Source organism: Sander vitreus, chromosome 2 (assembly GCF_031162955.1).
Source record: "Sander vitreus isolate 19-12246 chromosome 2, sanVit1, whole genome shotgun sequence".
Taxonomy (NCBI): Eukaryota; Metazoa; Chordata; class Actinopteri; order Perciformes; family Percidae; genus Sander; species Sander vitreus.
In genome coordinates this window covers 23,251,154-23,395,332 of record NC_135856.1, presented here as the reverse complement: position 1 = coordinate 23,395,332, position 144,179 = coordinate 23,251,154, and the positions used below count along the sequence as shown (strand labels likewise).

General features: G+C 41.0%; 5 protein-coding genes across 12 annotated transcripts; 2 read left to right on the top strand and 3 right to left on the bottom strand.

Annotated features, from left to right (window-relative positions):
* Nucleotides 1–43,348: 43,348 nt before the first annotated feature.
* Nucleotides 43,349–85,585, top strand: lef1 (lymphoid enhancer-binding factor 1). Of its 7 annotated transcripts, none has more exons than XM_078261766.1 (11): nt 43,349–44,390; nt 46,385–46,451; nt 47,713–47,837; nt 66,390–66,522; nt 70,134–70,224; nt 71,760–71,879; nt 72,666–72,828; nt 73,631–73,738; nt 75,521–75,560; nt 76,204–76,261; nt 84,006–85,585. In XM_078261766.1, the coding sequence occupies exons 1-11, from the start codon at nt 44,196–44,198 to the stop codon at nt 84,115–84,117; spliced, it is 1,212 nt and encodes a 403-aa protein (XP_078117892.1). In that variant the 5' UTR covers nt 43,349–44,195; the 3' UTR covers nt 84,118–85,585. The 7 variants fall into 7 exon arrangements, with proteins under 7 accessions (XP_078117892.1, XP_078117881.1, XP_078117873.1 ...); XM_078261755.1 differs by having other exon boundaries at nt 75,518–75,560; XM_078261747.1 differs by having other exon boundaries at nt 75,512–75,560.
* Nucleotides 85,586–88,296: 2,711 nt separating this feature from the next.
* Nucleotides 88,297–93,437, bottom strand: hadh (hydroxyacyl-CoA dehydrogenase). Its single transcript, XM_078261733.1, has 8 exons — nt 93,257–93,437; nt 92,242–92,370; nt 91,996–92,153; nt 91,782–91,908; nt 90,537–90,626; nt 90,370–90,442; nt 88,795–88,911; nt 88,297–88,527 (listed from the first exon to the last, which is right to left on the bottom strand). The coding sequence occupies exons 1-8, from the start codon at nt 93,371–93,373 to the stop codon at nt 88,412–88,414; spliced, it is 927 nt and encodes a 308-aa protein (XP_078117859.1). The 5' UTR covers nt 93,374–93,437; the 3' UTR covers nt 88,297–88,411.
* A 1,297-nt stretch (nt 93,438–94,734) lies between these two features.
* On the bottom strand, nt 94,735–102,439 carry cyp2u1 (cytochrome P450, family 2, subfamily U, polypeptide 1). 2 transcript variants are annotated; one of them, XM_078261711.1, is made up of 5 exons: nt 101,843–102,437; nt 99,052–99,687; nt 97,968–98,129; nt 95,741–95,908; nt 94,735–95,631 (listed from the first exon to the last, which is right to left on the bottom strand). In XM_078261711.1, exons 1-5 carry the CDS (start codon nt 102,267–102,269, stop codon nt 95,450–95,452), a joined length of 1,575 nt encoding a protein of 524 aa, XP_078117837.1. In that variant the 5' UTR covers nt 102,270–102,437; the 3' UTR covers nt 94,735–95,449. The 2 variants fall into 2 exon arrangements, with proteins under 2 accessions (XP_078117837.1, XP_078117846.1); XM_078261720.1 differs by lacking the exon at nt 95,741–95,908 and having other exon boundaries at nt 101,843–102,439.
* Nucleotides 102,440–103,329: 890 nt separating this feature from the next.
* sgms2a (sphingomyelin synthase 2a) lies at nt 103,330–113,367 on the bottom strand. Its single transcript, XM_078261698.1, has 7 exons — nt 113,237–113,367; nt 112,612–112,844; nt 107,344–107,847; nt 106,585–106,702; nt 105,697–105,850; nt 105,049–105,215; nt 103,330–103,913 (listed from the first exon to the last, which is right to left on the bottom strand). Exons 3-7 carry the CDS (start codon nt 107,790–107,792, stop codon nt 103,728–103,730), a joined length of 1,074 nt encoding a protein of 357 aa, XP_078117824.1. The 5' UTR covers nt 107,793–107,847; nt 112,612–112,844; nt 113,237–113,367; the 3' UTR covers nt 103,330–103,727.
* Nucleotides 113,368–113,396: 29 nt separating this feature from the next.
* On the top strand, nt 113,397–136,797 carry papss1 (3'-phosphoadenosine 5'-phosphosulfate synthase 1). The gene is made up of 12 exons (XM_078261685.1): nt 113,397–113,642; nt 114,378–114,492; nt 114,582–114,817; nt 117,067–117,205; nt 119,999–120,117; nt 120,463–120,576; nt 120,811–120,922; nt 125,267–125,472; nt 127,932–128,067; nt 130,075–130,343; nt 131,174–131,403; nt 136,424–136,797. The coding sequence occupies exons 1-12, from the start codon at nt 113,583–113,585 to the stop codon at nt 136,560–136,562; spliced, it is 1,875 nt and encodes a 624-aa protein (XP_078117811.1). The 5' UTR covers nt 113,397–113,582; the 3' UTR covers nt 136,563–136,797.
* The last annotated feature ends 7,382 nt before the right edge of the window (nt 136,798–144,179 follow it).

Genomic DNA, 144,179 nt, shown 5'->3' with positions numbered 1-144,179 from the left:
CGTTAACACTGTAACTGCAACGGCCTGCCTGCTCTGATGCACAAGAATAGTGCTACATTATTAGTCTTAGGCACAAAATAAGGAAACAAACATATTGACTCAATCAACATTGTCCTCATGAAACTTGTATGAGTTGTTAGATAAACATCCTGGATGTATCACACAGTATATGCCCCAATATAAAGCAAATAGAGTGATCAAAGCTACAGTCTGAGGAGCCGGTCCATATGTAGAACAGGATATGTGTTTGGACAGTTTGTTGATGTAGATGTACAGTATTTGTTGGACATGTGGGGCAGATGGCACTGCCATTGACCCCTCCGTGTGTCTTTCTGTCCCCTAGCTGAACCACAGAGTGAGGGGGCCCTTATCTGGTCAAACTGGGCGGTGGGGAGGGGAAGGCTTTGAAGGCACGCTTGTGTGGCGATGCAATCAGGCAGACTGCTGAAGGGCCGCAAACCCCCTCCAACCCCTCCTGTCCCATAACCCTCTTTGCCCTTCTTCTGCCATTCGAAGCCGTAGAGAGATGCTTTTTGGAGCGCTCTGAGGCTCCCTGGGTGTTGTTTGCGCAGCAGAGGCTCCTGGACAGGCCTTGGGAATTATGCGGGCAGTATCACGTAGAGTCCTTCCCATTCCCCAATAACAAGTAACATCTCGTGGAGAATCTCTAAGTGATAAAACACTTACAAAACCCCCAGGGGATTCGTTGCAAATGTTCCACCCTGGACAGAAAAACAAATAGAGATTATCTATAGAGACAATATGATCCCACTGGTCCACCCTTACTCGACCCTCTGCATGGAATACACAGATAAAGCCCCTAAGATATCGACTGAAAAGCAGGAAGGCTTCTGAGATGGATCACATGAACAGTAAATGCAATTGGATGTACTGTAATAGGTCCTGGACAAAGCTAATACCATTGTATATACAGTATGTTTCAGCCTGCTGTCAAAAACTGTGTGGAAATGTGGGTGTCTTCAGTCAAGTTTGTTGTTTGTTTTGGCTGCTAAAGTGGGAGAAAAGTGTACTCTGAGCTGTCAGTTCGGTATCATTGAAACTTTGGTTATAGAGCAAAAGAAAGCTACCGTTTTCAGTTCACATGTGGTCGGTTGAATATACAGTAAGGACATTTGCATGTTAGCAAAAAATGTATGCCAGCTCTCCCAGATTTTTCCAATTATTTCTCGTGATATAAAAGACATAATTTCATCTAGCTAACCACTTTGATGCTTTCATCTTCCACTAATATGTTCCACACTAGCATTGTAACAACACTCTACCACTCACAGATATTGATTTGGATTAGGCTCCGGCACGTTCGGGGATTGCGTAAATGAGGCTTCTTTTTTTCCTTCTTTATTCTCCCCTCACTCATTTTCGTTCCCCCTTTCACTGTCACATCTCCATGATGCCTCCACACAGGCCCTTTGATGTGCCTGCTTTAATTTGGAGCTTAATGGAATCTGTGGCACTGCTGTGCCTATCGGTGGCAGGATCACAGATCCCAGGGTTCATTGCGGTATGCCTCCATTCTGGTGAGTGGGTGTCAAGATAGCCGTGAAACAACGGAGGAGGGCCTGTAGCCCTAGGAGACGAACTGCATTTCCAATGCAGATCCCTGAGTATCGGCCCCTGTCGGGTTATTGCCAGTGTGTTTCACTGAAGGAAATCCTATCTGTAGCTCAGTATTATAAACAACTGTTGACTTAACAAAGCATAAAGCCATGCTATTGATATTACATGATGTATTGGAGTATTATGTATTAAAAAACGGGGCAAAAAGTTGCAATAAAAAAATAGAATAAGTAGATAACACATAAAAAATAATAATAAAGTAATAATGATATCAATAACAACACCCGTGGTATCAATAATAGCTGCAATAATGATTATTATTATATTTAGAAGTCTCAACTTACCACTTATCTCTTTTTCTAAATGTTGGTTTTCTTCAGGAATCTGGACAGTCACTTCCAGTCTGCCTGCATCTGTTTGAACAAAACAGCAGGACTTCCATGGGATATGCTTTGACTGTTATTTCTGAAACGTATGTTTTATAGCCAAACCTTCTGGCTCATACAGCTACACGTGTGCCCTCAGATGGCTAACCGATCATGTTGATTTATCCCTGTGTGACACACTTCATATTCTCCCGCCCTTTAGTATACTGGTTGTGGGTTTTTTTAATCACTCCTAATGTTCACAACCATTTGCCACCTTGCTGTGCATCACACATTGTCTTTTATTCTTACCAGTTGTCTCCTTTGTAGATTTTTTTTTCTCACATTATCTGTCCATATTCAAGTCTAACTCATAATTTAGACCATCAGGCTCAAGGTCTGGACTGCCCAGAGCCCAGCAGTGCAACTGAACTGAGAAGAGATGTCAGGGATTTCACACACTGCAGTCCAGACTAGAACTTTCAAGCCATGGGGGTTATAAATCAAAGAAGGTGGTTTCCTCCCCAAAAACCTCTCCACAGGATAGAGTGCTTGGGGGCAGCAGGTTATGAGCGAGCAATGATAAAAGTATGGCCGTAAATCAATTCTTCATCCTTATCAAAGGCATATTTCAATCACTGTATGTACCGTTTAACTAGCATGCTAGTTAAAAAGGAACTTCCATCTATGTGTGGAAAGAAGACAGGATCTGGGATCTGAGGCCTGATGGGAATACGCCCTCAGCCATGCATTTGTATAGTATTCAAAGACACTGGCAGTCATGTTCAGACAGTACGCTAACAGGGGGAAATCCCCCAATACAGGGGCCTTCATCTCTCCTCACATACTCAGCTTAATGAACTCTGTTGCATGTTATGGCACATACAGGAGCCGTGTTGGAGGTGCTTTGCCTCTGTCTTTCATCCATGTTTGTATTTGATGTGTGCCTACCAAATCATTATATTGCAGGGAGTGTTGTTTATGGCTTTGAGGTCCTGCCTTTTGGTTGTGGATGTGTTGCGATCCTTTTTTATATAGTAGAATCTGCATCACACAGAGGTCAGGTTTTAAAGTAAAGCACACTGAAGAATATTTAAAATGTGTTGTGGTGACTGTAGTCAATAGATTTATATGAGGCATGCGGCCAGTAATAATACGCATTTGTTTTGTATCGGCTACAAGAGAACTTTGTCCATTCTAGCCCAAAGGAAAGACCGTGTGGAAAAACTGCTTTGAACACTGAGGCATTTAAATTTCATACCACAGCTGACTCAAAAGAAAAGACATGTAAGCACACAAATCTCTAAAATGTTAATGCAATCTAATTTGGGGTGCATTGACAAATGGAAATTATGAATGAATGCATCAATATGAAATGCAGTAAGTTTAACTGGCAGTGTGTAATTGAGTTTTCTTGTGCACAGAAATTAGATATTGCCAAACATTTCAGAGATTTCCGTGCATGCACATTTCATATTTTCATAGAGCTTTGGTCAAGAAATTAATTTTTTTTTTTAACAGTCAAAGCAATTATTTTTCTGAAACAGCCTCCATTCCTGTGGGGTTCAGATTAAAACATTCTACTGAAGCTGATTCGGGACAGAATATGTATTATTACCAGCTCCTGCATTTATTTGATGTCTGACAACTCATACAAAGACATATATTACACTTGACTTCAATGCAGTTCAAAGTAAAATATGTATTTATTTTTTGCTTACAGTAGTTTGAATACTCCTCATGTAGATCAAAGCAGAAAAGTTAAATCCTAACTTTGGTCAAACTCACATTCCAGTATACCCGCAGGCGTGTAAACAAGATTTGCTTTGTTTGTGTAATGTACCTTATGCTACATCAAGTTAGAAATCAGCCACTCTGGACCAACCACTGTTGCTATAGTGAGCTCTGACTTCCTGTCATCCCTCTAATGCCGTTATGAATGAAGTGATGATTTTAAGAGCCATGAAGATAAAGGCACATGGGCAAATTGCTAATACCATGAAGCAGTTTACTGGCTGTTGGAACATGCTCTCTTGGGGCTTTGATGTACAGACATACAAACCTTTATGGCTGCTAGTGGAGACACCATAGTCAACCCACGCATCAGGACCCCAAGCTGAACTGTTTGCGCTTTTGCTCGTAAAAATCAATGTGTGTAGTGAACGTAACAATGAAGCTGCTTTAGCCGAGCTATCCGAGCTGTCTGTTCCATTCAAATATGACAGATGAGGAGGTTGTGGAGCTGCAGCACCGGCTCTCTTGGCCCTACCTGTGTAGGAGAAGCCTCTCCCTCTGATGTCTGTCTGTAAATTGACTTGCCTTTTCAGGCTTTGACCCTGATGTCTGATGTAAGACCCAGACACCCACACATCAAAGGGAGCTGGGGGTGGGAGAATGGATTTCTATTTTGGAAGAAATATTGACTTTAGGCACTAAAGTGATCAGGCATCCAGCTTTTCGTATCCTATGTGATATTACAGAATCCTGTAGGAGGATTTTTTCTTTAAATCAAACTATCATAAACTATGATGGGGGAGTTGCAGTGCTTTTGGTTTCCAAAACATGAATTGGATCCGTTTTGCATTATTTGACAATTTCTACTGGATGGATATAAGATGGAGCCTGATAATGGATTTATTTTGTCTTGGAATGCTCTGAGCATATAACTCACTAGAACCAGATGTGAACGATGTTTACAAATATATTTCTTTTTTTTCAGGGTTGCAATTAATTGTTATTTTTATTATGGTAGAAAAGGTAATGCTTGCACACTTTACTCCTTAATTTATTGTAGTGGAAGAAGTATTAGCACCCTGCACTTAAAATTAGCAACTTCATTACAAGATAAAGTCTTTCATTAAAAAGCAACAAAAAAAAGTATTAACAGCTAAATCTACTTAAAGTATTGAAAGCAAAAGTACTCATTATGCAGAATTGCTCCTGTATTATATTATTATGTTTTAGTACTGCATTGTTATTACACATGCACATTGTTATGACACATTAATATGTAAACAGAATTGTAATGCAGCTGGCCAAACAGATTTTAACTACTTTACTTACTATTGGCCAATTTAAACTATAACAATGCATCATGACCAGCATTATGAGAAGATCATTTGATTTTTATGTAAAATCTGTCAGATAAATGAAGTGGGGTAAAAAGTATTATTTCAATCTGAAATGCAGTGGAGTAAAAAAAATCAAGTAGCATGAAAGGAAAATACTTATGTAAAGTGCCTTAAAGTGCCCATATTATGAAAAAAAACACTTTTTCTGGGATTTGGGGTGTTCTTTTGTGTCTCTGGTGCTTCCACACGCATACAAACTTTGTAAAAAATCCATCCATGCTGTTTTGAGTGAGATACAGTTTCTGAATGTGTCCTGCCTTCAGTCTCCGGGTGAGCTGTTCAGAATCAGCAAAATGAGCTGGCTAACCGCAACCATTAGCTTGTAGTGTTAGCGTGCTAACGCTAATGCTAGCATGCTACCTCGTTCTCAATAGCAAAGCACTGCTACAACACACACAAGTTCACCATAATCTACAAAAGAACTACTAACATGTGCGCCCTCATTTAGAAGTCTCCCAGCTAATCCTGCCTTGTAACTGACCGAAGTTGGAGAAACAGCCTTTCTTTTACTGTCTATGGAGCTAGCTAGCTGACATGATCTACATCTGAGCTACTGCGCATGTGCGAGTGCAATCAAAGATAATACAGAAGAAGAAGAAGAAAAGAGGTCTCACTCTGTAGCTAAAACAGAGACCAGGTGAAAAGAGGAGCTGCAGCAGTGAGAGAGAGCAGTGCAAAAATACAAAAATATGGTGTTTTTTGAAAATTAAACCATGTAAACCTATTCTGGTACAACCTTAAAATACAATTATGAACCTGAAAATGAGCATAATATGGGTGCTTTAAAATGTTACTTCTTTTTTCTTTAAATTTTACTAGTACTTGAGTAAGTGTACTTTACGTGGAAAAACAAAACCAACCTCCTGCAGAGCTGAATATATAAATTAATTCAGACACACTTCAAACTCGTCATTAAATGTAGGGATTTGGAGTTTGAGAGGCTGGATCCTGTAGTCCAGTATCAACAAACGGGACCCAGCTGTAGTCACTAGTGACAGGGGCCACCTGCTGCTTATCCTGCAGGCCCATTCTGCTGCAGCATAAACATACCTGCACTGCTTTTGGGACTGGGCCATCAGGGAGAGGTGGAACACACATATAGAGACACACAGAACCAGTTCTTAAGGCCTACAGGTGCTGATTTTACTGATAGCTTATATCAGAACAAGGATTGACTTCGCTGGATTACAGTAAAGACTCTGGTAGGAGCTGTGGTGAGTCACGCACACTGCCAGGAAATGGTGAACTGCCATCCCAGTAGTTTACTCCTTTTTGAATATGCAGTTAGCCAGCACTTCATTTTTAAAGTGCAAGTCACGGTCATGACATATTATATGCAAACAATTTGAGGATAATTAACGTGCAGTGGCTTTACCAAAAATAACTATTTTGTTTGTCTGAATGTCTGATGAATCACCTGAACCGGTTTATAGAGTCTATATCCACGACGTTCCACTTCCGGGATTGCTCGTTGCCACCGGAAATTCCGCCGGATTTCACTCTTTTCGGCCAGATGTCCGTTACCTTCCGTTTTCTTTGTGTGGAATTTTATACTCCGGTGGATTTCTGAGGACTACGGTTAACTGCTCCTCAGATCTCTGCAGGGTAAATCCAGACAGCTAGCTAGACTATCTGTCCAATCTGAGTTTTCTGTTGCATGACTAAAACAACTTTTGAAGGTACACGTTCTACCAAAACAAGATCCCTCTCGAGGCTATTTTGCAGCGGCACCGTGGCTCTGCCCGGTGCTTAGCTCCACCCATGACAATTGTGATTATTTTAAAGAAATGCCAATAAACCAGAGCATGTTTTTCTCCCATCCCGGAATGCTGTGTGGACTAGCCAGACATGCGTGACTACAGAGAAATAAAAGAAGTTGTAAGAATGCAGCCACTGCGTGTGCGCGCGCGCACACACACACACACACACACACACCTACCAACCAAAGGCACTACCAAAGCTCCCGATGATCTTTGTTGTGAAAAGTTAGCTGAGACTCTAGAGCCATCTTCAAGGTTCAGTCAGCCGCTGTGCTCAGAGAGGAGTTTGTGGGATGGAAAAGCATTTAAGCTGGATTCACAGTGGGGATCTCCGCAAAGCGCGCTCAGAACACAGCAAAACCAAGTATTATACAGCTTTCTTTGAAGAGTGGGAAATACCAGTTTTGTTTCCCCAAAATAAGCAGTGCAGCACACTGTGGGTTTGTACCTTCAATTTTTCTCCTTGTACAAATAAAACTAAACATGGGGGAAACGCAAACACACACAGCCATGCATGAGCAAAAAGGAAAGCTCTTTTAGATTCAGGGGCAAGCTGTATACATGAAAAGCCTCAGTGATTTACTGTACTTGTACACGCGTACACACACTACACACACATGGCAAACCACTTCCTAACCCTTTACCGCTAACCAGAGTTTAGCAGTCTGAGAGTTATGTCCCTCCTCTGACTGCTCTTCTCGTAATCGTCGGCTGGCTGCAGCTTTAGCCACAGCGCTGCCTTGCTCAGGAGCCTCCGGGAAAACGGCCAGCCACCTGTGAGGTAGGCTGGCTGGCCTGTTGCCAGACCAGAAAACAGATATGAAAGCTAGTACCTGTGAAGGCGTCGCACTGTAGTGCAAACCATACACACCAGCACACACGCACACACTCGCACACACACACACACCAATACCCCCCCCACACACACACACACACACACACACACACACACACACACACACACACACAACACACACACAAGGAAGGATAATTCCCTTGGCCACATGAAAGCAGGAGGCGTTGGCAGAACGCCAAGCAGTGCTACCTGGAGACAAAGGAGCAGCACCTCGGGGGGGGGGGGGAGTTGATGTTCATCTGGGATTCAACATGCTGATGGATCCTGCCTGTGAGGGGGAGAGGCAGATTGCGTATGTGTGTGTGTGTGTGTGTGTTTGTGTGTGTGTACGCAGATGAATATATTTGAGCCTGCAAGCTATGTGTGCTCTCAGCATGCTGCAGCTCCGTAGTCTGCAATTAATCTCTCCGACATCAGGCCTTCCCCCAGAGGGGCAGATATCTCACTGCTGCTACTGATCTCCGCCGCACAGCGAGCCTGGGGGCCTATGGGCGGTCTGGGAGCTCACCCAGTCTACTCAGGCACAAGGGGATCCACCTGACATATGAGCGATGGCACAGCTTACCTGGCTTGGCAGGGTAGATAGTGTGATGTAAGATTAGTTGTGATCGTTAGCTAATTAAGCGTAAGAAAGCATTTTAAGTAATGTCATGACATGTTTATTTTCCTCATCATTATCTTCCTCTCATAAAGCTATTTGTCATCATAACTAACTGGCTTTTAACTGACCTCCTTGGTTAAATACACTTTATTTTGAGCTAGAAATACATTGTTGTCATATGAAGACTTTTTCTCTCCAAAGCATGAATTCTTTTTTTAGGATCTAAGTCGAGCAGTGTGGATTTTGCTTTGATGACGATGCATTTTGACATTATCTGATGGGTTTTAAGAAGGCTTTTACGAGCCCCCCCTAGAGTTTGATGGTGTCTCTTAGCTCTCTTAACTCTTAGCTTTTTCTTCAAAAGATCTGACAACATGAGAATCACCAGGATTGGAGGCACACAGTTTCCAAACAACAGCAATGAAAGACAAATGAGTACAAATATGAATATAGTTATAGGTATTTGTACTGTATATGTTATCTATATTTTGAACATTAGACACACACATTCATCTTTGACAAATTAAATCATATTTGATAAAAGTAGATGGCTGAAATGAGGTTGGTTGGCATCACTCCATCCCAGAGCCTAAATTGGTGATAGGAGCTGACACAATAAGTAAATTAATCAATTTGTTGATTGCCAGAAAATTTATCTGCAACTATTTTGATAATCAACTAGTTGGTTAAGTATTTTTTCAAGCAAAAACACTATAGTAAATTGAATCTTATTGAGTCTTGGACTGTTGATCGGACTTAGGGATATTGTGTGCATTTTTCAATGCTTTCTAATGTTCTACAGACCAAACAGATGACAATTAGCAGATGCATTAATAATGAAAGAAATCGTTTGTTGAAGCTTTAGTTTTGTCTAACCAAACTGTTCAAAACCCAAAGATATTAAGTTAACTGTCATAGAAGATGATGAAAACCAGCAAATGTCCACATTTAAAAAGCTGGAACAAGAGAGTTTCAGGGATTTTTGATTTAAAAAAAAATGCCTTAAATGCTAAATGGATTATGAAAATTGTCATAAATCATTTTTCTTTAAATGTATGAATCTGTTAATCTGTCCAGCTCTACTCTTTGTTTTGATGGAATGATACAGCTCGTAGTTAAACACTAACAAGGGCATGGTCACTAAAATCTTAACATATCAACTTTTCACCCCTCTTTGGTTAGCATGATGGATGATCAGTGATCTTTGCAGAGTTACATAATCTGAATAAGAATAAAAAAATAAATAAATAAGGATGACGCTTTGGAAAACAATTCACCTTTTCTGCCTTCCCAGCCCCTTGGTTCTGTTCCACCTGCAGAACAATGACAACACCGGTGGCGACGGTGGTGCTTCTGCTCGTGCCAGATAATCCTGTGTTTATGTTTGAATGTGTATACTGAAACATGCACAGTGTCACTCCACATCAGAACATAGGACCTGTGATGTGAGGATTACCACGTAGAAGCCATGCTGCGCTTTTGCTTACATGCGGTGGGACGACGGTTGGCTGCTGCGCACCACCAGTCTGTACTGTCCTAATGATGCTGTCTGAGCACTGAGGGGTGGGGATGTGGGGCTGGGGCGGGGGGGTGGAGGAGCGGGTTGAAAATGAGGGAGATGTTACTTATCTTCACTGCTCCGCAGCATTTCTCTTAATTAAAACGCCTATCTGTGTCTTTGAAGTTCATAATGAGTCAGTTTGGTTACGCGGAGGAACAGGGAGAAAATAAGGCCAGGGCTGATATTTTTGCTGTTATTTCTCCACCTCTGATTCCTCCTGGTATTTTGACACCATACTGAATGTATGTTATTGCGTGTTATGCCAGGGAACGAGTATGTAACACGTTGTTGTGGAGTCTCTTCTTTAGTCATTTACATGAAAACAACCTAGAGGAGTGACAATGTCGGAAATTAGGCCGATAAAAAGGAGCTGGTGCTGCTCATTTTTCATTATAGAATGTGAATGGGTTTAATCTTATCACTGGCTGCTCCTCACAGCTTGTGCTGTTCGCTCTCTCTCTCTCACTGCACACTCCTGCTTTCACAGGCCTTTCAGATTACAGTCAAATAGTACAGCCCGTGACCAATCTCCAATTAACCAAATGTTGTAGGGGTATAGTATCACCCTTGGCTCCTTTCATGCTCCTTTAACGCCTTTTCAAGGGGCTTGAATATTTTTCACTTCTGTACTATAAAATATCATTCTGTTAAAGCCTCCTTACTCTCCCGCACGGCACCAGTGAAGCTTAACCTAAATAAATCAGTCTTCCTGCAATGTATTCCTAAATCAGCTTGGAATTAATTGAACCTCAAAATTGTATTCAAATCAAGTAAATTACCACAACATCCCAGTTTTTTAAAGGCTGACCAAGGATTTTTTTGTCTCTAATTTTTGTCACAAACAACCAGGCATTATAGACGTTAAATGGGCTGATCTTTTGACAACACTCATTTCGCTGGTTTACATGTACGTATCTCCTTTATGTGCGTTTTGCGTGCTTTGGCATTGGTGTCACAATGAGCTTTTTTTAATCTACCCTTTCTTTTATGCTTCGTTTATGCTTCACCATCTTCCATATTCTGTCAGTGTTTTTAATATAGACTGTAAAAATAGTGGACGTAGCATCAGTCACCCAGTGGACTGCCGTTTTAAAGCCTTGGGTTTGACAATTTGGCTGTCGCCATCATGGTTTTTTGGAACCGGACGTGACAATTTTTGGACGAGAGGGTTCAGCTGGGGAGGATGACGCAGCTAAGCCAATGTCGTCTATGGTTTCAATGACGTTGCGCTTAGCTAAAAGCTAAAGAGGGAAAGTTGAGGTCTGCAGTTAAATGGGGACCGCTGGGTACTGGCGCCATTCATCTGCATGTACGGCAGTAAAAAAAATCGGTAAACCTTCCCTTAAGTCTCCAGTTAACGCTAGTGCTAGCTAGCTTGGTTGGCAAGGTGCTACTGAATGCTGAACAAGACATTTTTAGGCGACCAAAATGTTTCAATTAACTTGGCTGAAGAGAAAACACACAGTGAGAGGGTCAAAGTTTAAGACAAAAACATGGACAGCACCCCAAATCAAGTTCACATCTATTTTAATGTACACAGGGCCATGGTTAGCATTGTCCTGACTGACAGGTCGGTGTGTAGCCACACCCTAAATCATCCACTGCTTTGTCATCAATTTTAAAATAAATGGGATGATAATTTACAAAATGAACATCATGCTGTATTGAAGAAGACTTGAAACTAGTTTGAACTAGATTGAGACCATAAACTCATTATGAAAATGTTTACTGAAAATCAAGTGAGAAGTAGGGTAATTTTCCCATAGACTTCTTTACAAGCCAACTTATTTTTGCAACCAGTGGAGTTGCCCCGTGATGTGAATGTGATGTAAATTGAGATAGCAGGTTTAAGGCACTTCCACATTGGCTTCACTTTTCAGACCTGGAAGCTGTGTCCATTGTTTTTTTACAGTCTATGGTTTTAAAGCAGATAGGAAATTAATTAGAAGCTTATGGGTGGAATAAATTACAGAGAAGCAGGCTGATCCAATAATGACAACCAGGATGTAAACTGCTTTGCCAACATTGGCATTGATGGACAAATTGAAGTCTCTCTGGCTGGGACTCTATAAATGTTTTTACAGTGTGTGCTGTGATTTGTTGACCTGCACGAGTCTTCATTTGCAAGCAAACACAAGTTTCTCGCAGTCTGATTTTTCCTCCAGTGCTTTTCTTTTCAACTTTTTTTTTGCTCCCCATGATATAAATCTAAGCGATAACCAGAAGACTTTCTTTATTAGGCTATGTTTAGACAGAAACGATCTGAAGAGAAAACACAAAAGTGGCATTGCGTTCTCACTTTTTATTCCGTGTTTAGACGAGCATTATGGTGGCATATGGTGACGCAAAAGTATGTGAAATGCGATCCTCCAAGTCTGCGCGCCTGCGTAGAACCTTCCTTCTACTTGTCTCCCTCTCTTCCTCTCTCCCTCTCCTCTTCCTAGTAGCGCAACAAAAAACAAAAGCTGACAATTTTGTCTGGACAGCCGAGGAGGTGGAGTTATTGCTCCAAACAATGCACACACAGACACACGCGTAGGGTTGGGTATTGTTTGGGGGTTTTATGTTACCGGTGCTAAATCGATACTTTTAAAACAGTGCCGGTGCCTAAACGGTGCCTGAACCGGTCCCTGAACCGAAATATATATAATATATTTATAATGTATATAGTATAAAATATAAAAAAACCACAAGGCTGGCGAGTTTCATGTGAATGCACCGTCAGTGTTGTTTTCCCGACAACGGCAGCTGCAGTCAGACTGTTACGTCCTGGTGTTGGAAGCCTCTACAGGGGAATACAGTCACACTTTACACCGCTTAACATAAGCTATCAGCATTGTAACCATTGTGTTTAATCCAGCTACTAGCTAACGGTGACATAGCGTCCCTTGCAGCGATGCTTCTGAAAAAAAAAAAAAGTCAGGCACCGAAATGAGGAACCAAAATGTTTGTTCTTATTCGGTCTCATCACTACCGTTTACGTCTGAACCGTTTCGGTACCCAACCCTACACACACGGCACACACACCCGCAACGCACACACGGCACACACACACACACACACACACACACACACGCGGCACACACACACACACGCACAGTGCGTTTTTACCCTTTAGACGGGAACACAACGGTGGAGCGTTTTTAAGATTTCCACTCTGGAGGGTGGTTTCACTGTTTTTAAGCCCCAAAAATGCCGTCGCTGTCTAAACGAAAGGCACATCTGATAAAATATTTTGTCGTTTTCACCCTCGAGCATATTCGTGTAAACAGGGCCTTAAACTCCAGTTGCTCAAAGCTGGCATCTTCTCTGTTTTCTTCCGAGCAAAAGAAATCAGCAACTTCATTTCCAGATACACTGAAACCCCAGAAAGCATGGTATTCATTCCTCCTTCTCTTCCTTGAGTCGAGAGAACATCAAACGAAGATCCAGATAGTGTGAAGCATGTTTGATGTCACCAGGGACAAACATTGCAGAGAGAAGAAATAAGACTAATGTAAAGTTTGGAGACAGTGCAGTGAAGAACTCAATATGAGAGAGACAGAAAAAGACATATCGGCAAAATTGTGTCTTTGTGTTTTGAAATGAGTTTAGATTCGTTTCATAAATATTTGAATTGACCTTTGAAAGAAGCTTTTGTCTGTTTTTTTGAGTCACTATGTCAACAGTGACAAACAGTCACTGTTGTGAGAAATGAGACTGACATGGATGTGTACAGTCTTGCTCTATAAAGACTGTGGGAATGGAGACTGTGCGAGTGTTTTGGCTTTCTGGCAATAGGTTTCCTGTTTGTACTACCATAAAATAAAGTCCTGTGGCTGATGGTTGCTAATTACATTTTTTTTTCCATGACTTTTTCTCTCCTTCAAAGGCATGTGATCATTAACAACCGCTGGAGTTTCATATTTCTATTCCTGAACTGATACTTCTTTGTCATGGTGCTGTAAATCTACAGCAGGCTATAAACACCATGTGTAGACTGTTGAAATTACTACTAATCAAATTCTGACTCAAGAAATTAAACACACACTTTACAAAGCTTGTAAAAGATGATATTTGTATGCAGGGTTACTTTAAAAATGTATTCAGATACAATTACTAATTACCGGTTAAATAATGTTGTCAATAACCTACTCCGAGTATTACAAAATAAATTAACGCAACTGGAACACTTTGTTACTTTTGGATTACCTCAGTACCAAATATGCAAATAAAGAAGAAAAGAAATATCAATAAGATTACTTTTATTTAATACACACTTGTGTATTCTGTAAAACAACAGAAAAATGTACATAACCATTTGCCTGGCCCACACTAAAAGATATTTCAAATCTTAACAGATGTTGAGAATGTGTTAAAAATGTGAGAAACCCCACACGAAACAACATGTAATGATAGATTTAACAGTTTTGTTCCTATAGTGTGTGGGCCTAAAATTGGCTTGATTCTCGTGTGGTGTGTAATCCGCATTAGAAAAGACAATGGGGAAACCAAGATTATTAGCATCAAAAATGTGTCATCTGGGGGCGCCTGGGTAGCTCACCTGGTTGAGCGTGCGCTACAGAGGCTGAGTCCTTGACGCAGTGTTGCATGGCTGTTTTGTTGAGTTTCCTCTTAGCAAAGTGCTTCACGGAATGGGTGAAGCTGTAATGCGCTGCCGTTAGCAATGTGGGAGTTTGTCGTCTTGGTTCAGACTACGAGGCCCCATATTTCTATTTTATTACCTTCATAAGTATAGATGCAACTCATAACCTTTGGCTACAGTAGTATATCGCTCTTTATTTTAAAATGTATTTTAAAATTGTCAACCTCCTAATAATGCCCATTTTACTCAATATATCGGTTATCTGATTACGTCCTTTTTTTCTGTAACTTTAACGGAAAACAGTCACATTTTTTGTATCCTAATTACATAACTCCATTTCCGTTACTTCCCAAGCCTCTTTGTATGCAAACACTCATTAGTTCTCCTTAAAGTAGTATTAGCAGATTTTCTGTCCACTTGGGGGCAGCAGAACAAGCTGTAAACACAACATTGACATATTATTATCACCTTACTAAGTTGTTCTTGTGAATGTGCTAGTGTCCTGTCCTGTCCTGTGTCTGTATTATGACACTAATAACATGGAAAATGGTGTTCCATTGGTACACTTTCAAGTATTAATTCAAATTAATTGTAGCATAACATACTACACAATAGTATTTTTAGTCAGATGGTCAGCTGACCTTTCTGTGTAATTGTGATTTAGGGACACGCATACAATTCAACAAATATGGAGAAGAAGTTTCCAATAATATGTTTATATATATTTGGGTTTAAATCGATTTAAATGACTTTTAGCAGTGGTTTCAATGAAATTCTTCTGGGAATATGCAAATACTTATTTACTCTTCACAACTACAACTACAAACATTTCCTTGTTCCTCCTTTAAAAGTAAAATGAGAGACCTGGTTTTTCTATGTGTGCTGCCTCACAAGACAGTCTTTTTTTCCCTTATAATTAGGCAAACTGTCTTAGAAAATTATCAAGAAATTGCAAGACCCCTAAAAAAAAGGCTACTCAGTAAAGTTTAAGTTGAAAGATGTTAAAATGCTCTGTATAGATTTGTCACTATTACTTTTCACATTGCACATTGTCATTTAAGCCATTAGGAAGATAAAAGGATTAATTCGCAGCTGTGAAGCTTCAATATTATCAACCTTAAGATCAAAATAAAAGGAACAAATGGAGGAGCAGAAGGAAGCAAAGTTGACGTGTTTATCGCAGATATCTCAAAGGCCAGGGCTCCAGTCGATACCAGATTTATCAGCACCTCTATTACTGACACACACAGCCCAGGGCCTGGAAATTGCCTTTCTGTGTCCAGAGGCAGAATTCACTGGAGCATCTTGAGAAAATGCATCTGCAAGGATACAGAAGTCCTCTTCAGGTCTAAACCTTTGATCCTTAAGAGACCCCCACCTTTCTTTTACCCCTTAGGTATAGGCATCAGTGTAATTGAAGATCATTACCAAGCCACAATGCAACCCTCTTAGCGACCGTCTCCATAATGGAAATTAATTGTGCGGCAGAGAGCAGCTCACAACAGCAGAACATGGAAGCCAAGAGGTAGGAGAAGGAGCGAGGGACGTATTCCAAATTGAAATGAAGTGGAAATATCCTGTCCGTGGTGCCATTGGTTAGCCAAAGAGCCGAAACGAGCAAGATTACTGGCTTACATTTGTAGCTCCTCAGTGTTTTTGTTTTGTTTCGCTGAAGTGGGGTGGTATAGGGGGGTTGTGTGTGCACTTCAAAAGAATTTGCAACAAACCTAATTCATCTGAAGCGTAGGATGAGCTGGTAAGAAAGATGAAAGTGAGTTGGCATGGAAACAGAAAGCACATCAGTGCTCACTGGCACACAAAAGGGCTGCCTGTGTTGCATGTTGCATTTCTGCGGGAAGGGATCCAGAGAGGCTTCAAGTGCTATCATGACCTTACAAACAAAATTAGCCAATTATGACTAACTAGGGTGCTCAATTTCCACTTTTTTATGAGACCGTGCATATCATGTTTTTCTCTATTTTTACTCAGGCCCATAATGTGGAGCATAGAATCAACATTTTTTGTTACACACCTTTGAGTATATTTCCTCCACACTTATTATGTTATGTTTGAGTGTTGCTGATCAACGTGAGAGCTCAAGATTTCCAAAACACATACAAAGCTCATTCCATCTCTGTTTTACACTTTCTTTCAACCCCTGGCTGTCCCCGTCTCTGTTATCACTTTTCATCTTATCGTAGACGCAGGTGAAGTATTAATTGGCGAGCAGTGAGAGTCCATATATCTTTTTTTCCTATTTGATCTCAGGTAGGGGAATTCCACAAGTTGCTACTGCACAGACCTCCAGGGCTGCTGTTGCTGACAAACACACACACACACACACACACACACACACACACACACACACACACACACACACACACACACACACACACACACACACATGCACACACACATGCTTGGTGCATAACAACACAAAAATACAAGAAAAGTCAACAGAACATAAAGAACTGTGAAGATGTCGGAGAGAAAGTTTTTCTGCCGACTACAGCAGCATTTACAGAAAAAACAGTCTGAGTAAGAAAAAAAAACATTAAAGCAGACAATCATTTCCAGAAAAGCAAACATTGTACAACACTGTTGCCCCAAAACATTTGTGGTCAGAACATTTGAAACAAAGAGGGCCTCTAAACAGGTAAACCGCCAGGACACAGTGTTTACTATTTCATGTTCTCTCTCCGCAGAGGAGTTTGATCTTTTCCTCCTGTATATCCCGCAGTGTCACAAAAACAATGCAGTGTCTCGTAGCTTCAAAGGCCCATCAGTGACAGGTTCAGGGGGAAAAGATCAAATATTCATTTCTAAGACACAGAATGGAAATTTAAATGAAATACAGTGAAAATAGAAAAATAACTGCTTGTGTCACTCGTGACAGGGACTCGCTGAAGAGGAAAAACCTTTGGGCTCTCCTTTGTGCTGTGTTTTTTTTGTGTGTGCGTGTTTTATTTTTGTGATGGTGACAATCGTTTTTTTCTTGAACTTGCTTGCACAGAGTTTGATCCTTAAAACAAGTTCTTTGTTTGACAGTCAGAGAAACAGACAGACAGACTGAGAGTCTGATTTTAATTATAACAAAACCTTTTTCAGCTCTTTACGAAACTTTTGGGGTTTCTCACTCCTCACTGTAGCCAACTTTTTGTGTGAAACATCGCAGGCTTGTATTGCCCTTGATTAAAACTTTTCAGTTTGTTGCTTGTTATGGCACCAAATGTTCTCATCATATCATCATATTAACTGGCAATCCTCTCTTGGCTCACTTTTTGCTCGCTGCACACCATCAACAAAATATCCCTCTGGGCCCCCATGCCACACCCAGCAAAGAGCTAATTGAATTAAACTGCATTAATATGACTTACTGTATGTCCTTGCAACCAAAGAACATCACTCTCCAATGCCCTCATGTTTATGATTATGTGGGATATTGATTCCAGCACTTAAAAGAGATGTGTGTTTTATCATATCATCCAAACAGCTCTCTCATGGTTGCTTGTTTACAGTGAAACCCGTCTAAATCGTAAACACAGATAGCAAACACATGTATGCAAAATTCCCACAGCAATTTGAAAACTGATCCTCTTTCTGTGCACTTGCAGAGGAAGCAACATAATCTCTCTCCTCTGAAGCGAGCCGGGTTGTCAGCTGAAATCGGGGCGGGCTGCAAACCGATTGCTTGACGAGTGTTCCATCAATATAACAACGATAACAACGGGGCTGACCTCGTGAAGCCAAACTTCACAGAGGGAGGAGGAGCTCCCTCCACTTCCGTTAAGTGTGTGAAGAGGTGGACGGCTTTACTGGATTATTGGGAGCCCTGCCTGGCTGGCACACACAAGGGAGCATCTGCGCTGAGAGTCGGGACATGAGGAGGACCCGTCTCTGCCATCATCGTTTGCCTGATGTCACTTTTCTTTTGTACTGATTGTACATTTTGAATTTAAATGTGATCATCATTGGCCGCAGGTATGCTGAAGATCTTAATGATGTTTCTTATCAAATCCTACAGCCCAAAAGCAAACATCACACCAAACACCAGAACAGCAAGAATGAAATGACCCCCTCTTTTTCCTCATGCCGTCCCCCCTGTCCTCCTTCCCCATACTGCGCCATATCATTCCTTCTCCCCCCTTTACATTTTGTGTATGTGTGGATGCATCTGAAATGTGAGGGACTTCTCCAGCAGAGTATAAAGCGGAAGACAGACCAGCCGGCACATGTTGAAAGGCATGGCTGCTCTTTAATGTGGCTCCAGCTCTGGAGTCCAGGGCCTAATGAGGTGCTGTGGAGCTCTGCTGCTCCATCTCCCATCTTCTACACACCAGCAGCCCACATATTGCCACCGCTGCACCATTCAGGATCATTAAGGAGATGCTCCCAAATTCCTCCAGGGACCCTAAAAGAAAAGAAAAAAAGATTGGCACACAGAAGAAGTTTGGGTGAGAACTACACTTCAGTTGCCAGCAGCCACACCCTACAGTCAGCACACACACATTCACTCATAGCAGACTTATTTTTGACCAACAAGAGGTGCTGGCATCAGCAGAGAGTGTGTAATTTAGATTTGATCAGTTCCGTTTCTGTTTCTCTTTTGCTTATCGATTGCGGTTCTTTCTGATTCTTGGCCTTTCATTTGATTAAGCCGTTTGAAAACCACCTTCATTTTCAGCAGATTTGAGCAATCCTAAAAGTAATTTGTCATAAATGGGCACATATTTTGTGATTCTTTTGCTGAAAGGTTAACAGAAAGGAAAACTTTAATGCACAAGTTGAATGTTCAATTTTTTCCCTTTACATGTGTTACTTAAGCATTTAGATGAACTGATTCTGGAGCATTATGAGTACTACATTATTGATGAATCTGTTTTCTCAATTAATCAATTCATCTTTTAGTCGTATGTCCGAACATAGGGGAAATTTCCCATCACAAATTCGAAGAGTTCAAGGTGATGTCTCCAAATTGCTTGTTTTGTCCAACCAACCTTCCAAAACCAAGAGGAATTCACTTTACTTTCACGTAAGATAAAGAAATGCAGCAAATCCTAACAATTAAGAAGTTGGAACTGGAGAATGTTGAATGACTTAAACAATTAAACAATTATCAAAATAGTTTCATTTTCTGTCAGTCAGCCAAACTAGTCGGTTTAGCTCTAATGATTATGTTACATTTTAACACCATGCTGCAGGAAATGCTTTGTCATGTTAGACAGACTTCTTATAAGCAATTGCGTTTGTAAAAGTTACACTTTTGAGCATGAGCTCCCAGGTCCGTTTCAGAAAGCAGGTTTAGTGAAAACTCTGAGTTTGTTAACCCTGAGATGAGGGAAACTCTGGGTTTTCTGTTTCAGAAAGAGAGGTAACTTCACCTCAGAGTCAGTTACTATGGTAACTGAGCGTGTGAACCTAACCTGGTCGGGAGCAGGTTTTCTTCAAGAAACCTCGAGTTTCTCTCAGTCTCCTCCCTCTGACACAGCGCTCTTTCATTTCCTCATTCATTCATTCAGTCTGTAGCAGCCGCATTTTAGCGAAGTTTGTTATCGGCATGAATTAAAAAACAGTGTTGGTTTATTAACCATGTTAGGCAGATTATAAAACGTTTTTTTTTTTCTAAAAACATGGCATTTCCTTTTGTCGACGATCCCGTTGATGAAGAAGCTGCTTTGCTTCTGCTTTACTTCGCAGGGTTACATTTTAACTTCCTGTTACCTAGAGATTGGCATGGTTTTATTTCAGTTAGCCTAATAGCTAAATGATCAGTTTGATTTGCATTGAGAGATGATTTTATGGAAAGTATCCCATGTCAATCTCTAGGTATGGTGAAGGCTATGTGATGATGTGGGGCTATTTTAATTCCAAAGGCCAAGGGAACTTTATCAGGATGCATAGTATCCTGGATCCATGAAATAACTGGCCTTTAAAAACCAAAATCTGCCTGCCTCTTTGGGAATTTAACATAGGGGTGTACTTACTTATGCCCCCTGTATTTTAAGGAAGAACATTTATTTATTTACGATACATTATTCATTCACAAAGAAAATTGGTGTCCTTAAAGACTGGATTTTTCCTCATTTTTTTAATTAAGGCATTAAGATCAATTTCCAAAAGATTTAGCATGGGTGTCCTAATTTTTTCACATGACTGTATGTCTGTATATGCATGTGATGCTGCTGCTGCTGCTGTGTGGCAGTGGTATACTGCCAAATGAACAGGATGAATAATCCCCAACCCCATCAAAGGATCCTCAAGTAGGGAGCTCAGGCCATGACAGCGGCACATACAGCGAGTCTCCTAGCCTGTCTCATACCCCCTGGGGACAGCAGAGGCCGAGGAGAAAGGGGAGAGAAATAGAGAAATGGGGAAAATGACAGGAGAAGAGAAGGGGAAGGAGCCGAGAGGGGAAATTGAAAAAGGAGAGAAGTAAAGGAAAGCAAAAAATAGAGTAGAGTTGGTGGTTGAGGAGGAGAAATAATGTGAGCTGCAGTAAGTTCAAGAACATTTAGGGAACTATTCCTTTGGTTGATGGAGACCGTGTAGTGTAATGGTATGTCCTAGTCATGGGGAGCCTGGACAAAACATGCAGTGTTGACTTGTCACTCTGCTCGCTCTAAAAGATGACCAGCTTAAATCAAGTTCAAAGTAGCAGTTTAATTTTTTTATTTTTAGGAAAAGCTATGGAGTGAGCAGCGCCAAAAGAAACAAATAATTCACTAATAATCATTATATGGAGCCCCGGAAGTCCCGAAACATGCTTTTATCACAAATTGTTACCTTGTGCAGAGCAGTTATTATCTTATCCACAAACGGTATCAGTAGATAACTTGTTTGCACAATGTGTGTAGAAGATAAGAGTATTTGCGTGCAAGTTATTATCTTGTGTGCACAAGATTTAAAAGAAATACGTTTTCAGGACTTTGGGGTCTCCGTACAATTATCTGAACTTACCTAGTCCAAAATAAAGAAACAAAAAACAGCTTATCACTCCTACCAGTTGTTACTACTATGGGATTGTGCGGAATTACATTTCCACTGTGTCCACTGTACATGTTTTGTCGTCATGCTTGCTTGTTTTTTTTCCAACTCTCCTGTTGATAATTATCACCTCTGTTCTTTATGACGTCCCCATCTCCTCTCCTCTCCTCTCCTCTCCTCTCCTCTCCTCTCCTCTCCTCTTGGCATCGATGCGTTACTGGCCTGTCAGACAGGGAAATACAGTAGATCACAGCTGGCTCGATGCCCACAGATAGAGCGGCTCCCCAGCGTCCTCACACCACCGCCTCAGATCCCGGGCCAATTCTCCTGCCCCGCCTCATAGATCAACCTTGGCTGCTCTCTACACCCTCTCACTCCGTCCCCTGAGCCGATGCTCAACCCACCACCCGTGGCAATGACAATCCTGCCTTTCCCTGCCAGCTTTTTACACAAAGCAAAGAGGACAATGCAGTGTTTTTGTTAAGAGATGGACACGTAATTAACCTTGGACCATGGGTGTTTTTACTCCAGGTCACGACTCATGGAGAGGTACGGCAGGCAGTTTAGCTAACCGTCAGGAATGTTAGCAGTGTGTGAGGGGGGCTAAATTAATTTTAAAAAGCCATCCATTAACCTTTGTGGCATGCTGGCTGCTCACTCAGCCTGGGCTTCTGGAAGGATCTAAGCAATGTAAACTGCAGACAGCACGATTGAAATTATACACGTTTATACTTTGTGCTGCAACAGTAACGATTGACAGAAAATGTATCTGTAACTAAGTAATTGTTCAAGCCAAACATTCCCTTCTTCCAGCTTCTCAATTGGGAGATTGAATCAATGTATGTGTCTTATATTGTAGTAAACTGAATCTCTTTGATTTTGGACTGTTGGTCAGACAAAATAATAAACTGAAGACACTGTCCTCCCAACAAAAACAAGAGCATCTGTCGTGTCAGAAAAGGCTTACGTTGAAGTGACAAAGCCCTCTAATGTCCATACTGTAGGAATTATGACTTTGGTCCATCTGGAGCGAAGTGATAGTAGTTTGACATTGTTATTTAGCTACAAAGTCCACGGAGGAGGATGTGGAGATGGATAGGTAGGTCAACAAAACATTGGACGCAGTAGACCACTGTTAGTTTCCTCTTTCTTGCCGACAGTCAACGTTGATTTCTTTTACCCAAGACCAGGATTGTTCCCTGACCTTAACCGATTAGTTGGGATATTTTGTATCAGGTTGTATGAGGTTCTTATCCATACTCTAGTGTATTACCTACAGTAGATGGTGGTTCGGCATGTCCCCAGTTTGGAGAAACAGACCGGAATACTGACACGGAAGCAAAGCAATGTACTGCTGTGGACAGGGGCAGCAGCTAAATTGTATTTTAGGCTCCTAAAATAACAATTTAATTTTAACGGTACGATATATTTAGAATATTTTTACGGCTTACCTTTCCCGTCTTTAGGAATGTTCAGTCTCTCTCTGCAAAAGTTTTTTTTCTGTAGTCTGACCCAAACAGCTAATCTGTGGCAAAATACAGATGCACTTCTGTGTAGGAGTACGGAAGTTCTACAGTTAAGAAAATGTAGTGCCAAAGGAAAGGGCTGTCTGACAGCAAGGTAAAGGGGTGAAACAAATGAACATATATCACTATATTGTGACATGTCACAGACAGAATGATCGGCTGACTAATCAATAATGAAAATAATCGTTAGATGCAGCACCATTTATACTCTATCTAGAAATAAAAACACATTACATCACATTACAGACTACACCCACGGTTCCCTTTACCTTTACTCACTGAGAGGCCTGTGAATCGTCTGTGAAGGTGTCACAGTTAAATTTAGATTTGCACAGTCATATGGCTCAAACGCTGCTTCCAATATAGAGTTCTCGTCACATGACTCTAAGCTGCCCCCCCCCCCCCAAATGTGCCAGTTCTGTGACATTGTTCATCAGCAATTACATAAAGGCCTTATAGCCACTGTCGATGTTAGGCAGCATCTATTCACATGCAGATGTTTCTAAATCCTCTTCTTGTTTTTTTTCTTCCAAGGATGGCTCATTTTGTTTTGGCTTCCCCCCCTCGCACAGCTCCCTCTCCTTCTGTGTCTTCTTATTTGCATTTATGGCCAAGAGGTTAAGCATAAATGTGGATAGTACAGAAATGTTAATTGGTTGTATGGTCTATATAATCAACCCCTGCACGCTCTGGGTGACTGTATAGAAGATGACTGATAAATATTTTATTGTAGGCGTGTGGCTGTATGTACAGCATCCCCCCCATCCGCTCTATTTCGCCTCCCCTTTTCAAAAGAAATCAGCCGAACAATAGGCCTGATATTTTTTCTCTGCGCTCATCCATTTCTCCCTCTTTCCCTTCTCATTCTCTGCCCTCCTGTCTTTAAAAAGAGGCTCACAGCTGCCCTATCAGCAGGGGCTCTTTCATCATATGCTGATTCCATTGCTCACCATATTTTTTCTTTCATCACCCTCACAATAAGTCAGGAATCATGGCGACATTACGCAACATGCTGTAACACTATTACCTCATTGTCACATTTTAGCATTGTTCTTGTCTTCCAACACCGCAATCCAACAAATTCAAATGTCCCCTCACACGAGAGCAACACGCTGTGACTTCCTCCCTCTGCCAGACAACCAAGTCACACTGTAGCTGGTTGGCCATCTCTAATTATTTCATGCTCCTTAGTTCTGCGTGTACAGGACGACACGGCATAGTGTTGGAGAAGAATGAGGATGATTGACAGCCAGGCTCCATCCCACAGGAACTCATTAGGCTTCCTGACTAAAAGCTAGTGGGCATGCTCATGCTGCTCTTGCCTCCTTCTTCTTTTGGTCCTCCTTTTAGTCCTACATTCAGTTAGTTGGAAAATGCCTGAACTCAGCTGCAAGCAGAGAGTGAACTTTCTGTGCTCTTATCTCATCTGATCTGAAGATCGGCTCAGAAAAATATTTTTTTTTTTAGCTCTGTGCTCTTTCATTTTGAGTTTCTTTTTCTTTGTGAGGCCTTCTTTGCTCATCTCAGCCCCTATGACTCTTTTGCATTTTGGTTTTAGAGTGTTCTCCCTCTTGCTCGCTGTCTCTTGCATTCTCTTTCTATTTCTCTTTGGCCCTCTTTTCTCTCCCTCTCCAGGGGTGATACAAGGCAGTGGTGCGGGTTCTGAGAAGCCCTTGAAGTGTTGGCTCCTCTGAGAGCACTTTAAAAGGCCATTTCATCATGTTCATGAAGCAGCACTTGAGACCAAGCTCAAATATGACTTATAGTAAAGTTTTGTTGCGCCCTTATAGTTACATACTACTTTTCTGTGCTGTGGATGTCTGCTCTTGCTGCTTGTTTTGTAGGTTGTTGGTTTGTTGGTTATCTTCAGATCTTTATGCATGTACATGATGTGTCTAGTTCAAGGAAAAAGGGAAAGTGAGTCACTGGGTGCTGATAGGCAATAATTATGTTGAATTGTAACCCTGATCTGAGCTTTTCGGTTTCCAGAACTATTGAATTGCAGGCCTCAAACACCACATTTCCTCACCAAAATTGCTACCGAAGAGCTTGGAGTGCAAGGACACCTACTTTTAGTCATTTAGTGTCCAGACTCCACTGGGCTTTGTGGAGTGGCAATTATGACATGCCAATTAGACAGAGATAGAAAGATGGATGTGCAGCTCTCTGGTTTCTAATCCACTCCCAAACTGGGAAATCTACAGACCATGTGCGTCCGATTTGGTTCACTCACTGCCCTTCATTTAACACATCTGTTACCACACACAGGCACCAATGTACGTGTACGTGCAGATGGGCACAGACACACACACACACACACACACACACACACACACACACACACACACACACACACACACACACACACACACACATACACGGATAATAAGGAAGGCAAGGGAATGAGCCTAAATAGTTGATTTGTCAAAAAATTTAATATATTTGACAAACTCTTGAAAGGCACAATTTGAGTTGAATTTAGGCAAGTTGATTTAATTGTTTGTGTTTACATTTGTCAGGTGTCTATTGTTTTATTCCAATTTTCCAATTTCCAAATTAAAATATGGTTTTTTTTTCTTCTCACAGTTTTCATCTAAAGTCCAAATTATAGTTTCTGCATCCACATACCTGTGACGGTCCGTATTATGTAAATTTCGTCATCTGTCCATGTCTGCAAGGGTCTGGGACTGTACAGTGCTGACAAACGTGTTAACACATCTTTGCGAACTTGTTAGCAAACAGTTGTTTATTTACCCATGCAGCAGATCCAGAGCAATATTAGCACTCATTTGGAGTCGTGTTTCTGGCCACATGGCGAATGCTTGAACTTCTTTTAACTCTGTTTTTGGTCTATACCAACTCCAGAAGGAAATATCTGACTCTTTGCTCAATGCTCCACTATGTTCACCAGCTAATTGCTAACTGCGACTGTCTGCCGTTTGGTGCTGGGCAGTCAGCACACACTGCAGCTTTTTCCTAAAACAGCAGCCTACTGCAACTGAAAACAGTGCTGATAAGAGCAGTGAGAGTGAACCAAAACAGTAAAGTTGTGGGCCGGAAAACCAAAACGCTGTACTACTACTACTTTTACTAAGTGAAAAGACGCTGAGACACTTTGTAGAGCTGAGGGGAGTTGCAGAGTTGAGTAATTATCAGATAGAAGCAGTTAGGTGATTTTTTTTTTTTGTAAATACAAAAACATGGATAATAGCTACTTTACATATTAAATAATATTTAATATGTTTTGTTTTAGCGGTAAAAATGTAAATTTAAAGAAGCAAAATACTGTCAACATGTTTTATTGTGACTTTTAATTAGTTATTCTTCCTGTCTGAGCAAAAATTCAGTTTGACTAGATTGTTTTATTAATGAATTTATTTAGCACTGCCATGATGCGCATGTACGCACGCATGCACGCACGCATGCACACACGCACGCACACACACACACACACACACACACACACACACACACACACACACACACACACACACACACACACACACAGCATCTTGTCTGAATGGATGCATTCCATATTATTGAATCTGAATTTGTGTTGTTTGAATTTACATTGACTCAGCTCCCTTCACCAAAGCCGTTTGCTGTTTTCCGTCTCTCAATTAGCTTCCAAACACATCTGAGGAAGTTCCCATTTGAACTCATGCAATTCAGTGTAGACAATTACTCCTTCTACTCGCAGTGTAGTACCAAGACTTTAAGGCTCAACAGCTTGTTGTGGAAGCTGGGGTGAATACAGTGATGTTTGAGGAAATGTTGATGATGAAATCACGCAGTTTCATCTGCGATTAACATTATTTACAACATTGTTTGGCCTGGGTTTAGCAGTAAGAAATTAATGATGGATTTGAGGGGGCCATAAACACAATCTTTTTCTGGTGCCAAGCCAGTGGTTAAATATAAATTAAGAAGAAAGCAGAAGATTAATAGAGTCTGTATCACTCTCAAATCCCCATTGCTTTATGTTCTGTTTGATGTCTCAAGTGAGGAGCTCATTCACAGTAAAATCAAAGACCTGTCATCTTGCTTGCACTAAGAGCAAATAATATCATGGTACGGGACTTTGGGCATGGGTTAGTTTTTAAGTCTTTAGGAAACTGTTGTTCCCACTGGAAGGTTTATTTGGGCTCTGTTGCTCGCTGCCTACTGACCAACATCTTCACACCACTTATTGATTGTCATTAGAGACCAGGGAACAGTCTCATGGGATTTTAACAAAACAGACTCCATTTGACAAGCCCGTTCAAACTGACAGGACTCTTCCGTCATCCTTTTTGGTGAAAATCAGCTAATCAAAATTGGAATGTATGCGCACAGATACCTTTAAACTTCTTGAATCGTAACACTTGATTTTGTCCTTAACAGACTAAAAATCACTTGATTAAAAGGACAGATCAACCTGAATTCACAGACTGCTGATTCAAGGTTTCCTTTACCAGTTTTTTTGACTCCACCGACAAAGGAAGGCTTAGTGAGTCATCTCACACAGTTTGTAAAGCTTGTGAAATTTAAGTAAATTCCTTTTGTTTTAAAACTAATTACATGTGTTATGACGCACTCCACTGAATTGAATTGACGAGCTTGTGTTTTTCCTGGTTCCAATCGTGTACCTCCATAAATGGTCAATATTACAGTACAGTAGTATTGTTTATGAAGCTTCTGCTTTTTAATCCCTTCTCCCTGTGAGGCTGATGTATAATTATAACACCACTTAATTTTGTTCCAATAAGAAAATACCTTTTGCATTGGTAACTGTTCATATCCATAAACTTTGAATTTCAGCATTATAGATTTACATGGAAGAGTGGAACAGTATTTTTTCATCATAATGCAAGTTATTATGTGTATTTGTATGCTACAAGATAGAGACTATTAGAATTAAAGTAACTAGTAACTACAACTGTAAAATAAATGTGTGGAGTAAAAAGTACAATATTTCCATCTGAAATGTAGTGGAGTAGAAGTATGAAGTGTTATAAAATGGAAATACTTCAGTAAAGTACAAGTACCTCAAAATTGTACTTAAGTACAGTACTTGAATAAATGTACTTAGTTATTTTGCTTCTTCACACTTTGTCAGGACAACCCCAAAACATCATTTTTAATTTCTGGAATACTGAAACATGTCTTAAAGGTGCTCTAAGCGATGTCACACATTTTTTAGGCTAAAACATTTTTTGTCACGTACAGCAAACATCTCCTCGCTATCCGCTAGCTGCCTGTCCCCTGAACACACTGTAAAAAAACAAGGTCTCTGTAGACAGCCCAGGTTCCACAAACGGCAACAAAAACAAACTGGCCAACCTGCACCACGAAACATAACAAACAGTGTTCCAGCCAATAACTGACAAGAAGGATTTGGGGTTGGGGGGTTAGTGCGTGGAAGTGAGGGGGAGGGGACGGGATGAGGAGGAGGGAGGGGCGAGCTAGCCTCCGTTTTGTTTGACAATACTTCGAACGTCAACAAGAAGTGACGTCACCCAACATTGCTTAGAGCACCTTTAAAGCTTTAGTGCATAACTTTTTATATTAATGAACGTCCGTTACATTCAAGCCATTGCCAAATGAGTTACTACTAATTAAGACTCATCAGTCAGTATGTTTACAATATGGTGTCACCCTGCGACTTTCGTGGGCAGAAAATCAAGTGAAGATAATTACCTCTTCTGAAGAGTCTATCATGTCTTTTTTTAATCCTCCGTGTCCTCCTTGGCTACTAGCAACTGCGTGGAGGAGGGAGGGGGGGGGGCCGTGCGCAATCACCGAAGGCTTGTCATGTGGATGCACCGAAAGTGTTGCTGTCATTACTTGGAATTTCTCATGGGGCAGACAGAAACTAGGCACTATAGCTTTAATCAGGTAACAAGTGACTTACAAAAACAATTACAGATTTTTAAACGAACCGACCCCTCTACCTATATTCTTAAAAACTGTAATTTGTTTTTCCTGGGCTCTTCTGACAGAATGATCATATTGCAAATATGACTGCTAACATTTTTGTTTGGATATCATTAGCTTGATATCCACATTATGTAACAACTTTAGTATGGTTCAGGTCAGGCCACTGAAAACAAACATCACGCTGAGCGATATGAAATCACCCTTACTGTACTGAAAAAAGATAGATTGATTGTGTGACACACAATGCTGTTTTGAAATGTGTCACATTTTCCTAGGTGACACATTTTCATGAGAAATTTGGTCCTATCGATGATCTCTTGTGACGTTGTGGAGCAGGATGTGGTCATGGCAGATGTGAAAAAGTGTTACAGGATCTTCACGCATGTAAAAGCCGTGGAGGAAACCCATACAGCACAACATGAGAGTGATGAGATGAGACAAACACAAACCACAAGCAGCAACAGACGTCATGATGAGGCCGCTCAATGTAAATAAACTCTGTGTGTGTGTGTGTGTGTGTGTGTGTGTGTGTGTGTGTGTGTGTGTGTGTGTGTGTGTGTGTGTGTGTGTGTGTGTTGCTGTAATCGTGTGCAACCATGGGTTTTAATTGTGCTGTGCCCAGACTGCTTCCACCAATCAGATTCCTTACTCAGGCACGCTTTAGGGGGACCGCAAAGGAACTAAAAACAAATGCTGGGCAAACAAACCAGCCCTGATCCGAAGCCACTGAGCCTGTCCTGTCTTAGCAGCAACAGAGCTGTCAAGAGGCTTTCAGGAACAGACCCCCATTCCTCCACGCTGTCTCCTTTAGATTATTCCTCCCAGGATTTTCTTTTTACCCCAATTTTTGATCCTCTCCTCTCCTTTCCTTTCACGTCCCTCTCCTCTTTTGACTTTCTTACTCCCTGTCCAGATCCATCTATGCTCTCTGTCTTCCACCCTCCTTCTCTCCCTCCGTGTCACTCGGCCCATCTGGACTGTCTGGTGGAGTTGGGAACATCGGTCCCTGTCAGGGGAGCTCAGTGGGGCCCTGTTGAAGACACAAAGGGCGGATTACTGCAGCTGCCAGTCACACTAAGACCCACACAGCAGCTCTTCGGAGTCTATTCCAGTGTCCTCAACCCTCACACCCAGCCCTATCACAAAGGGACATCATTAGCTCCCGCACAAAGGAGTGCCCTGCTCACCCCATCTTAAGAAACACTGCAATCAGGCCCACAAATAGCGTGATTAGTGAAGATAATATGCATGTGTAATGTATGCTAAGGCAGTGTCATCTGCTCAAAATAGGAAGGGTACGTTGTGAGGCTTTGTTTCTGAGGAGCATCTTTCACACAGATTTCACATCATGTCCGCTAGTAATAAGTATTGTTAAGGGTTGGCTTACTTTTACAAGATGTTTTTTTGTCTGTTTTTGCATGATGTACCCGTAAACATTATATAATTTTTTAGCAAAGAAACCGTACATTTTAAGCGTCATTACAAATAACATGATATGAAAGTCCATAATCAAGAAATACAAAAGCTTTATGTTTACGTTTTCTTTCATTTTCTTTCTTTTCAATTATCTTAAAGGGATAGTTCAGATTTTTTGAATTGGGGTTGTATGAGGTACTTACCCATAGTCAGTGTAACAGTGGATGGTGGTCAGCACGCCACCAGTTTGGTGAAGCAAACAGGAGTCTGGACACGGAAGCTAAGCAATATGCTGCTGTGGATGGGCCACACAGCTAAACCTAAAAAAAATTAAATCTTTTTATGCTATATTTAAAATATTTTCACTGCTTTACCTTGCTGTCATAAAGCCCTTTCCAACGGGGAACTGAAGCCATTTACATCTATGCTCTTTTCAAAGCCACCAGACTCAATGACACAAAACAGTAATTTCACCTTGGCGAACACTGGAACTGCTGCCTCGATCGTTTGGTTTGCTTGTGTTATTGTGTGACTTTGGTGTTTTAAAAAGGTGAGGAACCAACAAAACTAACAAACCGTTTTCCGTCAGAAAGGCTTGTCTGAGGTCTCAGGTAAAGCGGTGAAAATATTCTAAATATAGCGTACACTTAAACAGAAATAGATTTTTTGAAGTGATCCTTTTTTTAGGTGGCTAAAATACATTTTGCCCAGTCCAGTCCACAGCCGTACATTGCTCAGCTTTCCTTTCCTTTTCTCTTGTCTGCTCCAAACTGGCAACGTGTCACCCACCATCTATACACTGACTATGGATAAGTACCTCATGCAACCCCACTTCAAATGATCCAAACTATACCTTTAAATAATTTTACAGCATCATAGGATTAAATTTAGGCCTCATAAAATTGTAATGCTCAACTGAAAGGTTAAATTATATATTAAGCAATTTTAATTATGCATCAAAAAGGTGTTTTAATTGGACTTTCCAGGAGAATTTCACTCCATGTCTTGATCACGGCATCAGTTAAAAATATGTTTTTGTCTGAGAAATCATTACATTTGATCTTAATTGCAAGAACAAAGCATTCCCCACGTACACTCTCACATCATCAAACAACCCCAATACACATTGTTTCCTTTTTGTTCCTTCTTCGTATTGAATCATTTCTCATATCATTGAAAAGAAAATGTTGTGTGATTTATATTATTTTCACTCACTGTGCTCCAGCCTCGTCTCCTGGATGACAGATCACGCTGAGCATCTGGCTGGATCTGCTAATGCATCGAAGCCAAGCAGCACTCAGGGTGCCTTAAACACACATTCGCTGCTCCAACACTCATGCTTGGTCGCCAACGCTGTCCAGCCCAGTTATAGTGTTGGCTGTAGACTATAACTAATAATGTCTCCAGTTTGACCAGTAACGACACTGAATTCATTGCAGTGGAGGGCTGCTTTTTCTCTTTCAGAGGAACATGAACATATTTCGTTCTTCTTCTCCTTTCTTTGGTCATGTTATTCCACTCTGCATGATGAGGATCAAAAGGTTCACAGCACTGGTGTTAATCTCAAGACAGCCTTGAAATCTCAGCAAAATGTCTGTCTCCCTTAACGGATGTTGCAATTTCTCTGGACGTCTACTGGTCTTTAGGGAATTGTTTCAAATTTTGTGAAATACGCTTTTTCACTCTCTGGCGGAGAGTTAGATTAGAAACATATCTGTCTGTTTAATATAAGGCTACAGCCAGCAGCCAGATAGCTTAACTTAGCATAAAGACTGGAAACAGGGAGAAACACCTAGCCTGGCTCTGTCATAAAGTAGCAAAATGTACCAGCACCTTTTCTCATCTTACTCTCCACCAGAAAGTGATTAAGCGTACTTTCCAAAACGTTGAACTACTAGTGCAGTGCCCGTTACGGGCCTCTTCAGAACAGGCCGACTGCTTGGCTTCCAGTATTGCTGCTTGCAGCTTTCTTTTGCGAACCGCTCATCAAAACAACTTTACACTCGACACTGTGCTTCCTTGGGTCCTGAACAATACACCTGCCATGACATAGCTATGCCCACTAGCAATAGAGTATTTGTGTCATTTGCTAACAAATAAGCTACTGTATTTGGATCCAGACTATTTCCAGGAACAAATGATGGAACAGCGATGTAACAAACAAGTTACATTGCTGAGGCTTGACGTTTTTGAGTTTGCTACAATGTAACATCTCCGGTCTCTCATACTTTATCTGTTCTTGAATTTTTTTAGGTGCTCCTTTTTATTATTTTTTTTATATAACTTTATTTTCATTTTTGTTAGTAGACAACATATATGACAAACATACATATATCACCTAACTACATATTGAACAACAACCACATCATCTATGGCAGATGGAGTTATTCAATAGAGAAAGAAGGAAAGAAAATAAATAAATTAAAAAAATAAAAATAAAAAAGCTGTAATTATGATGTTACTGACACAGCAAGCAAGAGGAGCAAAAACAATTATAAAAAATACATCGAAAATAAGTAAAAATTAAAATAATAAATAAAAATAATTAAAATAACAACTGAGGGGAGTTCGTCTCTAGAGTATCAGATGGGGACAGATTACGACATTGATAGCAGGGTGGGTGTGATCCCATTGGCATTGATAGAAGAGAAGTAGGAAATGAATGGGTTCCAAATAGTCCTAAATTTGTCCTGCTTCCCATCTCTCAGATTTCTTATATTTTCAAGATGGCTGCAACTCATTAGGCCACGTATCCAGTTTATATGAGTAGGTGGTAGGTGCTCCTTTTTTTAAGTGGTTAAAATACGTTTTGTCCCGCCAAATGTGAAGTCAACTGGATGAATGCTTGTCGAGAAAATTGAAGGACTGACAGAGACTTTTTTTAGTTAGATTCCTTTAAATACCAGGATGAATGCAATTAAGTTTTTGAATACTTGTGATTGAAGCAACATTCTCTTTCACAGAAACAGTGGAAGGAAAATGTCTGCAATGACTTTAATTTGCCATAACTGATCAAATTATAACATCCCCTATGTTAGCTGCTAAAATTGCATTACACGTCTTCCCCTTTAATAGTTTCTTGAGGAACTAGACTTTCCATATCAGTTGTTTTATCATTGACCCGAGGAATTCTCATAACCTGAGAACAGTCTTTGAATCTGTTGGAATTAAAGCAAGGAACGATATAAAAATGAGGCTCAAAGGCTCGATAAAGAGGTTGGGAATGCCTTTTAAGTCTGAACCTGGACCAGTGGCGGTCTGCAAATAGAGGAAACATTCCCATGTTTTATGCGGTGGTGGGAGGGATTTCTTTCTATGGAAATGTGCGAACATTTTAAGTGTCATCTCGGGTGGATTGGCCTCTCTTAAATCATTGCCTCTGTATCTTTTTCTTTGCATCTTTTGTATTGTAGTGCCTGAGAACGGTGATCCCCAACTGCTCTGGCATTCCCATACAAATCAAACATCTAGGCGAAGAATGTAGGATGAAGATGAAAACAGAGAAATGCACAAGGGAGGCTTGTTTATGAGCATCACTCTAAGTCAAAGCCAGGGCAAGTCAAATGATTCAGAAGAGGGCAAATGACTTTTAGTGGGAAGGCACAAACACTGGAAAAATCAACAGGGGCAGTAGGTCACCATGCCCTGAAAGAAATGCCTTCCTGATACATTTTGTGCAAGGAAATTTAGAAAAATAGTTTGAATGTTTACAGAACATTCTTTAAGGTGTGGTGGCACTAAATATCACTCTTGCAGGCCTTTTCGTGACTACACTTTATGAAGCAGATGGCAGGGCGAGGCAGGGAAAGAAGGATTTTGGCACAGCCACTTTACTATACATCCTCAGGGATTTACTGTTTCAAATTTGGCTCAAATTGGGCCACGACTTGGGCGAGACTGAGGCCAAGAGTTCAAACGCTCTCCTGGCCGCATATTTCAGCTGTAATAAAATTAGCAACAAGACAAAACAGGCTGTAGCTTTACAGTAGACTGTACGTCTCGGGCCCCACATACTGTACGTATCGCACTTCAGAAATATTACCTGCAACCACATGTTGGAGCTCAAAGGAACATACACAGGAAAATATGACACATTCAGTTTAGAGTCAGCTCAGAAATGAAGGCCAGTTATAGAGAGATGAGGTCTGTCTTTGATCTCTCTTCCCAGACCAACAAGAACAATAACACAATCAGTTACCAACACATGAAGTCATGCATGCAAACAAAACACAAACCTCAACACCCATTTTCCAAAAATCTTTTTTTCTACACACAATCCCAGACAGAACCTTTATAATTGGTGTGTGTTTTTTTATGGACAAAACTATTTTAAAAGATGTAATTTAAGATATCACAGAAAGTACATTTCAATATTAGTAATCACCACTTCTATCAGAAGTAATTAAAGCAGTGACAGGATAAGTAAATCACTTTTGTCTACTCGAGAACACGGCCATTCTTTTTTCTCCCTCGCCCGAGGCCTGCCAAGAAGAAATGACTCATTTGCAACAATTTCTTCATGTTGGGAGATGTGTGTGTGGGGGGGGGGACCCTTAGACAAAGGAACGAAATAAGTTGTTTCCCCACTCTGAAACAGAGTCAAACACAGCCAGCCTAAAAAAAACACTCATCGAATGCTTTTTAAATACAACAAAGGAGTGGAGCCAAGGTGCCTAACTAAACCTGTCAAATTGGCAGCATGTGCCTGTGTCTGGAAATGCTTTCCTCTCTAGTAACAACTCCCGGGAATTGTGGACTTTTCTTCTGTGAGACTAAAAGAAATCAATCAGCACGAGTAAGTATCACACTCCAGTGGCTTTAACAGTTAATATCCTGATGGTGCAGGCTGGTGGAAACAGGAAATCAGCTACCAACCTGGTTAAATATTGCCTGCTTGGGCTGTTTACACAGGCCCTCTTCAGCTGTATAGAAAACACAGTAGCTAATTTAAACTGTTCCAAATCTATTAGAAGAAACATGCTTTTTTAATTCACTACTTCCACACATCAATTGCTGATTGAAGTTATAAACCTGAATAATAACCTAAAATAATGACATGCAAGGGGGAGGGAATTTATGATAGAGATAAGAGTTTAATGTAACGTGTTGTAAGAATACAGTGTTTTTAATGTCTGCAGTCAAAGCCAAGATTAAACTTGTGCATGTCATAATTAACCAAAATAATCACAAAATACTGTATGTCATTTGTCATAACATGGATGACAAATGACTACTTGTAAAGCTGCTCTAATCAATAGTTTTTATATTAACAATGGGTCAAATGAGTGTGAATGTAAAAGAGGTCGTTCATAGTGACAAACCCAATGAGCGTTACCACCGGACTCTGCAGTGCGTTTCGGCTTCTTTTAGCTCAATGTTGTTTTTTGATATGTTATGACTTGCAATCATCAAGTCGCTTTTGCTTAATAAAGTATTTTTTAACATATATTTATCGCTCACTTAGTCAAATATAATGTCAAGAATCTGAACCACAAAAGCTAAGCAGAATCAAAAATCTTAATCTGAATTAATAAAATCTAAACAATACCTGACCCTAACCTTCTCACCCACTCACTCTCACACACACACACACACACACACACACACACACACACACACACACACACACACACACTGAGCAAAACCAGGCTGGCTGTGTTTACTGTTTAGCCCTGCGTGTTGATGTGATGAGACACCCAGGCTGATAACAGAGCCAGAGGTACTGCCGCTCCGTGTTTGATCTCAGGCAACCAAGGCCGGCTGAGGCTGGGCGACGGGCACAGACGGAGGAGCGGGGTCAGCGAGGTGTGCTGTGTGGTTGATTACAGACTGGATGGGGGCCCCGCGACCTCTTAGCGGGTCAGCTATGAACCCTGACCCTGACACAGCAGGCCCCCGACGCAGTGCTCAATGCTTTCTCCAATAACACAGTGGGATGAAAGGAGTAGCCGTGTGCGCTGAGAGGACTCGACCACTTCCCCTTTGGACCTGAAGAATGTAGTACAACACAGCAGCGCACAGTGGAGGACAGCTGGTGGTGAAGCTTGGCCAGCCTCTGGACATATGTAGGCCCTGCGCAATGAAAAGGAGCCTTGTCATGCCTCTCTAACCTGATCAATTACACCAGTCGAGACCTGGCCCTTTCCCACAGCGTAACTGAAGGAAATACCTCTAAACTTTCAATTAGAAGAGGACACACCGATCTTCTGGTAAATATTTCAGTAACCACTGCGTTGTGGGATAGTTCATTTTTGATCATTCTTACAGCACAAGCAGAGATAAACGACTGCCCCTATCAACAATAGAAACCCATGGTGCCAATGGCAAGCTCAGCAGATTCCTGCTAACTGACAGTTCGCTGCAGAGAAGGTGGCTGTCCCAGCTGGGGGAAGTTTGTAGGTAAACACGCTTGCCATTAGATTCCCTCAAGGCACCTGGGTCAGCCAAGTGTTAATCTGCCCATTAGTCTTCAGGAGTGACAGCGGGACAGAGCTGCATGTGCACACACAGACAAGAAAGACTGCCTGTCATGATATTATAGCCCCAAAGGATTTTTCTTTTGGCCGCCGTGAGAACGCACTTGCAGGTATCAGTGCGTGACGTGTGTGGAGAAACGTCAGAGAAGAGATAAAGATTGTGTCTGTGCATGTTTTGTCAATGTTGTCCACCGATGATGGCGGCATGCGAGCCCTTAGGTTTTTGAAGCTTGGAGAATGTAAGTTTAAATCGCCTCGCCTGTGTGAATGAGCAAAGTCTGAGGGGAATAATGATCCCTGATAACGCTCCCTCTCTTTCTCTGATAAGTTTACTCAGTGCTTCTCTCTTTTCTGTCAGCTTCGCTGGTTGGCAAGGATAGAAGGGTGGAGTCAGGTGCCACTTGGTGTGAATCATTTTTTATCTCTGTGAGTAAGACAACAGACTCGCCTGCTGATTGGATTTGGTAATCTGTACAGTGGGTGGAGGAGAGGATCCTCATGAGGAAACTTGCTTTTCAAGTACATTGTTTCAAATGTAGGAATGCTGCAGCGTTAGTTGCATGGCTCTGTGGATGACAATGTCGGTCCGTTGGTTAGTCCAACACTTTGGTTGAAATATCTCAATAACTATTGGTTATGAAAGTTTGTGCAGATATTCATGGTCTTCATAGGATGACTCCCACTGACTTTGGTGAGCCCCTGCCTTCTCCTCTAGCACAAACAGTAGATCAAAGTTTTTACTTATCCAGTAAAATATCTCAACATTACCACATGGATTAGCACAATATTTTGTACAGACATGTATAGCTCCCAGGTGATGAATCCTAATGAGTTTGGCGATCCTCCGATTTTTCTTCAGCGCCACGATAAGGTTGATGTTTGTGGTTTTGAGTGACATTTCTCAACAGCTATATGCTAACATTTGTTAAAAATAGTCATGTCCCCCTCAAGCTGAATCATAACAACTTCGGTAATCCCCTGACTTTTCATTTAGCAACATCATAAGGTCAAAATGTCAACACTGATTTATGACTACTTGTAAATCTAATGACATTCAGCCTCAGCTGTACTTTGTGTTTAGTCCTACTTAGCAAAGGTTAGCATGCTAACACACTAAACCAATATGAATATGGTAAACATTATATCTGATAAACATCAGCATGTTAGCACTGTCATTGTGAGTATGTTAGCCAGCTGATGTTAGCATTTATCTCAAAACATCGCAGAGCTGCTAGCACAGCTGTAGACTCCTTTTCTTTCCTTTTTTACATTTTTTTCACAGGAGCATCATAATGTTTGGTACCTTGCCTGTATTCTTGGATTTACTGCTTTCTTTATGCATACTCTAGCCTCTTCTTTCCAAATTGGACACATTGAAAATATATACGTAGAATGACAAATTCCCCTCCTTTTCCATCAAGGAGATAATTTCATTTTAATGACAGTTTGTCTGAGACAGCCTCCTGACAGCATTGTCATAAATCAACAGATCACACGTCTGCCCCTCTCTTTCTCACCTTACCCCCAAGACACTTTCCTCCCCTTCAAGAAGGTGACTCATTCTCCACCAATCAAAGAGCAACACAAATAATCACTCACCTCGGACCTGCCTCGTTTTTGATTTGCACGTTTGATAAATGGTGTCTTTTCTCTGCTTTAATTGCAAGCTCTTTTCATCGTAATTTGATGTTTGTTTCCTGTCGTTTTCTTGGAGATGGCTGCGAGCGCAAGGGCTATAATTTCTACATCAAGGAAGTTGTTATGAATGACTAGCAGGTGGAATAGACAGCAGAGTAGGGATTTCACCACCGAACTCACCTGGCAGGTGAATTTAGGAACTGATATTGACACATCATCACAGATGCAGACACAGAAACACACATACACAGCACAAAGTGCGACCGGGAGATAATTAGGGTAATTTCTGTTTGAAGTATTGTGCATTGCAATGAAAATAGAACAGATAAAAGATGAGACAATAATAGATCTAAAGATGACCTTGACTGAATGTTGTTCCAACAAAGAGCATTTTGTTTGACACAATTCATATTGTCTGCTAAACTGCTCTCCCAACTTTATAAGAGGAGGGGAAAAACATTGTATAAAACAAAATATGCTAAATATGCACTATGTTCATCAACACTTTGTAACAATGTGTAGACCATTAATATATGTATTTCCTTCTTCAGATTGACTACCGGTTTTTAAAGAGGGAGATGAGGAATCGAAAGCCGCTGATGATAAATTATGCCGTGTGTATTGATATATTCCTTCCTTATATAACATGCAAGATGAAGTATCTAAAGTGAGAGACAACTGAATTCAGGTCACAGCGCAGCAGGAAATCTTCCTTTTCATGTGAGATCCAGAGGGGTCACTCTTATGAACTCATTAGAAGAGAAATGCAAATGTAGCTCTGTTTTCTTTTTCTCCGCTCTTTCCTTCTCTCCCTTTTCTCTCCAATTCAACTTTCCTGGTTATTTTAACAACCAGGGCTGCAATACACCGAGCCGCGCTGGGGAATAATCATGTTTTTTGATGTCAATAGAAAGTGTGTAAGGTGGTTCTGACAGCATCTTCATTAGAGGCTGTCATTCGTCATTGCCTTGTCATCAAGTTGCTAAACTAGAATTATTACACAGCAAACACAGCCTCATCTTTATCGCTGCTGGGTTATCACACTGGTGAAGACTTATGCTACTGCTGCAAACACTATTCATTAGGTGAATGAAAAAGACGGTGACAAAGAGAAAATCTACAATGCTCAGTGAAATATGTTCTTCAGTGTTGTATCCTGGTGAACAAATGACCCCCTCACTTTTCTGCAGCGGTCTCTCATCATGCAGCAGCGGGCATTAAATAATGAATCACCCAAGACTTCCACACACTCTACTTCCCTTTGCAAGACCAGAATATGAAATCCTAGTGAAATTATTTTGTTTAGGTTATTTTGAAATTGTCCATGCAGGAAACGCAATTAAATTGATACCCTAATTGTCTTTTTTTCTTGTTTCTTTAGAGGCTAATACAAAACTGCATTATGTAACATTTGCAATAATATGCTCTAGTTTAAAAAGAAGTCAAATATATGCATTGTTTTCTAATTTTCTATTAAATTATCAAATGTTTGCACCTTGAATATTGTTATTCATCTAATTTAAATGATTTCTGGGGTGTCCATCTGGGATACCGTCTACCTTTTCTGTTTTTTATGATTACATTTGTCATCTTTTATTAGTTTCAAATAATGTCTTTGGACAGCACGGAATGCCTGTCTACATCTAGATTGACCCCTGTGTTTTGTTAATATTGGCTTTATTTCTTCATTGTCCCCCACTGCTGTATGTTAATATAATAATATTTATAACTGAAAAATCTACCTATTTTTTAAATCTTTATTTTGTTATTTTTTACTTTCGACCTTAATAGAATTTGAACTGGTAACCTTTCCATTTGTCACAAACTGGGCAGAAAAGACCTTAAAGCAGGGGTCTTCGGTGTTTTTTAGGCTAAGGACCCATTAGCGGAAAGTGAGACAGAGAAGGGGTCCCTTCTCTGTCTCACTTAATATTGTATAAAATTGAATTGCAACTTAAACTGGGCCTACAATAACGGGCCTAAAGCCTTTACACATACCTTTTTATAGTGCATTCAATACTAAAGTATTAAAATATATACAATATACATATTCATATATTTATACATCATGTTTTAATGTTAAACATACATGTAGCACTGTGACTCCTTAAGTGTAACTGTGGATGGCTACCTTACCTACAGGCCAGTAAAGCCTGTCATCAATGTGTGAATAATATAAAATCACAAATAGGACGATTTCTCTTTGCAATTAATATGATGGTGGCCCCCCCTGCAGTAACTCTGAGGACCCCCTAAGGGTCCCTGACCCCCTGTTGAAGATCCCTGCCTTAAAGCATTGTTGGTACACCAAAAAAGGAGATAGTGTCATTTTGCATATGGGCTATGCATTAAGAAATAGGTACTTCATTTGACAATATATTTCACAAAAACTGCACAGTGTGTCATCTTAAATGGTGTGATTACCTAAATTTGGGGTCAGTTCTTAACTAAAATTACAGAAATTTGGGATTTGGGAAAAGTATTGTCACCAATCATGCATCAATACCTCTTATGAAAACCCATTGTATTTAACCATGTTTTACAGCTGCAGTCTATAAGACCACAAACAGAAATGCCATTTTCTAAAATTAGTTAAAAATCATATTTATAATAATGTCCTATTAAATTAGGAAACATAAAGTATCAAGGTTGATAAAACAATCTAATGTGTGGGAGCTGGTAAAGAGGGCCCCAGGTCTCGAGGACCACAAACAAATTAGCATTAGAAATAAGTATCCTCAACTAAGTCTTATATGTTGTATTTAATAATATCTTACAATGCCAACAAACCAAAACCAAAGCCAAAAACCAAACATGAATCATTTAGTCCTGATTTATTTGATCTGTTTAATTTTTCACAGTTTGGATCTCTTCACCTCTTACCTCAGGCCCTGCAGGCCTGCACTGTCTCTTTTTAGTATTTTAATAGGCCTACCAAAAATCCCCCCCCCCCCCTGATTTTCCCTATCCTTCAAATTTTAGGATTAAAACCATATCCAAGGTGAATGCTAAAGACACTACATAAAAATATATTTCAAGGCAACGAGGTTGTTCCTAGCGTGGTTTTAGGGTGGTGGTGGATGAAGGTAGCATCATTTCAGATCGTGCCAGAGAAAACGTGGCGGATAATTAAATTAATGAAGTAGGCTACTGTAATTAAGTAGAACCGACACTTTCCACAGAGTATGAAGGGAATCACATTTTTCTTCTTCAAATTTTTTTTTTATTATTATTATTTTTTTTAAATGAACGGTTTGGTTGTTCGGGTCTGCCTGTGTGAAATCCTTCTAATTAACTCTCTCTTTCAACGCTGCGCGTGTGTTGGTGCCCGTATCCCTTGTGCGTGCGTGCTCGTGTAGCTATATGTGAGTGTGGGCGCGTGTGGGAGAGCGCGCTTTCCGCTATACTCTGGAATGCCGCCAGTCTCGGCTCTTTTGAATCCACACTCTGCTTCCAAAAAAGCCTTTGATCTTTTTTTTTTTTTTTTTTCTCGCTGTCTCCTTACCCGGAAGAGAACCCCCCTCTCTCTCTCTCTCTCTCTCTCTCTCTCTCTCTCTCTCTCTCTCTCTCTCTCAGCTGGGATGAACGCACACGTGGAAATGTTGGCCCGGCTCCACACTCGGACCAAATTTAGTCATACAAAGGCTAGGGAGAGCGAGGGGAGGAGGGTGGAAGAGGGAGGTGGTGGTGGTGGGGGAAACCGGGCGGGGGGGAGTCGGGGATGAAAGAGCCAGCCGCCGCAAGATCAAAGGCAGCCGCGGCTCCGCCCCGCTAACCCCACCTCCGCGCTTTATAAAGATCTGCCTCCCCGTCCCAACTTTGATTCTCACGCAATCTCTCACTGCTCAGACAGACACAGAAAGCACGCCACTTCTAATGTTTTTTTTGTTTATTTTCTTCTTCCTTTTCCTACATTTTCTCATGAAATATTCGACTCTCAATAGATTCAAGTTATTTTTTTTCTTTTAACCAGTTTCCCATATGTTTGTTGCTTGTTTTTTTGTGCACATAACAGAGTGCTGGTGTGCCATTCATTAGTCCCTAAACTGGGTTTGTGTGTGTGTGTGTGTGTGTGTGTGTGTGTGTGTGTGTTAATGAAAATATCTGATCAAATGTATTCCCCTTACCATCTTTCAAATGCGCATATCGCTATATGCAAAATTGTGGGACCCTTGGCCTTTTCTGGGTTATTTTGTCAGAACATTATATCACATGTTGGCCACTTTGGCAACATGTTTAGGCCTTAATACATCATTATTTTGTTGGACAGCAGTAGCATAAATATAATATTTGGACATATTGCTAGAAAACATGGAAATCTCTAGAAAAAAACACAAGCTTGCCCCTAATATTGCCAATACAAAGCAATTTAAAGAGGTAGAATTTAAACAGAAAACAGGCACACCCCTCTTTTCCAAAGTTGCTGAATATAGGTTTCACATAGGCCTATTTAATTAATAATACATGTATATGACCCTTTTTTATAGGGTCGTGAAAATGTTCCAGATATAGCATAGGCTACACCTGATTTTTACACAAGGACCAAGCCCTAAATATGTTTTTTTTCTTGCACTGCAGAAACCTAGGTTGTTAGGTATTTTTACAGACAATAACGCTATTGCCACTTCTTGCGTTTAGATTAAATTTCACCTCCTCTGCCTAGGCCAAACGAGCTTAAGCTCGTCTTTTTTCCCTCTATTTCTATTATCATTTTTATTTATCATGATGGTTGTCAGTTATCTTGTCAGCCTCACCGCTTCTTTCCCCTTTCTTCTTCTTCCCCTCCTGTCTGCCCATTTGTTGTGAGCTGTGTATAAATCTCTCTCTCAGGAGGAGTGTCAATCGGTGCGGTGTCAATCAGAGCCTCGGCTTCCCTTTCATCTCTCCTTCCTCCCAATGACTGAAGAGAGAAACAGGAGGAGGAGGAGGGAGCACAGCTACATTACCAACACACACATACACACAGCGGTTACATTACACTGTGGAAGCACTGCGGGAGCAGTGGGAAAGTCGGTCCACGGCGTTTTTCCTCTCTACCTTCTTTTCCGATTGTTTTATGACTTTTGCTTTTGTCCCTCCTGCGTTGAGGATGTATGTTGAAGCATGAAAGCGGCGTACAGCTTTGCTTGTTGTCTTATCTAACGTTAAGTGTTAAACGGTTTTCTTCTAGTTGCACATCCATCAGTTTCTTTTTCACCTCCAGACGGTGTTTTGGTTTTGTTAGCCTACTTTTTTTTCTCTCCACTTTCAAGGACGACGCAGCTTCTTCCCTGGACCACCGAGGAAATATTATTTCTCACTTTTTATAAATGCACTTTTTAAAAATCATTTCCCATTGGACCATATCCGTCATCGGCTGTGTGCGTGTAACTGAAAAGCTAGTGATGAGATTTTAACTCGTGGTTTGGCTTCCTTTTTTTTTATTTTTTCCTCATGACATTGAGGCGTGCACCGGACTCTCAGTCTGAGCCTTTACATCTCAAGTTTTTCGGGTCTGAGTTTCAGTCCTTTTTAGTTTAAACACTCGTGGTGAAAAAAAGGACGCCGACACCAGCCACACTCCTCCTGTTGCTTCAGTAAAAACACACCGGCAGCGTGTTTGCACGCCGCTTCTTCTCCGAGTGACTCACGGTCGACCCTCCGGTTAAGAGGGGGACGTTTACCCACTCGGTTCGGGGGATTTTAGTGGGAGTTTCCCCCCCTCTGTAGTTTCGGACAGTGCTGGGGTGCGCGTGTGTGTGTTGTCTTCAGTTTTCTTGGTGAATCAAACCGAGTAAAAAAAAAAAATAAAATAAAAAAATGCCACAGTTATCAGGCGGCGGCGGAGACCCGGAGCTTTGCGCCACAGACGAAATGATCCCGTTCAAAGACGAAGGAGACCCGCATAAGGAGCAGATCTTCGCCGAGCTCAGCCACTCGGAGGAAGAGGGAGACCTGGCAGACATCAAGTCATCTCTGGTCAACGAGTCAGAGAGCAGCCCCAACAGCCACGATGTGAGTAATGTTGTGTGTTGACTGATGTGGTGAGTGATGAGGGAGAGAGGAAGGTGGGTATCAACTCTGAACTCCATCAGGGAGGGGAAACAGCCTGCATCAAGTCTGTAAACAAAGTTGTTTAATCCCTTTTAGTCATTAAAAGACCGTGTTTTCATTTAGCTTTTGGTACTTTTGATTAATTACTCTGGGTTTGCCTGAGTGATTTGACGGCTTTAAAAGATATGGGATGATTTAAAGAGCAAAGTGACAATATATGCCTAAAAATAATTTCCTCCTGTGAAGACCCTGCACAGTTTTATACTGTAGCCTATGTTAAGCATTTTTTATCATAAAGATTTAATCTCGGATAAAAAAAAAGGAACCAGCTGAGTTCAGGTGCATTCATAGCCTCCTCTGTTGTACTTTGATTTTTAAAATGAATAGCTTTAGTGGTTGCACTCACAGTCTGCAGGTGTACCAGCCAGAAAACTTATCTACATGTGACATCTTAGGCACCCAATAAACATCTTTTTGGTAACATTCTAGGCCTAAATGCACACTTGAATGTATGTGGCAGCTGTAGTTTATTCATTTATAGTGAAATTTGGAAAAATAAATAAATAGAAAAGATATTTTTAGGATGTAAGAATTAGGGCCTTGTGTGCTGCTTGTGACAAGCAGGCTAATAGTTAATGTTTGCATTGCTACACTATAACCTTCAACAGCTGTAAACACCAGCACATGAATCGGTTTAGCACACATGGCTTAAAAGCTATTGACAAACAAGATGACTAATTTATTTCAAAGATCACATCTTAAAAAATACAACCTAAATAAAAGGACAATTTCCAATTATTTTGTCATCAGGATGATTATCTATTTCGAATGTTACTCTCATATTTCATTATTGTCGTATTCGTTTAATGGTGCCCAATGCTTTGGGGTTGAGAAAAATATTAAACACATTTACAACTGCATTTGGTTTTGCCTGTTACTGATCAGATTTAAAAGGATGAATTAAGAGGCAAAGCATAACTAATTTATTGTGTATGTAAATATTTTGATAAAATCTTAATGGAAGAATTATAAATGATGAATTTTTAATGTTTCTAAAATTATTGATTTATATTCTGTTGTGTGATGCCATTTCATTAGCACACGTAAAGACACAGAGTAGTCATGGAACATCCCAGTTAAAATATGTTTTACATTTTTTTTCTGCATCCGTCTACCCGTGCACCGGCCTCAGGATGCAGGCTCCAGCTTCCCCATCACAAAGTTAGTCGACTGTTTTTGTCATTAACCGCAGTGTTAATGAAATTTTGGGCACATCCTGAACAAGACTGTACACATTCATCACCAAATGTCCTCGAGAGGCACGAGACAGAGGCTGAATGTTAATTAGGAATCCAGTGAAGTTCCCCCTCACTCAGTTTGTAGCCACCCTGAGGGGTCTGAACTCCAAAAAGAGGTCCTCTTCCCAATTCGGATTCAGAAGGAGAAAGGAAATGGATGTGCGAAAAGCAGGGGCTATTTTTGTAAAGCAAAAACTGTCTCCACCATTTTCTCTTTTTCATGGGATGATTTTATTTCATGTTGCAGAGGCTTTTAATTTGTAACACAAATACACTCCATATATTTGAATTTAGAAGAATGCTTAAACTGAGAGATGAAATTGAGAGTGGACCTATGGTATTGAAAAGAAGTTAATTTGTAAGCTCCTTAAGGACATGAAGCTTAATTAAGGTGTGTGTGTGTGTGTGTGTGTGTGTGTGTGTGTGTGTGTGTGTGTGTGTGTGTGTGTGTGTGTGTGTGTGTGTGTGTGTGTGTGTGTGTGTGTGTGTGTGTGTGTGTGTGTGTGTGTGTGTGTGTGTGTGTGTGTGTGTGTGACTGCATTTATTTGTCCCCCAGTGTTTATGGGTGTCTGATGACCGTATCAAGCATGCATGTGTGTAACTGCGTTTGAAGACCCTCCTAATTGATTTACCATCATTTCAATTTATTTTCTACAGGCAGCTAGACAGTCCCAAATACAGCAAGATTCATATCATGAAAAACACAGAGACCATTCTGAAGACGGTAAGTGACACCGCCTTAAGAAAGAGCTCGTTAAATCAGCATGCTTTTATAGGACAGCCAGGATTCAGGATTTAGCTGCTTTAAAAGCCCCAGATTTTCAGAATAATTCCCTGCAGTTCGAGAAGTTGAGATTTTAAGGGGACGATTTGAAAAAAGTGCCACCTCGTTTTCCCCACACAGAAGTGATCAGTCACACTCTTGCACTGTTGGTCCTCTTCTTATCAGAGCCCCTCTGTTTCTGCTGCTCTCAGACAGATAATCTCTGATGAAAGTCTAGTCAGGACATGTTCTACCTTCATGGACACAGCTACCTGATACCTACCTCACAGATGAGGGTGCCTGCAGAACCAAAGAATACTTGAATTAAAAGGATGAATATGCGCATTTCATGTTCATGATCACTATGGCACACGTGGCACGAGCCTACACGAGATAATTCAGAATCACATTTCTATCCCTTGTGTTTCTCATTATGCAATTACCCCAATAAACTATTTCCCCACATACATCAGCTCTCCGGTTGCACTGTCGCATGCAACATGTTGCTGCCGCTCGGGGCTCTTTGCTCTCTGGGTATTGTAGTCTGACCCCACTGCTGCAGGTCATTATTAGGGCTTTGACGAAGAGTGTGTCTCCTCTTTGTTCCCCTTTCACTCCTGAATGGGATCCCCTCAAACCAAACACTAGCTTTCTTCACAACAAGATCCATGTTGCCATCAGGCTATATATCATTAACACTCCCAACCCCCCAGCCTTATCACGCAGCGCGCAGTTGAGTGGCAAGTGGCGCTGCATTGAGGCCTCTAGTATAAAGCATCCCCTCTCAGGTCAAAGGCATAGAGGAACAGTTGGGGCGTCTCCTGTTTTGACACAGCCTGTATGTTCTCCTAATTGGTGCTAATTGGCACAGAGGGGCTCCATTGTTCCTCTGTATAATACTACCCTCCCCTCCAAGACGGGAAGAAAGGGCACAAACAAAAGGCCGAGGCGAAATGGGGCACGGGTTAAATCGAACGACAGTGATATCATTACAGCATCAAAACAGGCAGGCGAACTTTGTGCTCAGCTTTGTCATTATTACTTTCCTGATTTATTGACTGAAGCGCATTTAGAATGTTTGTTTGATTTGTAAGATTTGTTTGTGTTTTAAAGCTCCAGTGTAGCGAGCTGTCTAAGGAGTTTTGATGTTGATAAATTAAAAAAGTGTGAGCCTTTCGTAAACGTGCAGTAAATTGTCACTTTTGAACCTTTTTATTATCAGGAAAACTCCAAGACCTGTACAGTAAAGGCCATCCGTACCAGGGCTACCCAGGCTACATCATGATGAGCAACATGAACGACTCCTACATGAACAATGGCTCCCTCTCGCCGCCCATGCCAAGAACGGTCAGTACCAACTCTCTGCTTTCTTTCTTTTTATTTTTTATTTTTTTTTTTTACAAGTCAGTTTAACTCATGATATCTTGACATGAAATGCTGTTGTTGTAACGATGTCAAAACCACTTTTTGCTCGATGCAGACAAAACTAAAATGAGCAACACCGCTGAACATCTCAGCATCTCAGTTAGTGAAGCCATTCGACAGTCATAAAGTGAAAAAGGTATGAGCTAGGTATGGATTTTGCGTGGCATGGATATATAGTTAGAGAAATGACTCCAGAACCAATTTTATTTTGCCAGTATATTTGAGGCATGCTCTTTTCTTTGGTACATTAAAGTTGATGTTTTCTTTTACATTGTTAGAAGTTTAAAGGCCAGCAGAGATGTAACTTTTGTTGCACCTGCTCAGGTTAAACTGAAGTTCAGAAACTTTTTTTTTTTCTCTCCAGATATCACAGTTGAAAACTGAAGTTAGGTGACACAAGTTGTTTGTAAACTCTGTCGTAATAATGCCACATAATCTGGTACTGTAACATAGAGCAGACTGAGGAAGAAGAAGGAAAGCAACCTGTGGCTTTACCTGTCCACAGACTCTATGCTGTCTCACTTTTAAAACATCTTACTTCTGATGATCAGTTGTTTTCCATATTGATACTAAATAAAAAAAATAATGTTAAAAATGGAAATCAAATTCTATTTTTAAGAATCAAAGTACTTACAATGGATTGCAATGTGCACCTATTTCTGGCTCTAATTTGGATCGTTGATTTTGTTTGTTACCTATAAAGTAGAAATCGCAAACATTTGCTGTTTTCCAGCTTCTTTAATGTGAGCATTTGCTTATATTTCACTATTTTACAGTCACTGTAAATTGAATACTCTAGTTTGGACTGTTGGTTAGACAAAAAAAAGCAATTTTGAGATAACTGTGATAACTTGTTATATGTCCTTGTTGAAACTCTTTTAAAAATGTTAGAGACTAATCAATTAATCAATAAAGAAAAATCTGATTAGACTGATAAGGATATAGTCCTTAGTTGCAGCCCTACATGAGGTTAAAATCGTGAGCTAATATAGGACTGTTTTCATGACCTCTTTTTTTAGATAAAAATAGCATGTTTATAGCTTATCAAAGCTCTTGGGTCAAAATGCATGCAAATAAACGTTGACTGTAATGTGAACTAATCCATTGCTTTTAATTCACTATCATACTAAGACATTCAGTTTGGAATATCAAGTTTTAATGAGGAAACCATCCCGGCTAAACTCATAAATCACAAAGTTTTTGGACAAACAACGTCAACCATGAAATTAATGAAATGATGAATGACTAAAAGACAGCCTTTCAGGTAAGATTAAATTTGTCGACTTACAAACTAAAAAACTTAAACCTCATTATATGATATAAATAAATAAATAAATAAATAAATAAATAAAACCAAAATATTCACTTCCAATGTTCGTAATGTTTGTGTTGTTGTGAGGTATCTCTGCACAATATTTACCTGTACTTCCCAGCATTGTTGACACCCGTCTCCATGTGACTCTTGGAAAGTGAATGCCTGTCATACCACCAGAAGATTAACATGAGATATACAGTATTTCTCATCTTGTTAAAATCTTAAGTGATGCATGTCTACATGACCCAAGTAAGCCCTCTAATTAGCCCAGCATGACTGAGGAGGCCTAAAGGCAAAACCACGTCTCTGATGCTGCCCTGCAGAGGAGTTTATAATACCATCCAGGGGTGGCGTGTGTTGCAGAAATCGTCCCTGTAATGGTATTAATTTCAGGCCAGCTGCAGGTCTCTCACTGGCGTCTTCCTGTGTCTGTCCCGTTTGCAAATTTCTCCTCTCAAGACAGACATGAAACGCAGGGCACACCAGCAGCTGTCCTCCCTAATCCTGTTTTGTCCATGTCTCTGTATCACACTCGGGAAGACAACCAGCCTCAGTCTGGCTATGGTTTGGTATCTCCACACAGGAAACGCTCACACAAGCCCTGGGTTGTTTGTGCCTTTGCAGTGCATACACGTTAGTTTCATCAGGTTAAAGTTGTGAAATGTGAGCTCTGCGTGATTATAAGAATCGGCTTTCAGAGGCAGATGTGATTGTCGGGGGCAGATGCCACATGCTGCGTGTAGAGGAACTTCATTCATTTGCAACTCTATCGGGGGATGATGTTAAAATTACATTGCTTCTCCTCTGCCAAAGTTGCAGAGGGTGAAAGTATGTGACATTGAAGAGAAAACGTGATTACCTCATGATTTGCCCTCTTCAGTTTACAAATAAAGTGGTTTATGATTTGTGGGGTGTGATGCTTTCCAAATTCTCTTTTTATGGCCTGTTTCCTGGTCAATTTTATTGATTATCGTACACACTAAAAAACTCGTAGAGGGTCTGAATGGAGACCAGCTGACTGTATGAGAGGAAATTACCCCTCACTGCAGATGAATAAGACCAGGCAGTTAGGCAGCGTACTCGCTGCCAAAACTTTTAAAGCCCCGCTTTCATTTCATTTACCATGGCTGCTTTTTCACCCAATTTTCCACCTCACCCTGTCTTCAATAAAACGGTAGTCATTTCATATACGTTTCTCTCACTTATCCAATAAAAAGAGCCAAGGCTTGGTGGAAGGATCACAGAACATGAGTCTTCTGGCTTTCTCACTGATGTCAGCTTGCTGCCTCTGCTGCCGGCCACCGCAGCCACAGTATCTGCAGGCCTGGGATCGGTTTTCACCGAGATCAAAGGCACATTCTCCCTTTCATTCTCTTCCATCCCCAGCCCCACCACCGCCCCCAATCCCAGTCGTTTAGATTGATTTCCATTGACCATGACATTCCTGCACATGCCGTCCAGTCATGATGGAGCTTTTGGGAGTAGCTGATTGTCAGCAGATTTTCCTCCACCACAAGAGCTGAGATTTTGGTGTCAAGATGCCTAATGGTGTTCAGTTGCATATACACGTTGGCCACTTCAAAGAGTCAGTGGTGTGTATGAATACCGCCATGTTTACGTAAACCTATAGCTGTTTACGTAAACCTATAGCTGTTTTAGGATGTGGAGTCTGCAGGGTATCCTGAGCAAAATGAGCAGTGAGTTCATCATCACGTGATGTGGATCCTTCTCTTGAAGGCGCAAACAGGGCTTTGTGTTTATTGTGCATGATGCTTGGGACTAGTGCCTATGTAGCTTTATGTAATTGTCTTGCCTACATTTATATGTACACAAAAAATAGGATATTAGGAGAAATTAGTTTAAATCAGGACATTGGCTGGTATATTTTAAGTGTGTCAGTGATATATACAGACACTTAAACTTGTAGAGACTTTTTTGTGGTCCTAGCATTTGGACTGATGACAGAGTGACAGGACAGCTCCTGTACTGAGACTGTGCAGACTTGTATTTGATTGTGCTAATATGTATACATTTTAAAGATGGCTGTTCAGCTGTGGGAATCGGCTCCACTTATTTATTCAGTTATAGTCGGACGTGAGATTTAATCATTTCTATTATAGGACTCGGCAGCTTTTAATCTTGTCATTTAAGTAGACAGAAGACTGATCATCATGTGTGTCATCTGGATCGGGGTTAGTGTTTCTCTCTCGTTGTTTTCAGACGCATCAGTGAAGTAACTTACATGGAATGATTCATAGTTCTGCTGTTATAACCTTTTGGGTGTGTGAAAATAGGAAAGATTATGAATATAGGGAAGGATTGTTTTCTCTCTGGCCTCTGTGTCTTTGTGAATGTTTGTATTGACAATTGAAACATGTTGGTCAGAATTGTCATAATGCCCCATAATGGTATTGATGATAATGGTTGCCAAGTATAAATCTTCAAAGCATTTAGGATGTCGTCACTCCAAGCTTGATGTGTGGAGGAAGAGAAGTCCACTGCTTCTAAGGGGTTTTTGTCTTACCTTTTCAAATAAGTTGTTCTGCAGCCTCCTCAACTCAAGTGAGGATTTGAAAATGACAGTTTCTAAATAAAGATCTACATGCACATGATGGACAGTACATATTTTTAAATGACCTGAAATCTATTCTCAGATTCTGTTGCTTTTTGTCACATAACACATTTACCCTTTTGTTAAAATCACAAAAGCTCCTGTTTTACATGCTCCTCTATGGGTTAAAAGAAACCATGCAACCTCTAAGCTCATGACATCTTACCGAAACCCTTTGAATAAACTCAGAAATGCATGGTTGACAAGATAAAGACACAACTGCATGTCCTTAGTTCTGAAATGTTGATAGTGCAGAGATAGTATAAGGTTTTTCACCTGACTGAAGATGTGTTGGCGATCTCCAGCTGTGTTGGAACAGTGTTATGGTCTTGAGCAACAGCTTGAGGAGAGGAACGGATATTTAATTTTTTATTTTTTTTTTAAGCTGAGTTTTGCTGCTGTGGTGGTGGGGGGGGTTAAGAGCGCTCCCTCTCCTTTGCTGTGCACTCTTTTTTTTTTTTTTTTCCCTTTGGACCTTCAATTGCAGATCCTCATAGCGAGAAAGAGGGGGTGTGGAGGGGGTGCAGCGCTGTACTTTCCTTTGATGTAGTGGGAACGTGACGGATCTGCTAGCCAGTGTCTCGCAGCGTGGAATCACTAACCCAGGCTTACCTAACGGGATTTGGTAGGACCGCTCTGGTGTCCCTCAGTGCCATGTGTGTCCTGAGCTCATGCCCCCAGCACTACCGTGGAAGATCCCTGTTAAAGAGAACACTGCATTTACCAGCAGCCTTCATGTCCACACATGATGTTCTAGATGGCAGCTCATGGCACCATGTGTAGTTTTTTCAAGTCTCACTATAGGGTGGACGTGCTGTGTGAAGTTTGCCAGAGCTAAATGCAGCATTTTGTCTTTTAAGTAGCTTGTCTCCATATGATCGTCCAGCTGTCAACTCGTGCTCTATAAACAGTACTGTCTATATGTGTATTTTAGTCCCAAAAAAAAAGAAATAACGCAAATATAGCAACTGTCAAAAGACAGAAGTATAATTGCCTCATTTAATATACCAAATTAGCACATATCAAAGAGTCACGCTAACATTGATGTCATCTGCTGTGCAGCTCTATCAAACGGCAAACTGTACGTGTGCACATGAAGGACAGCAGCAGGGACCTCACGCAGAAGAAACACTTGGCGTCTCAGACTCTTTGTAGTACTGCTGGGTCGTGGTGTTTTATAAACAGCGCCATTAACGCCAAGGTTTCTTCACGTCCTCCGCTGTATGGTGATGCTAGTTGACACATTTACTCCATATGCACGGCGCTAACGACGCCATGTGGTTGCAATCACCTTATCGGAGCGTTTCATCTTGTTAAATGGAGCTCAGCAGAGTGATTGTCTACCAGGACTAAGGTTTAACTTTGTGGAGGTTTTATTTTTCTTGATAGTGGGAGAGCATGCAGATTGATTTTTGAGTTTACAAAGATTTGACATTTCTGTTTATACTCAAAAAAGACGATAAAACCATGCAATTATTTTTTATTTGTGTTCCTGAACTATTTATCTGTGCTATTCTACCACCTTACACCTGACACGCCCTTTTTAAGGAAGTGTAATTACATTTAAAAAAAAAAGAGCAAGCAGCAGATATAATCAGAAACTTCCTGACGTTTAAAAAGACCAGTAAAGTGTTCAAAAATGCTGAAAATGTGTGTTTCCTTATGCGTGTGAGAAAAGCAATCGTGAGTGTCATGGTTGTGAGCATGACATGCAGGCACATGCTTAACCCCTGTTGATGTTTATTTTGGGCATGTGTTATGGCTCAAAGCGAAGCACTCATAGATGATGATGATGATACTTTCTTTGCTCCCTATCCTCCCACTGAATTGGCTAAAGCTTAACCAATCAAGCAATGCTGCCTGGAGCCAGCCAGTCAGGCTTCCATGTACAGACCGCCACTCAAGCCCACAACACCTGCTCAGAGGACTTCACTCTTCACCAGCAGCCTGCCACTGATCTCCAGGGGTCAGTGGAGGGCCTCGCCAAGGTTTCCCTTATGCCCAATTCTGTTTGAATGGTCTGGGTGTGGACTTCCTGTAAGGGTGGATCAAAAATGGAGACTAGAGGGGTGTGTGTAAATGTGTTCAGTGTTTTTGTCAATTTGTTGTACAACTGACTGTACTTAGTTAAATGGGACTGTGGGTGAAGTGGTTGTCTCTTGGCAAAAATGCTTGTTCTTTTTTGGCTTCACAATAGATTTATAGTCGTCGTTTGTTACATAAAAAAATATGTTAAATATGCCCCAACAGCACAAGTTTCATTGACCCAGGTCAGTCTTTAGGCCGTGATTGAAGCTTGACAGTAGTCCCTCAAAGCTGATCACAATATCTCACTGTTCCCTGATACAGTCATAAAATGAGTAAAAACATGAATAGCTTTATTGACTTCATCCTGACAGCTTGTAGGTCTATATAGAGGCGAGCAGTGTTCCAGCTAGTAAACTACAGCACGGGGAACAATAGGACCACAGGAGTGAAACATGGGTGCAAATCCTGCCGGCTGTGTCCAGACTTCAGAAAAGCTCAAACAGCCCTCACTTTGTCCAGCTAAGAAATAAGGCTATGATCAATGGCTGCTCTGTTTTGTATGAAGTTGGTCAGTCTCTGGTGCTCTCTTTTCCTCCCTCCCTCCCTTCTCTTTGCTGTTTCATATTTTTCAGAAGCTCATTATTTCTTTCTGCTATGGGTGTGAGTGCTAAAGAGGCTCACATGCAATGTGTATCTGACAGCGCTGAAATATTAATGGTCCCCAGTGTAGGAGGTTGGTATAGGGCCTGCATAGTTACATTACAAAGGGTGCCTTCTCGCCACCAGGCTTTATTAGCAGAGCTGTTTAAATGAATGGATGGATATAGCATTTTTTCATGCCTCCTTTTGTGTTTTTGCGCTAAATACCAGACCACTTTCTTTTGTCAAACAATTTGCAACACGTACACTAAACGGGTATTTGATACACACACACACACACACACACACACACACACAGAGTGAAGTGTAAGAGCTGCACTGTTGAGCTTTCTGTGGGAGGACAAAGAGGAGGGCTTTGCTATCAGTTCATTTTGTGTGGTCTCGGCCATAAAAAACACGCTGTTCTTTGACTGTGAAAAAAGCCTGTCTTTAATTTTTGGGAAACCCATAAAAGTTTGTCGCTCCTTTCATATCGGCTTCACAATTGAAAACAAATGCTACATTCTCCCCTCCTCTCCTTTGAACTGGCCAATTATGGAGTTGTGAAAATAAAAATCAGTCTGTAGATCTCTTTACCCTCTTTCTTTTCTTTCCTTCCTTCTCTCCCCCCCCCTTCTCTCTCTCTCTCTCTCTCTCTCTCTCTCTCTCTCTCTCTCTCTCTCTCTCTCTCTCTCTCTCTCTCTCTCTCTGTGTGTCACTTTTTTCCCCTCTCCCCCCTTTGTTTTTGAAGAAACCGAGGGGGATCACTGATGTCAAAGTCAAAACCAAGAGCATTAAGAAAACTGGCGAAATGCAATACAGCTGCAATCCGACATGACGCTAGAAAATAGGGCTGAGGAGCAGAAAGCCTCTCTCCCGTATTCCCAGGGCGCGCAACTGCTCCCGGCCTTGGCTTTGATCTCTTCAAAGCCTCCTGCCTCCTACTAGATGGAGAGTCTTGGCTGCCGCTCGTGAGCGCTGGAGAGAGGCAGGGAGGGAGGTGGGGGTGTGTTTTTCGGCGGGGGGGGGGGGGGGGTCGTCTTTTCCTTTCCTGGGCTGAAATCAATCACGGTGCCGAGGCAATTATGTGTAATGCAACCCCAGCCAGATTAGTGACTCTTGTTACCTGAGCGACCGGAGCTCTACCAGAGTAATCTGTGAGCCACACCGGCCTCACCAGCATAGAAGTAGCCAGGAACAGGCAAGGGCACTTGGGGTAAAGGAGGGGAGAGGGAGAGGTGCTGAAAAGCAGGCTGCCATGCTGCTGTCCAGCAGAGCAGAAAATCTGAGTACAATGGAGTGATTACACTTGCAGATGTAGCCATATTTATGATGAGGTGGATAGAGAGAACAGAAAGAATGACGAGTGCTGATTGCCATGGAGCTTGCTAGTTAGTGTGCTAACGAGCCGGGTCTCTTTTGTGTTAAAACATGTGCCTAATGTCACCTCCACTGCGCTTCCAGTCCTCCCCCACCATCTCCCGCCCTGTCCTCCCTCTGGTGTCATATCTCTATCCCTCATGCCCTCCACAGTCGGCTCCGAAATGCAAGCTTGGCCAAGGCTCCTGCCCCAGGCGCCCAATTTACTATGGCTGGAGAAAAATTCTGTGGCCCCAAGTCACAGAGGAAAACAGCAGAGCTGAATGCTACTCTTTCCCTGCTGCTGCAGTTTGTCTGATCTGTGCAACTGTTTCAGTGTCTTAACACACAGCAGTGTAACAATTACATTTTTTTTATGTGGCTTACTGAGGAGATTAATCCCAATTATGTTTGCTTCTAGTTTAGGCAAATCTAAAACGTGGTAGGAGTTTGATGCTCATGACTAATACCACCTAGCGTATGTTATAAGATAATGTATTATTTGTATGCTTTTTTTTTTTTTTTAAGCCTATGATAATTATATTTAGAAACAATTAATTGGAGGCTTGGTAGAGGGCAGAGGAAAAAGTTCAGCTTCACATTATTGGTGTTTACTTGGAAATATATGATTGCCTTGGCTTTTATTCTTCCCTTGCGCTCTGTCTGTAAGAGCTAATGTCACAGGTTTTTTTTCCCCTCAGCAGTCACTTGATGCAGGATGATGAAACCCACAAAGATATCTAGCAAGAATGTGTTTGTTCATCTGATGAGCTCGCCTTGTGCTCCATGTTTCTTTTGATCATCGGACTGCTTGGTCGGTGATTGAAGGCACTTGTTTTGCTCGTGGGATGTACACATTGAATACATTAGATATACCGTCCTGTAATAATAGAATGTAGATGATCAGGACCTTCATGTCTGCGATGGTTTTAACAAGGCAGGCTGACAGGCAAGTGGAGCTGACTCTAAAAATATAAAGGTCACGCTGAATGGATTATGTGGCATCAATGGAGCCACCGTCCAGCTCAGCAGGAGCCCTTAAATCCACTAGCAGCCATAACCCCTCGGCTCAGGGGCCAGGTGACGCTTTTCATGTCCTCCAATGGAGAGACATCACAGAGGCATCCTCTACTTTGAGCTGCCCGTCATCAAACAATGCATCAAAACATCAAATCAATCCACCCCCACTGGATCTATCTTTTGAAATGAAAGATAGGGGGGATGGAAGTGCCCACCACGCCCCCCGCACCACAACTCTCCAAATATTTATTTCTCCCATTGCAAACATTAACAATTCTTCCATACTGATGCAATGATATAGTGAAAATGTTGTGCTTGACTATTGTTTGAAACGTTCAACAGTGGTTACCTGACCTGTGATTACAAATCTGCTCAGGGCCAGTTTTATGTGGGTCCACCTTTATGAAAAGGTGAAAACAGCTTATTATAGACTCTGGGATTGCAACTCCAAGACTACTATAGCCGACACTACTATGGTCGATTTTGGTACTGTAAGTCCTACTTCTTAAATTCTACTGCCCATGATTGCAAAGATGTGTGTGAACATTATTGTACACAACTTGAACAGAACTTAACACAGACTTGCCAAAAGGTGACAGTAAAGGAAAGATTTTAATTTGATCATCCACACGTTGGCTGTAGAAACCTCTAGCAATTATCTGAATGGCTCAAGTCATTATCCCCACATCTTACTTGCATTGGTTTAAGAGCAATCTATTTTCTTTACAGGCAAAGAAGATAGATGGATATACATTCATGGTTGCCACTTACTGCAGCCTACTTTTTCTTTTGTATTTTCTACAAATAACCATCATTCATAATTCTTTTCCAGAGCCATACGTTGTATATTGTCAATGCTTGTTTCATCTGACCAATTGTCCCAAACCCAAAGATACCCAGCTCGGCTCATTCAATCTAACATTGCTTTCTTAATAGACAAATGAGATAATATTAAAAGCAGTCCACGATGAATAAATCAGTTAAGAGCTGAATTACAACCACGGTGTGTTCATTGTATAGCGTATCATTCTTTTTTTGTAGCATCAGGTGCATGAGTGTGCCCTGTAATGTTGCTGTAACCATATGCCCTCAGCCTAAGGATCCCCTTTTGTGCTCCAGAAATTCACTATTACCATTTCTTTAGAGGTATCAAGGGATAAGCAGACGTTGTTGGTTGCCATGTTGAACATGGTCGTTTTGTTTGTATTAAAGCCCACAAAACCCTGCCACAGAGCTAATTGATGAGGCAGGGTTTTCATGTGACCGTCCAGATCCTTATAGAGCTTCTTGAAGTGCTCCCTGCTTCTGTGGGGATGGAGAAAAGCCATTTGTTCTGAGGGGATCAGATTTGAATAGCTTTGTGCTTTTCATTCAGATCTTAACAGGGGCGTGTGCGCCTGGTTGGAAAGAAACCCTAAAATGTGTGGTTTGATTAATGACTAATTCCAGGCTGAAAGGCAGTTGTTGGTAGTCTTTACCAGTTAATCCCTTAAAACGTGGAATCACACCCAAACAGTGGGCTGCTGGTATTGTTGTACGGTCTATAATGTGAATGAGCCGAAAGGTTTGCAATGTGAGCCACAACCATGAATGCTTCTTAGCACTGTGGCATTAACCTTGCCTCATTATAACCAGGACCAAAACGGTCAAATGACTTGTAACATCATGAAAAACACAGCTTTGTCTGGGTACTTGTCTAATTATGTAAAAAGATCATTTTGGAAGTAAAAGGAGACGTGTTTAGCTTCAAGCGGAATGGTTGGTTGGGGTGAAAAGAGCATTGATCGTGTGACTACAGGGTCAAAGTTCAGATCAAAGTCAGGACACAGGTGTTATTACACCTGAGGCAACGGCGCTTCTTGTGACCCACAGTTTTCAAAGCATTACATAACCTATTTAACCCTATCACAAGAATTTACAAAATTCTGGCATTTTTCTGTGGATTTTTATTTGTAGTCATCAATGGTACAGACTCACTAACCATCAATATTTTCTATTACACTTTGTGTCGGTGGCTGTGCGTCGGTCTGAGTGAAATACAGAAGGAAAACTAGGTCAATACTCTCTACAGCTCTCATTCAAATCGCCTCCCCATCCACATTTTCCTAGTTTGTGCCGTTGAAAAGCTTCCCCGCAAAAACACGGCAGCGCCTCTACAGCCTTATGCTGTCTGCCTTCGTCCCACTCTCCCTGGCTAGCTTGCAATGCTAATATTTACCCCTTCCTTTCCGTAGATATATTATGAAATGTTGCATTGGCGCTAGCTGGGGCTTATTGAGAAGAGTACTGTCTCTAGCTTTCGTCTCCACAGGTAGAGACACACAAAGACCCCCACCAGACTCTATTTTCCCCCTCAACGCTGAGCTCCCAAATCCAAACTGACAGCCATTCATGCCCAGAATACCTGGGCAAAAGCTGAGGGGGGGAAACACTATCTAGGTGTAGCAGGCAAATCCGCTCTTGTTCGACGGATCTATGAAGCTCCTGCATAAGGCAACTCATCAGCACTTTTCCCCCATTCTGCACTGCATTTTTTTCCTCCCTCTTTCTCTGCGTCTCTGGTATTGTGCGGCGGCTAAGGTTTTAGCGCACTTGCCACACAGTTAGCGTGTGCTGCGATTTTATTTGTGTACATCTCTCAGGGCCTTCGAGTGTTGTTGTTGAATGTGGATGTTGGCACCACCGGGCTGCCTGGCAAGAATGTAGCTACTCAGCAGACCAGAGCTGGCTTCTAATGATAAATCATGCAGTGTGTTAATGCAGCAACCGGGTTGCTATAAATAGTTGCTAGAGAAGGATGACTATTGATTCAGGAAGAAAAATAAAGCATGCTCCAAACATGTTCTGCTTGTGGTCCGCTTTAACGGCTGACTTTCAAACATAGGGCCCTAAGACACACAACATTGCCCCTGGTTTGAAACACACAGCTGATCAGGTAATTGAAGCAATGATGCAGCTAAAGGCTTTATGACTAAGATTGTAATACAGTTAGACACATTGACACTGTTCAGATACACCAGGTAGCTGTCTTTTTTTGTGCTTCGGGTGCTGAGAAAATGACACAATTCTGCAAGACTGGTGTCATCTAAGGCGTTGTTGGGATTTTCAGTTAACCTGTCTCAGTACATCCAAGGCAACTGATGGAGCTGCAGAGAGAGCAGCCATGTTCTTTGTGGGGGTATAGATGCCTAGTGGGTGCTCAAGTGTGTGTGTGCGGTCTGCCTTTTGTGTACGTGTTTGCGTGTGCGCTCGCAGGCCTGCTGACAGTGGCACTTCAGCAGAATGTTTGCCCTTTCCTCAGTCCTTTGATGTGACCAGGTCCTGCTGTGATAATGAGCCCTGTGCCCCGCCGCAAGGTGAACATCCTGCAGGACGCCCAGGGCTCTGCCAGAGCAGCGGCACAACCCCCACCACTCGTACACACACACACACACACACACACACACACACACGGTCGACCACCATTTAGAGCTGATAAACTTCCACACAGGACTTGGATAGTGTGGAAACGATGACAACCCTTCATGTGGCACAGAAACATTTCAAACCTGTAGTTTTATGCACAGTACATACCAACCACATTAAGGCCTGGCAATATGGCTTAATATGGTGAATAATATCATCATAATCATCATTTTTACCAAGAGAGAGATTTATTACAATATGGAATATGCATATGAGTATGCAAAAATAACAGAACTATTCAAATAAATATTTAAAGCATGTAAAAGAGTGTTGATTTTCTGTATTTTTCCTCCTGTCAATAAATCCCTTGAAAAGACCAAAACCAATAGTGAATTGATCCTACCTACAAGTGTTTTCTGTGTAGCTAAAGCTTGATATACCTTCTTTTTTTTTTCCTGCCATAGACTATCCAACAACATTTTAAAAAAATGAATTAATGAGCCAAACCACAAGCTTAAATGCCAAAGCAGCAGCAAAACAAACTGCAGTGTAGTTTATTTTGAGTAAGTCTGCTGCAGTAAATACTCACAATAGTAGCACAGTATTCATTTGTCGCAGAAATAGTCCACAGCATATGCACGGTTTACTCCTGTTTAAAGTATTTTCTAAAAACTACAGTGCCCAGGAGTTTTTAGGACTGTTTTCAAAACATTTTTTAAACGGCTTGTTAGTTTTTTGTTTTTGTACATTTAGTTTTTGTACATTTAACATCTACATCTAGTAGGAACAAATGGGCTTGGGACCGAGAGCTACAGACAGACTTTTGTAGTATTGATTTATTGAGAGACAGATTAACATTTGGTATTTTTAAGGGATTTGTTGACAATTACAAAAATACACAATACCAACTATGTTGAACTGATTATGTATTACATCAGACACCCAACACTCTTCACACATGTAAAACTAAAACCTCAATTACAATTATTTGTTACAATTTGCCTAGAAACAATCATTTGGACGACAGTAAGTTATTTTGTAAAACGGTAACACTATATTATCATAAACAAGCTGCAAGATGATTTTACCAAAATTCAGTATACACAATTACTGAACTCCTGCCCAACCCTACACTGCAGCTTTTTAACCTCTATGAACTGGCTGTTATCATAGTGCTTTACTGTTTCTTCTTAACTCACTGTGGCTTAACGGGGAAGGAAAAACAGCAACTGGATAATTTTTAATGTTCTGTTGCTCTTCCCTCAGTTTTTTAATAGCTCCGCGACATACAGAAATTAAGAGTTGAACACTTTAAAAAGCGGATGTCTTTTCATCTGGGGCAGGCATATTTCACACAAATTATCTCCTTTGCACGCTCAGAATGTCAGTATGAGAGCTAGTGTGATTGGTTTGCTTGCAGCACACGCTCTTCATGCCAACTGAAGGATGATGGGTAATCCACCTCGTCCTATTCAGTTGCGCTTGGTGGTGGTGGTGGGTAAGAAGACAGTCAGCTGTTAATAGCTCCTTTGTGTTCATATGAAGCATGTATGTGTTAAATTCATTAAACGCGTGGTTACTGCAGCCTGATCCCTTCACCATGTACCATGACCATATTTTACAGAATGTCTTTTCTTGTTCCATGTTAATACAGTGGCATGTGTCGGTTATGTGTGGTTAATGTAAAGTGTTTGACGCGCGGGTGTAACGGTGGTATTTAGAGGAAAGGGCCAAAAGTTCCCATGCACGATAAATTTGTGCTGCAACTTAGCAACTAGAACCATAACATTGCATATGCGGTACATGCGTGTCTTAGTTATCTAAGTAATTCACCAAACGCCATTATACTTTAAGTTGTGATATCCTTTATACCTTTTTGTGTGTTTCCCATTTTTACCAACTGGCCTCAGCCTTCATTGTCACCGCTTCTGTTCAACTTTTGGACTCTTGACTAGTACGCAGGATTTATGATTGAAATGAAAGGAGGGGGGAGAAGAGAGATTGGGATGGGGGGGGGCTTCACAGATGTAAATGTCTCTCCAGGGTAGGCTTTTCCTGTTATTCGCAGCCTCCTCCACTCCTGTCCCTGTGGTTGGCTTTGCTTGTTCGTCTCATTACCCTGGGCACGTGGCGCTCCTTCGCTTGCTGGCGGCCCAGCTTTCTTCTCCATTAATTGGGTTTCGTTACATTAAGCCCCCTGGCCGATGGGCCATCCTACCAACATTCCATTTTTAGCACTCCATTCGAAGCTGGTGGGGCTCAACCCGCTCTGTGAATGGTAATTGGTTATTCATTTAAGCTTCCTCAGGTTGGTCTCCACTGGTGTTGGTAGAGGTAGGGGAGGAGGGAGGTACTGTCCCTTTTATCTTCCACACTGTAAAGCTGCTATGGGAGAATGTTTGCTCACTTTTCAAAGGTCGAACAACTTGCACACAAACACACCTGAGAGGGAACACCTGGCCTGAAGGTGACTCTCTGCACTGGGCACGCCCTTACTTTAAACTTCAACTTTCAGGCATTTACAGAGGCTTTCCATCTGTAATCTTGCTTTCTTTATGATCACATTGTCAGTGGAAACAGTAGCCAAAGATGGTATTTAAACAGTCGGGTGGGTGTGCATCAGTGATTCAGTTATTTTTAAATGATTCCCTTAGGTGATTGGAAATATATAGCAAAGCCTCGATGATCCTGGTTGTAATCGCATAACAATTTTTTTCCTGTTAATGTCCTGGGCATTTTTCCTCTAGATTATCTATTTCCTCTAGAGTGCCAAAGATCCTGTGAGTAGGTGAGGTTGGGTTTTGGGGTGAGAAGGGCTTCTTAGTGAAAAGATTTAGCAGCATGGGAATCCACAGCCACCACTTGAGCTGCCATCTCCCCAGCTGTTTGTGAAACACCTCACATGGTTTATACATACTAGATTGTAGCTGCAGGCGCAAAGAGTCCTCATTGCATATAAATTACAAAAGTGGGAAGTGATTATTATAAAATTCCAGCTTTCCCTTTTTTCCACTCCACTCTGCAGAAGTGGTATAATTGAGTGGAGTACAAAAGCCGTGCTGTGAGGGGAGAGAGGGAGAGAGATGCTGAAAAGGCAATATTGCAAGGATAGTTATTGCATATACCACATAGACACACGTACAAACACGCACACTCATGCTCAGAAACTATGGCAGGATGCTGGCGGAATCTGACAGAATACAAGCTCAGAGACATCGGCGTGCCGTCAGAAAAATCCTCCCTCAGTAAAAAAGAAACAAAAACGAAACGTCCCATTTGCCTTCCCCACCCCCAATTTCAGACAGAACGCCAAGTCACTGGCTTCCCGTGCTGAAACACACTAGAGTGTCTCCTCCATGGAGGGCTTCCTGCCAGCTCCAGTTCCGCACAATGAATTTCTCTTAAAACCACATCTGAGGGGTTCTTTAGAAGGGCCGGCCAAGCCTGGATATGAAATTCCAAATGGAACGTTTTCTTTTCAATCCTCGCCGCCTCTCCTCTTTCGCTCTCCCTGAAAAATATGAATAGAGAGATCCTAAGCCTATTATTTCTCCTGTACAATAAAAGAGACCTACAATATGGCCGCCCTCCATGGCAACAATGCTGCTGATGCTAATGGTTTTTAGAGTCAGGATGGGGGATGAGAGGGGGTCAAATTGTAGTGATGTGCCGTGACCCTCCTCACGGTTGTGGTCACTTGAGTGTCTCCAACTACTTCCTCCAGGAAATTGGTAAAAGGGTGTTGTGCTTTTTGTGTGTAAACTTGCCAAGAGCTGCAAAGTGGGTGCAGCAAGCCAACAAGTCTCCACCTGGAAGAATTAAAATGGTGCCTCCATGATGACTGTTGGCATGTTAAGACCATTACTTAACAGTCAAAATGTTAGTCAAAACGTTTTACTTAACCCTGATACAGTTTCCCCATCATACTGTATGAATGTGCAAAGAGATGTAAAGATGTAAGATGCTTAAATGACAATTCATTGCACTTCTGAGAATAAACCATGGTAAGTTATGGCATGCAGTTTATGTAAATGTGAAGCCAAATAGCCATAAGTTGCGTATTGGTCACAGAGGCCTGCATGTTTTTCTTTGGTGGATTTTTGCCACAATGGAGGCAGTTTATTAAGAAGTTGAGAAAAATAGGATTTGACAGCTGTAACTGTGAAAAGCACAAAAGAGGGCTTATTTTCTATGGCAGAAGCCTCTCTTTCTTGGGTGCTAAGGAGTCAATCACCTTTTTTTTTTTTTTTTTTATATATTTTTTTTTTGCAGTATCTTGTAGTTTGTGTGTGTAAACAAGAATGAGAGACTAACTTTTGTTTCCGCTTGCTTTTTCTTTTTTTTTTCTTCTCTCTGCTACAAATTGGAGAAGACTTCCAGCTAAAATGATAATCCCTTAGGTTCTTATCTCAGTCCCACAGGATAACAAATGGGAGTAGAGAGGCGTAAAATAATATGGGTGAGAATGCTATCAGCCCCTGGTGTAGGCATGTCCTAGCCACCCCAATCCGGGTTAGCTCTCATTTAGGGTTAGCGGCCCTTACTAATAAGCCCTCCCCTCAGTAGGATGAGGTCTGACACTCCCACACTCACAGATTACCCCATCACCTTTGACTTTTGTTGACCGGGGTCAAAGAACCACACTCACCTGGGCTTATGTGAAAAGCCTCTGCATCATGGCTGAACTAGTTTTCAGGCAGGATTTGTCTTGTTTGCAGTTTGTTGCCATCTTAAATGCTACATTATGGACTGTGCTAGATGACGGCGTCTGAGGCTCTTATCTAGAGAGGAATTGGGAAAGAAATTGGCCCTGGGAGATGAGTTTCCCATCCCGATAAAGAATCTGATGCAGATGATGCGTCATGTGGTTGAGGATACGGAGATCTTTATCCGCACGCACGCACGCATGCACGCACACAGAGCACACATACTGCTCTTTGTGTTCCCGGTTAGGACGTTCCCAGAAGGGAGGGAGAGGGGGGGTCTTAAGTTGAGACCGGTGCCAGTCTGCGAGAGGTTCTGGGGAAAAGGCAGACATTCCAGCCGTGTGTGTGTGTGTGTGTGTGTGTGTGTGTGTGACCACTTAGCACTGCAGGAATGTCACCTTGGCAGACACCTCACTAGGACTACGAACTGAGATCTAATAAAGAACGGTCCCTTGATTATATGGTCTCTTCAGAAATGTATGCTCATACTAAATTTAGATGATAATCTCCAATAACATTATTAATCAGGTGACTGTTCCTGTGAGAGCATCTGATTACAATTTCATGAGATTCTTTGATTCAAAGCTTGTGGGAGCCGTTTGGTGTAAGACGTGTCTCACCCAACAGCGAACCGATGTCTCTCTGATTAGCCATATATCCTGTGGAGGTGATATTTTGACTCCAGCTCTGCTCCGGGCTCAGATTGTGAATAGTAGAGCATGGCTAAGCATTGCCATGTGTTCATTGCTGCTGAAGCATGTAAGCGCTATTGGCTGGGGGTTGGGGCCGGGGATTTTTGGGCCTGGCTCGGCCTATTTTAGTTGTCAGGAGGCAGGTCTCTCTGAGTCAGCCGGGGATGGGGGGCCTGTGGTCAGGCCACTGTTGACGTGATTACCGCTGCATTAAGTACCGCTGCAGACATCTGTCTCACTCGCGATCTCTCTCTCCATAGCCAACCCCCTTCTCCTCCTCCTCCTCCATCCCTCATCTCTCCTTCCCCCGGCTCTTGCTCTGTAATGAACTCCCCTTATTCACAAGCTAATGACTGCCTTTGATCTCCCGCCTAAGACCTCTGCTCTAACTCTACCCAGCGAATCTCGCGTTTCTCTCCCCTTTTTGCTCCATCGCTTGCTCACTCCTATTTGCTCCAGCTCCATTTCGCTCTTTTGCTGTCTCAAACATGCCCATGCACCGTTTTTTACTTGTTTTTCCTCCTTCCTTCAGGGAATAGGGTTTTCGGTCCTGCTGACCTAGGCTTAACACAAAGCTTCACCCACATCTACCAGTGGGAATGGGGCCATATTGCGCATGGAATAATGCAGTTGAAGTTCATGTTAATGTCATCCCTCTTTCATAATGTTTAAAAAATCGTCTTGTATTTTTCTCCACAGTCCAACAAAGTCCCCGTGGTGCAGCCGTCCCATGCAGTCCACCCACTCACCCCACTGATCACGTACAGTGACGAGCACTTCGCCCCAGGATCCCATTCTGGTCTTCATCCCCAGGATATCAACAACAAACAAGGTAGAGACCAAGCAAACAGATCCGAACATGACAGCCTCTACAACAGCCGTGTGGCAGCAGGGTTGCAGTAATAGATCTTTGTGGTTGATCCATGTTCCAAAATATTCTGGATGGTCTTGTCATCCTTTTGCTTTATAAAATCAAAGTAGTGGCAATATTTTCAAAATGGACAAAAACTCCTTTCTTTTCATTTCTCATCTGAACTACTTTTGTAAGAAAAATGACTACTTATTCAAGATGCACGGATCCAACTTCTACTTCTATCACTCCACCACATTTCAGAGGGAAACATTGTACTTGTTACTCCACTACATTAATCTGACAGCTTAAGTTACTTTACAAATTACGATTTTTGCACAAAAAACACATGTAGTATATATAATACAATGTTTTATTATAAATTAAACTAGCCAACAATATATTGGCCTACAAGTAGAGACAGAACGGATCAGAACTCAACCGATTTTTCTGCATTGAGTACTTTTACTACTAATACTTTACTTTTAAGTACATTTTCCTGATGATACTTGCATGCTTTTAATTAAGTAACATTTTCAATGCAGGACTTCTACTTGTAGCAGAGTATTTTTACAGTGTGGTATTAGTACTTTTACTTAAGTAAAGGGTCTGAACACTTCCACCACTGTTTAAGGTTGCGCTGCTTTCTCTGCTGAAAAAAATTACACCGTTTCAGAAACAATAAAAAGTGACATATAGTTTAGCTCACTATACATCCAGGCTAAGTTACCATATGCAACACTTGCAACGATGCTTCTGTAACTTATTCTCTTATTATAAATGAATGATTTTCTGTCTGAGCAAAACATTCATGGCAACTGTGTGACCTCCCAGTAACCATAAAGAAAAGACCATTACGGCAGCAGGTGTGTTAAAAACACTACCGCTTTTGTCCAAAGCGGCCCCTAGAATCAACACAAACTGAAAGTTACAAATAACCACTTTAAGTAAAGGATCTGAATACTCATAAATAAAGTGTAATTGTATTCAGAATATTATGATAATGCTGAACGGTGCACTCAGTCTGAATTCAACTGAACCACTACCTGAGTTATAGATATTTTTTTACACCCCTTTGTGGCAACATTGTCAGGAATCAATAGACACAGAAACCAAAAATGTGTCACAGCAAAGTCATCCTTTCTATCAGCTCTTAACACGAGCTGATTTAAAGCAGCCTGTGGGACGGCGCGCTGAGCTCTGCTGCCCTCTCCCTCTGCACTCTCTGCCGCTCAGAAACAATATCAAGCTACAGCTCTGACAGACGCAGAGGAGCTCCACAGCAGTTTGGACGAGGTCCTCAGCCCCGCGCAGCTGGAGATTTTGGCAACTTCTCACAAATGCGAAAAGACGTGGGCCCCGCCGTAGTTATGTCCCGCACCTTTTCTCTTCTCCTGGCTTTCTTCTCCCGCGGCTGCCAGTTGAAAAGGAGGAGAGGGATCAGACAGGATGTAGGCGATGATGAAGATGATGATGAGGCTGGGAGGTTCTGAGGGACCGGCTATAAATAACAATGTAGAACTGAGCACAGGAGTACACAGCGTAGTGAGATGAAGGGAGTGAGACATATAAAGAAGCTGTGCTCCACATATGTCAGAGGAATCGTGCATCAGACACATTTTTGTTGAATATTCTTTTTCAAGGAAGCAGGAAAGAATTGTGTTGACATGGAATTGAGCACTAAACACACTGTACGAGAACAGACATTTGTTGTCATGTAGTACAATTTCTGATGTGATGCTCTCCATTTTACTGTTTGTGTTGGTCTTGTCCATAGAGATCCACTAAGTTTCTAACAAACACTGAAAAGCAATAAAAGACCCCTGGTTGTCTTCTTTTTTTTTTTTCACTATATGTGATCTTTGCACTCGCAGCTCAACAGAAATCCATGTCCAAGCGATCCAGTTGCAGAATTAGCTGCAAATGATTTCCCCAGGCATATTCATGTGTGTGTGTATACCAGTCGAGCTCAGCTGAAAATCCTTAAAACGAAATCGCTCTTATTCTCTTTCTTGCCGCCCCTCTCTCTCTTTCCATCTCGCTCTCTCATATCGACCATTTGCTGCTCTGCCTTCCTTAGTGGGCTCAGACTTTGATCTGCTCGTTAATTATGAAAAACAATCATGGATTTTCTCATTATGAGCTCTAATATGCACAGGGCCACAATGCAGGATGGAAGGTCGAGCAGAGGGGGGGGGCTTTGAACATTTCACATTTAAACCTTATATGTATACTGTTTAAAGAAAAAAGATATTACATGGGAACACTAATTTGAATATATATTACGTCCAGGTGAAGCAAGTTAGTGTTGCTTGTTTTGAGAGGAAATGCGAGTGTGAAGCCTTGTTGGGTGTTGACGGGAACGTGTGAGTAATTAGGCACCTTAGGGGTGTGAGTGACAAGGTTAACACGCTGGGGCTCTCTCCGCCTCCCTCACCGCCTCACCCCTTGCCTCCTTCCCTTCTGCCCTCAGGAGGGCCCTCAGGAGTGTTAGGTGGTGGATTAGTTGGCAGGGGGTAGTGCTATGAATCCAGCGCTGCAACATTGGCTTTGGCGATATAAGCCCCCTGCTCGCCCTGCCTCTCTGAGGAGAGAGGCCCCTTCAGACCACAGCCTGGAGAAAGAAGAAGAGAAAAGATAGAGGCAGGGAGAAAAGGCTGGCTCCAGCAGGGATTAGAAGATGCTGCTAATCTGGAGGCATTTGGCCTCTATTCCGTGTGTGTGTGTGTGTGTGTGTGTGTCTGTGTGTGTCTGTGTGTCTGTGTGTGTCTGTGTGTGTCTGTGTGTGTGTTTGAGCACACGTGCAGGCACATTGCACTTGTATGTGTATGAACAGTATTATTACTCTAGTATCAGATTATTACTGGCTCTGTTCTAAAATGAAAAACAAATCTGTGTCAGACAAGGAAAAAAGGGACCCCTCAACCTTGAAACCCAGCAGGAGCAGGCAGGCTGGAGATGGAGGAGCTTAGTCCTGTAGATCCACCGAAAGTTAGTCCAAGTCAATCCCGTGTCTACAGGGAAAACTGCAGCCTCTGCCACAAAGAGGAAGCCTCAATTAACCAGCTTAAAGACGGGAAAATATTATCCTTTTCTTACCAATGATAATGTGAGGTCAAGTAGTGTGTTCCAGCCCGACACATGCCATGTCCTTTACTTGTAGTGAAGCAGAGTGGGAAGGAGTAATAGATTTTAAAGGAAATAATCTTAACTTTAAGTTATGACTTAAATCAGAAAATGTCTCATCAAAGAATATGTGCGATGCTAACTTTTGGTACTTTGTTTGTATATGATCGTTTGTCTTTTATATCGTTCAATTCTTTTTTAATGCTCGTCCTATTTAAGTGTTCTTTGCGATGTGTTTTTAATGACCTTACTAAATGCCACAAGCCTAAACACAGTGGTCTCCCAGTAAAGTCGTTCTTTACATTTCAAAAGTTGCTGTAGTTTTGTCAGAGACCTGACTTTTGGCACATTGATTCTCAATGCTACACATTTCGATTGGTATTAGGATCCACAGGATGCAGACACATAAGTGAAAAATGTAACCTGAATACTTTTTAACAGTTGTGTACCATTTGTTGTTTGTCTAGGAATGCCAAGGCATCACCCTGGACCAGACATGACCAACTTCTACTCCCTGTCTCCTGGAGGAGTCGGACAGATCACGCCACCGCTGGGCTGGTGAGTCAGACAGACAAAAGCATTCACAGTTGATTCATATAAACAAGGAGCAATTACTATCCTGTCTCTTCGCATCAGATGCACAATGACACGGTGCTGGCTTTGTGTACTGAATGGAGGAATGCTGGCCTGCAGCAGCAGCAGCAGCCTACACAGGGAGGTCTGCCTCTGGCTGTTCCTGCTGTTACTGCTGCGGCTTCAGCCACACCGCTCCTCTGTGTGCCCAGCACATGTCAAACACATCACCGCATACAAGCCCCTGCAAAACCATATGGCTGCTTAACCCCCATCAAAGCTTCCTGGAAGCTCTTTGCTCTCTGAGCGTCACTTCATGTTTGTGAAGTACTTTTTTGACTGCATCCTTGCCACTGCCATTCCTGCACTTTTTTCTTCTTCTTCTTGTTCTTAACATTATCTTACCCTCTTTCTCCTTTCTAAGTATCTCTTTTTTTGTCAGCGTAATGTTTGTAAAGACAGGGCTTCAGACATACACTGAGTGAAGCCAGATGTAACATGCAGGATCAGGCGACCGTTCAGCTCAGTCAGTCTTCTCCTGCTTTCCTCCTCCTTAACTCTGAATACCTAGGGTATAAAGCCCATTTTTTTGATTTAGGAACTTTTGCCCACTTTTCCAGCTGAGGAACCAAGTCCTACGTTTGGATTCTTGGTCATAGTTTGTACTCAACGACAAGTCCCCGGGACCGAGGAAGCATTGTGTTTGCAGTACTAAACATTGCTGATCAGTACATTTCATGCTCCACAGGAATCTTTTGTTTCTTTAACAAACATTTTGGAAACCCAGAAACCAGTTGATTTAAAAAAACTAAATGGACAAAATGGTAAATGGAGTTACAGACATTATGGACCCACTGATGGACGGATGACAAGAAACAAAATCTACTATTTATTATTTCAGAAGATGAGTCTCAAAGAGTTGGAGACGGTGAGGAAAGAAAAGCATATCTGAAGATTTTCTGATGTATAGCAGAAATGGATATCCAAAGCAGTTCTGACAATTACATTTTTTTTTTTTTTTTTTTTAAGACCACAATAACGTTTCTCTATCAGTTCCTCTTATTTTGCCTGATCTTTACTGTTCTTGAGGTTCAGTGAGAAGGCATACACAAGCACAACTAATGGAAACCTGTAGTTCCCGACCTTATTTGTTACCAAAGTTCCATGAATCATTGGACACACGATAGCAGAGAGTAAAACAAGTATGTCAATTCCCGTGTAATCATATAAACCAGTGGCACCCAACCTTTTTTAAATTGTGACATCCCCTAATACGAACTAATATCTCCTTGTGACCCTCTACTCTAATATTGCAGGAAAGAGGTGTCTTTTTGAATATTAAGTATTTACCATCTAACGTCAACCAAATAAATATGTGTGGATGGATTTCTTTCCTTGTTTGTGTACGCTGTTGCAAGCGTGCACCTACAGTCATTTGACATTTAGGGGACCCTTTCCATGCTACTGTACTTCTTCGTCCTCTCTAATTAATCAAAGCCTGCTGTCTGCTGTTATTGCAGGTTCTCACACCACATGGTGCCCGGCCCCCCAGGTCCCCACGCCACAGGGATCCCCCACCCGGCCATCGTCAACCCACAGGTCAAACACGAGCCTCCGCATGAAACAGACATCATGCACATGTGAGTCCTGCAAACACAAAATACTTTCATTAAACGCTATCACACACTTAAAAAAAATAAAAAAATAATCTCTGTTCCTCAGTTTTCTGAGATGATATACTTCCAGGTATTTGTCACTCCTCCACTACAGTAGGCCATTGCTGAACAAACCCTCAGTCAGAGCCTTGTTCTCATTCCCTTGATGTGAGCAGATAAGCAGCAAGCTCTACTGATAACAGGCCTGTGCTTCATGTGGCCTCAGGGATCACAACAGCAACAGATACAGGTCCTAGATTAGTGCTCGGATGAACTGAATTCACATCCCCAGTGTGTGTAGTGGTGAGTGCCCTAAGCGCCCTGAAGTCATCACTGATATTTCCATTATTCATGGGCAGCCCAGCACCAAGACTGTACTAGTATCGGAAAGGTTGTTAGAAAGTAAGTCAGGAGTGGGAGTAGGGTGTCTTTGAGTGTGCAAGTTTTGAGCATTTGGCTTTAAGCGAGTGCCAATGTGCTGTGGATGAGAAGGTTTGGTTGCCATTACTGGTGAAGTAATCTCTCTGCATGAAGGGCTGCGACTGTGCAACTGCACATGATTAAAGAGGCAGGGGCCCATGGCGTGGCAACTTCTCTCACACTGCCTCCCCACTGGCTGAGAGCAACCAGACCCTCACTGCTTTTGTCGCCATTGCGGCACCACAATTTCCCTCCGCTGTTGCTTTGCTCTTTCATTCCCTCATTTTTCTAACTACTTTGTTTCCTCCTCTTCTTTACCTCCATCCATTTTGTTGTTGTTTTTCTTTACAGGAAACCCCAGCACGAACAGAGAAAGGAGCAGGAGCCCAAAAGACCGCACATCAAGAAGCCGCTAAACGCCTTCATGCTCTACATGAAAGAAATGCGTGCGAATGTGGTCGCCGAGTGCACGCTGAAGGAGAGCGCTGCCATCAATCAGATCCTGGGACGAAGGGTAGGTCAAATAGTCTGTGTACACCGATCGTGTTCTCTTGGTCACTGTTGTTTATTTGTTTTGATTGAGTTAAATCGCCAAGAGATCACAGTTCAAGCCACAGCTCTAAAGATTCTGCATGGACTGACGTCCCAGGCCCAATTAGTTTAAAAAGTACAAAGCTTCCTCTCTCTATTAACATACAGTCTTTTATGAACTAGTTGTGATTATTGTCGTAATGATTGCCCCAGCCAATTACTTCCCTCTCAGCAGCACAGATACAAACTGCCTATCTAACTGACATTTAATCAAATTGGCTTTAATAAAATATGCCTGGATAATGGCACAGTTGGAAATGACAAAATTTGTTCCTTTTGAGGATTGGGAAAAGAGTGGAACCACAGAGCCATGTTAAAAGCCTTAACGAATAGGCCTAGCGGTTGAGGCAGCCAGCCACAGCAAAGCCTAGCTTGTGGCCCGCATGGGGTAATTGCTCGCTGACATAGTTTGAATAAAAAGCGCTGCTAAATTGGAACCAGTGTTTTGATATGAAATCAAAGTTGTTTTTTTTTCCTTCACTTCTCTCCTTCCCTCCCTCTGACTCTTGTGCATGTTAATCTCTTCATCATGTGTCCCCCTTCTTCAGTCTCTTCGGTTTATCCCCTTTTTTTTTCTACACCAAACGTTCGGAAGTTAAAAAGATCTTTTTCTTTTTTTATACCAAAACACCAGCACACTACTCTCTATGCAGGGAACATGCAAGTGCATGCCATTAATTGACTGTATGCTATTTCTTTCCCTAATCTCCTTTATACTGAAACAGTGGCATGCTTTATCTCGGGAAGAGCAAGCTAAGTATTATGAGTTAGCCCGCAAGGAACGGCAGCTCCACATGCAGCTCTACCCAGGCTGGTCCGCTCGAGACAATTATGTAAGTATCAACAGAACAGATTGGCAGAGGTGCGCGTGCGTGTGTGTGTATGTTGATTTATGTTGTTTGTTTATGTCAGCGTCGCATGAGTTGTTCTTTAAATGGCACACAATAATGACACGCACACTAATTTACACTAGTCAGCTCCATGCTAATGGGGTCCATTTGTGCACCCTTTGTTTCAGCCTAATGTGTAATTCATAACACTGATTATATTACCATCCACAGTAGAATGGATTCTAGTATCATGGACATTATTATTGCCACAGTGAGTGAAAACTGCTGGGTAATGTCTATGCTAGTCTTTGATGTTCCATATCAGCATGGAGCTTTGGATGTAAAAAGCACCTGTTAGGCTGAGTTGAGGAGGCTGGATAGTACATACAGCATTCAGCAGCAGCAACCTTTGCTCCTCTAGCTGCCCATTTTGTTTGTGAATGTGGGAGGTTCAGCTGGATTTAAGATGCAGTCGGTTTTTAGTGTACATTACAGTGTGCATATGTGTTTGTGTATTTGCTTGGAAGTTGTCAAATCTGTCTCCAAGTATGTGGCGTGTATGAATTTGTGTGAGAGAGAGAGCACCAGCCTTTATTAAAAGTGTGGCTCCGGCACTCACATTCACTCCACCACCAATGTGCTTTGTGGTGTTTATCTGCCTCCCCTCGGACACCGACAGCATCCCCCCTCCTTCTGCCTCCACTGCTCCACTGCCAAAATGCCTCGCTGAGGGGGAAACAGTTCCACAGTTCTGCTCCCAGTGAAGCACAGCACAGTTAAAGACACACAACATCAGCTAGTGACAGTCAGCCCAGTGCCTATTTAATTTCCAGCTTTGTTAGCACAAACATATTTGACAGGTTGGAAGAAAAGAAAGTAGAGGAATGGCTTTCTACTTGGCATGCCAAAGAGATAAATGGAAACGATATGTTTAACGCAAAACATTTCTTACAAGTACTACAAGTATTTTGTATCCCTGAGAGCGCTATTCTGCGACCCCCCCTCCCAGAAAACAGTCTTCAGCTGTACACAGGCAGCACATGCCTGGAAACACCCAAAATAGGTAATGCACTGGCATGGAGTGCGTGTAGCATTCAGAGTTTTGCTGTGTACCCCCTCTCCCATCCTTTCTCTCACCCACTCTCACTTAGTCTGTCTTCTTCCCTGTCTGCCGCAGCAGTAGAAGGCAGATTAGCTCATGAATAAGTGGATTAGCAGACTTTGCAGCAGGAAACCAAAGTGCTGCTCATATTTGACTAGAACGACTCTACGCTGCTATCTATACCTATAGTCTCCCCCCTGGGGATTTAGCATAAGCTATAAATCCTTACACACTCCCACCACCTCGCTGGAAAAAGAGTGGCACTCTTCACAGTCATTGAGCTAGACTAGCCTAATTACAGTGAGCATTTTTAATTGCACTTCATGTAATATTTGTTATTAGAGGGACTTCAAAGGCAGAGGAAATATGGTCACAACAGCAGGACAAGCTGCCTCCATTCGGTAAGGATGGTCACTACTCAATAAATGTATAGAAAGTAAGTCATTCAAAACCAGCTAAAAGCAGGTAGAGCACACTTAACATCAGCTTAGACTCTTGGTTAGTCCGTCCCTCTCAGTGTGGCAGTTTGCTGTGGAGTCCGGAGTCCAGGGGATGCTAGTTGGATGCCCTGCAGGGGATGAGTGAACATGGCAGTCAGCAGCAGGATATCAGAGTGGTCTAGTGAGCGTGAGTGCTGGAGCCACACTTTATGTGTTCCTCTGTATATTTTTTAGGGAAAGAAGAAGAAGCGGAAGAGGGAGAAGATGCAGGAATCAGCCCCAGGTAAGCACCAGTTACTCTTCTTTATTTATTTTGTCTGTTGCATTTTGAAGCTGTGAGTTACACCATCTTTCCATAGACTACATATCACCTTTTACAGTATACTGCTGCATTTTTACTAATGCACACTGTAAAGCTAGAAAGAAAAAAAAACTAATCTTCAGGGAAAACGCCTATAAAACTGACAAGTAGAGGTATACACTAACCAAACTAATGTCACCTACTATTCTCAGTCTGGCTTCAGTAGACTGGCTTGATTCTGTGCAGGCAGCATAGTCCTTTACTTGGTTTTCCCATAGACTTTCTTTGTATACATCCCATCATCCATTTGTCCCTTGCCTCTCTCTCATCCCCGACTTCACAAATTACACCTACTTTGGGATTAGTCTGTCTATTCTATACGACTACTTACCGACTCTGGGCTTTGCACTATTTTGTTTGCCTGCTGCACCACAGTGTGTCTTTCTGCTGACCTTGTTTAGCTGCGCTTATGGGCCTCCACTCAGTATTGCAACTGTAATCCATTGAGAATTACATCTTAAGTAAAATGTCAGTATTTCAGGGTTTTTGGGGGTCTGTACACTGTGTAGGCCAAATGGACGGTAAATATCTGTGCCGTCCAGATACCTCAAATTTTTAAAAAAAGATGCAATTTTCTGCAGGTACAGGCCAGAGAATGAAAACGGCGTACATCTGAGAATATGGTAAGACAAACCCTCTATCCCCTCCCTGTGTGATCAGTTTAATACATGTCAAGTCTTTTTAAACTGCTAAACACTGACTTGAGAGTATGTACTCACAGACTAATCCTGAAAAGGTCCACCCAAACCTCGCCATAGTCATTGTGTCAGTGGTGTTAAGGCCTGAAGAGGGATCGTGCTTTGTGTGTAAAGTTTGCTCAATGGCCTCCGCACAATAGCCATTGGAGTGTGTGTGTGTGTGTGTGTGTGTGTGTGTGTGTGTGTGTGTGTGTGTAATTGAATTGGTCAATCCAGTGTTTTTGTGTTGAGCACTGGTTGGATTAAAGGTCAGATGTGCCATTAGTTTGTGGCTCATTTCTTCCGACATGCGTTCGGAAAATGTTCAATAACAAAGGGTGTTGAAAAATATTGCTTAATAAATCAGACAGCTCATTCACTGAGTGTTTCTAAACATGTACTAAATAATACATCTGAAAACAGTTTTACTAGCCCAGAACATTTTTTTTACTGCTGGTGGAGGCTAAGACGTCAGCTCAGCCCCATATGGACTACATGTGTTGTCTCTCTCTGCATCTTAGTGAAGCAGAGCAGATTCAGCAGCTTGTTTGGCAGGAACTTAATGAGATGCCATACCTTAATAAGATTTCATGGTATCTGGGGTTTCAGGGTGTATATAATGCCTTCATAACAAAGGCACTCTGTAGTCGTTTTTTTTTAATATCTATACATGTGAATGATATACCAAGATATATTGATTCACATGACCTGTCAACCCCTTACTGAACCGTCCCCTATTCTTTTCTCTGTCGAAAGAAGGATTAACGTTCTCAATATGTGGCAAAGGCAACTCTATTTTCAGTCTTCCTTACTCTCTCTGGATCTTTTTGCATTTCTATCTCTCTCCTTCCCTTCCTCTCTGGTAGCATCCTGTTGTTCCGCTCTCTTTCAGCTGCAGAAAAAGCCGGGCAGATGTGACAAATCTGGTCTTACGTCGAAATCACCCCAACCAGACAAAGGTTTTCCACTTGATCGATTCCTGACCCGGTGGCTCTCTATGAACCCCAAAATTGGGCTGCTTTTCTTTCTTGCTTTTTTTTTTCTTGCCACAGCCGGTTAAAAGCACAGAGAGAGCTAGCGCTAAAAAGCACTTTATCTCTGATCCAATAATTAGCCGCGCATAGCCGCAGCGGGATGGACACCCTTGCTGATTCTCAGTGACAGCCTTAAACTAATATGCATAATACCAAGGATACTGCCACAACTCCCCAAGCCCTCAATTTATGCAGATCCCAAAGAGCTGGATTGAGGTTAGCTTGGTGTAGACGCCAAAAAACATCTTTAAATGAACTCGTTTGTCTATTTCTTTTCATCTGCCCTCGCCTCTCCCCATCTGTCTCTCCTCCGTATGAAAAATCTGAAAGGGAATTTGGTAATGAGTTAATTTTGAGGACACAACTTGAACACCTTTTTTGTATGATGGTTCAAACACAGGGAGCATTTGCTCCATTTAGATTTTTATTTATAGCGCCTGTACAGTGTAATGAAGAATATTCAGCATAATAAAGTGAAATGTTCCAGTCTAGGTAGATTTTTATGAAGGGAAAATTGACTTAATACATTTTCATATTAACATATTTTATGGCTTGAGTTTTTCTGCCTGTGAGGCAAACCAGGAGTTGAGTAGTCAAGCACTGTTTTACGGCCTGACGTTGGTTCTCTTTGTTATCTTTAGCATGTCAAACACTGGCCCCGCCACACAGCTGGCTCTCACCACAGTGGAACAGCACTCTGAGAAGTCATTACTCTGACAATGTGAAATTTGGGTTCCCGTCTCTTCCCCTCGTCACTCCATGCCCCAGCCCCCTTTTTCTTACACTGACTGGAAATGTGCAGTTCTACTCCTCCTTTCTGCACCCTTCTTTATTTAGTTTCTCCCTTTCTTGCTTCCTCTCGTGCTGTTAGCTTTTTGTCTGACTAAGCCCGCTGATTCACAGCCTTTTGAGATAGTTATCTGGCCGAGACCCATACATGCCCTCGAGGCTTTCTCCCGTTTCAGCCACTGCACATTTTTTTCACAGGGGGGAGACACTCTTAACAAAGGTTGCCTTTTAATCTGGCGAGCGAGGGCCCTGGAGTTGCAAACACTTGCAAACTGCCATAAAACTGCATGTGAGTCTTCTTGCTCCGACTCTTATGAAGGTGCTCTTTTGTTGACAAGCAAAATGGACGTCTTTGAAAGCCAATTTGCCCACACGCTTGTGCGAGAGGATGTATGTTTAATCACATGAGCCAGAATATCTTTGGAAAACATCACAATTATTAAAGTCTGCTTAATGCATTGAAGGTCATTTTGAACTACATGTCCTGGTCCAGAAACATGAAAGAAAAGTGTTGTTCAAGCCGAAGCTTTGGTGGCCACTGTCTCTCCTCTTCTCTCTGTGTCAGTCGTGCCCCGGCTCTGCTCCCTCTGATGTGTGCAGAAGTCAGCTGTCAAGACTTTAATGAGCGGAGGAGCAAAGAAGAGGAGAGAGGAGGCCGTGAGTGTGTTAGGGGAAAAGGGAGGGTAAGAAAAGGGCCAGAAGAAAATCCCTCATTCTCTCGAGTTTTGAGTTTACCCAATCTCTCTCAACTGCCACTCATCCTTCAGTCTCCATCCCCCATTTCTTTCCCTTCTCTCTCTTTTTTATTTGTTGCCTCTCATCTTCACACACACACACACACACACACACACACACACACACACACACACACACACACACACAGAGAGAGACAGAGACATCTCAGCAGCCAGCCACACACTCCGGCGGCAATTAGGCAAGATTCAGCGTCTGCCTCTATTTCCCGAGTCGTTTCAATTTGGCACCGAGCCTCTAGGCGACTGCGGCACAGCCCAGTGCCTCCACACCCCGCCTTATTAGTGACCTGGGATAATTGGGGAAGGATTCCGGATTGCAAAACTGACTCTGAGTCTTGCTTTGAGCTGTGCACAGTAGATGAGAGGATGTTTTTAAAACTGTACTTTTTCACAGACACAAAAAAAAGATGAAAAACATTTATGAGTAGGAGGCGGAGGAGAGAGATTTGGGCTTAAATCAGAGCGACGCCCCAGCTAATGTTTCTGTGGGTAGGAAATGGAATTGGAAATGTTCACCCCCACAGTCCTCCCGTTCTCTCACTCCCCTGACCTCCACAAAGCCTACTCTGTGAAGAAAAATGACCCTCTCAGCACTTAGTATAAGGACTTCCAGGGGGTGGCAGTATGTCAAACTCTGTGTAATTTAAGTATGCATATGTGGTTTTAGCTTAGAAGTACAAATCTTTTACACTGACATGGCTGTCTTATCCTGGCCTGGCAACCTATTTGACACTTTAGAGGGAGGTATAACCCTCTTAAGAGGGTCTGTTTACATGTGAGAAAATGCAGCTATAGTGCTCCCATTGTTTAGACTGGGGCTTGAAATTTGTTTTGATTGAGTCACGGGCCTATTGTGTTGTGGTTTGGCCAGCTGCAGTAACAGTATGAGGGTCCAGTCTCTTGGCTTCTTGTGATGTCTTCTCCACTTCCTCTCCTTGACTCTCTCCGTCTGCCCCCCTCTCAACCTCACCCCTGTGGCTCCTTAAGGCACTGCATCCCTTTTCGGAATATGTGGGGATATCGGACCTTTTTAAAACGTCCCCCCCTCCCTCGTGAGATGCTTATCTGTAAATGAAAGCCCCCCAGGTAACACGGGGGCACAGACAGGAAGAGGATAGTGGAGCTGAAGGAAGCAGTGTTTATTTAACTCTAGTCAGTCTGGGCCATTGTTAAAGGAGGCAAAACCTCAACTCCAGCTCTTATCCTTTTTTTACTCATTTTCTGCCTCTTTACTTCCCTCTTCCCTTGCTCCTCTCCTCTGTCCTGATGTTGAAAATAAGTGGTGGCCTTTGAAGCGAGACCACAGCAGAGGGAACAGTCGTGCCGGCTCTTTGAATGTGCAGCAACCCCCAACAGACGGAGCTGTGCGGGGGCACACGGCCAGACTTCAGCTGCCCGGGCCCCCAGCGATGCCGCCTCAGATGTGGGCAACGCCTCCCACTACCCCCCTTATCCCACACCCTCCTGTACTCCCATAGTCTCACCCACACATGCCTGAGGTTTGGGGTTTTGGTGACTCCCCCTCCCCTTTCCCCTTTTGGCCACAACCAGACCCCGCCCTTCCCCATCTCTCCAATATTTAACACAGACACCGTCCTCCCTCTTCTCTTCTCTTCACCTTCTTAGTTTCAGCCCCTCCTGACTTGACTTGTTAGTTTGTCATAGCCCCTCTGGAAAAGATACAACATCCCCTGAACCTGCCTTTTGATTGGAGGTTCAAAATTTCAAAGATGTTGTGTGTGTTTTTTTTTTTTTTTTTTTTTAAAGAGCCAATTTCTTTTATGTGGAATGTCTCAGAGCCGAAGAAAGTGCTGACAGTGCAAAGCATTTTGTTTCAAACATCGCTTTGTCTTCCAGGTGCTTTTTCTTTTATTGGCCTGCTCGTTTTATTTTCCCCTTGTGTCTTTAAGAGCGGCGCTGCCACAAATGTATAGAGGAGGAGGCTCCTTTTTAAAAAGGTGGTACCAAAGCCAGGCCAAGGTAACTGCTAAGACACGCCACTGCACCAGACCCTAATCTAAATGTGTGGACAATTATTCTTACTATAGCTCAGAAGTCTGTTAGTCTGAGCCACACTGAACTGACCTCAGTGGATGATTTAACAAAGGGTTGGCACTTAGTGTTTTCTGGATCTCAGGGTGAAATTAAAAGGCGGCAGCAGCTTCAGCGTTCATGTCCTCATCACATTTGAAAGCCACTGACAGAAAATGTTGATTCTGTTTCTGTCTGAACCCATGACATTTATCGGTTTGTTGTACCTCGTGCTGATTGTACTTTATTAATCAATCGGTCGATGGTCAGAAAATGAATTGCCAACAATTTGGCATTTTCTTCTTGTAGATGACTTAAAATACAACTTAAAATGACCCAAACATTCAATGGTTTCAGCTGCTTTTCTGGTTTATATTAAGTAAATTCAACATGTTTGGATTTGTGACTGCTGGTCAAACAAAACAAGCCCTTTTGTTGCTTTGGGGAAATGGTGACGGGCATTTTTAATTTCTTCTCTTACAATCTTTAGACTAAACAATCAAACCATAAATTCTGGGTAATAAAATAATCACTATTGTCAGCCTGTGAGCCAATTTTAAAATTTAGTGAGAATATTTTTTCTGGCCAGACTTTGACCTGACACTTGAAGGATGATTCGGGTTTATCAATACTTAGGTGTCATTTTCCTAATTTTGGTCATCATTCCTGTCAGTAACAATACGATTGTATTGTACTGTATATTGTATTGTCACTAGGTTAATTGCTGGGATGTGATGAGTTTGTTTGATCTCCAAACAAAGTGACTGAACCTGTCTAATCATGTGGCTTACTTGCTTCTAGTGATGTCACCATGTTCCCAGATCTTACCAATTAATGTACAATGTTCTCATAACTGACCAAAAATGATGGCCCAATCTACAAAAATAAGACCCCCAAGTTGAAATAAACTGGATTCATCTTTTAAGATTATTCTTGATGCATTTTTCTTTACTTGCGTTGCTCTGTATCTTCAGTCTCTCCCGCTCGTTTCTCCTCCAAATCTCCCCTCTTTTCTCTGCCATGGTAAAGTCTGCGCCTCAGCCTGTGCTGGAGACAACTCTCTCCACTTGGCTTATTTTTAGAGTAATTTGTCGGCGGTGTTTTCCTTTTTAATGGCACCAAAAGAAACCCCAGAGCTGTGTGTAGGGAGAGAGGGAGCTGAGGAGGTGGGTGGGTGGCTGGGTTTGGAGGTTAGGGGGCTTTAAGGTAGGCGGGCCCCAGCTGCGGCCGCTTTGATTTGGCCTGGGAGGTGAAAGCGGCGATTGAGACGCGAGGTTGGGCCAGTTATCTTAACCTCCCACACTTCAAAAGCCGGGCGAGAACTTGTCCGACTCCTTCCCCCTCCCTCCCTCCATCCCGTAGAGGGAAAGGAATTGGGGGGGGGGACTAAACCTTCGCTAGCTCTCTGAACAGAGGAGCGTTTCATTTCCTGCAAAAAGGTCCAGCCGGCATTCCTGAGCGAGGAGTAGAGAGAGGAGGGAGGTGAGGGAGAGGAGGGGTCAAGTTGCTCCTGAATCCCAGTGTTTGTGTCGGCTGGACCTTGTGAAGAGCTGGCCTGGTGCCCCCTACAACCAACCGCCACACAAGTACACACCCCTGCTGTTTCCACCAACCTTTTTTTGAAACGTGCGTGCACACACATGCACACGCTTCTCGCCCGCAGCCCCTCAGGGCTCTTCCCCAGGCAGGAAGGCCAGAGCTTTTCATGTCTGCTGTGGGGGGGAAGGAAAAATGCTCCCCAGGAAACAGGGTGCAGTGCCGGGCGTGCGGGCCCGCTTTGAGATCCTGGGATGAAAAGAGTGAGGGCGGCGGAGGTAAATAAAAGCATCAGGGGCTCTCTCTTTCTCTCCGAGCGCTTTGCTCCTTTCAGTCTCTACTCAGGGTCAGCTCTCCTCGGGAAAGGTGGCCTCTGTCCTATTCCCTTTTATCCACATGTGGTAAAGGTGTGTGTGTGTGTGTGTGTGTGTGTGTGTGTGTGTGTGTGTGTGTGTGTGTGTGTGTGTGTGTGTACTTTTGAGTGTTAAGATGCAGCGAGCAGCAGGGCTCAGCTGACTTCTCTCCTACAAAAACACACTCTTGGCTTTGCCGCAAGGGAAACGCAAACTAATACCGTTCCTTTTCCTTTTTTTGTCTTCACAAAACATCCATCTTTTTTAGTCGCAGGAGGCATCCATCCACCTCTGTCTCTGCCTATCCACTTTGATCACAGATTCTATTTGATGCTGCTCGGGTCTAAAATAACTCCTTGGCTTGTCAATAACTGAAGCTAACTCTGTTATGTTAGCTCAAGCCCGGATCACAAGAGGGAAAAGAACACTTTTGCAGCATGACAAACAATTTCCCCATCAGGGAAGGGGGCCAGTTTTGTGAGCGTCGTGTGAATTGGATTGAGCAGTCAGGTAACATTTTTTACACCGCAGCGACAATCTGCACCTGGGCAGGATAATTACCAGCATAGTTCCATGAACTCTGCTAGTTTTTAACCAACTGGGTCAATGCAGTGATCCTCCTGTGTGGAGTGTTTCCTCGTCTTGTTTTCCCATCAACCACCTGCAGCCTAAATGTCAACCAGAAGTTACACAATTGGGTGCTCGCCTTGAGAGAATGAGAGGAGGAATGAGTCAGTCAGGGGAGGGCAAAGAAGAGCGCAGCGCTGCCAGCTGGGTCACGGCAACCGCCATGTCAGGCTAGATCAAAGCTAGACCGGCCCACATCCTGTCACTGACCTACAACCCCTCTGTAGTTCAGAGCTTTGGCTCAACACTGCCGCAAAGGCTTTCATTCAATCAGCTGTACAACACTACGAAGAAAGAAATACTGATTGATGATGTAGATGGTAATGACAGGTTGTTTGTCCCTCCCTGAAGTGGGGAGGCATGGCTGCATGGTGAGACACGTTTTGAGTCATTCTAAATCATCTTTATGTGTTCGGTTTTGATCAATGCGACGTGAATGTGACCAGTGTTTAGGTGTGAGTTGCTGATGTGTTTCTAATTTTTTTTTTTTCCTCCCTTTTTTTTTTTGGTACACCGATGCAGTTACTTGATGGTGCGTTGCCTTTTGTTTTTGTTTTCTCTCCAGGAGGAAAACGGAACAATTTCTCCACATGCAAAGCGAAGGCAGCAGCTACGGGCCCTCTGCTAGAGATGGAGGCCTGTTAGATTCCATGAAGACCCTTAAATCTCCAAACTGAAGCCTCCAGTTCTCAGAGGATCCCCTCCCCCCCCCCCCCCCCCCTCAACCCATCTCTTCCAACCCCACCTAAACCTTACTCCCCCTTCCTTCAACAGTCACATGCCATCATCACCACCACCACCAAGAACACTTCACTGTTTGACTCTACGCCCGTCCTGAGGGCGCCTCCTGTAGAGACACTGAACTAAACTGAACAAGACAATCACGATTAGTAGGAGCACCATCACACAATCACACTTCTCTCACCGAAGAAGAAGAAAAAAAAACTGCCATCAATTTGATGTCTGCGTTTGGTCAGTTTCCTTTTTACAATCAGCTTTACTGCAATCCCAAGGCACTGCACTGAAAATCAGCAGCAATTTTTGATGTGCGCACAAACTTCTCCACTGCACCGCCCAAACACCTGTTTCTAAGTTACTGTAAGTTATTTGTCACCTCGGTTCCTTTTGTATAGTTAATTAGGCAGACATTCACTCCCTCAACACCCCGCCCCCCCACCCCCCCCCCTCACCTCTCCCTCCCTGAATTTTTGAGACCATTTGGGGTTTTGCCCGACCGACCAAACACCTCTTTTTAGACTGCACTAAGGAAGCCGGAGGAATCTCATCTTGTCTACGAAACGTCCTCAAGACGCTAATTTAGTTTGTCGCTGACCAGTTGGTGCAAAAAAGGATCAACATTTTGATTTGCTTTTCATTTTAGACTGAATCTTTTTGTATTTTGAATCCTTGTTTCAATTTCTCGGTGTATATTTTATTGATTTTCTGTTTGTTTGTTTTTTTATGTTTTTTGTTTTTTTTGTTTTTTTTATATATATATATATAGTGGTATATATGAAAATAAGCTTTGGACACAGGAAAGCCATTTTTCTTGTTGAAGCATCTTGCAGAAAATTGAAACTTAAGGCTTCTTTTGATAACTATTTGTAACAAATAGTGACCTCGAGTCTTGCTCAGATGTAAAATAATGCTCAGTATGTGTACTTTTTAAAACTGTCAGGATATGTCAATTTTCTTGGTATTTTTGCAGGCAACATTAGGACAAAGGCGAGAGTGATAGCTCAGAGGCCTATATTTTATTGTTCTAAAACATGACAAATGAAGCAGATATATATATTTACCCCAGCACTTGGCAGTCTTTCTTTTATTGCAATGGACCTTTGTCTTTTCTCTCTGGTAGCTAATAGTGTGGTCTTTAGCCATGTTGTTTATTCCATGCAAGCATCTCTGTAACATTTTGATTTTAATGCTCTATTTTAGTATTACTTGATGAATTCCTTTTTTTTTTTTTTTATTATCATATTTTGGGTCACTGTCATCTTGGTATAGCATTTTGCTTCCCAAGTGGTCATATTTGAACTGTTTCAACATGTTTGTTTTTTTTGTAAGAAAAATAAAAAGGCACCATTGGCTCATTTGATCACTCGTGTGGTGGAAAGACCAGAGCTGGAAGTGCCAGATGTAGCAGTCTGTGTGTCATCCTTGGCGATTTATAATGTAAGTATGCATAGGCGGCAGTGGTATGTATGTATTGATGGTGCAAAGCAGGTAAAACACATTGGATATAACATGTTTTAGTCTTTGTGGAAAGTTTAAGCTGAAAAAAATTGACAAGTAATCAAAACTCCAAAAGCACACAACGCTTGGGGCTACATTTACACTGTATCATTGTGATAATGAATAAAGTAACATCGTAGTATAAATGTTTGTTTTAAAAATGTCTTTAGACTTTAAAATTCTGTAAAAACTCTTAAGGTAAAATTTGAATTTTTGAAGTAAACATTTTTGATTAAAGAGCCATGATCAAAGGAAAAGTCTATTTATAGACCAATCTGAATTGTGCCTCGAATGTTTTCATTTCAAGTAAAACAGCACCACCTTGTGTTCCTGTTGGGTACACAGGACATTTTGAAGAGGCTAAACATTGATGATTAATTCTGTGCACTTCCATTTTATTTGTAAAGCCGCAAATCACACGCAAGTCTCAAACGCAGTCTTAACAACACCCTGTAGCCACGGTCTCGATTTGGATCAATCTCACCAAATGCCCTTTTAACATGGACAGAAGCAACAATAGTAGAATTACAATACTGAGTAAATGAAAAGGTTAAGTTCAAAATAAACTACATTAGGTGTAATACAGTGGCCCTCCACTCCAAAATTCTTTTGCTGATTGTTGCTTTACTTTGATGTTTGAGCTTCACTGTGCAGAATGATGTACGTGCAGAGTTTGACACTATAAGGCTGTTTCACATTCAGTTCTATTTTATTTATAGTATCAATTCATAAGAGCTATCTCAAGATACTTTACAGATAGAGTAGGTCTAGACCACACTCACAAAATACATTTACAAAGACCGAACAATTCCAGTAAATCCCACAAGAGCAAGCATTTAGTGTGACAAGTGGCGAGGAAAAACTCCCTTTTAGGGAGAAATCTCGGACAGACCCAGGCTCTTGGTAGGCGATTGTCTGCCGGTGCCTGTTGGGGGTGTGATGAACAGTGGCAATAATAGTCACAATAAAGATAATGGAACTATGACTAGAAATAGTAGTTGTTGTAGTAGTGCAGGGTGTAGCAGGGCATAGCCGGGCACTGCAGGGTGTCTTTGCAGGACCACGGCGACAGCTGCAACCATAATTTAGGTGCCACCCTAATCCAGGGAAAACTGCGGGGCGAGAAAACATAAGGGCTCCGGGGAACAAGCTCCCCATCTGCTGAAAAAAGTTTATCTGTGCTCACATTAAATCTCAGATTAACACATGCACGTATGAGATGCTTTCTTTTGACATTGCAAACCATTTGGAAGCCAATCATGGTCTGGTATGCAACTTTCACAAGTAGATGTGAAAACTTTACACAATACTAGATGTAATCTTTAGAATTTTTAACAAGGTCATCCAACATTTTTGTAGAGGACCAATATCAGACAACTAATTATTAAAAGCAGAGTATTTTTATGTGACTTAAAATATGTCAAAGGGAACTTTAAAAGATAGGTTCACGGTTTCTCAATAGACATGTTGAGGTTTTGTTTACTATAACCGTTTCTCCTGTTCATTCTGGTCATTAACAGATCCCTTTCAATCACTATAGATGTAATTGATGGGGGACAAAGCCCACAGTCCCTGTTTTGTGCAAATGTATTCCAAAGTTTATATGAAGCTAACATAATGCTTCAACTGTACGACTTTCTCTATTTGCGTTTCCCCCTGGGCGTTTTTTTTTTTTAAATTTTTTAACTAAGCTGCAGTGGACGGCAACAAAAAGAGGATATTTTGTACTAAAAACACTAACTTTTGGAAGATATCCACTTGATATGTCTGATAGCAACGTGGACAGCTGAAGCCTCGTATTAGCTTCAGATAAACTAACAAGGGGGCTGTAATGTGCCAGCAGAGGCAGGGAATAAGAAGACTGCTAGATAGTGGATGTAAACAAAGGTTTTAAAATGTTTAAAAAGAAAATCGGCTTTGCAAATGTTTAATGGAAAGGAAATACATTAAACTCATGTGTTACAGCCCAATGATGCACACAATGCATTTTGGGAAGAAACACTGAATGCCTCATTTTCAAAGAATTCCAATCTTCCATCTCATCAGCAATATATATATTGTATCACAAATATTCATTTGACGGATGCTAGTACATATAGAGGCATTCACATTTTATGTTGAGCATAAAAGTCACCCAGGTCTATGTGTGTAACACCTTTCACTCCTACAAGAAGACACCAAACATTTGAAAACACTATTTTAACCCTCATTATGTTCCTTTATTTATTTTTATTTTGGCTGATTACAACTTTCTGTCATAAGTATTAATATTTCCTCTGACTGACCGAAGACTTCATGTATTCCTCCGCACTTTACTCATTTTAACAAAAGTAGTGATGGCCACTTTGATTGATTTTTATGGGCTTTATTCAAACTTTAGGCATCAGTGTTGTTCCCGGTCAAAAATGACCAGCCACAGGAAATTAATGCTTGAGACTATATTATGTTCAACCAGCAGTTGATCAAATTCCCCATACATCCCAACTACCCCATATACAGAGATTATTTCAGATAACCCCGAAATACCAAAAATAAGTAAAACTTCAGCATCTGGTGATAATTTATGCTTTAAAACACAAAAGATGTCATTCAGTGGATGTCCATAAGAAATTAGACCGACAGACAAAAGTCAACCTTTATTATAGAAGGCACAGGCACTTTTTCTATTTCCATTTCATATCAGTCCATGTTGCTAGTCCATCCCCACAGAACTAGCAACATTGTGAAACTAAATCACTAGTACTTGTAGAATCCTTCTCCTGTCTTTTTGCCCAATTTGCCCTCTGCAACCAACTTGGTCAGCAATTCGCTCTGGGCAAAGACTGGGTTGTCTGGATTCGCTGCAGACCAACCTAAAGAGAACATAAAGGAATAGGGTTTTACATTTAATATATCAGTTAATTTGAATTAGCTCTATTTCTCCTTCTTTGCAGCAGTTTCATCTTATCACAGGCGGTCACACTTTTAAATTAAAGTCGTATCCAGTGGTGGAGGAAATATTCAGAACCTTTACCTAAAGTACCAGTGTGTCAGATTTAGGGGATCTATTGGCAGAAACTGAATATAGTATTAGTGGAAAATATAGGTATGATATAATTTCCCATTATAGTTTTACTCACCATCCATGATGAACTTTATGGTGTCTAGTCCTACATAGTCCGCGAGCTCAAAGGGTCCCATGGGATAACCACAACCAAGTTTCATGGCAATATCAATGTCCTCTTTGGATCCATCACCTGAGGGAGTAAACAGAAAGACTAAACGGTAACCATGCAAAGCTGCAGGAATCAATCAGAAACTAGAAAATAATATGAAGGGATACTGAGGGATACTAGAGCCATGATGTTTGTAACACAGCTAGCGTAGCTCAGAGAGCAGAGCGAGGATATTTTCACACCTAACGCTATTAATTTAGGGTTAATTCTGATCAAACCAGGTGTTTGTTGAAACAGTGGAAAGACTAACCAAGACTGTTTTGGTGAGTTTTACTTAGGTTTTTGTCAAATTTGAATGAAGTATGTCTTGCTAGTAAAAAAATAAATAAAAAAATATATTTATTTAAGCTCGTCTTAAGGGGGGGGGGGGGATACAAAAAATGCCACAATAATGCCCTCTTTAACTCTGTAAACACACAACGTGTCCTTGCAGTGGAGAAAATGCGATGCAGTGCCATATACTGTAGGCTGCCCTACATGCTAGAAAACTTTTTATGCAGCTGTTGCAGTTTTTTTTTTTTCCCCCGCCCCTGCCCCTCAGACAGCATGAGCCCACCACTGCAAAGAATGCTGATAAATAAACTATTTTCTACATGGCCTGTCGTACAGACCAGGTTCAGTTTAATGGTGATTCTTGATCCTGTAAAGGTTGAACTTAAAGATTTTTTTAATGGGTACTTTCATCAAATCAAAAAGGTGAAACGGCTCAAATAAACAGGTCTATCCTGTTACATTAAAGCGTAACTCTCGCCAAAATGCAACCTAGGGGAATTATCTGTGCATTTATATGGAACTAAGCTTTTGGAGCTTTCCATCTTTACTCTCCGACCTCGACTATTTTTGACTGGCTCAATAGACGGCGACCGGAAGAACAACAGCTACAGTGAGTTGCTCAAATCCTTTCGTTTTAGTAAACTCTGCGTACACAAACAATGTTTTCGTTAAGGTGTAGAGCCCCTGGTGATACTTTGAGCAAAGTTTCATGTTGTGTCGAGCCTTCTTAGTGTTTTAAAAATAGCTATTTAGAGGCTAGCATAAAAGTGCCCCTAGCACTCCCATTCAAAAGGCCATTTGACCGAAAAAACGAAAATACGTTAAATCTTAAAAGTGGCGATTCCGTTCTAAATATGCTTTTAAACGAAAGTTTGACTCGGGTACATTCACAAAAAGACCCTAGGTGGCATTTTGGCGAGAGTTACGCTTTAAAAGCAGTTAACCGAGGAAAAAACAGATCCGTACAAATTCAAACAAACCGTATCTAGTTAATTAAACTTCATTGAAAGGATTATTTGAATAAACTACTACAACCTATTTTGAATAAGAAACAAAAGGGGTTTTAAGTGCAACTTACTCACCTTCCACCTACTGTGAATATTTTGTATGTACACTAAGTGTATGTTTTATTATTAATTGTCAGTAAATTTGTTAATGTGTTAATTTGACTATGGACATAACTAGTGCTGATGCAGGTATACATACCTCTCTCATACATCCGGATGACCTCCATGATGTAGGGAAGGAGTAGGCGGTTTACAATGAATCCTGGTGTATCCTGAATGAAGAGATGTTGGCTGCTGATTGGGGCTATTAAATATATATATTTTTAAGAGACTACAGCTCTAATGATATCAGACAGCAAATATTACCTTGCAGGACACTGATGTTTTTCCTAGCTTTTTGCTGAAGTTCAGGAGGGAATCAAAGGTTTCTTGGCTTGTTGCTGAGGTTGCAATGACCTGTGAAAGATTGATACTTAAAATGGCTTTGTTGATTCTAATAAAGTGTCACTAGCATTATACAGATGGCTCCAAGCTGACCCAAGACTGTAACGGTCTCCATCCCATTATTATATTATGTTGAGGCACATTTCAGTTCTCAAAAGTTCCCCTTCCTCATAAACGCTGACAGAGAAAAACAAAAACAATAGCCAACTCACAAATTGAATTAGTATATACTATAAATCTCTTCTGTACACTTCTGGATAATGTAATCCAAATAATTGGCTAAAAGCATGGAGGTGGTTAGCTCTGTATCCGAGAGCCATCTTCTGTGATTTATTAATTTGTGAATGGAGTGATGCTTTTGAACAAAGATACCATAGACCTTTTTCGCAGCAAACATGTTGACACGTCAAAGTAAGAAAAGCACAGGTGTATTCAAAACACCTGTGCTTGGCTGCGTTCCACTTAGGAGAGGCCCTGGTATTGTACATGCTGACTCACTGAAACAGCTTACTGGGACACTTGATGGAATTGAGCCATCGTTAAGGTTATCAATTTCAGCTGTGCTTTTCCTACTATGACAAGTCAAAATGTCTGCTGTGAAAAAGGTCTATACTTTGACATTTTGGAAACTGCTTATTTTTACTTGGGGTTGGATAAGAAGCTCTATGACTCTCATGTCTGCCTGTAAATCAAAAGATACCGTGAGCAGCAAGTTAGTATAGCTTAGCACAAAGACTGGAAACGGGGGGAAACAGCTAGCCTGGCTCTGTCCAATGGTAACAAATTCCACCTACCAACAATTCTAAAGCTCATTAATAAAAAAAAAAAAATAAAAAAAAAATATATATAACATTATATGTTGTTTGTTAAATCCATACAAAAAACAAAAAATATAAAATGCTAAATAATGAGCTTTAAAGGTGCGGGGAGACGTTTTTTTGTTACCATTAGGCAATACAATTACTTTAGATAAAATTATGGAATATGAAATTAACCGTTAAATATTTCATTATGTTTCCCCATTTCTTTGTCTTTGCTTTCATCCCACTGCGCTGTTGCTTTCTCTTTGCCATGCACATGCACTCTTATAACAACTCTTTAAAAAAAAACATTCTCTAAAAATAAAATCGAAACAGATTTTTTTTTGGAGGGGGGGGGGGGCAGTACCTCTACAAGCTTCATCACAGGGACTGGGTTGAAGAAGTGAAGGCCGCCAAATCTATCCAGCCTGTTGGTGGAGCTGGCGATGTCAGTGATGGGCAGGGAGGATGTGTTGCTGGCAAAGATGGTGTGTCTAAAAAAACATGGTAAGGTAATAATTAAATTACACACACACTCACACACTCACACTCTCACTCACACACACACACACAGTGCTTACGCTGGAGCCAGCTTGTCAAGACCACCAAAGAGATCCTGTTTGATTTTTAGATTTTCCACAATGGCCTCCAACACAAGATCCGAGCCCTGAACTACAGATCCAGCATCTGTCGAGGTTGACACGTTCTGCAGGGCTTTCTGGATGAACTCTTCACCTGCCTGAAACAAACCAAAATGCTATATTCCCACACATTTCACTCTTTGTTTTTTGTTTTTATTTTGTCTGGTGATCTACTGTGTGTCTCACCTCTGGCTTATCAGCAAACTTCTTCTTGACCACTCTTTTAAGGTTCCCTTCAATTCCCTTGACAGCCTTTTTAAGGATGTCCTCATTTGTGTCCACTAGCGTTACCGAGTGGCCAGTTGATGCAGCAACCTTTCAGAAAGAAATTAGTTCAAGATAACTAGAAACAGAGCCGTGATGTTTAGGGGAGAGCAAAAAATGCGTAGGCACCCAAACAGCAAATGTAACCAGAATCCACAAATCAGGGCTGTGTCCCAATTCCATACAACATTTTAGATGTAGTGTGTTCACACTGGAAAAATTAAACATTTTTGAGTGTGCTGTTGATGTACACTTTGGTCCCACACTGCAATGTACAAAAGGAAGTGGAGGAGAAATGAATGATGTGTGGTGGTGAAACAGCTGGATGAGGATCTTGGAAAACAAACAAGAGTAGCCTATTCGTACAAAAACAGTAAAGTCCGATTTTTTTTAAAAATAAGAAATGCAAAATCAGTGTATATTGTGGGACTGTGTATACTTGTAAAACAGCATACACATTCCAATAACTGTTTACTGTAGACCAAATACGGCGAGTGACACCTTGTGGCTAAATGTGCACCCTGCAGTTAATCTGAGTCGAGTCTCGTCTTGTTTTCTAACACCGCACAAGGAAACAACTGTTCTTAACGAATGACACCTGAACTATTTCACAACACAACTTCCTTATGGGATCAACTGGTGATTGTGCTGTTAGACAAGAATAACATGCACTATCAGGAAAATGTAAAACTTAACAGGCTTTTATTTTGAAATTGTATCATATTTTGATATGATGTGGAACAAATTGCACGCGGCACAAAGCAGCTTCATTGGAAGAGGGTTCTTTTCGGATTTACAAGAGAAAAGACTTTAAGGATGAATACTAATGTATATCTGGTCCCTACTCCATTAAAGAGCAGCTACTTCACTAGCTATAATGAAGCTAATGCTAACTACATGGCTAAACGGAGACCAAAGGCATGTCGCTTACGCTTACCTGTGCAATTCCTGCACCCATCTGTCCACCTCCGATGATCGTTACATGCTTAATAACAACATTCCTGACAGCCGAAGACGAGAAACCTCTGCAGATCTGGTGAGTGAAGAACGCCATGATGTGTCAACCTGCTACAGGACTTCAAGGACTAAAACAATCCCGGGTTAGGGTTAGAAAAGAAGGAAGGTCGGCGGTGACGTCATCACGCAGACACTTCCACGACCTTTCACACAGATATTCGTGTCGTGTCAGCATGAGGTATCATCATAGACTGTATATATTAGTTATTATGTTAATATTAACAGTATATGGGTATCATACATATTGCCAAAGTGAAGTAAATATGTACACAAATGTTACTTTAAGGCGAGACCCTACAGTGAATGAAACATTTTTTTTTAATGCACGGGTCAAATTTGAGTTTTTGGGCTATTTTGCTTCCATAACATGCCTTTTTTTTTAGACTAGTGGAAAGAAAACATCCAAAATATACATTTAGGTGTTTATTTTACTACACTTGTCTATTTGCGTCTGTAGATATCTCCTACGAGTTTCATGGGGATATCTAAAAATAAGACCATCTGTGTGCCCTTTTTACTTTAAGGTCATACACTTAAGATGACACACCAGATTGTCGATGTCCACTAAAAAACAGTGAAATATTCACTTGAGTGCTGTTAACTCTGTCTAAGTAGAGTAAAAAACTAAAATCTGGCTTTTCTGATACAGAGAATAATATGTTGGGGCTGAAGCGGATGTTTGTTTTAAGTTCTATTGGGGATGGATAAAGCATGTTGACAAGCGTAAATGAATGGATGTATATAAGGATGAAAATCAGCAAAAAGAAAAGAGACCCTTAATGTCCCTAATCCAACATGAACTGTCATGATGGTTCAGAAAGTCCTAGTTTGCAGTCAGTTTCTTTTGAGCTGATTTTTATTACTGACCTGATATAGGTTTTTGTTAAAATCATAATTCACCTCTCTCAACCTGATTGTAACTCTACACTACACAGTATGGGAACACCTTATAAAATGTGCCAGAATGCCTGCGATACAACCAATGTGTCCCTGAGCAAGACACTTAACCCCTAGTTGCTCCAGAGGTGTCCGACCTCTGATATATAGCAATTGTAAGTCGCTTTGATAAAAGCGTCAGCTAAATGACATGTAATGTAATATAATAACTAAGTGTTGAGCTGTGTATTTCTTTTCAAAATGACAATGACAACATGAGCCTGGTTTGTTCAGAATAAAAAAGTAAACAAAAGTTAAATGATGATATTTAAGTTTTACGTTGTATCAGGAACAAAGTTTCTAGCGTTGAGCTGACTATTTATTCCACTGTTCTGATGAAAAATCTCATAAATTATTCACAGTGCTAAAACAATGTTATCCTAAAAGGAAACAATAAAAAAAACAAAAAAACATTGAGAAGTAAAAAACAGAACCAAAAATATATATTCGTGATACAGGTAATTATTGTTAGGATAATCTCTTTTTATTGACACGTTACCAGCAATCCATTCATCCATTTAGTCTGTAAGGAAAATATATATCTAAATTCTTAAAAAATATTTCTTTCCCTATTGCCCTAATAAAGAACATTATAGGGACAGATATGTGTGCCAATTTCTATAAATCAGTGGCATGCATTATAAAACAGTAACATGATAAAATATCAATACAGATATTGAACAGGTATCTTACAAAATCAAAAGGCATCTGGCATATAATATTGACCTTATTAATCAAGTGGCTGATTGACCAAAATAATCAACAGAATTTTGATTATATACCTTAATTATTACTTGACTATCAAGTAAATATAAAAAACATTAGCTGGTTCCAGCTTTTTAAATTAGAGGGTTTATTGCAGCTGTTCTGAATCATATAATTGTAAATGTATTACGTACTGTAAGACATCACTTTGGATTATGGCCACTTCTGATAGGTATTTGCCATTGCTTCTGGAATGTTATGGACTAAATTATTGCTTAAATAATCATTAAATTAACTGATAATGTATATGCAGCCATAAGTGCATTAGCAAAAGAGCTGCACTCCAATCAAAACATACTTCTTCTATTTGATTTGCACTGATTGCATTGTCACTCCAGGAGAGCTTTACCCACAGCTTGGTTGGTAAAGCTCCTTGATTTACAGCAGATTTGTGAGAACCAAATATTCCACTTCATCTACGAGGGTGCACACACACAGTGTATGGACAGGGTGCCAGCGTCAGGCCGAATCGTCCGTTCAGGGTAGGAGGAGGCGTTCCCTCTGGCAGTCTGAATCTGAAGGCCTGCAGTAAGCTGGTAACCGCCAGGAACAGCTCCATCTTCGCCAGCTGTTCACCCATGCACACCCTGGGACCTGAAGGATACAGCGGATAAATCATTAGCGCCCAGCGCAAGGACAATTCTAATACATTTTTAGATCAGTGTCTCAGTTATTTGGCCCACATGAGTAAGGAATTACATACCAATCCCGAATGGTATGAAGCATTCTATCCTGAGCAACTTTCCCTCACTGTCCAAGAAGCGTCCTGGGTTGAAACTGTCTGGGTCGTCCCACAGAGTGGGATCTCTATGGACAGACCACAGGTTGGGCACAATAACGGTTCCTTTGGGAATAGTGTAGCCTCTGAACTCTAAAAAAGGAGGAAATCCATTAAAAAGCCATCACCTTAGCGAATCAAATGCTTGTGAAATGATGACGAAGCAACCAAATTCAGCTCTGTATATCTTTATTATCCCTAACCCTAACCCTATATATCATAATAATCATAATAATAATTGTCTTTATTGTCCAAGTGTGGAAATGTGCCTTTAGCCTCACAGGTAGGTTAGTAAAACACACATACATACAATAAATAGCACAACATACACAGACAACACTAACGGACATGGTACCAGTGTGAATGGTGATTATTATTGAATTTAGCAAATGTATTGCATTTGGAGTGAAAGACCTTTTTGTAAATGTTCTTGGTTTCTGCAGCGGCTCTATAGCGTCTTTTTTTATGAATTCTTTAAAATGGGGATGAACAAGGTCAGACACAATTTGTTGGGCTTTTTGTTTCACTTACGTTTATATACAGATCCCAGTTGTTTCTGCTCTTTCCTAATAAATGGACTGGCCATGATTGGGATTCTGGACAGTCTATTTTTGTTCTGAGCCCCCAGGTGCTCGTACCATGTACACATGTTAAAAGTTCAACATCTGTAAACAGTCTCAAAAGTGTTCTGGCTTATATCGTATGAATTAATTTCCCTGATTTTATATCAAGTTTGATTTTAATGTTGTGGATTGACTGTTTATTTGTCTTTGTTGTTTATCCTGTCCCATTGCGATCAAATGTTTTTATTTATGATACTATGGATGTGATGTCTGGAGCCCTGGACCAAACAAATTTCCCTGTGTGGGATAATAAAGTAGGCTAGATCTGAAAAGTTGATCTGATAAAACTATAAGGCTGTAAGTGCAGCAAAAAAGGTTCCTAAATATTTAAACTCTTCTCTTTTCTCAACGGGCTGATCTAGGGCTGAAACGATTCCTTGCGTAACTCGAATACTTGGATTACTAAAAATAATCGATGCATATAATGATTTGCCTCGAAGCTTCATTTAAACAATCTAACTAACGTTGTATACCGCTGTGTTTCCGCACGGATGATTATTACTGTCGCACAACGGACTGACGCAGCTGTGGAAACATGCTGTGAAGACTGAACTGCCCAGTTGCCCATATCGTTAATCCTCGCAGTCTGCTCAGATTACAAAATGAAGAAAAAGACCGAAAATAGTGAGGGGCTAAGAGAATGGACAGGCGGAGAAAACGACAGAAAGTTTGGGATCGTTTAAAGCTGCAAAAAAACAAAAAACATGTCACGGAGCAGACAAGACAATTAAGGTAACATTAACGTCTGCTTTCAGCAGTCTCCCATCCATCGTTTTACACAACTACAGCATGCTACTCTGCAAATAGCCAATTTTTAGAAAACGAGCTAAAACGAAAGCTGTCGGTAAATTTAGCTGCTGGAGGAGACAAACCACAACCAGCGCCTCCTGCACATGGCTACTTATGCACGTGAGTGACGTCATCGGACCACGCCGATTACGTCTGCATTTTTCATTCTTTCTAAACTTCACTCAGATCAGCCTTCTGAGATTGTGTCCTTCTGAACAGTAGCTACAGTTGAATAGCCTTGCTGTTAGCGTTGTACAGTCTGGGCTTAGTGAACAGCTTTTTTAGCCTATGCGTAAAGAGCCAGAGGTATAGAGGGGAAGGGGGGCGAAAAAGATTTACATCTGGGCCACCAAAAATGTACTTTGGCCAACAGAATAAGGGGCTTGGTGGCCCATGTTGCCAGTGCTTAAAAAAATATATGCGTCTATTCCTGTTATTGTATGCAATTTAAGCAATACAATTGTTGTTTTTCCTAACAATGAAACCTTTCTTTTGTATATTTACTATAAAGCAAAAGTATTTCTTATCCGATTACTTGATTAATCAATGGAATAATCTGTAGAATACTCGATAACTAAATTAATCGATAGCTGCAGCCCTAGACTGATCATTAATCACAACAGGTGGAAAATCATGACGGGCATTTTTGTGACTCACAATAACCAACTCCTTAGTCATTCATTAATAAAAATGGCACTGTTTACATCACTTAGGAAGCTCACCTATGTTTTTTTAATTACCTGTTGTCTTGGAGGCCATGTGAGGAATAGCCAGAGGAACCGCAACAGTCAGTCTCTGCACCTCCATGATGGTGGCTTCAGTGAAAGGCAAACTTCCCTTATCAGTCATAGACGGGTCCCGATGTGTACCCACCACTTCATCAATCTCTGCCTGGACCCTGTCTGAAATCAAAAGGATTAAGCACATCATTTTAGGATGATTAATGAAGCCATCATCTCAACAAATGAGTGCAAATAAAGTGTGACTTTTGGACATACCTTAAACCAGTTTAAATACGTTTAAAGTGCTAGAAAGCAGAAGTCAAGTGCATGTTCTGATCTGCTGATCAATGTGGTTGTGAAAGAGTTGGAGAAGTGGTTAAATGCATAATCGAGCCAGACATGTTGTTGTCCTGAAACAAGGAAGTATTCGAGCCGTGGGTTCCCACTACAGTTTCCAATTCCTTTTTCATTTATGAAAATAACGTCTGTTGTTCATAGAAGCCTCAAAACATTTCACATTCGCTTCTACGACGTAAGCGTCACCCGTCAGTATTCAACTACAAATATTAAAGCTCGACCACGTTGTATTACTGAAATCATATTTTATATCATATTTTATTATTGAAATCATTAATTAATTGTATCAAAAATCGATTCACATTCGAATCGCGATTCAAGCTCTACCGATTCAAAATCGATTCATATTTTTTTTTAAATTGTATGTCTACTGCAATCACATGGGAAAAGTAACTACATTCACATACTGTGAATCGTTTTTTTTTTTTTAAATCGAGAATCGTTTTTGAATCGAATCTTGAGCCTGAAAATCGATATCGAATCGTGTCATTTTCTGATTCGTGCACCCCTAATTTTTGATTTGTGTGTGCATATCATTCCTTGTTTTCTACACTGTAGACCACTAGGAAGCCATAATTGTTTTACTACTTTATAACTTCTGATTGGAGATATGTCAGATATCGCAGGTGATGATCCCACAGCTCCACTCCACTCAGTCAGTCAGTTTTGCACAAGCAAACTACACAAAGTGCTACATTTTCCAAGGGCATGGAAGCAGTCTGGAAAGGACTACTGCTACATTTACCTTGGATATCAGGGTGTAAGACCATGTAGAGCAGAATCCACAAAATAGAATTAGCGGTGGTGTCAGTGCCAGCGATGAAGAGATCTCCTATTATATAAAAGAGATAATCTTCTGTGAAGCTGCTGTCCTCCTGGACCGACATCTCCTTCAAGTACATGTCGACAAGATCCCTCGGGTTGTCAGGATTGAATGTTTCCCGGTGATTTGCAATAACCCTCTTCAGAAACACCGTGATGTCTCCTTCCACCTGACGCAACTCCTTGAAGACCCCAAAAGGAAAGTAGTACAGCAGTGGGAAGATGTTGATGAGGACTGCAGGACTGTTCACAGAGATCTCCAGCCCACGATCCATCAGGTCCAGCATATTACGGAACTGGCGGTCTTCGTGATGGAAGCTCTGTCCCAGGATCAGCGAGCAGATGACGTTTGACACGGCGTTTCTGATCAGCGGGGCCAGGTCCACACCAGCGGCACCCAACCCCTCATTCAGTCGCATCAGCTCTGTCTTGACGGTAGCCAGGCCTCGAAGGATGCAAGGCTCCAAGCTCAACTTCCCCAGGCCAAAGTTTCGGAGTGTGGCGTGGCAGAATTTGCGCTGCTTTTTCCACACTGGCCCATAAGGTGCAAAGACTATTCCTGAAGTTTAAATAAACCAGAAAAGGGATGGCGTATTTAGTCAGTTTTCATTCTTATCTTTATGGATTCGTCAAACTGTAAAATAAGTTATTACACTATGAGAAAATGATGAACTAAGCACAGAAATGTTAAAGAATGTAATTCACATTCACTGCATAGTGTAATAATTTAAAAAGAGTAGTCTCTCTCTATGTCTTCTTACAGCATAGGAACCCTTCTAGTTTTGCATGACACAAGTGGAGTCCTTAATCTAAAGCAACTGGACTTTGTCTTTTTGATCAAAATAGGACAGTTAATCAGTTCCACATTGATGAAGCCTCTTGGATGTGTGACAAAATGTAGGACTACAAGATATCCAGAGACCTGGACAAAAATAAGCTTTACAGAGATGATGATGGATTTAATATACTGGGTGATTCTTAGCATGTGAAATAATTGTTACATACGTAACGAGAAGGGCACCTGGAGAGCGCAGACCACCACAAAGGAATGCCCTATCTCACAAATGTTGACTACCGACCTGAGGTTATGTGAATATTCCTGGTTGAGAACTCATTATTCAAGTTACTTTAAATGTTAGGTGATCCAAGCAGCAAATCATATTTGATAACGGTCTACAAAACTGTGTCTCTCACTTTGGCCATTAGATGGTTCCTGTCAGCGGTGATGCAGTTCATCTTTGTGCCTCAGATCAAGAGAGGTATGTTAACAGGTAAAGATCAACATTTTGACTTTTTTTTTTTTAAGACTATTTTTTGGTCTTTATTAGAAAGTGGATAGATATGAAAGGGGGAGAGATGGGGAATGACACGCAGCAAAGGGCAACAGGTCAGATTTGAACCCTGCGCCGCTGCAGGACTCAGCCAACATGGGGCGAATGCTCTTACTGGGTGAGCTATAGGGCGCCCCAACATTTTGACATTTAATGCACAATTGTATCATGTCCAGGGACTGTGTGTAAGAGTTAAGGATTCATAGTTTAGTGAATCATTGAGTTGTATGAGTTCTATATGTTATTGTGTCAGTCATGCATTTTTTTTTTTAGATAACAGGCCATGAACTTGTGTAAGCTATCTAAAGCTAGCTTTTTAAGCTAGCAAAAACAGACTGACACCAGCAATTATATGTCCTAACAATTAGGATTATCAATATTTATGCCAAAAAGCAAATCTTGTTATCCATGACACTTTTATGTGAAGTAGGCTACTTGGCTTTGAAGAAATAATGTTATTTAAAATTCTTATAATTTCTTGTCTCTAGTCTATCCAGTTTTCAGTGTAGCCTAGAGCTAGCGAGACACAATTGCTTAATATGGTCCTACTTAGTATATCGCTTCTCGGTAGAGGTAGGGGAACATTGTAACTCAGATTATGAAAGGATTGTGAAATTTCAGAAATCAATTCTAATGGAAGAACAGACTGCTCATCAGTAGTGGAAGCGGCTATGTACAAATATCTAGTGTTCCACAGCATGGAGCATTGTGGCAAGGAGTGTCAGTTTTGAAGTTTAAAGTCAGGCTGAAATGTGACGATCAGTTATCTGAAGCATTTTGGCAATCAAAACTTGAGAAAGTGGATTACTCAGGATTGTCTTTTAAAGTATAAGATGCATAGGAACAAGCCTGCTAAAGGAATATCTCACACACAGAAATGGACACTGTCCCCAAAACATTAGAAATTATTTTTTTGCACTTTTTCAGAGCAAGCTTACATTATTTTCTTCTTCTTTTTTCTAATACATCCCGAATTCCAACTTGTGTCTCTACAGGCCCACAAGTAAATGTTGTCCATGCAGGTTTAAATTAGAGGTTCAATTTTTTCAGGTCTGAGCTACAGCAACCAAGAACACTTACAATGTATACAGAAAGGAATCGAGTATTAAGATGGGCTACACCCATAGACTGTTAAGTATACAGCTACACCTTAGAAATCTTGAATTTATCCTTTAATCTGGCTGTGGTATACTGACAATTTGCCCACCCCGTTTGTTGGGCTATATTATGAGTAGAGACATATTAGAAAGACCTCTCAGACAATAGCCTACAATTCAACAGTACCGCAAACTACAGCCTCCAAAAGAACAATAAGGTTGAATCAACACTTCTCAAAAGTTGAAGATCAATAAAAATTGCCCTTTAATGAAAACAATTGTTTACCTTTGCGTTTCGTCATGATAGTGATAGCAGGGATATCCGGCCTGTCGGAGAAGACCTTGGGATGGTTTGAGAGTGCATCCTTGACCACTTCATAGCCATTAAGCACAACCATCAACTGACTCCCTACAAAAAGGCTGTACACGTTACCATACACGTTGGCTTGTTCCATTAAAACAACCATAGCGTTTTTGACGGTGCCGTCTGATTGCTGTCCAAACCTCTGCCGGATGAAAGAGGGGATGAGAAAGCCGCCGAAGTTACCGACTAAGGGCCACGGCTTTGGACCTGGCGGGATATTTGCCAGGTCCCGTCGGTTCAGATTAATAACCTTAACTGTAAAAAACACTAGCAAGAATACTAGCAAAGTTATGTGTACGTGCGAGAGTTCTGCGCTGCTGAGACTCTCCAGCCATGACAGCGAAACCATGGTGTGAATTCAGGTAGCTGACAATTACCGCTATCCCATGTGTAAGAGTAGCCTATGCATACAGTCCGAGTAAAATAAAAGATACACCAACTTCACAAAACTGGCATTTATCTGCGAAGCTCAAGCTATTCGTGTTGTTGTGAAACGGAAAGTGTCAACATTGTACCGTGTTTGGCTTCCTATTGGCTGACAGCGCGGTGACCCGCTGTGATTGGTGCACTTTGACAGTGACGACAACAGATATACCAGCCCACCACGGCCTGCTATTTGCTACAATGTAACAACCATGGATGTAGATAACAAACCCCTAACAATCAAGAAAAATACAATAAAATAAATGCTCAAGTGCCTCTTGGGGAAGGGCTACCATAAAGTTACTTTCAGATATTAAAATGTCCATTAAATTAGCAATAATATAATACTTTATTGAAAAAAAAACATATGCTATAGTTTGAACAACCCCATCCCAAACATCATTATCAATGTTGTGGAATACTTTTCATACATTCAATTCAAAGGGGCGTAATAGCAAAGCGTAAACTTAAATTACCATCAAGTGGGCTTTGTCTTGCCATTTGTCCATTCCTTTCTTTGTATGTGACTAATGTTGCATGTTAATTCATCAATTACGTGATACTAGGAATACAACTTACATTTGTTTAAAACATACATAAATACATGGAAACTTTGAGGACAGAAGAGACCATATTACATATTCAATCCAAATTTAGCATTTATATTCAATGCTAAATTTGATAATAGTTTGTTAAGTAAAAATACATTTCTTGTGACTTGCGAGAAATAAGAGATCCACAAAATAACATTGCCTAAAACATGCAGTTGCAGTATACAGCATAATGATGACTTTGACTGATGATTTCATTAAATCAAAAACACACTGAAACCTTAGTATGGTTAAATTTTAATACAACAGTACAATGTTTAGACTATAGCTAGGATATACACACTCAGGACTACTTAAATGATACAAAATGAATACAAAATTAGTAATAATAATAATAATAATAATAATAATAATAATAATAATAATAATAATAATAAAATACTCACAGAATAAAACTGTTTTGGTACACCTACTGACATTGAACACACTAAGGCACCTTGTGACTTGAGCACATTGAAATCATATTGAGGTAAACCCCGTCAACACATACAGTATGAAAGACTTACGGTAGCATACATGTATTTAAAATCAAATCTTGCAAATGCTGCAACAAACCTGCGAGTCTGTTGCAGCAAACTGTCCGTTCATGTCTGACGTTCACTAGCTGGGTTACAAAAACAATGATGACTTTGCAGGACTTATCATAAATAATAGCATCAAAGAACACAGAGAGACAATATGATTGACTTCATTTTTGCAGAGACATTTATTTCATTGCTATGCATTTGGTATCATTACGTTCCTGTCCAGTAGACAGGGATATCAGGGTCATGTCACTCCTCTCGTGTGCTCTGTACCATGGAGTACTTCTTGCAGGGGTTCTTAAGGCAGGCAGGAGGCCAGGTGATGGGCCAACTGTAAGAGCATGGCACCGAGGTTTGGACGTTCCTCTCCATGAAGTTGAACAGGGGGTTCCACCAAGTGTTGGTGAGGTAGTTGTTGGGCGAGCATTTCAGAGTCTGTCAAGAAAATAATAGTTATCCTTTAGAATAGAACAGGAATAACACAAGTTGTTGTTTATATATATTTTCCATACAAGGAATACAGCTCAAAGTGCTGCAGATGAAAGGGTCAAACACTTCCTTTCGTCAAAAAGTGACTTGTTTATATAATTTAAAAGTTGCTTTTGGTGCAATGCCATGTGAGACCCCTTACAGAAAAACCACGTGATCACATGTGCAAAAAAAACATGTGATCACATGGGAAATTCATGTGGTTTTTCTGTAAGGGATATTTCTCATAGCAATACAAGGATGAAGCTCGCTAAAAATAAAAATGAAAAATAAAATTGTTGCTTGGCACCACCCCTTATCAACTGACACATTTGTTTTGGCCAGTAGAGGGGGCAAATCACCATGTTGAAAAGCCATATACTGACTGTGATGGGAATAGGAATGACATCCAGTTATCAAACAACACAGTCTATAAATATACTTGTACTTACTCCAAATACATAATTATATGTAATATATGGACCATTTACTTTAAACATACACTGTAATACATTATTGTGTTGGCATGTAACTCTTAGCTGGTACACTTGAGGTAAACTCTGGGAACAAAATACAGCCATGTCACCAGAGAGACAGTAAAGACCCCCACATAATGATTAATGTGTAACAAGGTTCAATGAAAGGGGAACTATTACTTACTTACTTTAATTTATTCTTTATTCAGGACACAAAAAACGGTCCATAGCACAATACAAAACAATGTTTCTGCCACAACTGAGTAATTTTCTCTGAGCCGCTGACACCATCAATGTTTGTTGGTAACGATGTTTTAAAGTTAATCATTCTTTTATTTTCATTCCAGAAATTAATAGGACTATTGTATTGTATTGTCTGTTTATAAAGTCGTATATAAAGACAACGCCGGCTGCTTTAAAAGGCAATTTTTACACATTTAGTCAGATTCCAGACTAAACGGTTTGTTTTTCTCCGCAGCAAAAATATACAGTGGACCAAAGAGTTTTAAGTCGCCTACATTTTCATTTTTAAATGTAATTTTAGTTTAAAAATTTGCTCTGAAAGTTTGTTTTTTTTACTCGCTTGCACTCCAACATGCACACAAACAGCAACCCAGTGTTCAGACCTGTAAATTGGCCATGGTGTGGTACCACCAGAACAGGCGGGAGGTGATAAAATAGGCCACGACCACATCCACACTGTAGTGCTCATGTGCCACCAAGATGCACACCACACCCACGGCACTCAGCAGCCAGCACATCAGATGGTACCACCAAAACGACCGCGGTGAGTCTTTAAAAAGAGGGGAGGAAAGACAAGAGTTTACAACATCCATTTGTGGTCTGTTCTTCCATGTTCTCTCTCTGCCGTCTGGAGCATTTCAGTGCAATGTGACAAGAACAGGGATTTTCTGCAACACACAGATAAGCCAGGCTACAGCAAAGAACATGGTTATAAGGACAACTTCAAACAACTTAATCTCTGCTTTATCCAGAAATATACAGCTTAAAATATATAAAACATATAAAAATCTCTGCTGTCAAATTTTGAAAATGTGAAAGAAAGAGAGAAAAACAGTAACAGTGGCAACACGTGTCAGGCATTTGTATTCTATTAGTTCCTAGAAGTTCCATGTGTAGCTGTATAAAATATACTTGGGGGCTATATGGGATGATAATGGAAACAGACATTATCATTAATATATTATTCATGGGAAATTCCCATGAATGATTCAAAACAAAGTAAACAAACAACTGACGCTTTGAATACTCACACTCCTTGATGAATAGGTAGGTGAGGGTGAGCATCACAGTGTGTCCACTGTAAAGGAAGTCTCCACACAAGAGGTGGGAGTTTGTAATAGACAGACCTCCACCTGAAATCAGGCGTAGAATTCGCTGCATTTTTGCATGGGAGTCTCCGTAGAGCTGATTGAGAACAGGAAGTAAACAGGGAGAAACAGACAAACACTGGATTAGCGGAAACATTAGAAATGGAACTAATGATTCATTCATCTACAATACTTTTTTTCAATTAATCAACTATTAACTCCACAAAATGTCAGAAAACAAGTGAAAAAATATCCATCACAAGTTCCCAAAGCCCAACAAATTCAAATTGTTTGTTTTGTCTAAACCAACAGTACAAAAGTCAAATACATAACATTTACAGTGACGTAAAACAAAGAAAAGAAGCTAATTCTAATGATTAGGCCTAACTGATTGTCAGAATGGTTGCCAATTAATTGGAATTGGTAATTGACAGGGATGAGAAACATGCAGTCAAAATGAAGAGGAACTGAGGAAAGTAAAACAAAGATATTTAACAGTTAACAGCTCACTTCTTACAAGTAGCTGAAGGCTTTTGACACACTGTCCAAAACATTTCATATTCTTGGGAACAAAACAACTCCAAAACTGTCCAGCCTCTGATCCTTTTGCACAACACAACCCATCAAACAACAGCCTGGAGCACATGTTTTTGATCAAACACTGATGCACCTCAATACTGTTGGTGTCCTGAGGTGGTAAAAAGTAAAAATGTTTTTGTCTATATCTGCCTCTCTTGTGTGGCTGTGCAAAATGAGTCCCAGAGGGTGCCCGAGAGTACACAGTGGAGCAACGACAGCTGATGCCCGCTCTGATGTTTGCGTTCTCCTCACCTTAGGAGCACAAGTCATATGCATGCCAGGCACAGGCAGGGTGGTGATGTACATGGTGACACAGCGGTACAAGTACAGGGTGCCAATGAGGAAGAAGAACCGCCTGCTTGCTATTGACCTGTAAATAAATAATGTAAGAGCCACAATGGAGTGAGTGCAGAAACATTGTTGTGTTTTTTGTATATATTTATAGGCATATGGCTAAATGTGGAAGATATGATGTCAAAAGTGGAATTAAATTAAACATTTTTAGCTATCTACAGTAAAACTTCAGTGGTGAGGGTCTGGTTTTTTATAGCAAAGACTGCTTTCTATTCATGTTGAACATGCTGGCATTTCCTGAATAACCAGAAAGGGACATACAGAGCATAGATACATTAACACACAAAACAGTTAACTATTTATTGAGTAAATAAACACTGTAGCAAACCTTATCCTACTAAATACAATTTTTCTCTTTGAATTTTCACTTGACTTTTTTTGTCTTGCATTAAAATAAAAATAAAATAATTTTTTTTTTATTCTTCTCAACAAATCTTGAGAAAAAAACAAAACCACCATTTTTCTTTTTTTTTTGTACAAGGCATCAGGCATTTCCTGACACAGACACGACTTATTATTAGGATACATTTTTTGTTTGTTTTGGTCTTTGGGATCATGGGATTTGTTGACAATAAGAAAAATGTAAATAGAATATCGCCAGACTTCCCTAAAGCTAACAATAAACAACTTGTACAATAGATAATCAAAAGTTCTGACCTGTATCTGAAGAAGAACAACTGGATCATCCAAATGGCCAGCAGCACCATGCCATTGATCTCTGTCACTGTAAATGCCCATTTGACCCTGTCGATATAGTCAAAAAACTTATCAGGAAGAGGTGGGCTGCTTTCTTTGGGGGGGACCCTCTCGTGGACTATAGTGATGACAACTGTTGTCAGGACCAAGTTAAAGCCAGCATAAAAGAAGGCCAATGCTGTCTTCCACCACTCCATGGGCAGACGATTTACCTTGGACTCTGGCACGGAAATTTTCACGTAGTCATTATGCCTCCCTATGCCTTTCCGAAAGCCCCTCTTTGTATCCTCTCCCCCAGGTGTGTGGACAGGACAGTTTTTGCCATTGCTGGGCGCAGCACCAGCCTCCATTCCTGGGTTCAGACTATTAGCTGCAGAGTCTTTCGCATCCACAAGCTCCTGTGATGCCATGGGTGCCTGCACTGTCCATTCACAGGCACCGCTCCTCTGGGTTGAGGTTTTTTAGCTGTCATGAGAGAGAACGAAAGGTTGAAAACTGACAAACTTTTAGATTTGGAAAGCACAAGCACACTGTTCTTATCTGCACAAGATAGAACAGCACAAAGGTATGGTACTCCTTGGTTTCAGTAGGCTAAGGATGTCAAATCACCATGATGAAAAACAGAGAGGAGATGAACTCTGGTTTACTTTTGTTTCCACTCTTCCTTATCTTAGGGATTAGCAAAGCAAGAGATGGAGCTTTTATTAATGTACAGGTCTTGATTCCACTGGCCGAAATGTCCATTTTAGACTGAACAACTATTTTTGAGTTTATAGCAGCCAACTATTCTATATGTGGACGTTTGAGTTAATGCTGTGTGTTACATTTTACTTTCCCTGGACATTCACCAGAACCACTGTGACAGTTTTCTGTTTGGACGTTCAGTCAGAGTTTTATTTTGGGCCTTCCAAAGTCTTTCTGCCTCACTGCTTTGGTTTTTGGATTTTGTCATCAACAAGCAGCTGTATGGTCACTTTTCTGGTCACTTTTCATGGTCAAAAATGGTGTGTTGCAACAGAGGAATTTGCATGCAAGTTAATAAGGTGTTCCTGTGTCTTTAGTTCTGCTGGTTTCCCTTTTGTCATACAGGATCCGGGTCAAGGCAGAGAGTAGTCTTTATCTTAATGAAGCACATCTGGCCTGGTGTGGTTCTGCCTATAAAAGCTCACCACCTTCCCACAGATCCTCTCTCTTTCATCACCGCAGCTGTCATTTTGTTTTTTCTTGCTACAGACATTTCCATACATGCATGCATGACTGATTACTGACTTCCACGTGCTTTTCTGTTCCTTAGTATTGTTTTTGTAAATACATGCCTATTTTACGCTAACACCTTGTCTGGTCTCCCATTCTTGTCACATCCTTGGAGCTTGGTTGTGACAAATGGGGGCTTGTCCGGGGTCCCCATTTTTACTTAGGTAAATAAAATAATGGGTGGATTGTTGGGAGGCAGAGGTAAATGATTTGTATTGGCACCCATAAGACAAACAAAGTTGGAGTGCAATGTTTGTTGTTGAGCTCTTTTCAGTGTATGACTTGAGAGAGCACTACAACAATGGCCATTTTCCTGAAAAGGCTTTTAGTCCCTTTAACAGCTCCATTAATGGATTTGAGGACTCTCCTATCAGCCCTGAAATGCATCACAATAAATGTCTTCTGGGATACATGCAGACATGTATATTCACTTGGAGACAAACCTGGCACTAGGGCAAAATAGGGGATAGAAATTGAGTATGGTTCGATACAAGAGAGCTGCTGAAAGTATCAGTTTTCTCAGAATCAATTTATGGGAAAATATTATTACAGTGGAGAAAGGCTTATTGTAGAATGCCCTCTGACTAACCCATAGCATATTCAGCCTCTGTTATGCAACTGATGGATGGCTACAGAACACAAAGTCTGACAGACTTTAAGGGATTTAAAAGGGTCATAAGGTATATAAATAACTACCAAGATGGCAAAAAAGATAAACAAGAGCAGACAAACAATAGAAGCAAATTACAATGCCATGTACCTTATGTCAGTGATTTGGTTTTTGTAATAAAACATCATTTATATTTTTACCTTCTTTAATATTGGCCAGCTCAGTTTAAAGATGTGAATTCAAAGATGTCTGTATTGAGATAAACGTCAGAGAGGCAGGTTGTGGTGACAATGTCATAAAGAGAACTCCTGCTGCTGCTCCATAAACTGTGACAGCACATGATGTCAGTGCCTGACAGCGATGCTGATGCTGGGTGCTGGGTGTCAGAGGTGCAACACACTTGACACCTTCAACCAGAGAGGGCAGGAAAACATTGCTTTTAAGCCTGGTATTTTTAAGGTTTGATTTATTTTAAGCAACTCAAACTACTTGGTTATGGTGAGTAAAATATTGTGGCCAGGGTTAAAAAACTATGTGGTGAAGCTGGACAAAACAGTCCAAACTTAAGGTCCACTTGCTAGCTAACACGGACAGGAAGACTGCATGATAAGGTTAAAAGCTCCAGAAAAAGCTAGTAAGCACACTTTGCGTTGGGATGGTTTTGTCGAATTCAAAGGTCAAGAATGAACTTTCACATTGTACTTTGTTAAGGTTACTAAACAATTACTTATGATGCTCGTTATGATCGTTGTGATGCTCTGATTTTCGGTTTATGCAGGGCGTAGTTGTTGTAAATATTGACTTTACTGTCCAAAATTGTTGGAGAGGTACAATACTTTCTGTGTTGGGGTGGATTTGTTCTTCAAAAAACCTATACTGTTGGTGTTTCTGTCCTATATTTTCTTGTATCAGTGCATACTCTGTGACACAAAGGAGATGGGAGATATTTATTGTTCAGTGTTTACTGTAAAACTGCACTATGTGTACTGTACATGGAAGGTCAGCAGAGTCTCCATTAGACCAGTTTTCCACCGATCCCCTCCTCCCCAGTGGACACTACACAATGTTTTCCCACCAGCCATAGCACCCAGCACTCTAAAGGGATGGGTGGTGATGGAAAACTGGCAGGAAAACCTATTCCACATGGTCACAGGCCGTAATGGATAACTTGGCTGCCTCCACTCGCTCATGCATGCTATTTCAAGAGAAGCCACCCAGTTGCCTTAAAGGCTGTATTTTACTTCAGGGGAACCAAGGCTTTGACTCCATTTTGGGACCTTCATAATAACATGCTACTATTGCTGTCCACTCATTTTCTTCTTTACATCATGTGGATTGTCTTCGTTAAAGGGAGGGTTAAAAATAAGTCACACCAGAGGTGGCCCAGCCCTCTCGGACCTGGTGACACTACAGATAGGAGTTGACTCCATATGTTCTAAAATGTAATTGCTGTAAATCAAGCATGGAAACGGCATGTTCAGCAGCACATCATGCTTCGGTTTTAGTTTTGACTTCCCACATGTTTTGTTTAATTTCCGAAACAGATGGTCACATTTTTAAATGTATAGTTCAAAAGTATCAATGAAGAGGATGTGATTGAAGTATTTGGCACATGTTTGTATAGCACGTTGGCACTGTGTACTCTGCTGTTTAAAAATAAAGATGCATCCTCAATGTCTTTTTGATAAAAAAAAAAAGATTATTTCTATGTGCTTTCAGAAATGACAAGATGGACAGATGGCTTTTTAAAAATAGTTATCAGTAGTAGCAGTGGTGTAAGAAGTTCAGATCCTCTACTTAAGTAAAAGCTGCAGAGCAGCAGTAATACAATGTTCTTAATAATACTTAAGTAAAGATACATGAGTATCTGGGAGCAAAATGTACTTGAGTGTTATATTTGTATGTCATTATGTTATATTTTACATTATTGGATTGTTAATACTGATGCCCTGATGTCTTAGTAGTATTTCACTGTTGGTTCAGGTGAAGCTAATTTTAACTTCTTTACACTGCAGTGTGTAACAATGTTTCCCCCAAGTGTAGTGGAATAGTATAGTAGCATGGAATTGAAATAAGTACAAGTTTAACTTAGGTAGTGTTTGAGTAAATGTACTTAGTTACATTCTACCACTGATTAGTAGTAGTTGTATTAGTAGTAGTAGTCGTAGTAGTAGTAGTAGTAGTAGTAGATGGTAATAGTAGAAGTAGTATTAGAAGAAGAAGTATACTTGTAGTAATAGTAGATGTTGACATCACAGTATAGCAACAACATTAGCACAGGTTGTTGTCATTACATAAGTAATAGTCCTATGTATTCATTTACGAGTAAACATGTCCTGTTAATAAAGGGAATGATAGAGAGCAAATGTTTGAAACTTTTGGTTTTAACACAATGATGTTCACCTCTTATACAGGATCCCATGACTATGTATGTATAACACTAGTTTGCTGTGCAAAGCTGTCCATCAAATCACACAAATACATATTCTTAGACAGAACATTTGGTTGTATTTCTGAAAAGACATCCACTTCTATAGTATACGCCAAAACGGTTGGAGCCAGTCCTACTTTTCTGGGTGCCATAACCACATGTGGGGTGGATACTGGCAGTAATGTCAGGTTCAGAACTGGGTGTCTCCCAGTTATTACAGAGCGGCAGTCTGTCACATGTGATGTGTGCAGCAGAGCCGGATTTGAAGTTTACTTTTGGGGTGTAGCACAGTGGCCCCACAGACAGCGTTAAACACCATGTTCCATATGAGGCTACTGGGTGGGGCAACAGGTCATTATCCTGTAATTAAGCTGTCCCAGTCAAAGCTATTACATTTGGGAACTGACAGCTGAATTATTAGAATGGCATTAAAGCAGCTGTACCACAAGCACACACAGTATATGTGCTGGGTATATACTGTACACATTAAAAAATAATATTGTTAAGGTTTATGTGACAACTTACCTATTTAGGCTATCTGTGCGTGATGTGATGCTACTGATAAATAGGCTACCTTAATAAATGTTGTGACATCATCATACCATAAACACGTAGTCTCCCAGCTCTGATCCATCGAATACAACTTTTTGAATGAATCTATGCCAACACATGAGCCTTATATACTACAAATGAAAATTCAGACATTGATTATGTCTCCTAGAATTCATATCCACATTGTAGCCTATTTTTGTATTTGTAAGCAAGACAGATACAAAAAAGTTGAATGTCAGGAGTATCAAATCCAGTCCGGCTATCCCAGCCTATTGAAGATCACACATTAATGCCGCAATTAATCGCATGAAACCAAACACATACCGACGACATGATGAAGATCTGTGTTTAGATTCACATGTTGCACAGTTTAGCATCCTACCTGCCTTGCTCGGGCCTCCTAGCGCCTCTTCCTGTAGTTGCAGTTCCTTGAATCTCTGATGCTGCGCCCTGCTTGCTTGGTCGCTGCTCTGCTCAGGCTGGACTGCTTCATACCCGACAGTGACACTCGCTTTTGAGGGAGCGCTCCTCCCCGAACCCCGCATATTCTTAGATCCATCCAGCGTCTGTACCCAACCTCCTGCCTCGTACCCCCTTTAATTCAGAGTAACCGTCCTGTAATCAGCACAAGCATCGCCCTGTAACTTTGTTCATGTAAAATAGGTGTTCTAAGAGATTCACATCTTAAAGCAGTTATGGTGGAGAAGCACGGTGTTTTATTATAGGGTATGAGTGTGCATTTAATATGGAGGGACACAAGGTTCTATTTTTATCATTAGCCTATAACATGTAAGCGTGAAATTAAACAGTCCTATATACCATTAACATCATTTTGCTTTTTAAGCCATAAGTTCCCATTCTTTTAGGTTAGCCATAGCCATATAGGCTATTAATACAGTTCTCGCCATACAATCACTTTTAAAACACAAGTATTCCAAATAGCCTAATTAAATCTCATTATATCTTAATGAGAACTGTATATTTGTTACTTGTGGATAATTACGAACCGTTTGCTTTGTAAGTACTGGTTGCAGATCAGTTGAGTCGTTCAGCCAGTTACTGTGCTGAGCGACGATAACGAAACAAAACTGACATCAGATCAGATCAGTTCCCGTACCCTGTGCCCCCAGCCCCCCGAGCCGACTACAGACTCAGGAAATGCGTCACTCCGTCGCCGGTAAGCGGTGACGTGGCTGCTGGAGAAGCTCTTCCCGGTTGTTGTGCCAAGCTCCTCCGGGCTCCTCCATTCACTGGAGATACCTGTGCCACAAAAAAAAAACTAACCTGTGCAAACTAAGAGCCGAGCAGTTTGTCGTTTTAGCTGATTGAATTAGCCGCTGACTGCTGCCAGCCATGGAGACGTATGGCAACTCGCACAAGAAACAGAAGATAAGCAACGCTGCCCAGAACTGGGTGAGTTTTTCTTTTGCCAAGTTGTGTCGGTTCATCACGTCCGCCAACTTTCACTAACCAGCTAACGTTACTAATGAGTTAACAGGCTTGGTCAGCCAACTAGCTAATTAGCTAGCAAGCTAGCTTTCTAAACATTATACAGCTAACAGTAAGTAACGGTGATGCTAGCTAGCTCTACATTTAGCTAAAGCCGGTTGATAGCAGCGGCGAGACTGAAAAGTGGCTAACGTTAACCAGTTAACTGCCAATAAAGGGCATATAATGAGAAGGGCATATTAATTTTATTTAATTAATTTATTTGTTTGCTTTTGCCAGGTAACGTACTGCTGCGAGCACAAATTCCTGTTTGATGATTAAAAGTAACTGTGATGCTAACTCTGAACTGCTGTATTTAACGTTACATTCATTAAGGAATGAATCTTAAAAAATCTTAACATGCATACATAAAACACAAACAGTAACACCAGACACACATATAGCCTAAACAATTAGTTGCTTAACCAAAAACAAAGTCTGTCATATGTGATGGTGAACTTAATGTTATTACTTTCAGCTCTACATACATGTTCCAAGCCTTCTTTATAATATAGAACAGTCTACAGATATCTGAGAAACTACATTTTAAAGTCACTTCAAAGTCACTCTGTTCATGTTAACCTCTCTTTTAATTTGGAGTTTCTTTTACATAAACTTGTATAATTGGGCTGAATTGACAGTAAATCTGTATCATTTCAGGGAATGCAACGTGCAACTAATGTCACCTATCAAGCTCATCATGTCAGCCGAAACAAGCGTGGGCAAGTTGTGGGCACAAGAGGAGGGTTCAGAGGATGCACCGTTTGGCTGAGTGGTAGGTTGTAATATTATCAAGGTGTCCTTTCTGCACCTGTATATTACTCATAGCTGTTTCGTAATGCTGTTGTTTTCTTCTGTGCCAAGGTTTGTCCGGTGCAGGGAAGACTACAGTTAGCATGGCTCTGGAGGAGTACCTGGTGTGTCACGGTATCCCCTGCTACACACTGGATGGGGACAATATCCGTCAGGGGCTGAACAAAAACCTAGGCTTCAGCCCAGAGGACCGTGAAGAGAACATAAGACGCATTGCTGAGGTGGCCCGGCTTTTTGCTGATGCTGGGCTGGTCTGCATTGCCAGCTTCATCTCTCCCTACAGCAGGGTGAGTGACTCTCCAAAGAAAGCATCAGAGGTTGAATGAGAGAAACAAATGACCACAGGGATAAATGTGTCTGGACCTCACTAATACTCAATTACATTTTGTTATTGAACAATATTTGATTGAATTGTGGCCCTTTTGTGAACAGTTTTGATCTATTTTCGGGATTACTTATAGACCTTGGGTTACTGATCATGTCTTTATTCTGTTGAAATTGATGATTGGGATTTGGAATGAAAAAGTAGAGCTTTTATATGTTCCTGCAGTGATTTCTTAACATACAGGGCTCACTCTCTGGAGGTATTATTTAAACCTACATTGTGTAATGTTTTGAGTTGATTCTTAGCAAAAACCCCTTTGTTCTTTCACAAATATGTGCTCATTCATGTGTAATTACTTCCACCAACTAATCAAAGTATTCTCATACGCGTAGAATCTGCCATTCAGAATACATACGAGCGACTCGCTCGAATGACGGCCGGCATGTAGCGCTTCCATCTTTTAAAATACATTGTCCAAAGAGGGACATACCTCCGCCTTTCGCCCTCGTAAGGTCCGGACACACAAAGCCGATAATCGGCCGTTGGACAGTCTGGCGAGGTCAGTGACTCAAGTCTGTTCGGTGTGTTCCGTGCCGTCGTCCGTCCGAGGGGCCGTCAGCCTTCATTTTGGCCGATTTGACATGTCGACTCGGCGGGGCGGGCACTGCCGGCAGTCGGAGTCAAATTACCCATCTGATTGGTAGAGTGCTAACCCGGAAGACAGATTCAGCAACTGCATGGCCTATTTCTCACTTAAAAATGTTTTCAGAAACACGTTTCGGTGAACTATTTTAGTAAAATGTGAGATCGTATTCTGAACAAGCCACCGTGACAGTCTGTTTTTGAATTTCCAGAGAAACCAGACCCAAGTGACGCGTTCGTCCAATCAGCTGCTGGTTTTCATTTTTGGGCGACAATACAGATTAACGCCGCCTGCTGTTATGGAGACGTATTACATCTTGTCGCTTTGGTGTGTTCGGGGGCACTTTTTTGACCAACTCGGGGAGACTGATCAGTCCAACTGCCTTTTCTGCCGAGGGTCGGCCGTCTGGTCGGTGCGTCACGACCTTTACACTCAGTGGCACTGTGGCGAATGCCAGCCGGGAGGGGAAAAAGAGAATTAAAACGACAATGCGACAGGCAAAGCAACAAGACCAACGTTAAAATTGGAGTGGCTACAATGGCTGTGTCTAAACAATGGAGATACTAAGAGCTAATTTCGGGTTCGGCTACCGTAGGAGGAAGGGCTAGAAAGTAATATTCAGTTGGTTGTCATATACAATTTCACCACTAGATGGGAGAAATTCTTACACAATGTAGCTTTAAAAAAAAGAAGTGAATTTATTAATGTAAATTTTAATTAAAGAATATACAAATAAAAAAAAGTAAATTTTTTTTCTTCTAATTAGGCTACAACTAAGGACTGGTGCATGATTAGAAGCATATTAGATTTTCCTAGAGGTTCGTATATATTCTAATATCTTTGCGCATTATGTCCACAAGAGGGCAAACCAAGAGAGACATAGCTACTTGTATAGGAATAATTATTTCGACATAAACGTGTCTTTAAAATGTCTACATACCTACATTACATTATAAACAAATAAAACAATGTTCTATACTGTAAAACTTTAATTTAAAGACCGTAGACCTCTCTCCCTCTCTCTCTAGAGCGTGCAGGAGGCAGGACGATTGGCGATTTTGGGGTCGGCCCTTACCGACAGAAGTTCCCGAATCGCTTTGTCTCTCCAGCTCTACATTTTCGTTGGCATCTTTGTGTAAATTACCCTTCTTCTTTATCTTCGGATGTTTGTTTTCTTCCGGTTTTGCGCCAGCCGCATGATGGAAACATCATCAACTCGCCCACCGGCTGGGCTCAATCGAACAGTACACAGACTTTGTAGGAATCGTCGTTTAGGGACGCGTGAGGTAGACTGCTGCAGTAGTGCTGCTTTTTTTCCTAAATTTTATACTTTTTATATTCGAATGTCTTTTTTTTATTTTTTTAAACAATCAGAATATATGTTTTCAAATTTAGAATAGTCATTGACAGCCCTAGTACACTGCGATGAATGGTGTCCACCTGCAGCAGAAAACATTTTTGTTTGGTAAAAAACAAACCCGATGAGCCTTAATAACATTCTATCTTTTACTAACTCTTTAACTAAATCATGTTTGTACCTCACTGTGTATTTGGTTATTGTTTATCAGGATCGCCTCAATGCCAGGAAGATCCATGAGGCAGCAGGGCTGCCTTTCTTTGAGGTGTTTGTGGACGCTCCGCTGGATGTCTGTGAGCAGAGGGACGTGAAGGGGCTGTACAAGAGAGCCAGAGCGGGGGAGATAAGAGGTGGAGTATGGTTTAATACTGTTTATTTACAATGCATCAGTAGATCCAATGCCTGGATTAATGTATCTGTTATGTGATTAAGTTAGGGTTCATACTTGGACTTAAAGGGACATCAGAGAGAGAAACTTAGTCAAATTGTACTTTCATATGACACTTTGTTGATAAGCGCGAAACAGAGGGCAGATCTACAATGCATTTACATTTTCATCTATGTGACTTTTGTGGTTGTATGTCACATGTAAATACCACATTCCCAGTCTCTTGACCTTTTATTTATTCAGGGAAGGTTCACTGTCTCATTTTGCAGGAATGCCCTGATCACATTCACACACATTCATACCTGGAAGCGTCCCAGTGCACAGTGTGATCTGCTGGCCACTGAGCAGCTCCACTGGAGCGGTTAAGGTTAAGGGCCTTGCTCAAGGGCACGCCAGTGTTGGTTATTAGGGTCAGTCTGGGGATTGAACCGACGACCTCCCGGTCACAAGCTCGCATCTCTTTTACCTTTAGGCCTCCACTGTCCACAATGTTTCTTATCATTTTAATTGGGTCGAGATCTCTTATCACATTGTGGTGCAGCCACAATGTGATAAGAGATCTCGACCCAATTTCCTGAGTTTTGTGTCATATCTGTAGAGCAGATTGGCTTTTTATAGTCTCTCTCTTCTGTCTTCAGTAGAGTTAAGACATTGTTTGTTACTGAGATGGAATTTAGTTCTGAGGGGTGTACCATTTAACAAGTTCAACAGAGCCAGGGTTACTTTGCCTTAGCTGGCTTGACAGGCCTGAAGCCCTAATCAGAGATAATGGGTACCATGACTGTAGTTATCAACTGGCTCTGTTAACTCAGTCTTTCTTCTTCAGGCTCTGTGCATGTTCCCATAAAAGGGGGTTCTCAGAGGGTCATTTGACTCTTATACCGCACTAAATGGACTGATCGTGTGCCGCCTATGAAGAATATGAAAAAAATATCACAGCAAAAAGCAACACTGTTGCTGCAAATAAGGCAAGAGAGGAGTGCTGGCAGAAAATTACTATTATGTAAGTTCCTAAGTGAATCTATTTATTTCACGACTCAATGCACTCTCAATGCTGTTTATTTCTAACGTGGCAGCTGCTAATTCTACAGCTCTGATACTTAAAACTTGATGCAGCAGATTTAAACGTTATTCTTGTTTAGGTCTGACACGGTCCCATGATGAAGGAGACAACTTGTTTTTGAAATAACTAGTTTTTGGACAAATCAATTTGAAATTAATTCTATTGATTGAATATTATCTGTGATTAATACCAATAGACTTATCAATTTTCTAATCTGTGTTCTATTAGCTGCAATATACCGGCATGGTAAAACAGACTTTAGCAAATCAGGACTGATAAAAGCATCATCAAAAGTGGTAACGTTATTGTTGAAGGAATTCTACCAGTTTTCATATGTAAGTAAACGCCATACTGATTAATAATATAGTGAAACTATTAAAGTACACTACAGACGTATTCAGTAGTTCACTGAGAGTAACAACAACTTTACAAATAAAATAAAACTGTGTTCTTGCTCAGTTTTTCTGCATAACTGATATATGTTCATGTGGCTAAAAACCCTGCAACGTGATGCATACAGTAAGCACTACTGTAACTGCACGGCTGCGTTTAGTGGCAAAATTAATGCTCAACATTTTTTCATTATAATGTATTCTCTCAGCTTAGAATCTGTATCGCTCATCGATTGAATATTGACTAGAGCAGTGGTTCCCAACCCTTTTTCCTTGGCGCCCCCCCTACTCATGCCCAACCATGTTTTTTGTTTTTCCTCAACCTCAAACCAGATAAAGACTTGCGCACCCCTGTGATCTTTGCCGCCCCCCTGAGGGGTGCCCGGACCCCAGGGAACCACTGGACTAGAGCAATGCTATTTCCAAAGGAGTTGATTAGTGAAAGGAGCTTTTTAGCCGATTTCAAGCCAAAACTTGGAACGCAAACTAATTTGGACCACGTTAGCCGTGCAGCAAAAGTTACCCAGGAGATCTAGCCAGGCTAAAAGCCATCCATCCTGGTGACACTGCTTTAGACTCAAAAGTACCTTGCTGTGCCACTAATCTCCCTTTGTGGTACACTCCTCTGATCTGTTCTCTGAAGCGCCACTTAAATCCCTAACAAACATTTATTGTAGCTTATGTCACTGTTTTCTAATCAATTGCTACTTCTGGCTCTGCTAAACCCACTGACGTAGTAATTCTTCATACAAGAATATGGAGAAAATCATGATTGTGTGACTGATTTAAAGGGCATTTAAACAGAAAAGGTTTACAGATGCTGTGTACAGTGATTTTAAATCTATACAATAGAGGTGTTGGAAATTAATCAAATAATCGATGCATCGAATCGTGGACATGGACGATGCTGCATCGATAATCAGCCATAATCGATTATTTCTGTTTGCAATTTAATGTAGGCCAAACAACATTTCTGTTTACATATTCTGTTATGTTTTGCACATTCAGGAAGTGCCATGTGGTCAGTGCTGTAGTTTTACGTATCCAATTCATTTAGTATTAGAGCACTGAAAAGCTATGAATTAAATATCCTATATGGCTTCAATAGAAAAATGTATTTGACGCATCGTGATGCATCGAGATATCGAATCGCTGACATGATAATTGTAATCGAATCGGGAGATCAGTGAAGATTCACACCTCTACTATACAATAATGGAAATCTTTTTATTTTGATTAGGTTTTGTATATTTTACATAGAAGATAAAGAATGTGAATTTCTCTTTTTTTTTTTTATTAGGTTTCACTGGAATTGACTCAGAGTACGAGAAGCCAGAGGCCCCAGAGCTGGTGCTGAAGACCGACTCCTGCAGTGTGAATGAGTGCATACAGCAGCTCATTGACCTGCTTCAAGAGAGGGTGAGGGGAAGAAATATCCTGCTTTGACATGCTTAAAATATGTGTATCATGTTTTGAATCAGTTGCTGTTTTATTGGCTATGTCCCCCCCTTTTTAAAGAATGTGTGCAAGCATCACAGACAGCTAGAGGCTGGAAGTTCAGACTTGATACATAAAACTGTCCTCATTCCTCTATTGGCCACAAGGGGGCAGAGAAGCCTCGTGTTTGAATGAATGTTATGTGACTGCATCTACACTGTACCATGTTAATATTTGTTTTGTGAATAGTAAACCTTTATCAAAGAGAATTTGGTGTGCTTATGCAGGATGTTTTATTGATAATTAATTTCACATTATTTTCTGCAGGATATAGTTCCTGTTGATGCATCTTATGAAGTGAAAGAGCTGTACGTTCAGGAGAATAAACTGGACCTGGCTAAGGCTGATGCAGAGACTCTGCCTGCTGTACAGATTGGAAAGGTGCTTCTGGTTTTCTTCTTTGATTTAGATCAATCTTAATAAACAAATGATGCCAAATAACTATTGATAGCCTGTATGTACTGTATATAGCGCAGTTGTTAGTCATTTATCTATCCACCGATGCATGATTTACCTATCCCTTTTCATTTGAACTGCATATAATAAGCTGTTGTGTGTATATGTGTGTGTGTGTGTGTGTGTGTGTGTGTGTGTGTGTGTGTGTGTGATTGTTAGGTGGACATGCAGTGGGTGCAGGTGCTGGCTGAAGGCTGGGCCACTCCTCTGAATGGCTTTATGAGAGAGAGAGAGTATTTGCAGTGTCTTCATTTTGACTGCCTGCTGGATGGTAAGATGTCATTTATGTTTTTAAGGAAAATAACATTTTGATATTCAATTTTACAGTTCAGTATTGCTGTACTTGAGAAAGGCACTAGATGGAGATGAGCGCTCACAAAAAGGATTACTGACAGAAATAGCGGATGGCTTTCTTTCTGCACACATTTCTATCACGCATACTATACCTACATACTAGAAATTGAGCATTGTGAGCATCACAGTATGCTCTCAGTTAACCTGTCCTTTCAGTTTACCCATTAAGTGTCTATCATTAGACACTTATGAACTGTAGGAGTTTTGTATTATTTTTGTCTGATGAACCTCACACGTCTTTCAGCTGTAGCTTTTCGTGTTCCTCTCTCACATTTTTTACTTTACTCCAATACAAATTGAGCACTCTTGAGTGTTAAATTAGATTAACAAATACTCCCTGCATGTGTCCCTGCAAACCACGATGCAGAGTTTGTACTGTTGGATGTGCTGAGAGGTTTAAATTAGTTTGTATCTTGCGGGCTGACATGCTGAAGAAGTGCTCCATTGTTATTTATACAGCATGGATGTAAAACTTGGCTAGGTGGCTGAATGACACATTGATAAACTCAGAAATGATTTAGATGCAGAATTGTAAGAATGATGATGATGTATCATGTTGATGAAGTAATCAGTCCAGTTGCACCCAAGTCTCAGGAATGCCTTACTGTTTTTTGGCACTTTTCAGAAAACAAATATCATTATGGGTGTAGAGTCTCTTGATGTAATTACTGCAATTTCTCATGTATTGTTTGAAATTCCAAGAAAAAGTCAATTTAGTTTTATTGCCCATATGACCACTCAAACCTCAGTTGTGTTTTGTGATGCCAAATACTTTGCTACACACACACACAGTAAAAGGAAAAATACACAAAATAAATTAAAAGTTAACACAGCCTGTATTTCATTTTCAGATGTTGACAGGTATATATTAGATCTACTGTCCTCACTGAAGCATAAAGCCATCAAGTTCTTACAACTTAAGTTCTTCCCTGAAAGAAAGATACCTAGCCTGAGAAACCGAGCTGTCTGGACAAACCAGGGGGGAAAAAAAAATATAGATGTAAAAAGTCCTGATTCCACTTTTCCTGTTTGTCTGGAGGGAGAGGGACACAGAGGAAGAGGCTTCTATATTGATTGACACCACACACCATCATTTGTCCATTTTCACTTCCTTCCAGGGATGTGACAGCGAAAGAATGATATCACAGTGAAAGGATTGATCGCCCAAACTATTAACACTAAAACTGGGTGGGAAGCAGAAAGCTACATGTTTGACTAATCAAATAGTCTGCAAAAATAAACAGACCCAAATCCAAGCTTGTGTCTCTCTCACTCTGACATTTGGCAGTCTTGAGCGTGTGCTTTATTAAAACCAGCTGTAAGCTCTACACTGTGACAGAGGGGACGAGAAGAGGGTCCTGGGGGAGGTGGGGGCAGCAACAGTCAGCGTTCCCTCCTGTTTCCACTGCATTTGATCTGATGTGATGTGAAAAGAGTGTCGGTCCAAACATTTTCATCAACCTGGACGGCAAAATGAACCCTGCAACAGAACGCTGTCACTGCACCGCTCAAATCATAGAACGAGAAAGGGTCAAGCTCCAGCTTAGCTTAAGAGGGGATTTTTCTCCTCTAGCTTCTTAAATTGCAGCCTTTGAAGACTCACTGTAGCCTGTGGTTTAGCTGTATATCCCACATTTAGCCTGAAGGGGTACAGAATGGAAACTTGATCAGAATAGTTAAGCTGTTTTCTTGAGTATTCTAACCTTTTAAATGTTTTAACCTTTTAATTGTTTTTCTTGGCTCATTATCCGATATTAAAGGTGCCCTGTGGAGTTTTCTTGTAAACAAATAAAAGTTATGAGTTTATGATTCAGTGTTTCCCATTAAAACACATTTTTGTTTTTAAAGGGTAACTACCATTTTTGTGGACCCTGTTTTCCTATGTTTTTGTGTGTAAGTGACTGATGGGAACAACAATCTTTGAAATTGGTCCACTATTAAGCGTGAACGCTGTAACGGTAGCTGCAGACCGGACTGCAATGTAACCCTATGGGGAAAATGTTCAGCATAAGTTTGGTCCACTAAAAGTGCTGTTTTTGCCACTAAAAGGCTCTGATTATTATTCTAAGTGTCTGACAACATTATGGAAAGGATCCCTACAGAGGACCTTTTTAAAACCTCTTTGAGACCTTTCTGTTTAACCAGAAACAGCTCTGAGGTCGCTAGCGCTAAACCCACCAGACTCCAATAAAAAAAAAAAAAAAAACACTGTTTGGCGTGTATAGAGCTAACATATTTTCACATGTAAATCGGTAAACTATGTGTTTATTTCAACCAAAACTAGAGTTGTGATGGTTGGAAAAGTAGAAAGACGACCCAAAACGGCTTTTCATAGTTTTATTTAGTTTCTGTCGACTTTGAAGTGTATTTTACGATGCTAAAATTACTGTTTATTTACATCTGAGTCTGGTGGCTTTAGCAAACGCAATTTTGCGGATGTTTTTATGTTTAAAAAAAAAAAAGGATCTTACTCTTTTAACAGAAAGGTCGACCTCCTTAGAAATCCTTTCCATAATGTTGTCAGATACTTAGAATATTAATCTGAGCCTGTCAGTGGCAAAACAAGCACTTTTATAAATGTAAATACAAGCTGCACAATTGCCCTATTAACTTTCATTGTAGCTTATTTTGCTGCTTCTGACTGCAGCGATCTCGCTTAATACTGGACCAATGTCAAAGATAGTTGTTCCTATCAGTCACTTAGAAACAAAAACATAGGAAAATAGGGTCCAGGTTGAAAAAAAAAAACGGTAGTTACCCTTTATGGTCTAACAATCAAGTTGAATGCATTTCCTTCATTCAACTTTTGCAAAGCTGATGTTTAGAAAATATTTTTAATTGTGCAATGTTTATATCAATGTTTGCTAGCTTGCAGAAGTCTGCTTTACTTGTTGGTGTGTTATCGCCGCCAAGTGCCGATCAGTGGAATAGCTTGAAAATGGTGGGAGGACTGTGTATTGCATTGCCCGCATTGCACGCTTGTGTACAAGCATGATACAAATGAAAGGGGGGCCCACTCGTAAAAACATTGCTCCATAGTGCAGAAAAAGTTCTCTCAGGTCCAATTCAGTGGGTGGTTCAGATGAGTTTTAATCACAAGTTCACAAAAAGCTGTAGAATTCTCTCTGACCAGAGTGAGTCTTTGGCCAGGGTTTTATACAAGGTTACAGTAAAACAACAGAATTAAAAAAAATCTGAGAAGACATTCCCTTAGGATTTTAACTCACTGGATAATAAAATCTAGTAATAGCGCACTTCTATGTATTTTAGAGCTGAAATAATTCTTAATTTGTTGATCGGCAACAATAATTAAAGTCAGTCAGTCAGTGTCAGTCATTTCAAGCATAAATGTCAATATTCTTTTGTTTTAGCTTCCAAAATGAGAGGCTTTGACACATAATGTTGTCATACTTCTAGTAAATGGATTGTATTTATATAGCCTGATATCCCTGAAATTTATTTGATGAATTTCTTTGGGTTTTGGACTCTTGGTCAGACAAAACAGGCAATTTAAATACGGTATGTCAACTTGGGCTTTGGGAAGTAATAATTACTATTTTCTGACATTTTTTTTAGACAAAATGGTTAATTGATTATTTAAAGGTCCAATGTGTAGGAATTTCTCCCATCTAGCGTTGAGATCATATATCGCAATCAACTCTCTCGCACCACGCTGTTCAAAGTACGTTTTACAGCTACGGTAGCCTTCACGCTTCAAAAAGCTGGTCTCTTGCTCTTTTCAATATCCTTTTTCTTTTTCTGGGCGAAGAAGAAGACTCCTGTTCCTGAAATTTAGATTTTGAATACGTGTGGTCCTCCATGTTTCCTTCTTCAAACTTGCCGGGGCCGGGAAGCTACGATACCCATTAGCAGCATTAGCAGCACCTGTGAGTTTATCATGTGACAGTGAAAACACGAAAGGCGGAGCAGTATGTCGGCTAACGTATTTCAAGATGGCGCATGAATATGGACCGTCTACCCCAGTTCATGCGAATGCATATGTAAAATTTCAAACCAAAAGGAATACTTGGAATTGATGGTGGTGGTAAATATTCACGGAAAAAAGGCAAGTTTGTGAACGGGCAACACAGATTTTTGATATTGAACAACTAAACACGTTACACACTGGACCTTTAAAGCAAATGACCAGCAGATTACTTCGTAATGACAATAGTTAATTGAAGCCCTAATATAATGTGTTTTCTTTCTGCATAAATATGTCTTTCACCCACAAAATGTTCTTCATTTTCCATTGTCCTAGGTGGCGTCATCAACCTGTCAGTGCCTGTGGTGCTGCCAGTCTCTACTGCAGATAAAGAGCGTTTAGATGGCGTGACAGCTATGGCCTTGGTCTACGAGGGCAGACGAGTGGCCATCCTTCGCAACCCCGAGTTTTATGAACACCGCAAAGAAGAGCGATGTGCTCGCCAGTGGGGCACTACCTGCAAGGACCACCCCTACATCAAGGTACATTTAATTAGCTGAAAACTGAATTCACATTATAAACTAATATTTTGAAAATGCTATAGAAAACCCCAAAGTTCAACCATGGTAAAAATACAGTATCGTGTCTCAGTGTGCTATGTGATAAACACTCTGCATGCGAAAGAAAACTGCCTCGCTTGCTTCGGCAATGATAGAAGACAGATCTGAGCTGGCCTCTTCACATTGCTTATGGAAAGACTGAATAGGTGGAGGAGTGGAGCTCTTCTCACAATCTGTCAGGACGCCCAGTATAATCACTTGATCTTTTTGGTCCACTCTCATTTTGTAGGTGTTATATTTGGATGCTGAGTCTTACTCAGCCTCCACCAAATGCGTTTTGAGATTGTAATGCTCAGCTCAACAGACCGTCGAATGCCTGCCAGCTTTCACCTTTCTGCTCACCCAACCCTTCTCCAAATATACCCGGGAATTGTTTCCATCTGTTTCCTATCGACTGCTGTGGGGCTCAGGTAGACTCAGTGGCGAGATAACGTCCTGAAATGATCCTGCACACCCTGCGGAAAGTCACACTGGGTTGTAGCTGGAAAAGAACAGAACAGTCTGGCGTGGCAGACAAAGATAGATGTCAGATTGCCTTTTTATAAATCTGTCCATGTGGACTGGGAGTGCAAGGTTACTTTTAAAAGTTGCTTGTCTGTCTGGCTAATTTTAAATTCCATTGTTTTCAAGATTAATGCAGTTGGCTGGCCTCTTGTATATTGGCAAAGGTGCAAGACAAAACTGATAATAACCTATATGGTATTTAGGGATTTTACTCCCTGGGGTCAGACTTACTGTAAACCTCATTGGCTCGTTTTTTTAAAGCCCTATTCTATTCTAGATCAACTCGAGCACTAGACCTGCAGCTCAGCTAGACCTTCACCGTAGCATTTACTTTTTTGTCTCACCTTGTTCATGATTAAATCTGGCTTGGTTATGTGTTTTAGGATGCAGGAGGCTGCCAGTTTCATAAATTGTTACTATAACTCTCTAGTATCAACACCTGATGCCTCAGTGCTGGCTTTTAACTCTGTATTTCCACAACTGTCATTCTTTATCTACTCTAACCTGTCACAGCTGAACATGTGTGCTCAGCTTGTCGTGATTAAGGTGTCACTCATTAAAGTGTGTGTCTGTGCGTGCATAAGTGTTTGTTTAACTCCCCGTGCCAGAGCCAGTCTGTCAGCACACCTCTGCTGGTACCTACAACTTTAACCCCATCAATTTCCGACTAGAAACGGCCTGCTCTATATTACGTGTAGTTAATCCACTTTTTCCTGTTTACCTGTCCGTCAGACAGGAGCCCCCTTCATCGGAAACCATGGTGTAGTGTGTTTATTTGGCAAGGGCCCTTTTCACATGTGAAGTCCTGGGGCACTTTATAACAATTAAACAGAGCACATGTGTACGTTATGTAGATCTCTTCTCCTTTGATATATCCACGCAGGCATTATATTTTCCATTCACTTATGTTGGGAAAATAAATTGCGACTTGTCTTTGCTGTTGATCCCTCCAAAGAATAAGAATGTTAAGCGTCTTTCAAGGACTCTTCTCAGGCCAGCAGTGGACAGATTGAATTAATTGGAGTGTGGAAACCAAATCACGATCCCATCCTCCAAAACGTCTTACAACAAAGCCAAGTTGATATCGACCACATCACGTAGACACCCCTACAGCTGACAACTTTCCGATTTTTATGTATTGCTTTCCAGATCAAACTGAATGCAGTCTGTTTGTAAAGTATGGATATCAAAGAGGGTTTTTTTCCCATGATAAATTACATGTGAAATGAAATAAGTGACATCTTTTTTTATCAACTTCCAAAAGTCTTTTTCGCAATGCTTACACACGTCATGTTTCATTTGTGGCCTTTGTTTGAGTTCTCTCCATATCGGTGCTGGAGCTGTGCATGTTTTATTACAGAGCCTGTAAAGAATTGTCACTTTGTATCACATTAACATCGCACAGGCCACTCTTTTCAGCAACTCTAGCTACAGTGTCATAAATGCCACACGAGGCAGGCGAAAGAAAAACAATAGCAGCCTTTGCCCGAATCCTTAGCACTTCTGTGGCATTGTTGGATTAATCTCTGGAGTGAAAAAAAAATCTCTCCAATGTGGTCATATAAAGGCTCATCACCAGGTTTCATATTGGAATTCAGTCTGATTTTGTCTGTTCTGTTATTGAAATTAAGGTAGTAGACACATGGAAAAGTGCAGAAGAGTGGGCATGCCAGAGTTTTGTTGACCGTTTAACGACACTGAGACTTTGATTTATGCTGGTGTGTCCCTGTTGCGACTGGGTAATAACTTGGGAGCTTTATTAGAATTCCTGCTGGCCTGGTTCCAGCACAGTGAAGCATTTATGGACCACAGAGTCTTAAGTCTGGATCATGTTTGAGTTGTGTTCCCTGTCATGATCATTGTGACTCCTATTTCAGATGGTGATGGAAAGTGGGGACTGGCTGGTCGGGGGAGACCTGCAGGTTCTGGACAGGATCTACTGGAACGACGAACTCGATCAGTACCGACTGACACCCACTGAGCTCAAACAGAAGTTTAAAGAAATGAATGCAGGTATGGGTTCAAGTTCTGTTGGTTCTTGTTTATTTTACGTCAGAGATACAGTGGGGCAAAAAAGTATTTAGTCAGCCACCAATTGGGCAAGTTCTCCCACTTAAAAAGATGAGAGAGGCCTGTAATTTTCATCATAGGTACACTTCAACTATGAGAGACAAAATGAGAAAAGAAATCCAAAAAATCACATTGTAGGATTTTTAATGAATTTATTTGCAAATTATGGTGGAAAATAAGTATTTGGTCAATAACAAAAGTTCATCTCAATACTTTGTTATATACCCTTTGTTGGCAATGACAGAGGTCAAACGTTTTCTGTAAGTCTTCACAAGGTTTTCACACACTGTTGCTGGTATTTTGGCCCATTCCTCCATGCAGATCTCCTCTAGAGCAGTGATGTTTTGGGGCTGTCGCTGGGCAACACGGACTTTCAGCTCCCTCCAAAGATTTTCTATGGGGTTGAGATCTGGAGACTGGCTAGGCCACTCCAGGACCTTGAAATGCTTCTTACGAAGCCACTCCTTCGTTGGCCGGGCGGTGTGTTTGGGATCATTGTCATGCTGAAAGACCGAGCCACGTTTCATCTTCAATGCCCTTGCTGATGGAAGGAGGTTTTCACTCAAAATCTCACGATACATGGCCCCATTCATTCTTTCCTTTACACGGATCAGTCGTCCCTGGTCCCTTTGCAGAAAAAAACAGCCCCAAAGCATGATGTTTCCACCCCCATGATTCACAGTAGGTATGGTGTTTTTGGATGCAACTCAGCATTCTTTCCCCTCCAAACACGACGAGTTGAGTTTTTACCAAAAAATTCTATTTTGGTTTCATCTGACCATATGACATTCTCCCAATCCTCTTCTGGATCATTCAAATGCTCTCTAGCAAACTCCAGACGGGCCTGGACATGTACTGGCTTAAGCAGGGGGACACGTCTGGCACTGCAGGATTTGAGTCCCTGGCAGCGTAGTGTGTTACTGATGGTAGCCTTTGTTACTTTGGTCCCAGCTCTCTGCAGGTCATTCACTAGGTCCCCCCGTGTGGTTCTGGGATTTTTGCTCACCGTTCTTGTGATCATGTTGACCCCACGGGGTGAGATTTTGCGTGGAGCCTCGGATCGAGGGAGATTATTAGTGGTCTTGTATGTCTTCCATTTTCTCATAATTTCTCCCACAGTTGATTTCGTCACACCAAGCTGCTTACCTATTGCAGATTCAGTCTTCCCAGCCTGGTGCAGGTCTACAATTTTGTTTCTGGTGTCCTTTGACAGCTCTTTGGTCTTGGCCATAGTGGAGTTTGGAGTGTGACTGTTTGAGGTTGTGGACAGGTGTCTTTTATACTGATAACAAGTTCAAACAGGTGCCATTAATACAGGTAACGAGTGGAGGACAGAGGAGCCTCTTAAAGAAGAAGTTACAGGTCTGTGAGAGCCAGAAATGTTGCTTGTTTGTAGGTGACCAAATACTTATTTTCCCGAGGAATTTGCAAATAAATTCATTAAAAATCCTACAATGTGATTTTCTGGATTTTTTTTTTTCTCATTTTGTCTCTCATAGTTGAAGTGTACCTATGATGAAAAATACAGGCCTCTCATCTTTTTAAGTGGGAGAACTTGCACAATTGGTGGCTGACTAAATACTTTTTTGCCCTACTGTAAATCAAAACGGTGACGAGATATTAATCCAAGGACTTTTAGAGAGACAGTAGTGTCACAATATTTATAAACTGTTACCTTTTTATTTCCTAATAAGGAGAGGACACACTGGGTTGTCCACTCACTTCAGTGCTGTTATTCTTTGTTTAGTCTTTGAGAAAGAGACATAGAAGAAATTCATGGGAGAGAACGCTTTGGTGTGATTCAGTCCCTCGCTGTATGTGGTTTCAGTGGTTGGGCACTGAGCTGCTTAATTATCTCTGGGTACATTGTGGCCTTTTGTTTGTTTTGTACAGATGTGTTCTGATGTGTTTAACAGACCCTTTTCACCCTCCTCCTTTCTCTCTATTTAGATGCTGTATTTGCCTTTCAGCTTCGCAACCCAGTCCACAACGGCCATGCTCTTCTGATGCAGGACACCAACAAGCGCCTCATCGAGCGAGGCTACCGCCGGCCTGTTCTGCTGCTCCACCCACTGGGAGGTTGGACCAAGGACGATGATGTTCCGCTGCCCTGGCGAATGAAGCAGCATGCCGCTGTGCTGGAGGAGGGCGTCCTGAATCCAGACTCTACCATCGTGGCTATTTTTCCTTCACCCATGATGTATGCTGGGCCAACTGAGGTAATGGTTATCAAGAATATTGTATTTGTAGTTACATGCTCAAGGTTTCTTTTAAAAAACGTCATGATGTTTTCCTCAAAACTGACAGGGAACAAAAATTGACTGCAGCCCTGAGTAATGACAACAGACACAGAGAGCAGGACTTTTATTTTTTCTTGGTGTCTGCACATTTCTGAGAGTGAGAAATGGCAGGAAAAGGGATTTGCAATTGTCTTGAGGCACTCTGTTAAGTGATTCCTTGCCATACACAAACCTCTTTGTGTGACTGTGCGTAGCTGTGTAGCGGGGAATCTTTAAATCACTCACTTAGGATAATTGGAAAGCTACAGCGCAAATTATTGAGAGCAGATTGAAGGCTGGTGAATTTCTTTTCTAAATTCTGAATGGGAGGTTTAGAGAGCCAGGCTCCGCTCCAGGCTTGGTGTCACTGTTCTGACCTTGTTTACCCATAACAAACAACATATACCCTTAGTCTGCTCGCCAAAAACTACTCAAAGAATGAAACTGCCTCTCCAGGAGTAATGTGGAGATTTAGCAGTTATTGATAACGAGAAACAGAAACTTTTTAACATACAACAATTGTTTAGATGAAATATTGTAGCACCCACAGCCAAGTAGCCACTGATAGCAGGTTCCAGACATTATTAAATGTAAACGCAATTGGGGCAAACCATCATATATAAAAACAACAATCTTTATTGCACAAAAATGTGTTGTAAAAAAAAAAAAAGAATGTTATTTCTCTTTGTAGCCGTACAAAAGAATACATCAATTCCACACTTTTGCCAACGGTATTTTTTTGTTTTTCTTTCTTGTATCCTTGTCCATAGGTTCAGTGGCATTGCAGAGCTCGAATGGTGGCTGGAGCCAATTTCTACATTGTGGGCCGTGACCCTGCAGGCATGCCCCACCCTGACACAGGAAAGGACCTGTACGAGCCCACACATGGCGCTAAGGTCCTCACCATGGCTCCAGGCCTCATCACCCTGGAGATTGTACCCTTTAAGGTCGCCGCTTACAACAAGGTCAAAAAAGCAATGGACTTTTATGACCCCAAAAAGTGAGTACTAGTACTTGTTTCCCATAGTCTTTTTAGAGTTTAAAAAAACGTTTATTAGTATCGTGGAATATAAAAAAAGTCTGAAGCCCCAGTGCTCACTCACACTAAATTAAACCATATATTTGTAGATTTAGAACCAGCAGCCTAAACAGAAACTACATTCTGCAAATGAATTACTCATTAGGCTTGTCTTCTTAAAAAAACCCACTTTCATCTATTTTCTTTGCTTCTTCTCTTCTATCTACAGTCAAATGCCAAGCCAAGAATACCACAAATTGTTTTTCTTTCTTATTCAGTTAGAGGGTTTTGTGGATTAGTACAGGCTTTGATGTTGCTCAAAAATTACAGCGACCTGCCATTAATTAAAGTCTGTGTATGAACATTGCACGTGATGACTAACAAAAATCCTGCAATCTCACTGCCTCTTGTACTGGAATTGATGCAGCCTCCACAGTCGGGTTATGCAACTATTTACACTTAACTGTGTTTGGCTAGGGATGATAAAACTAAATATGGCCAAACTAATCAAAAGATTTGCTTTGTTTTCCATGATGCATATTTATGATGTTGAGTCCAAACCGAACTGTTGATCGGGAACATCTAGTACTTTTAGTGCTGCTAAAAATACCATTTGTTTAGCTTTCCTTCACTTTGAAATTATGACATGACCAAGTGTGAAGAAAAGAAATGGTTTCCTGCTCTGAGTTTGAAACACTCATCAGTTCTCTGTCAAATCTCTGCTATTGATTGACTGTCACCTTTTTCACATTGTGATAAAAAGTGTTAATCATGAATCTTGAAGGGGAGGGAGGACTGATCAAGACTTTTCTTCATGAGGTTTTATTCTGTAACAATACCCCTAACTGTCAGTCTAAATTATTGACTAAAGTAAAGAAGAAACCGTGAAATAAAACGGCTTGTTGTCATCGGTTTTAAATTCAAGGATTCAAAGCTTTTATTTGTTAAGTAGTAGGGTTGGGCGATGTCCCCTAAATTGGCAGTTGACAATGGACGATGATATTGTCGTTGGGGGGGGCTGGTAGGGGCAGTTTTTTACAACTTGACCTACTTTCACTTAGCTAACTACGGTGCAGTAAAGTCAATCAGATGTCCGTGATCTGCGTAACAACCGTACAGTGGGACGTTTGCCTTCATCAGAGCGACAGTAATAACCTAATATACCATCATTACTGAGCTTAAACTACATTCTCGATTATGTTTGCACTGTATAACGCATTCAATAAACGGAAACATAACTCCTGCAGCGCACATGAACAGATGCGCAATATTAGCTCACACATAAAATAGCACCCTCGTGAGCCTACTGTTGCTAACGTACATTCATAAATCCTGTATAACATCGTCCCGTACCTACAGGACATCAGACTTACTTATTGATGCACACACACACAGTAGTGTCGACTAGAGATGGTCCGATACCATTTTTTGCTTCCCGATTCTGATACCTGAACTTGCGTATCAGCCGATACCAAGTACCGATCCGATACCAGTGTGTCATATATTTTATTATGTTTTAACAACTGTATACTACTATCCCTGTATGGATGTGATATGATTTCTATCTTTGTTCTCAGTCTGGTTCAGGTTAAACTCTTTGTGAAACATGAATGCCACAGAACGTTCTTTTATTATGCAGTTTGACAGTCAATTATAACGGAAAAAGAACATAAATAAACTACTTTAACATATTTTTTCTTTAGGGCTTTATTACGTGGTATCGGATCGGTGCATAAACTCCAGTACTTCCCGATACCGATACCAGCGTTTTAGGCAGTATCGGAACATCTCTAGTGTCGACAAACTTAGTCCAATGAGGGGAGAAAGGAAAGTGTGATAGGGTTCCACGTTAACGCTTTTTTCTCTCTCGCTCGAGACCGCTGTGTCCAACGTTACTAGCAGGTAGAGGGGAAAAAAGTAGCTTCCACTTAACGGGCCCATCTTGCACCCTGTGCAGCACAGCGCAAAGCCCGACGCAAGTGTCTTTGCTAGTGTAAGGCCGATGCACTTGTCAATTTCCCGTCCAGTGCCTGCGACTAGGATTAGTGTGTGTCTGACATCGTGGGGCGCGTGGCATCACAACGGTGGCTCTCCATCGTGATGTTGGCCAGCCATCACGATGGACGATGATATCGCCCATCGGCACAACCCTATTAAGTAAGTAAATGTGTAGTTAAATGCAGTGTGGTATACACATTAAAACTAATGTGAAAAATAGGATTGAAGAAATCCAGAAAATAAATAAGAAAAAAGAACGCAAGTCAAAACTATAAATATATATATATATATATATATATATATATATATATATATATATATATATATATAGAGATAGATAGATAGATAGATAGATAGATAGATAGATAGATAGATATCTTTTTTACATAGGTCACAATTTAAGGCCTCACTATACTATAACAATTTGTTCGAGGGGAAATAAAAACTATATGCAAGTATATGATATGCTTTGCCCTTGTATCAAAACATGGTAAATCTCCTCATTGGCCTTCAATGAACTTCTAAACACATTTTCAAATGTCATGTAAAATCAGTAAATCGCTCCCTCCAGTAAAATGCTCTATATTTTAATAGAATGCCATTGATCCAATGGTTTGATATCATCTTAAGGCTAAAGCTAGAGAGAGGAACGCAAGATGGTTACTGGATTTCCAAAGTCTCTAGTCATCACTCTGTGAGATTTATGGCATTCCATTCTCTCATGCACGCTGACAGCGCCTTGCCAAATTTCAGAAGGAATATGGATGCTTATCCTTATCACCAGCAATACCCCTCCATCCTCCTCCAAAGTGTAATGGCTCAGATCACAGCAAGCTGTTTCTAATTTGACACTGTATAAAAATGTTCTCGGAAGAATTTGCCTAGAGCTCTTTTACCTCACGCCATGTAAACTGCTAGGTCTTCTTTACAGCTTCTCATTGTGCTCTGTCATGTGATAGCAATTAGAAATGTGACTTCATAAACAGCAGTACCCTCTCTGAATGTCAAATCAGTGGAGATAATTGTAAATGTCTGCTAACAAGATATCTAAAACTGTCTTGATTATCCCTGACAGTAATTTATCGACATGACTAGTGAAGATGTGATGAACTTTAGAAAGGAAAGTGGGAAAGGCCCTTTGACACGCAGCAAAGGGCCACAGGTCTGATTCGAACCCGGACTGCTGCCAAGGACTCCGCCTACATGGGGCGCCCTGATAATTGTAGTTTAACTCGCAGACAGGGTTTCATTTATTCATTGAATAGCAATTTTGGTTGTTTTCTTTCACATTAGGAAATATATTTTAGAAAGGAAAAACATGCCTTAATCTATGGGTAGGATGTGGCATATTTGAATTTCTGGCACTTAAGTGGATCATTTAAAAATAAAAAATAAACCTATAATAGTTGTGGGCTATATTTTAAAAATTACTTTTTTCCTCTTTTTTTAAGAGCACCAGTGAGTTTAGGGGAAACCAAAAGCTCTCCTGTTATAATTAGTTTCTTCATGGTAAATTGATCGTTGTCTAAGATGTTTGTTATTGTTCGTATCACCAACTGTAGAGTTCTGTCCACCAGAAATGTTAAAACATTCTGGCCTAAATATCAAAAACAAAATTGAAGCCAGGTATTTTAAAAGAACAAACAGGAATTTTGACTTAACACATATTACATGTGTTTTACTTGAAGCCTCTGACTTTGGCAGCTTGTAGTAGTAGTAGTAGTAGTAGTAGTAGTAGTAGTAGTAACAGTAACAAAAAGGAATCTGTGGCAGACAGCAATGTCTAGTCAAGACCCATAAAGTAACTTAAACACAGGCATATACATTATACATCTACTCTAACGCACTAAACTTGAAGAACTCATAAATGTTAAGGGTCAGCTGCACTGGCCTTACTTTACAACCATCATTGCAGTGGCATACTGTTGCTTACTGGATTGTCACAGTATCTTTCCAGCCACAGAGTCATTTGTGAGAAATTACTAATAAAGCAGCTGCCAGAAATGGTCAGCATATGAAATGATGTGAGTGATATAAATATTCTCACACACAGTCGTCATGTCTCATTTCACTGGGTAGGATGTAGAGATCTCCCAAGCTGATCTTAGGTATCAGTATCAGAGCGCTGATCTGGGCATATTTTAAAGCAACACTAGAGCACTTTTCATCTTCGGTCCCCCTACAGGTTGGAAGCGGAATTGTCCATTACCGCTGTCATTCCAACTACAGATCCGCTACCCGATCTGGCAAACGTGCATAGTGCAGTTTTAGCCGATAGAAGGCCGCAAAGGGAATGCAGAAGTGCCGTTCACCCTGTTACGAGTTGATGAACCACTGTAACGATTTTGGAAACATAATCTTTGGTGTTGCTTTAAACGACCTTGACTGTATTTTACGGTTTCACAGCCTGCTAGTGATGCAGCGCTGCTCTCCTTTACGGCACATGGGATGTTGCTAATTAATTGACAGGTTTGTTTGCTCTCTGCAGTCTGTACTCAACCAAAGATCACTTGTGGGGGGGGGGGAAGAAGCTCCACTCTCTAACACTACCGTATAACCGGGAGGGTTTATGTAATTTGATATGTTTTCTCTCTTGCTGATCTCATCACATCAATTTCAGGACTCGCTTTCTTTTCTTCCAGTTAAACTTTTATTCATACCAAAAAATTTGAACTTTAAATCTATAGCTGTTATTTCAATGTGTCCGATACATGTGTAATGAATATTTAGGTTAAAACACCTTGATCAGGATATTCCTAGTTGGATGTATAATGTTAAAAGAGCTTATTTTTTAGTTTTCAGACTTTGGAAAGAAAAAGGCTCATACACTTGATTCCAAAGCAACAGGCAGTAATTGTTGGCTCACATTTTCTGTACTGTTGACAAGCATCTTTTCATTGATTGAAATATGTTATAAATAAATATATTGAAATATGTTATGCAAAACTATCTCTCTCTCTCTCTCTCTCTCTCTCTCTCTCTCTCTCTCTCTCTCAAATTGCAGTCATCAAGATTACGATTTCATCTCAGGCACACGTATGCGTAAGATGGCTCGTGAGGGAGAAAATCCTCCTGCCGGCTTCATGGCCCCGAAGGCTTGGGCTGTGCTGAAGGAATACTATAAGTCACTGGAGAAGGCTTAAAGGCCGAGTCTCAGATGAAACAAACATAGAAAACACAGTGATGTTTAACAGGATTAATGTGGGGACCACTCATCTACTGTCAAAAAAACACACTCTGGCTTCTGTCTGTGTCACTTTCACACTCGACTGTCATGAAACTGATCTCAGTTATTATTTTTTTTTGTCTTTTAAATGTATGTACTTTATTTAGCTAAACTCACTCTGATTGTGAAATAAAGTAGGTGAGGTCAGTATACTGATGAATTGTTTTTTCAAGAGAACAAACAAAAACTTTCTTTAAAATAGATGTTTGTGTTTCTCACTAACTTTATAACCGTATATTCTGATGATCAGTTACAAAAATGTTAAAAATTCAAAGATCAAGACTCGTAATGACCTGTATGGAAAGTACTGTTGATCAGTACTTTAATTGGTGGGAATGAGTGTTGAGTAATCATGATGTCCAAATGAAAAACTGCACTTGCTAGAGTTGACTTAACTCACTACTGAAAGCCACAAAGTTACTTTGTACTGTATGTTTGCAAGTGGCAAAATTTGGTGTAAGTATTTGATGTGAAAGGCAAGTGTCTTGGTCTTCAGAAAGTGAATTCATATGTCTTGTTTGAATTAGGACACACACACACACACACACACACACACACATTAAAGGAGACCTATTATACTTTACTATATTTTCTTTCGTATCTATAATGTTACAGTGCCGGATGTTCATTTTAAACGTGGCCAAAGCTTCAAATAATGAGGTAAACTTATTTTAAAAGAAATCCCTTTGAGCCAAAACCTCTGATTTCACACTGTTCTGAAGACTGGTTTCAACAGTGTTTTCTACTGTTTTCTATACATGGTCATCTGCTTCAGGCACGCTACTGCAATGTTTACATTACATGCACTGCTACATGCTAACTTCAGAGAAACCTGTAATCTTGGTTGCAGATGTTATTTTCTCCCCAATTTTGTACCACATTACTGCTCGAACAGGTCCAGTTGCGTAGTTTTTGGTTTAGAAGCCTTTATCTGTGATCTTTGATGGTATAAAGTGCTGCTATACTCCGTTACAGTCTACTGCTAACTACATGTAGCTAACGCCAGGGAAAGCTGTAATCTTTGCTGCCAATGTTAATTTCTCCCTAAAATTAGATCACAAGTCTAGTTGTGTAGTATTTGGTTTAGAAGCCTTTGTTTGTGATTTTTCACAGTATAAAGTCCTGCTGTATACTACAGAGACAGCGAGAGCAGAGCACAGATGCAGAGACCACGAAACGATGACCAATCGGAGCAGACGGGGCTTTTTCGTTAGGGGGACTTAAAGAGACAGGCGCTCCAACAGAACATCTTAGACAGAGGGTGAAAACAGGTGCAGCAGCAAAATAGTGTTGCTATATTATAAGCATTTAAATATGTTCTTGTACAAACAAAACATACACTTATGACCCTGAAAACAGAATATAATAGGTCTCCTTTAAATATATTTTTAATGGGATATGCAACCCTAACCTTTCTATTTGTCATATTTAGTCTATTTATTCTGTCTTAACATTACAACGTTCTATTTTTCACTGTGTTGTGCATGTAGTTTTGGTGTTTTAAACTTGTCTCTCAACAGTCCTGATATTTTTTTTTCTGCCATGGGTTGCTAATATTTTCCATCTGGTAATTCATTTTTAAGAGTTGGTCTGTATAATCAGATGGTTGATGGTTACCATTAAGGGATCAGATTTGTAATCTTCCTTGTTCAATAAACCATTTTTAGCAAAAGAACAATTTGTTTACTTTTCCTTTCTGTAATCTTTGGCTTTATTACAAACTGTGCACAGTATATGTTTTTTTTTCTTCTTTTGCAGCACACCAAAGATTTTTTAAATGCATAACATATTCTTAAACAATTCCACTTGATCTTAAATGACAGCACTAGATTTCATGTATCATGTATCAACTTACATTGATAAGATGTCATCAACTTGTAAGAACTTAATAGGTCTAAAACCCCTTCATGTCTTTGTGACTAATTTGTTTCAAGTGCATTTTGTCATCTACATGTCATGAACAGCGCACTCTTCAAATATAATTTCTACGATTTCATAGGCCCAGGCTGTTGGAACTTTTGTGACCTCCCAGTTGTTCAATCAGCTGCATATTGAATGAGACAGACCCTCTAGTGACCCCAATCAGGCTCAGACACACTCGCACACTGTATACAAAGAGCTACAGCTGGCTCCCAGATGCATTGAAAGTGGAACATACAGGGTTAAATCCAGATGAGAAGAGTGGCTTTGTCAGAAATACACTGCATACTTCCTCTAATCCAACTCCAAGATGTAATGAAGAGATCTACCAGCAACAATTTGTTGTACCTTTCACCAGATTTTGTCAAATCTTAAATGGTAATCAAGCTGGGTCCTCAGACAATTTCAAAAGAAGAGCTGATTTTCATACAGAAAATGATGGAATAAGTTTGGAGAGGTTGCTTTTATGGATTGTGTTCTTTAAACTATCTGGAGGAGATCAGATACTCTCTGGTTTAATGCAGGTGTCTGTTATTATGTGCATCCTTCTTGATGTTATCTTACTTGTTTCATGCACAGGGTATTTTAGTTCTGGGTCCTTTTTCAGCTTCCCCCCACCCCATCAGATCTTGCTTTGAAACTGTTCATCCGTCAGAGGGTGTTACAGTGTGGCAACCTGCCAGTGGAAAAAGGTTGAAGGTGCCAGAAGAATATAGTTATTCTGACTACTTTTTACACAACTTATGCCTTCACTCACCTGTACCACCTCGTTTCAGTTGGAGTTGTACAGAATTTAGACAGTCATAAACAACATTCATCACAGGCAATGAAACTGAAGGATGTTTTTTTCCCTTAATGTTAGACTTTACAGTTTGCAACCTGAGTGTATCAAAAAAGTAAAATGTTGAATTGAGTTATGCAGATGTTATTGGTAGAATATATATAAGACATTTGTGAATATGCTAGAATTCTATAACTCATTAAGGGCTTTTCATTTAGCTTGTTTCACTATCACTAGAGTTTACCGTGACCGTGTCTTTTTGGAGAACATTTGGTAAACTGTTTTGTGTGCTAAAAAACAAAATATATATTTGAAATCTATACTATAACTTTTCCTGTGCAGCATTCATAATTGGTGTATAAACAGTTACTGCATGTTTAATGTTTAGCAACACAAGGTAACACAGTTGTAATCCTTTATTATATTTTTAGCAGTTGTATATATACTAATGAATAGTTTTAAACCTGCTGTACCTGTGTACAAACACTTCATAAATGCTTAGAAAAACACTGTCAAATTGTTATAAGCCAATATACAGTATAACTATAACTGTTAACTGCTGGTATATTATAATATACCAGTAGTATAAATTGCTAGTGTAAGAGAGTATCTTAGTCAGTGCACACACTGACTTAAACTTTTTAGTGGTCACTACTTATTCTTTTATGTTTTGTTAAAAACCATATTCAGTCCCTCAACGCCGAAAAGGCTTTTGACAGGGTCGAGTGGGGGTACCTATACGAGGCAATGGACAGGTTCGGCCTGGGCGACAATTTTATCTTCTGGGTCAGATTATTATATTTATCCCCGATGGCCTCAGTTCAAACTAACGATACGTTGTCACCCCTTTTCTCACTGCGGAGACATACCAGGCAGGGCTGCCCTCTTTCGCCACTCCTGTTCGCCATCGCGATAGAACCTCTGGCCGTTTGGCTTCGCTTGAAGGTTTCAAAGGCATCACACGATCTGGCACTACTCATAAAGTCTCACTATATGCGGACGACCTGCTCCTGTACATCTCTAACCCAGCCGTCTTCCTTCCTGTGATTTTAAACATTCTCAAACGATTCGGTGCATATTCCGGCTACAAGCTCAACTACTCAAAAAAACTGAAAGCGATTTTGAACGCTGGTCGGTCTTACCACTCTCCCTCGTGGGCTGGATAAATTTGATTAAGATGGTTGTCCTCCCAAAATTCCTTTATCTTTTCCAGCACATCCCTGTACTTGTCGTTAAATCTTTTTTCGACAAGCTGGACAGGGCAACATCTAAATTTCTATGGGGCAGCAAACCTGCTAGGATCCAAAAGGCGATATTACAGTCTCCGAAGGCTGAGGGGGGTCTGGCGCTCCCTAACTTTAGGCGATACTACTGGGCAGCTAACTTGCAAAAGCTCCTGTACTGGATGAGCGACGACTGTGTCTCGCTACCCGTCTCACCTCTCTCTGCCCTTAACGTCTGTGAGCACATGCCCGATTGTATTCCTCTCGCTCAAGATCTGGATTCAAATTAGGAAACACTTTGGTTTACAGGGCCCTTCCGTCTTAACCCCACTGCTTAAAAACATGTCTTTACACCTTCAAGCTCAGACCTTGCATTCAGGTCCTGGCACAATAATGGTGTCGTCTGCATCCTTTACAAAGATGGCATATTTGCGTCCTTCACAGAGCTCGCTTCCCTTTATGGTCTGCCAAAGTCACACCTCTTTCGCTTTTTCCAGATTAGGGACTTTGTCAAGAAAACATTCCCCCACTTCCGTTGACTCCCTCAGCTTATCTCCTGACTTGGAGGACTGAGACTGAGAGACTGAAGTTAATTATACAAAAACTTCTTTCTATCTATCTATCTTTGACCATAAAGCCAATCTCTGGTTTATCAGTGAAGTGTCTGAACTACACTGCAGACTGGATTCTCTACTCACAGAGTGACGGCTCATTCATTATGAACAAGTCCAGCGCGGGTTGAATGCACATCAGCAGATCATTGCCGTTACACGGTGTTACTGTGTATGTAATGTCTGTATCGACTTGTACCGGTCGCGCAGCCACGATGGTCCATGCATTGTTGTAGACACATGCAGCCTCTTTTCTGGAAATCCTTGCGTGTCCGTGCAACCGACACAAGTCAACAGCGGTCCGCTGCGTGTATGTATGAGGCCATCTCCACCGCATCCATCTGTGAGGGTGTCATCTTTGTGTCTGCCTGGCTCAGAGCGCTGTCTAGCAAAAAGCCATAAAGCTTAAAACGCTCTTAAAAGTTAGCTTTGGCTGCTTCTCGCTTGCCATGATTGCTCTGCTACCAGCCTCTGTCACGTCCCGTGTGGAGCTTGTGAGCGTGCAGCTGAGAAGGCAGTGTCGTTGTCAAATCTGTCCCTGGGAAAAGTAACATTGCGCCGAATTGAAAAAGGAACTATATTTCGTTACCAAATTTTCAGTAGTAGCGCGTTACACTACTTTTTACCCGAAAAAGTAGTTACGTTACTGTAATGCGTTACTTTGTAATGCGTTGGGCGTAACGCGCTACACCCAACACTGGTCATGTGTTATGAAAATTTAAATAAAAAAAGTTGGAAAAAAAACAACATATTCATTACTAAATCACATTAGTTTCTAAGGATGTTAAAGTGCTCATATTATGCTTTTTGGCTTTTTCCCTTTCCTTTATTGTGTTATATATCTTTTTTGTGCATGTAATAAGTTTACAAAGTGAAAAATCCCAAAGTCCACCCCAAAGGGACTTACCATCTACCACAGTTTTTCTCTGTTCAATTGTTTCATTGACATTTCAAAAATTGCTGATATAAAGAGTTTTAAAGTGCCCATATTATGAAAAAATCACTTTTTCTGGGATTTGGGGTGTTCTTTTGTGTCTCTGGTGCTTCCACACATATACAAACTTTGTAAAAAATCCATCCATGCTGTTTTGAGTGAGATACAGTTTCTGAATGTGTCCTGCCTTCAGTCTCTGGGTGAGCTGTTCAAAATCGGCACTGCTTGTGACGTCACAAGTCGAAACGAGCTGGCTAACCGCAACCATTAGCTCGTAGCGTTAGCGTTAGTATGCTAACGCTAATGCCAACGCTAGCATGCTACCTCGTTCTCAATAGCAAAGCACTGCTACAACACACACAAGTTCACCATAATCTACAAAAGAACTACTTACATGTGCGCCCTCATTTAGAAGTCTCCCAGCTAATCCTGCCTTGTAACTGACCGAAGTTGGAGAAACAGCCTTTCTTTTACTGTCTATGGAGCTAGCTAGCTGACATGATCTACATCTGAGCTACTGCGCATGTGTGAGTGCAATCAAAGATAGCACAGAAGAAGAAGAAGAAAAGAGGTCTCACTCTGTAGCTAAAACAGAGACCAGGTGAAAAGAGGAGCTGCAGCAGTGAGAGAGAGCAGTGCAGTACAACAAAAATATGGTGTTTTTTGAAAATTGTAAACCTATTCTGGTACAACCTTAAAATACAATTATGAACCTGAAAATGAGCATAATATGGGTGCTTTAAGCCTGGCACCAAGCCAACCAGCTACGAGATGAATCGTCAATACAAAACATTTGATTCGGCGCAAACAAGCTCGCTCTAGCCTTTCGCGGGTACGGTAAACATTTCCAGGGTAACAGCGAGTTGGACCAATCAGAGAGCTGTATTGTAGTACAGCCTTTACTTCTGTGACAAACGCGTGTCATTTTTCGTCACTTTTTGTCACTTCGTAACACACGTTATAATGCTCGCCTAGCCGCTAGTGTAGCACACCCTCAAACCAAGCTAGTTAGAGCGGAGGCCCGAAGAGTTCAGATAGTTGTATCGCCATGTCCAGGAGACAGTGCAGAATTAAAACATTACGTATGAAAGACTAATGTGTTAACATTTAAATAACTTACCACTCTGAAACGTCTTGCTCCAGTCTAGGTTGCGAAGCTGGTTCGGGTTGTTCTGCCTGTGTTTCGGGATCAGACTTGGGTTTGAACATGTACGGCTGAGCCGAAGCCACGGTTACCGGCTGAAGCAGGTTTGTTTTGGATCACAGTAGCGTGCTTGTCAGGGCCCGCCCTACTCTGCTTCTGACTGGCTAGTAGTCCTTACCTAGGTACTGCGCATGTGCGACTCCCAACAAAGATGGAATAGAAGAGAATAATGTTCTGTTAATGTTTTGGGTGTGCTATATGTTATCTGGGTATTAGTTTTGTATGGTTGATTTAGTGTTTATGTTTATTTACATTTATTGTTGCACCATGACCGAGGCCCGGGTGGGGACTGATGGCCTCTGGGCAGTGAGTCTTCAGTTGCTTATACACAGATTGGAAGTCAGTAACTCTGTCTTCTGAGTGAAACTTCCCATGGACCACAATGCACTGGAAAACTTAAATGTTTTATGATTGATGTTATTCTTTCTGTTTTAGTTGGAACAAATGTATTGAATACATTATTCTTAAAATCATACTGTCTTAAAGGAAAATGAATAAAATTTATATGAACAAATTTTTTCTTTAGCAGTGACAAGTAGCCTAATGTTTTTATATTTGTTATTTCTTTGCATGTTTAACTTAACATGCTTATTTTAGACAACATGGCTCCAGAAAAAAATAATTTATGTTTACTAATGATTTTTAGTAATGACTACTAATGTAAACCTGATTTGTCTACTGCACAACTTACCGCGCTGTGTTAATACAACTTGACCTGTTAAGTTTCACCTTGTGTAAAAACTTAGACGGTTTGAGTCAACATGTTTCCACGCAAATTTCTAGTAAAGTCAACTAATTCGGGATAACAGTACAGTCTGCTTAATATGCAAAAATGTCAAATTTGCCTTAGTGTGTAGTTGT

Excerpts from the sequence above, each read along its gene's own strand:
- lef1 (XM_078261747.1), top strand. The coding sequence starts at position 44,196 with ATGCCACAGTTATCAGGCGGCGGCGGAGACCCGGAGCTTTGCGCCACA. Across the intron at positions 72,829-73,630 it reads ATCAGATCCTGGGACGAAGG|TGGCATGCTTTATCTCGGGA; the intron begins GTAGGTCAAATA and ends ATACTGAAACAG. Across the intron at positions 73,739-75,511 it reads GGTCCGCTCGAGACAATTAT|GGAAAGAAGAAGAAGCGGAA; the intron begins GTAAGTATCAAC and ends TATATTTTTTAG.
- hadh (XM_078261733.1), bottom strand. The coding sequence starts at position 93,373 with ATGGCGTTCTTCACTCACCAGATCTGCAGAGGTTTCTCGTCTTCGGCT. Across the intron at positions 92,371-93,256 it reads TGGGTGCAGGAATTGCACAG|GTTGCTGCATCAACTGGCCA; the intron begins GTAAGCGTAAGC and ends TCTTTCTGAAAG. Across the intron at positions 90,443-90,536 it reads AAACATCAGTGTCCTGCAAG|GATACACCAGGATTCATTGT; the intron begins GTAATATTTGCT and ends CTCTTCATTCAG.
- cyp2u1 (XM_078261711.1), bottom strand. The coding sequence starts at position 102,269 with ATGGTTTCGCTGTCATGGCTGGAGAGTCTCAGCAGCGCAGAACTCTCG. Across the intron at positions 98,130-99,051 it reads CTTACACCCTGATATCCAAG|ACAGGGTCCAGGCAGAGATT; the intron begins GTAAATGTAGCA and ends TTTTGATTTCAG. Across the intron at positions 95,632-95,740 it reads CTTCATACCATTCGGGATTG|GTCCCAGGGTGTGCATGGGT; the intron begins GTATGTAATTCC and ends TGTATCCTTCAG.
- sgms2a (XM_078261698.1), bottom strand. The coding sequence starts at position 107,792 with ATGGCATCACAGGAGCTTGTGGATGCGAAAGACTCTGCAGCTAATAGT. Across the intron at positions 105,216-105,696 it reads CTACCTATTCATCAAGGAGT|ACTCACCGCGGTCGTTTTGG; the intron begins GTGAGTATTCAA and ends CTCTTTTTAAAG. Across the intron at positions 103,914-105,048 it reads ACACCATGGCCAATTTACAG|ACTCTGAAATGCTCGCCCAA; the intron begins GTCTGAACACTG and ends TTTTCTTGACAG.
- papss1 (XM_078261685.1), top strand. The coding sequence starts at position 113,583 with ATGGAGACGTATGGCAACTCGCACAAGAAACAGAAGATAAGCAACGCT. Across the intron at positions 130,344-131,173 it reads TGTATGCTGGGCCAACTGAG|GTTCAGTGGCATTGCAGAGC; the intron begins GTAATGGTTATC and ends CCTTGTCCATAG. Across the intron at positions 131,404-136,423 it reads GACTTTTATGACCCCAAAAA|TCATCAAGATTACGATTTCA; the intron begins GTGAGTACTAGT and ends CTCAAATTGCAG.